This window comes from Erigeron canadensis, chromosome 1 (assembly GCF_010389155.1).
Source record: "Erigeron canadensis isolate Cc75 chromosome 1, C_canadensis_v1, whole genome shotgun sequence".
Lineage (NCBI taxonomy): Eukaryota > Viridiplantae > Streptophyta > Magnoliopsida > Asterales > Asteraceae > Erigeron > Erigeron canadensis.
In genome coordinates, this window is record NC_057761.1 from 59254111 (window position 1) to 59398289 (window position 144179).

Genomic DNA, 144179 nt, shown 5'->3' on the forward strand with positions numbered 1-144179 from the left:
GTTGAATGCCTTCTGGATTCTATTATACTAGTATGTTTGTTTACATGTTTTGATGTATGTAATAATTTGTAGTGAGTTCATACTATTAAGTGTGAAGTTTGTTTTATTAATATTTTCTAATAGTTAAGATTTTCTGACATTTTTGAAGTGTCAAAAACATGGTATAATGTATAGTGTTTAAAATTTGTGTTTTTCTAGAGTTTCTAAGTGTGTGTATTAATTTAAAAAAGGAAAAAGCGAAGGTGGTGGTGTTACAAGCCTAAGTTGGGTGATATCCCCCTTACATGCTAATTTTTTAATCCATAAATATATAATGAATAAATAATGGATCCCCACATTTTTTATGGATTAAATAATGGATCCCCATATTTTATACCCACACATTAAATCTACCGAGTATACCCTTAAAATATTTTATAATTTCTATCTAATCAAAATACTTTCTCATTTATTCATAAATATAAATGTATTCACCCAATACACCTATAATATCTTTAATTAAATTTTATACAAAATAAACTTGTCAATACTTAAAATAACTAAATTATTGTACCGCCCGTTAAATTTTAGATTTTTTTTTTGCACATATATATACATGTACATATACAATACCCAAATAAAAAAAATTTATATGTAATTATGGACTCACACGACCCGAACTTATATATTTAAAGACTACATAAAAGATTTCAAAAAAATTTGCACTGACCGTAAATATACGCCAAATTTGTACGGGCCGTAAATTTACGGTCCCGTAAATTTATGGTCTCGGACCGTAAATTTACGGTCCAACATTTATACTGAGCGTAAAATGCGTCTAGGATTTTTTTCTCTCTGATCTGACCTAAAGCATTGCAAAATTTCTTTGGTCGTAAATTTATGGTCTTAGCTGTAAATTTATGGTCCGACCTGAAAAACTCAATTTTAGTCGAAACTCACAAATAAACGATTTCCGACACTCAAAACTCATTTTCAAAACACCAAAACGTGCAGATGTTCACTATACATCATAAATAACATGACAAACTTATCAAACTCAAAATTTACTTAGCGATGACCCAAACGGGCCATGCGCGTTTATACCGCATTAAAAACAACGTTATTAACCATTATCAAACCAAACGACCTCGAATGTAAACCAAATTTTGCAGAAACTTCTAACATAACATAAGAGACATAATGAACTCATTATACTTAAAATTTTCACACAAAATAGACAAATGGACCAAATGCCTTTTTTTAACATATCCAACCCATTTGGTTACGAGTACACAACGACAATGAAGTTAACCTATCTAACTTCACCTTATTATCAATTTTTCCAAGACCATACATGAACTTGACAATAACTAAATTTGACGTATCATGACCATATGACTCGTTTTAAACAAAAAAGGCGTTACTAAGAGCACATGACTATCGGGATTACTAACATAAATATCCAAAATCAACCAACATAATCCACTACCTTCACCAAAATTCTTCGGGGTCTTAATCACCTATTCAAGCCTTGTCTTTTCCAAGATCACCAAATCCGCCTATAAAATGGGCAACAACTAAAACGTAAGCTTTCGCTTAGTGAGTACAATATACAATCGACACCTTAAACATCATATCATTCAAATAACATAAAGCACATATAAGGATCCTTATACGATGACAAGCCCATGAATCGTCATCCATGACTTGCCACCCACATTCCGAGCAAAAGAGTCCAAGACTCCGTGGCTCACATCAATTGCATATAGTACTCACCTTGGCTAAACCGCAAATTTCACAATACAAGATGTCTCCTACAATAATCTTTACTATGAATCACCTATAATTCATCAATTTATAATTTCATGAGACCAACTATCATTGTCTAGCAAAATTACTAGCTCAACCTATAACCACAACCCATTATTATGTTGGCTCTAAACACATTTCAATCATTTCTCATTTCACATCACATCATTACAATAATCACTCATACCATTAAAATGGTTATATCAGTTTACCAATTTAATAACAATAAATCATGAGCCAAACACAATAAGAGAGTTTACTATGAAATTAGCTACCACTAATTCCACCTCAAAAGTTAATCCAAGTCAAAAACCCCCAAATTATATTATAGGAAGAACCCTAATTTTAAAACAATAAAATTTAGGTTAACTTTTACCTTAATTGAAGAAATTAGTTAGAGATAGGTTAGAATCACAATCTTTTCTTCCTCATTTCCTTACTCTATTTGACACACACCCTCACATACAATTTCCCCCAATTTGATTGTTAGCTTTAATTGTTAATGTAAGTATTTCTTATATGGATGATTTTTGGTGTAGATGTAGAAACAAGGAATTTCATTTACAAAAGAAGGATTTAGAAGAATTTAGAATCTTGAATATGATGGTGGAAGAGTGAGTCACAAGAGAAAGTGGTTGGGATTTTCCTCCGCATGTCACATTTCTTTAAAAAAATTTAAGGGTATAATACCCGTTGGCCACTAAGGTCCCAACTAATTTAACCCCATGTCTAAAAATAAAATATTAGGAAGTTGCTTTAATGTCAAAACTACAAAAAAAAGTTAATTTTATTTACCTTTTTATAATTGGGATGTTACAATTATCTCATATTAAATCGATTACTTTTATACAAGGTTGTAGAACTCGTGAATCGGGATCGGATTAGCTAGGTGGGGAGAAAGGAGTTTCTGAAAAATCGGGGAGATATCGGATTGGGAAATTTATATATAAAAATTATAATTTATGAATTTATATGTAATACAATATTAAAAATAGAGTTAATTTCAAAAATCGTCCTTTTGGTTTTACCAAAAGATCATGTTTCATCCTTTTAACTTTAAGATGACACTGGTAATCCTTTATACGCGGATAATGGTCACGTTTCGTCCTTTATTCGACCGTATAAGGAACGAAATGTGACCATAATCTGTTATATTAAAGGACGAAACGTGACCATTATGTGTTAAATAAAAGGACGAAAAGTGACCATTATCCGCGTATAAAGGACTACCAGTGTCATTTTAAAGTTTAAGGGATGAAACGTAATTTTTTGGTAAAACCACAAGGACGATTTGTGGAATTAACTCTTAAAAATATCTAGGAAACTTGAAACTTAAACATAATTGTCGAAAAACAATACATAATTATTCAAATTTAAAAATAATTGTCTCAAAACATGAACATAATTCTTTAAATTTAAACATAGAGGGTTTGTTTAATTGAAAGAGAGTTTCTTTTAAAGACCTATGAAAAACAAAAAAAAAACATAATAAAATTGAAATTGACTTTTGTTGACCTCGACCGAGTTTGACCGATTCAGACCGATATTCCCGATATTTGACGGAGATTCCCGATAATTGGCCTGGTTGACTAGTGTTGACCGATATTTGAGCTGATCCCACCCATTTCGTCTCCTTGAGCATTTGATCCCGATACCAATACCAAGATATCGTCCGATACGGCTGATATCTACAACACTGCTTTTACATTAATAATTGCACAGTTATTGTTACTGGCTTACCGCCGCCATCCGTTATTGTTATCGCCATTGTCATTATTGGATGCGGGTACCCATACAAATTTGATGTTATACAATAAAATAGTAAATGACACCTTAAAAAAGGAAAACGAAAAACAAAAGAAAATAAATTAGAACATGTAAAAAACAAGTCAGACAATGATTTGTTGACTGGTGGTGGTATTGTATTGTAGATATAATAAAAATAAATTTATTCTTTTTTCTACATATAAATAAGAAGATTAATTAAATGATGAAATGTCGGTGTATGAAAGTAAGGCCTTTCCCGTAAGATCGCAGCAACCAAACCCACGCTTCTGATTTCATTTCCTTCATATCATCATATCATAAAAGCTAACAAATACTATACAAATAGCATATTCTTCGCATCACCGGAATCATCATCATCATCATCATCATCATTTAGGGTTTTATTTCGCGCCTCATTTTCTTTAATCAAATTATTATTATTGATCTGATTTCATTCCGCCGCCGATTGAATTCCGGTCGCCGGACCTCTCAGATCTATACATACCTGAGATCACATATATTTTAGGTCAGTTTTATTCATTTGATTTTAAATTTGAATTGAATTGATCTTGTAGGTTAGATTTTGATATTTATTATTAGTTATTATAAGATCTGAGCTCAAAATAGCATAATTGATGCACATATGTTATATTATATCTATATATACAAATAATTCAAGATCTGATTTAGTCCAAGTATGAACTATACTTAATTAAATTCTAAGCTAGTATACTACGTATGTGTATATATATACGAGTAATAAATATATATAAATGCTGTATGTATATGTGGTGATTAACATTGATTTGTTATTAGTGATGTCTGTATATGTAGTGATTAGCATTGATTTGTGATTAGTGATGTATGCATATTTTGGTGATGAATGTGTGATCCAGTTTTTTCAAGATTTAGAGGAAGGAGGGAAGGAAGTGAGGAGAGGCTGGGAATAGTTTACGGATAATGAAACAAGGGATGATAGAATGCAGTGTCTGTCATTCCAAGCTGGTCAACCCGTCCACAAAAACTGTCTCCAGAGCTTATGATCGACACCGGAGCAAGTATTCCAAAAAACAACGGGCGCTCAATGTTCTATTGGTTGTTGGCGATTGTATGTTAGTTGGCTTACAGGTACTTTTTCCTTTAGCAGTTATGATCTTTTATAAGATTGACCAAGACGTTTTTTTGGAAGGTGTTACTTGTTTGTTGACACACATTTGTTTTTGCTTTAAAAAAACTTTTGGTATTATTATTATTATTTTACTTCCGGAAAGATCAACGGTTATATACTCATACAAACTATATCATACTATAACATAGACTTGCTAGGCAATTCCATCAAATTAACAGAAAGTTTGATAGTTACAGAGTACATGCTTAAAATGGCCACATGAACTCGCATCTATTGTCATACCACTTTTTGCTTAAGGGGGCTCCCAAATTGCCCCACATTCTCCCCAAATTCTCCCTGCCACATCACTTCTTCCTTCCCGAATTTACCCAGAACACACCCCTACCAAAAACAACATTCTCTCTCTCTCTCTCTTCTCTAATAGTTAATTATTTAATAACAATCCAATCCATACACAAACACTACATCGCCTGTACACCATCTCTCTCTCGCTCTCTTCATTGTGTGGAGAACGTGGTGAGAACAAGGCCCGTGCAATGGCGTTCCGGAGAACGCACAAGAACAAGGTGAGTGGCTCCCGTTGGGAGCACCCTAATGACAAGTAGAAGGCAATCATGCATACAGATCAAACCACATACTAATAAAAACAACCCACCAGATCATTTTAAGTCTTAGACTTCTCTTAATATTTGCCGTTCAAAAATAAATAATAAAAACAACCCACCAGATCATTTTGTGTACTGTGTTCATGATGTATATGTTATCAGTTGCTAACTGTTTTCTTATTCATTTACAGCCAATTTTGGTATACATGTCCAAGGTTGATGGGAAGTTTAATTTTAGCCCCATCAGTGTTAACTTTCTGACGGAAGTTGCAAAAGTTATCTTTGCACTTGTAATGCTTCTAATCCAGGTAGGTTATTTCTATTTGCACTGGTAATGCTTCTAATCCGGGTAGGTTTTTATCTGGAAGAACTTTTCTGGGATCTAAAAGAGTTGACCAAAAAGGATTCAGTACTAAGTTTTGTTCTTTTTGCTATAGTTGTATGGTTCCAGTGTTTCACAAGATTCTTAATTCTGACTTAATTTTCAGGCTAGAAATCAGAAGGTTGGAGAGAAACCACTACTTTCTGTTTCCACTTTTGTACAGGTAATGTGCCAAGTTTCAGTTTTTGGTCAATATATAATGTGGTTAGATCACTGTTGTTTTATATTGAGTTCTGAAGATTATGCTGCATGCCTTGTCATGTTATGTCTGAAGGTCTCTTAAGTTCTACTAGCTATGGATGTGTTATTTCACTCTTGATAAATCAGCAACCTCTTGGTTTGATGTCCGCCATGTTTTTCTGTAGGCAGCACGCAACAATGTGCTTCTTGCTGTTCCAGCTTTCTTGTATGCTGTTAATAACTATTTAAAGTTCACCATGCAGGTAATGTAGAATTTCCTGGAATATAATATATATGTTTTTTAAGTCACATTGATAGCTGGAATATCTGGTAACTTAAAATTAGTGGTACAGTTTGCTTGTAGTGTCTAGAGATTATATCTGATGTATATGATATTGAACTTGTTTTGCAGCTCTACTTCAATCCTGCAACAGTGAAGATGCTTAGCAATCTGAAGGTTGGTATTTGCTGCATCTTTTTCTATGCTTATTCATCATATGGTTTATTTGGTGTATACTGTAGAGGTAGATGTTGATGGTCCATTTGTAACAATATTATAATGAAACGAAGAGATAAGCAACCACTTACTGTCACGAGTTACACTTATTGGGGCTTGGACTTCTTAAGCTGATCCTCAGATGCTAAATATCTTATTTTATGGACTGTAGATTCATGACTTGACTTTTAAAGTCACATAAAAAGTTTTCATTGTTGCATCATCACTTCTTGTTATGCAACTCTTTTTAGCTGTAAAATTGTGTGTTCTGTTATATATTGTTGAATGTAAGCAATACTTGTTTTCCGAGTCCATAATTCCATATGTGGCGTATGCTTACTCTCATGCTGAAAAAGGAGGACCTGCATTTGACACACTCGCATAAACCCTGATATTAAATGAAATTGCAGGTCTTGGTAATTGCAGTTTTGCTGAAGATAGTGATGAAGCGCCGATTTTCGATTATTCAGGTCTGACGGAGGTTCAAAAATATCTTTGTTAATTTTTCTAGGTTTCCTTGATCTTTAGTATTGTCTCTTCTGTGAGTTACTTAGATATCGCTTTTGGTTTCTATATATTTAGTGGGAGGCTCTGGCTTTGTTACTTATTGGGATTAGCATAAATCAAATGCGTTCCTTACCTGAGGGCTCTACTGCAATGGGTCTTCCAATTGCAATGGCTGCATATATCTATACATTTATCTTCGTAAGTTTTTTTTTTTACACACTGAAGTTGATAAATTTCTATAGGACATCCAAACATACTAAAATGCATAATGCTTTCTCATGATCTAGCTGGCCTCTCATTCTAGTTCTCAATAAAGTTTGTATGATTTAACTAACTTGAAGAGTTCAATATACAGGTAACTGTTCCATCTATGGCATCCGTCTTCAATGAGTATGCATTGAAGAGTCAATTCGAAACAAGCATATATATGCAGGTGATCTTGATATTACGTTGATCAGTTTTTTAAAGTAATAAGATATCTAATTAGTTATTTTAAATGCATTACTTAGTAATAAATAGAACTTTCAAAGAGATAAAAGCGTTCATGCCTTCATGGGTCATCCAAGCCATCTCCTTTAGACCTGTACTTTAAACAAATGTCTCAACCCGAACCAGTAATCCAACCCACCCAATTTGCTCTCTTTTTAAAAGAGTCTCTGAAAGTACATTGCTCTTGTTTTGTCTGGTGTTTTCTTTTTTGCTTTCTGCAATATAACAAGAGAAACATCTGATGATGACATCTTGTAATCAAGCATGTGTTAGTATGTTGTCTAATGCCGGATCTTGTTTTATACTGATATATGCATCATTTACCTGATTTAGTAATTACAAAAGTGCTAAATGTGTGTTCTTCCCGTGTAAATCTAGAATGTTTGTGAAAGTAATTACAAAAGAGTCTCTGAAAGTACATTGTTCTTGTTATGTCTGCTGTTTTCTTTTTTGCTTTATCCAATATAACAAGAGAAACATATGATGATAGCATCTTGTAATCAAGCATGTGTTAGTACGGTGCTGAATCCTGTTTTATACTGATATATGCATCATTTACCTGATTTAGTAATTACAAAAATGCTAAATGTGTGTGCTTCCCGTGTAAATCTAGAAAGTCTAGAATTTGCTACTCAAATCAATGTGTTGTGCCTTCTGATATTTTGTATCCTGCTGTTTAATTGCAGAATTTATTTTTGTACGGATACGGTGCTATATTCAACTTTCTTGGGATCCTTGGAACTGTCATTATCAAAGGTACTAACTGACCTGAATATCTATTTCCTAGCTTGCTAATCTATTGACTTGGACGCACTAGTTACAATTTGCATTAGTACTCAAGGGGTATTTGGCCTATTTTAACACCCTATTTTGTATATTTGACTTAATCTTATTTATTAAAAGTAGTTTATGATTTATTTAATAAGTTCATAAGCCATTGGATAGTGTTTGGTTTAGCTTATATTGCTTAAGGTAGTATTATGACCAAAAAGGATATGGTTGTATATTATTAGCTCTGTGGTTTTATGGTTATGAGGATTTTTGTGTAATTTTGAATGCACATGAAAATAAGGCTAGTGGGGAATGACTTATGAAAATGAGCTTTGCCAATAAACCTTATTAGCTTAACTAAACACTAATGATAGCTTAATCTATTGACAGTAAGCTAATTAGCCGATAAGCCTTCAGAATGAGCTAAAACAAACACCCCTTATTGTTTGAATGTCATTATTTTGGCAACTCGTTTTTGAATGCATATGGAACGTTAGAGAAAATCTGAATTTTTGACTGCTTAAAGATGCACATGATTATATTTGGCATAATTTTTCTCAAGTGTAGAGACCCTACCTATAAGTCTTACTTTTGGCTTGATTATCTCCAGGTCCTGAAAGCTTTGATATTTTGCAAGGACATTCAAAAGCTACAATGCTTTTAATTGTAAACAATGCAGCTCAAGGAATATTGTCTTCATTTTTCTTCAAATATGCTGGTAAGATTATAAGCGTGTTCTAGGTAGCCTGCACTTATAATAATATCATCAGCAGTTAGGAGATAATGCATGGTGAAACAGTTTTTCATATTTTCTTTACTCTATGTATGTCGTGTAAGTCAATATCTTTCCTTTCTCTAAAGATTGATTTGTGGCTTGCAGATACAATTTTGAAAAAGTACTCGTCAACAGTTGCCACGATTTTTACAGGCTTTGCATCTGCAGCTTTGTTTGGTCACACACTGACTATAAATTTCATGTTAGGAATATCTATTGTTTTCATTTCAATGCATCAGGTATGTTAGCACCTCTGTGATACCGTTTATTACATTAGTATTGCTGTGCAATTTACCCTTCCTTGCTTTTCCAGTTCTTTTCGCCTCTTGCAAAAGTTAAAGAGGAAGAAAATGGGGTATTGGAGTTAGAGCCAGTTCAGAGCGATCACAGGTACACTAACTGCTGTTAATGAAATTAAATCTCGTTTTTATTTTATTCATACATAAACGCTTATATCTTTTTTTCTTCCGTGAAAAGGGACCAATTCATTAATATTGCAGCAGGGGCGAATGAGGAGGTACATCTGCTCAATGATTTATATACTTTTTAACCGTAGAAAACTGTTCTTAGTGACATGTTATTTGTCTTGCTTTCTACTTTCCCAGGCTAGTCATCGTTTAGAAGCTGATGAAAGACGCCCTCTTCTACCTACTTGAATTGACCATATAGTAAGTTTCTTAAACTACAGTCTGGCCTATCTTAATAAATCTTGCAGTATCATATATTTGCAATTTGCTAGCTTGAAAGATCGCTGTGGCCATTATCACCATGGTTACTGAAAGCAAGTTAATCCCATTATCCCAATAGATGTTTATATATAAAGCTGAGCATAGATATTAGAGTTACTGATGACTTAAAAACAAAATCATGAAATGTGTGTATAGCGTGGGGGGAGGGAAAGTGTTCTCCAACTGCTTGACTTGTTACATATACTTGCAAAATTGGTTCAGAAGACCTATACAATTGATGTAAAATCTATTGGGAGGCAAAAAAGACATTAAGTGCTAATTAGGTAGGCACCAAACTTATAGTACATTATTACTTCTACAAAGCCAAAACTTACAACAAATGTGATTACAGTAGAGGTTAATGGGGTGGGTCTGGTAGCAGTTAAAAAGATGTAGATCCTAGAACTGGTTGACTCAGGTTGGTGTGGGTTGACATTAACCACTTTTTATCTAGAAGTTCTCTTATTTGAAAAAATGTTCATGAAAGATGGATTAGGAGGTTTTTCTCAAAAAAACTAGGTGGTTTGGTTGACTTGTGACCAATCTGAGCCACCTTATATAGTTATATCCATGTAAGTAAGGTATCAGAATTACCACCTTTATTTTGATATAACCTCATTAGGCTCTTTGTCGATGTCTGAATATGTGAATCTTGATGTAGGTTTCTTCTTGGAAGTATTTTTCTGGCTCCATTTGCGGAGGGTACATGAAGAAATAACCCTTCTACCGTATACGGGATATCATGATCATTGTGGATATTTATGGAAAAGTATACTCCGCTAACAACCAGGCAAAAGACAATTTTAAATATAGAGAAGTGATTTGGCAGTGTTTTCAGACTTCTTACTATCATCATGTACATGTTAAGAAGATACAAACATCAGCAATTTATTTGTATTGTTTACCTTAGACGGACCATTCATCTATAAGTTCAAATTCAGTCTGTTGTCGTTACTGATTCTTGATTAGCAGTTTTTGTTTGTGTAAATTTAGGACGAGCTGCAAGAATTTTTGCTGTGTTTTCACCCGTGTAATATGGGCCTCGAGCATGAATACGTGTAAACTGAACTTTGTTTTGTATTCATTTTTGTTTTACTATATATATATGAGATATGAGATGAGATTTATTCTTTACTGAATGTATCACTATATTGTACATATTCTCCCAACATTTTATTAGTTTAGACCTTTGACTTGATACGTGTTACATCAAAACTATCATATGACAAAAGTCTTACGTTGAAGCGTGGGAATGGAAAAATATTAAGTATTAGTGAGATGGAGTTATGCCACTTTGAACTTTTTAGTTATTTTCTTTCCAAAATGTTCAGCCGACCAGAAAATTTAGACACAAACGCAAAAAGGATAAGTTATTCTTGAAAGCTAACATTTTGTTATGAGATGTAGGGAACGCTTAGGGACAACATATTTCAAATAAATGTTAAGCAAAGATAGCATTGATTAATTCAGGGGCTATGTTTATCAATTTCCCAAAATAATCAAATACCGTATCTAGTAGATCGATTGTAGGCTTGTAGCTCACTAACATGTACGTGAGATGGATCATCAAGTTTCATATTGGAACATTGATATCATTAATATTGGATAACACAAGCACCAATGTATACATGATGTGTAATAAGCTAGATTAAATACGGAAGGAAAGTAATAATATAGTTTAATGTTTGAATCAAATGAGTATATTAGTACAAGTTTTTTCATTTTCTTTTTAAAACAGTGACATTAAACTGGACAGTATGCGAGACTCTAATGACGCATGCATGTGATGAAACCCAAGACTCTTGAAAACATCCTAATAATCTACTTTTACAAATATAGAAAGTAAGATTCGAATCCTGCTGGATTTTATATTATCAGGGTATGGGGACCCTTATTTTGAGAACCATTTTTTTTGGTAAGAACCATGACAACTCCTAGATTTCATATTGGATTACATGTTTTTTTTTTCATTCACATGTGAAACGTTATAAAAATAGATGTTGCAGAAGAATTTTTTTTTCAAAACCTTATATATAGTCGTTTGTAACATGTGAACAAAAAACGTGAACAAAGTCATTCACAAGTTCGCAAAGAGCTATATATAAGGTATTGAAAAAAAAGTTTCTTTTACAACATACATTTTTGTATCACTTTATATGTGAATGAACAAAAAAACATGTAAACACATATTTAATTGAAGAGTTCTCATGATTTTTTTATAAAAAAAAATAGTTCTCAATATAAAAAAACTCATCAAGGTATATTCAATGATTCTATCCTTCACCATAAAATAAGTATATATATTACTAATTTCACATCTTCAATTCTCATATAATTGAAAAAAGTTAATTTATAAATAGTTTATTATCCAATTGTGGTGAAATATTCATTTGAAAACTAAATTTTTTGTGAAAACTAAAAACTGATCAAAACACACTGTGATCTGAATTTAACACAATGTTTGTTTTTATAAAACACAATGTGTTTTTATTGTGTAACCTAAAATACGTTGTGTTAAGTTTTAAATCACGGTGTGTTTTTGATAGCGTTGTAAATCGAAAAATTGTTCAAACACACTGTGATATGAACTTAACACAATGTGTTTTCGAAAAACATATTAAAAACACATTGTGTTAAATTCAGATCACAGTGTGTTTGACAGTTTTCTAGTTTTCACGAAAATTTTAGTTTTCAAATGATCAAAATCCTCCAATTGTGGGATTGGGATTAGAATTCTTCCATTACCCTTTCCCCTTTTATTGTATTATAAATAAATAATAAATAATAGAAAATATGATTCACTCGATAATAAATTAAAAATTATCAAAATTAAGTGTAATTTTGTATACAAGTGAAGTAAGGACCAATCAATCTAGATCGATCTACTTCTATAATCTGAATAATCATGATCATATCGTATCCTACATGCATATAAATCTTATTAGATATATTTCTATTTGGATATAAACTATAACTGAATTCAGTATTAATCCAGAAAAAGAGTAATTTTATTATATTTCTAATAAAAATTATTTATATTCAGATACATGATCTCATTAATTTACACTTTTTTGTTTTCCATCAAAAATTTACACTTTTAAGCCCTGAATACTTAATTTATATTTATTTTTAGCCATGAGAGAATTTTTAAAAGGTTACAATCATTTAATTAGTTAATAAAGTTTCAACATACGAAATATTGTCTATAAAAATTTATTTCAAAACGTAATAACTTATTAACAAATATTAGATTAGATTTCTATAGATTATAAACTTTAATATTTAGTTATCACAAAACATGGGACGATCACATAACAAAACACGATTTATAACAGAGTGTTACTTGAATACTAAATCCAAATCAATATGAACTCCATTCAAGATTCATACGATCTCTAATCAAAAAGGTGCATAATTGTCTACTTGTTTATATATTAGTTCGTAATAATGTTTAAAGTTACAGTTGTCACACAAATAAAGAGTCTTAATTGTTATAAAAAAATATAAAAACAATTCTAATTGTTATCTAACAATCAAATGACAGGTGATTGAAAATAAAACTATGCGTGTTATGGGTTCGCATCATGATCAATTACATATACTTGAATGTCAAATACATGATTACAAGTATGTTTATATACTTTAATTCTTAATTAATTATCTTTCATAATAATATCACATTATGAGTACAACTTGGTTCAAAATATTCTCTAATAAAGAAATTATTATAACACGTGCCTTGTGGAATGACTACGCCAAACAGTTCCATCAATATGTCTCGGCTGATAATGACGATAACGAACCTATGATTATTGTGTTAAAACTTGCAAAATATAACACTTAGAACCGTATAACTTTAAAATTATAGGCTTCTATGATTTAAATATATGAGGATCTAATATTGTTAATATCGTAAACCCGTGTCCAGTATTAGATACGGGTCTAAAATCTAGTACATAATTATAATAAAAATAATAAGTTTTAATGTTTCAAAATCTCTATACTAAATAAAAGAAAATTGTTATGACATCACTAAGTTTTAATGTTCTTTTTAACTTTATTTATTTATGATGTCATAAAAACTTTCCTTTTAAAATTGATTACATTTTTATTTTTGTTATTTAATTAAGGATGTTTTTTTTTTTAAAAATATTTTTATTTTCTTTTAAAAACTCTAATAATATATACATGGTAATCATTTCAATAATTAATTTTGCCATAATAGAATTTTAAATTATTCGCAAATATTATGCGGGTTAATAAGTTAATTATAAGGTATATTATTTCGAGGTTATGAGTACCGTTGGACTGCTGCAACTTCAATGACGAAGATACGTTTTTATAAAACTTTTATCAATATGCCCGGGTTGAACTCGGGTTAATAAGCTAGTTAAATAAAAAATAATACGGAGTAATAACTTTTTAAAATAACTGATTTATATAGTCCAATAAATAAATAATATTGTATCAGACTACGAACAGTTTAGCAAATCCAACTCTCACAATTCGTTTACAACTAAATGTATATATAGATTGTATATATCGGATGAATACTACTGTAATAATATAACTAATTTCTTGTATATAATGTAAACAACGTTCTTTTATAGAAAAACAAAATAATCTAAACTTATAATATTGTATGAGACGATCGAATCCTAATACAAATGTAACATCTATATCTAGATAGCGTCCAATCCGGTTACGATTATCCACATTGTTTTAATTTCTCTATAAATACACTCTTTTTTTCCCCATAGTTTTCCTATTACAATTCAGTACGTACGTAGCTAGTTGAACAAATATTATTCGATAATGGCTGTTGGTGGTGCTATCGGCGGTAGCTCAAAGGCGTACCCTGGAGAGCTTACACGTAGCGTGGTCATAGCAAGTTTGGTGGCAGCTTGTGGCGGTTTGATCTTTGGTTACGACATTGGAATTTCAGGTGGTGTGACCTCCATGCCATCCTTTTTGGAACACTTCTTTCCAAGTGTTTACAAAAAGCAGCAGGACACCCAAGCTTCTAGCAATCAATATTGTAAGTTTAATAGTTGGACATTGACCATGTTCACCTCATCCTTATACTTGGCTGCTCTCTTCGCGGCATGGGCTGCATCATTCATAACCAAACGTTACGGACGGAAAATTTCCATGCTCATCGGTGGTGTTACTTTCTGTGCCGGGGCACTCTTGAACGCCTTTGCTCTGAATCTTCTCATGCTTATCTTTGGTCGCATTCTTCTTGGTATTGGTATCGGCTTTGCTAATCAGGTAACTAATTAATATATGTTCAGCTTATCATACATGTATCTGTTACTTTAAGTGTTACACTGTTTAGGATATATATGTTTATCTAATGTTTTTGTAAGGTTTTATTTAATTTCTTATGTATCTAAATCAAATTTTTGTTTCATAATATTGAATGCTTTCTTGTTTTTATATATATTTGTAGTCCGTGCCTCTATATCTGTCGGAGATAGCTCCATACAAGCATCGTGGTGCACTCAACATGCTATTTCAACTCTCAATCACCATTGGAATTTTGATTGCCAACTTGGTCAATTTTGGGTTTGCCAAAATCAACGGTGGATGGGGTTGGCGGTTGAGCTTGGGCGGCGCGATTGTTCCTGCGGTAGTGTTTATTGTTGGCTCCTTAACCCTATCCGATACACCAAACTCGCTTATCGAACGTGGAAACATCGTAGAAGCGAAAGCAAGATTACTAAAAATTCGTGGTGTTGACAATGTGGATGAAGAATTCAAAGATCTTGTTGCCGCTAGCGAAGAATCCAAAAAGATCGAACAACCATGGATAAATCTTTTTAAGGATAGAAAGTACAGGCCTCAAGTATGTTTTGCGTTTCTCATTCCGTTTTTCCAACAATTCACCGGGATGAACGTTTTCATGTTTTACGCTCCGGTTTTGTTTCAAACAATGGGTTTTGGAGCTAACGCGTCGTTATATTCCACTGTTATTACCGGAGGCGTTAACATGATAGCCACTTTGGTTTCAATTTATACCGTCGATAAAATGGGGAGAAGGTTTCTGTTTATTGAAGGTGGTATTCAAATGTTCATATGTCAGGTATATATCTTTTCTAAATTACATACTATACACACATATTTTGTTTCTCTATCTTTTATATATATATATATATACTTATGATGATAATGTAGATACTAATCGAATATTGGTTGATGACGTTAATATTTTGTAGATTGCGATTACAATTGCAATCGCATTGAAGTTTGGAGTAAGTGGAAACCCTGGGGAGCTTCAGATGTGGTATGCTATTCTCGTAGTTGTGTTCATCTGCATCTACATTATGGGGTTTGCGTGGTCTTGGGGTCCGTTAGGGTGGCTCGTGCCTAGTGAAATCTTCCCACTCGAGATTCGATCAACCGCACAAGCTATTAATGTTTCTGTCAACATGATATGCACGTTTTTCATTGCACAAATCTTCCTCCAAATGTTGTGCGCAATGAGGTATGTATAATATATACTCGCAATTTAACTAATCTGTAGTTTACATACTGTATTTTTTTTTTATATATTTTAGAATACAATTTTTGTAACCTTGTATCTATACATAGCTTACATTCTATATACATGTTTTTTTCTATAGGTTTGGACTCTTCATCTTCTTTATGTTTTTTGTGATCGTGATGACTATTTTCGTCTACTATTTTCTACCGGAGACGAAGGGAATTCCTATTGAAGAGATGGCTGGAATTTGGAGGGAACACTGGTATTGGAAAAGATTTGTTCCCGCTGATGATGGATCTAAGGATTTAAAGAAGAAGATTGAATTAGAAGAAATCGTAGTAAAGCAAAAGGAGGACGAAAACGAGAAAATCAACTAAAGTTATCAAATATTTATTTAGCTTCTTTTTATTTAGTTATTAGTTTCCTTAGGGCGATTTTTGGTTTTATGTTTTATTACAACGATCATGACATTATCTTTATTTCTGTTTGTGTTCTACGTACTTCTTACAACGCATGCCACATTCAAAAAATTTATTATATGCCTATGTTTTATCAGGTTAACAATATATATTGTTATCATTGGGGATTTGTGGTATGTTTTATCGTATGTGGCTTACTTTAATTAAACAATTTGTTTGATCATGATGATTCATATGGTTTGTTAGTTCTACAAACCTTTATTAGTGTACCAAGAATTGCAAAACAACACATGTCAATGACTTGGAGCAACCCAAGGTTATTATATATAGAATGCTAGAATAGTAGAGATTAAGTCTAAACTTTTGAAGTGTTCTTTATCAATCAACATTCTTCTAGTTCTATATTATCAAACAATCAGTTACATATGACTTATAGAGATCTACATTTCGAAACCTTGGGAAACTCTGCATGTATTTTGAGCACAACTTATTGTTCCATTTGTTACATTAGGAAACTGGGAATAATCAATAGCTGAAAATTGGGCAAATTGACTTTCACCTTGTAGAGTCATGTGAGTTATATAGGGGTGTTTGGATGTGTGTTTTTAGTAATAAACAGAGAATGTGGAAAAAAAACTGATTATGATCTGATAATGCACGGTCAAAACAATGAAATTTTGAGAAGATTTAAAAAAAAAACAATAATGAAATTTTGATTAGAATAAAGATTTTCATTAGTGACAATGTTATATCATTCTAGTTCTCAATCAAGTTTGTATGATTTGATCAACTAACTGGCCGGTCCATCTGGCATTCCTCTTCAATGAGTATGCATTGAAGAGTCAATTTGAAACAAGCATATATACGCAGGTTATCTTGATATTATAGATTTATATCGATCAGTTTCTGTAGCTATGACTAATAAATAGAACTGGCAAAATAGACAAAAGTGTTCATGGGTCATCCAAAGCCAGCCACTATATATCTTAGAACATATGTTTCAACACGAACCCAGTTTGAATTGTAACCCAACCCATCCCACCCAATAAGCTCTTTCTATTTGAAAAGAGTCTCTCAGAGGTCAAGGTACAATGCTCTGGGGCGCTGATCAGTACTCGCTAGTTTTTGATGACTTATAAAAAAAAGTGAATTGCGTGTGTAGCGTGGGGGAAGCTAAAGTTTTGTCCAAACTATTTGACTAGTTACATGCACTCGTAAGATGGGTTCAGAGTAGTTACAATGTTTTGATAATCTGACCGGTCCAACGAGAAACCGACTATATATGTGACCAATCCAGACAATAAAACTTGCAACGTCTGCATGAAGATTCATAAACAAAAATTTGCAGAAGTAGCACTACGAAACAAACACGTAGATCAAATGTCACATCTTCTTTATAGTTTAACTGCAAAGATGTGACATTTATTTCTCTTTTAAAAACAAAACTTGTTAACTTGTCACGCACACTTTACATATCTTGCAAATAAATTCAACGAGCCTTCTTAACTTTGAACTTATTAACCTCCAGAAATTCTGGGGCACCTCATGCATTTTCTGCAACATCACCAAAGAATACAATGCCATCAGTAGCGATAACTGTAAACCAACAATGCTATCAAAAAAGACGTTTTAAGAATCATATGTTAAAAATCATTACTTATAAGCTATGAGGAGCAGTAAAAAATACAACTTACAGAGCTGAAAATTACCTCAATGAAACTACGGATTGCACTTGTCTCTGATCCTTTTGGTTCCTTCAGGTAATTAAATGTATTATACCTACACCACGGTACAAATAATCCTGAATATCATCCAAAAAGAAAACAAAAAGGGAAAAAAAACACAATTTCAAGTTGTCACATATATACTTTGAAGTGGTATTTCCATCTAATAAGCAATATTTTGAACCATCGTCCATATGGGCATCATTAGATGCCGGATCAGCGGCTATAGCCAACGAACCTGGTGCTGGAGTAACAGGAGTAGGAGAACCCGCCCTCTTTGCTTACCCCCTTAGACCTTGTCCACTTGCCCCCAGATATAAATTAATTCCGCCAATATCCTACAAGGCAAAACATTGTCACACCCCGGCTAAAATACAAAACCATCACATGACTTGGTCAACAATACATTCTTGTGTTTCCAAGTTCAAAGTTTTTTTATAATTGCTACAAGAACACAAACAATACATATACCGAAGTGCATCTAAATAAATCAAATCTCGATTGTGCATAATGAAATCAGTTTTCATATTTAAAAGAAAAGGGTTGTTTCAGCAAAATTATGTTTTCACATCAAACAAGATGCTTTGTTCATCACACTTGTGATGCCAAACATATTGTGTAAATATGATACGCATTACAAACTTTATTATGGATGGTAAAAAAAAAAAAATGTTTTTATTATAACTATTATTATGAAACACTTCACAAATGATTTTTTTTTTCTTCTCACGAATCGGGTCCTTTTTTATTTGATCATTCTCTATCTACGGGCTACGGGTGTGAAGCTATGTGTACATGTAGATATTATATTATACGTGTATTACATATAATATCACTTTTTACACAATTCATATTATATGTGTATATGATTATATATTAAACAAAGTAAAATCATAATGTGTGTAAATAAGATCCAATTCTGCCATGAGCAATGTCGGGTAGAACCCCTACCAGAGGCTAAATTTTAAAAAATAGATACTGATACAGAGCATAAAATTAAATAAAAGATTATATGACTGCTTCGGGAGTAAACATATATACGGAGTAATAAATATAGATAGATAGATAGATAGATATAGAGCAAAAAAGTAATTAACAAATAAAAAAAAAGGAGGAGATCGAGAAACCTTGATCTCAATATTGGAGCGAGAATAAAGAAGGGGTCCAAACTCGGAATCTTTGTATATGTTTTTCCATTTACCGGTGTCATAACTTGCGACACCGGCAAGCAGGGCTGCTGCTTCTTTGGCTGTCCACTTTCACTTTGAATTTCCCATTACACCACGGACCACGCCGACGGTAGATATATTCCGTATTTATATATGGGTGTTTAGCTTTATATTTGATGGGTTATGGTTTTTGTAAAAGATACTCGTAGTTTTATTTATATTTTAAAGGAAAGATTATTTAGAAACCTTATTAACTTTTTTTAATTAAAATTAAAAAGATATTTTATAAATTTATTTACCGTTTCGTTAACCAAAAATTAATATTTCGAATCATTTTTTAAAATTATTTAATTTAAATAAATTTTGTTTCTCTCCAAACAAAATTGTTTTTTTTCGTCAGACACTTTTCATAATTATATACATGTAAATTTGTTCCATAACTACGTTTTCTTCTTCTATACATCATCCCATTACAAGTTTTTTACGCACAACCAAAGCATACTTAGCTATTCATTTAACAATTTAGGGAACTACTCCGTATATGATATCTACAATTATATAAAGGGTTTATTCCATAAAAAAGGGTATATCGTTAGTTTTTGACAGACGTAGCTCGTTAAGTGTCACGTCACCCATACCACGTCATCAGTTTTGATAGATGTACCTAAGGTTAATCAATGGTTTTGTAACCTTATGAGGATGGATTTATGCAAATTTAATGACAATGAACTCAATATAGGTCACTCGTGTTTGTGAAGCTTGTTAACTTGTGTTTGGTGTATCGTTGTGCTCGTCATCAAGTAAGATACACTACTTTGACACGCTGAGGGTTCAACATAAACATGGTTTTCATATAATAACTTCCCTCATAATAACTTGTTTGCTTATGAGTATTCGGGGTTATACGGGAGGTGATATGGGCTATGTACATGACTATTGAGGCCTGAAATGCAGTCCCTATGATATGAAATGTTATGCAATGATACGACATGTAATGATATGCTATGAAATGTTATGCAATGATATGAGATGTGATGATATGAAATGAAATGCTATGAAATGTGATTTATGATGATGATATGTGAAATGTGCATGATTACATGGCTTGTTCATCTAGTTCACTAGACTTATTAAGTTGCCATTGACACGTGCACGTGTAAGAGCCCAAACGTAAAAGATGTATATGTGATGATTGTTTAGGTTGTGTAAACACCTAAACTATATGTGATGTGAAATTGAGCTCGTAAATTTGATGTGAAAGTGTTAAGCTTAACTCGTACTTGCCCTAGCCCGGTTAAGTGCGTTGATGTGGTTGCTCGGGTGGCTCCTTGCAACGAGGTACAACATGAAGAGTAATACGGGAGGTCTTACCAGCCCCATTGTCCTTGAACATACGGATTACTCCTGGAATTGGCTTGCCATTCCTTAACGACATTGATGTATAGCCATAAGGTTGTTCATCTAGTCGGGTGTGACTTATGTCTCACTTATAATGATGTATATGTTATACGAGATGGGTGACTTATGTCACAACTATAAAGATGTTCAGATGTGATATGTGATGATGCAAAAGATGACTAGGCACATTTAGGATGACCCATCCTAATATGAAAGATGTTGATGCTATGATATGTATGTGAGACGATATGTTTGATGATATGTGCCTTAACGATTTAATATAACTTTTATATAATGTTTTAAATGGACAAACGTTTTATAAACTATGTGTTATCTTACTTAGCTAATTCGTTAGCTAACACTTGCTCTTTTAAATGTGTTGTGCCCTCAGGTCCAACAATAGTGAGCAGGTATATGTGAGAAGATGTGAGGCATGGGTAGATGATTTTGAAGCTGGCTATAGTTTACCCATAGTGGCTGCTCGCTTTAGACATTTGCTTTATGTTTAGATCATAATGACTTGTATTGATGATGTGCTCGGTTGTTTAATGTTGGGCAACCGATCGATTTCCATTTAGACTTATTTTGATGATATGGCTAGTAACACCATTTAATGAATAAACCAAACAGATTTTGCTGGTTTGGACTTTTAAAGTTTAATTCCGCTTTCTTTGACGCCGTTAGGCAAAAGTTTTTGGAAATCCTTATTTTTAAACGATGGGTGTTACAAAAAGCCTATAGCTCAAAACACAACGAAATTGATGATGGTTCATCTTTTGTCCCAGACATCCATAAGGATGATGAATAGAAAATCTTGCGCGTGTGGGGCACAAATATTACTGAGAATAGCCATTTGGCGAGGACTAGCGAGAACTCATAAACTAGGTTTTTGTCAATGACACCAAAGTAACACTTTGTCAAAGTTTTCATCATTTGGGGGGCAGGAGCGCTTGTGGTGACAGAGATCATGTCACCATTGCATCTAGAGTTGAAAACATCAAGAACATGCTGAAATGAAGAACCATGTGAGTTAATACCAGTCTTCATCAATAACTTAGCCTGTAGAGCACTTGTTTGCAAACGAGAAGCGAGGAAAGCAAACCAGATAATATCCCCCGCACAAAGGATGCCAAGACCACCAAATTTGATAGGGAGAGTGGCCAACCACCACTGCCAATCACCGAATCCCGGCCCTGAACAGGTAACCACCTTCTCCAAGGAGGCCCATAGCACCTCATCAAACCGAGCTTGGGACTCCAATAAATATAAAGGTGAGCATAGCCTGAAAGTGTAAGATAGTTTTGCAACCCCAGCACAGTTGCGTAAAAGAAGTAGCTTAGATTGGGGATTATTATTATTATTATTATTATTATTATTATTATTATTATTATTATTATTATTATTATTATTTTAAATAATAACTTTTATTGAAATTTCTAAAAAAAAATACAAGAATACTATTATTATTTATTATTATTATTATTATTATTATTATTATTATTTATTTTTGAATATTTAGAACTTTGGCAAGTAATTTAGACATGGTTTTTTTAAAAATGTTTTGATACGTTAGTCAATAGTAGTTAATATTTTTTGGTTGTAAAAGAAAAATGAATATAAACTGTTAAATACCTAAAGTTAAAGTTAGGATCACCTCTCACATTAATACAACACATTAATACAAGTTCCTTTATTTTATAGTACAGGTAACTTATTTTAGTTTTCACCTTACAGTGGATAAACACATGATTTTTTGTTCCTTTATTTCATCCATACATTATGTTTATTAATTTCTTATCATTGATAAGAAGAAAAAATGGAATCTCATTTATAATGTATCAGAAGATACATTGATGTGAGACAGGTTTTGACGTATGACGAAAGCACGTACAGAAAGTGAGTCATAAACAAAACTATAATTTCAAATTAGGATTTAAACTTGAAAAATGAGGTAAAACTAAGGGTGCATTCTTGAGTTTTAATTTTATGGGATAAGAAAGGGAATGGAGAGGAAAACTTAGGTTTTTGCATTCTTGAGTTTTTTGATTAAAAGAAAGAAAGTGATGGAAAGGAAAAGTGAGGGGTTTTAAAGCTTAAAACTTTCCTTCCAGATTTGGCATGATTTGGAATGATAAGTTATAAATTTATCAATATACCCTTCAAACCTTTATATGAACTATAATAACTATGGGGCTATAAATGTAATATTATATATTTTTATCCTTTCTTATCCTTCTCTTTTAACTCAAGAATGCCTTTAAATCTTTTTATTCACTTTCTTTTGTTTTAAAGGATAAAACTCAAGAATGCAATTTATAAATATAATTTTTTATCTTTTCTTCTCCTATCCAATTGAAACGACACAACTCGATTTAATAGAAAAATAAGGATTTTTTTTCTTGATATACCCACTATGCCGCAGTGGGTGGATGCAATCCCCACTGCGCCGCAGTGGAAGTAACATGCTCCCTGGATCCGAGAATCTCCACTGCGCCGCAATGGGTAAAATTACCCCCACTGCGCCGCAGTGGGCACCAGTTCAGCAACACAAAAAATCGTTAGATGCTTAATCAAACTTACAGACTACCAAAATCAAAACCAAACTTCATAATACAACATTTCTAAGTTCAAATAAGATTTCGACTCGGAAATAAGCAAGGTAAAAGTATCCGTTGACCAAACATTCATTTTACCACCAAATGGGTCAATTACCCGAGTTGACATCTTACAAATGACGATGTACAAAATTAGAAATTTCGGCATGACCCATTCGTAAAATCATCATCCAAACCTGTTACGGATTATGAGTTTCTCCAAAACACATTTAAACAAAATCAATACATTACAACTACAAAACGACCCATTTAAAATACCCAAAAACTCGAGTCCAACACTAGACATTGTAATAATTCTCCAAAAAGACATAACAAGAGTACAAAGAGCCGATAGTTCAAAGGGGTCACTATGGGTCCTATTACCAATTCCATTATCCGCATTTAACCAAAGCAACCCATATCCATTAAGCATCTTTAACTTCAATCTTTACAATACTTACTTTCTTTCGCATCCGGGACAACCTATAAAAAGGTAAACAACTAAAAAGTAAGCAAAGCTTAGTGAATAATCTTGCATACGTTTATACATACGAAGGAGGGCAAAGTGCAAGGACTTTCACATGTAACCTATGATACCGTCATGCCACATTTACATGCTCACCTTGCACACTATCAACACCTATATGGATCCATATAAGTCAAACAATCATATCTATCGGGATTCTTAGGCCCCGGAGGTTCTTAGGCCTCATATCACATCAACTATCGGGATTCATAGACCCCGGAGGTTCTTAGGTCTCATAAACAATGCCCCACATGGGTTTCACGCCAAATCAATTACCATGCTTGGAACATTCACATCTCATGGTAATTGACCCAACGTAAACATAAAGGTATGCAAGAGTACTCACCTTCTCCGCGACAACCAAAATCATAAATCAAGAAGACCGCATGAACACAAAACATGTATGCTTCAACCTAGCAGCAAATCACAACGCATATAGGATCATCAATCACATACTAGACCATCTAGCCATAATCACTAACATTTCAATACTCAACCCATCATTTACAATCTTATATTAATCTTGGGTTGTTTCACATAACATGTACCTCTTATATCATTTTCGATTGGCCAAGAGTTACTTTCGTATCAAAATTGTCATTAACATATTTGACCTAGCAGACTTCAAACAAGCATAACTCAAGTTCTATTTACTATTTTAACATGATTCCAGTGGCCAAATTTTCATGACACATACACCTACCTTTTATCTTTAGTGACCAATATGTGAATTGTCCTTCAAAGGTGACTTATGGTCGTTTTAAAAATCAAAACTGCTGCTGTTAAACAGCTTTGACCCTACTGCCTTCAAATGACCATAACTTGAGTTCGACACCATATATTGACCTCATTCCAGTGGCCACTTTTTCTTAACACAATTAGGTACATTTTATATTCAGTGACCAAGATATGAATTAACTTGCAAGAATGTGTTTTACCCGTTTTAACAACAGACATCAGAATCATTTTTGCTGAAAGATCAGCATTGCGCCACTGGATTCAAAAATTCATATCTAGAGTTCTACTTCGTCTTTTTAACTCATTCCAGTGGGAAAATTTACTTAACATAATAACCTACATTTTCTTTTTAGGACTCAACAAGTGAAAATGCTGTCATGAAGGTGTTAACAAAATCTATCATGCAACCCAACTAAAAACCCCTAAATTGGTTAAATTAAAGAACCCTAACTTGTATTATATAAATTAACTCATTTTTATGAAAAACCCCCAAATTTCCAATTCAATTTTATAGCAAGAACCCTAATTTTTTAAAGGAAATCAAGAATTAGGTTAAATTAAAATTCATTACCTTCAAGATTAGGAATTGGAATTTAGAATGAAATCACAATTGTCTTCTTCTTTCTTCTTCCTAATTTCAGCCCCATCACTACACTTAACCCTCACTTTTCAATTTCTTAGATGAAGGAAGATTATTATTATAATCAAGCTTTGAAGAATTTCTTGAATTACTTAGAGAATTAGAATTAAGGTAAAGATGGAATGAAGAAAAGACGAATAATGAAAAGGGTTGGTGGTGGAATTGTGATTCAACAAAAAAAAAAAAAGTGTCTGGCAACTTTTCTAAGTGCCACGACCCAAATGAGTTTTTGTGGGTATTTTACCCGCTATCCGCTAAAGTTCGAACTAAAACAATCTCATATTCAAAAATAAAATACTACGAAACTATTTTAATGTCAAAACTATAATAGAGGTTAATTTTCATTGGCTTAATAATTTAGGATGTTACACCAATCTTCTCTTTTCTTTTCCTTTAATAAAAACTCGAGAAAAAGGCAATACGTATAAATGTTAACGGTAAATGGTAGATCATCTTGTATTGCAAAGATACAAAATTGCTGACAAACCAAAATAACTGAGCATATGTTGTATAAAATTCATGGTAAATGAACTTATTTGTTCCGAGTCAGATTCATCATAAATATAAAGTTCACCCGAGTCATGAAAAACTATCTTCATTCAATTTACAGGATCACCATTCTTCCTAACTCCTAAGGGTGGAGGGAGTACCCCTCGGTTAGGACTTGGGTTCTGTGAAGTCGATTGGCTACACCATTTCCGGCCGTCGGGTATCATTCGGGTAAGAGAAATCGGGTTGAAATTGAGTTGGGAAGCCGAGGGTTGGTTGGAAAAGTGACTGTTGAAAAGTTGTATCCCTTCACCCCAACTATATTTTGTTCTTTTTTTTTTCCTCTGCCTGATATGGGATTCTTTTTGCAGTAGATCTAATGGAGAAGAGAACCGCTTTCATTTATACATGTCTGGTCCCTGCATTTTTGTATATATATATATTTTTTTGTTTTTCAATTATCCATGTTTAGTCCTTACATATATCAATTTTCTATTATATAACATAATTTTAAAGTTTTGAAAATTTAAAGATAAAATAAAGTATTATTAGTTTTGTTTTAGTATTGTTTAAATATCTTTCTTATATAAGTTAGTATTTATTTTTATATAGTTAAATTATTGATGTAATAAAAAAAGAAAAAAGAAAATGAATTTGAGTAAGTTTAATGAATTGGGTATGTATTTTCAGTGATTTGGATAAGAATTGAGTTGAATTGAGTAGTTGTGAATTGGAAGGTTTTGATTGGATGAAGAGTTGAGTATATTAACCAAATAGTTGACCACTCCTTCCATCCTAACTCCTAAGTGCAATAGCTTCCTTGTAAGTTTTGCAAGGTATCAATCTTTTACTCACCGTTCACCATCTTTTAATAATCAAAACTGAAACAATTACATATATGATATATGCTGCTTGAAAAAGTAGAATAATCAAAATTAGGATTTAGGAATAGAATAGCAAGAAAGATAAGTAACATAATAAAAGACAGCCAAGTAGCCAACATAACTTAAGAGCATATATTATATATTTTGATGGAAAACCAAAATGCAAAATCTTGAATTCACTACAATCACAAGTTCGGATCTACTGTAGTTAAGTTTTGACCAAAAAGCCTTGTAATTGCAACTTCATCTCCATGCATTGCTTGTGTGCTCCAAAAAGTCACTTGTTCTAAGCTCCACAGTTTCAAAAGTTTTCATTATCTTTGCCGTTGATACATGTAGAGCTAAAAACTTCAATCTTAATGATCCAGCAAAAGTAGCGTTTCCATGTAGGAACCCGCATAGCATGTACCACATCGTCCATAAATCCCAGTAGGGCTGATTCGTTCAGAGTCAGGGTCATACACATAAAGTTCATCCGCTCCAATAAACTCATCTTCTATTCCAATTATGGGATCGCCATTGTGCCTAAACGAAAGCACTGTAGATACAGCTTCTTCGGGCCTACTAATGGTGTACATCTTTGTAAAAGAGCTTGAAACACCATCTTCCATGATCCACACATGATAAACTCGTTTCTCAACACTATAATTATATCCAACCACAGCAAGAGAATTCCATATCTTAGATATAGACAAATCAATGTCAGCATCCTTTGTCACATTATTAGGAAGGTATACTTCCATAAACTCTTCCCTTACCATATTAAATAACACAATCAAATCACTTTTCATAGGAATACCGTTGACGTATTTCCTATCCTGAGCTAGCCAAAATATAATATAATCTATAACTACATGGTGATCATCGGTGAATGCAACTGATAAACGAGGCAAACATTCCGACAAGGTTCTCCATTCCCCTGTGCTTAAACTAAAAACCTCAACTTGCTTAGGTATGGAACTTATAGTTTTCAAACCCAACACATTAACAACGGTTTGAATCTTGACGAGCTTAGGGACTGACCCCAAAACCGATGACAGTTTTATACCGTTTATTATTTAACACATTAGGCACTTGAATAGTAACAGATTTTCTTATAGAAGGGTTCCACATAACAGCTATATTTTTATCACTTTTGGCATCATCACTAAAAAAACAGAACAACCCTTTAGAGCTACCGAATATTTTGGGATCGATAAGTTGATTGACAGAATTGGGAATGGTAAGGGGAAACTTGTGTTGGGCTAAAAAATCATTACCATCAGTATTTCTATTATCATCATCAGAAGCATCTACGATAGATACATATTTGGTATTTGTACGATGAATGGGATCATTGTACCTTACGAGCATATGATGACGTGGCCGGGGGTGGTCGATGTGGTAACCAGCGATAAACTCGGGGCTGTCAATGAAAGACTTCCATGGTTTTGAAACGGATCGAAATTGAAGCAATGATTTCACATCTGAAACCTTTTTTATGATTTCCGCTTGGATTTCAAAAGGTGGAATATTGTCTGACATTTTTTGGTTTTTTGGAAATGGTAAATTTTTTTAGGAGGGTTTATAAACTTTGATTTAATTTAGGGTTTTAAAAGGGGGAAAATGGTGATGTACAACTGACTTACTGAATACTGAAGCATGGATATGAATGCTGAGCTTTAATATATGATGTGGCCATGTGGTAGTCCAAATATAATTGGTCAGGTTTTTAAGTGTTCCATTAATGGGCCGGTTAGAATTGTGTCATTTGTGTGAAAGTGATCGAAAACAAACATATTAAGCTTTACTTTCTCAATAATTAAAATATAACTAGTTTTTGTGTTCGGACGTTGCTTCGGGACACATAACAATACATAAACTATGATGAAATTTTGTTAACAAAAGTTAGAAATCCAAAAGTTATAGCGAAAGTAGAAAAGAAAAAATATAAAAAGTAACGAAAACAAAACTTTCGTGCGAAAAGTTAAAAAATAAAAGTTTAAAAACTAAATAAAATAAAACTTTCATGCCAAGTAAAAAGGTTAAAAGTTTCGTGGCAGAAATGTGAAACAAAATTAAAAAATATGAAAGTTCAAAAACTAAATAAAATAAAACTTTCATGCCAAAAACAAAAGGGTTAAAAGTTTCGTGACAGTAATGTGAAACAATTCAAGTTTCCTTGTACCGCTAGTGCTAGTTAGAGTTTTTAACGAAAACAAAACTTTCGTGCTAAAAGTAAAAAAATTTGAAAGTTATGTGGTGAAAACTCAAAATTATGTACAATAATTAAATAAAATGAAGTTTTCGTGACAAAAGTTAAATAACTAAAAGTTATGTGGTAAAAATTGTTGACAAAAGTTAAAGAACAAAAGTTATGTGGTGAAAAGTAAGATAATATAACTTTTGTGGAAAAAGTTAAAAAAATAAAAGTATAAAAAGTAAATAAAACAAAACTTTCTTGCAAAAATAAAAGTAATGAAAGTAATGTGACAAAAAGTAAAATGACAAAAACGTTATTAGATTTATGTGATAAAAAGTAAAGAGAATGAAATTTTCATGGTAAAAGTTATAAAAAAAAAGAGAGATTAAAAACTAAATAAAATAAAACTTTCATGCCTAAAATAAAAAGGTTAAAAGTTTTGTGACAGAAATGTGAAACAATCAAAGTTGTGATATAAGTTAAAAGATAAGAAAGTTTAAATACTAAATATAAAATAAAAAACTTTAATGCCAAAAGTAAAAATATTAAAAGTTTTGTGGCAGTAATATAAAACAATCCAAGTTTCCTTGTACCATTAGTGCTCGTTAGAGTTTATAACCAAAACAAAACTTTCGAGCTAAAAGTTAAAAAATTAAAATCTATGTGATGAAAACTCAAAGTTATGTACAAAAATTAAATAAATAAAGTTTTTGTGACAAAAAAAAAAAAAAAAAAAAAAAAAACTAAAAGTTATGTGGTAAAAATTGTTGACAAAAGTTAAAAAACAAAAGTTATGTTGTAAAAAGTAAGATAATAAAACTTTCGTGAAAAAAAATTAAAAAAATAAAAGTATAAAAGGTAAATAAAACACAACTTTGTGAAAAATGTAAAAGAAACAAAAGTGATGTGACAAAAAGTAAAATGGTAAAAACTTTAGTAAATTTATTTGATAAAAAGTAAAGAGAATAAAATTTTCGTGATAAAAAGTAAAAAGAATGAAATTTTCGTGGTAAAATTTTCGTGATAAATTTAATAGATTCGTCAAAATTTAAAACACCTAAGTTATACATGACGTTTATAAGGTAATGTAGTTAATCAAGTTTAATTTAATCACATAGTATAAACCTTCTTTTGTATGTAACTGGGAATATATAAATGTAGTATTATATTATTTTCAATATAACTGAAATATTATTTAAGTTAAAAAGCAATCAAACTTAAAATAATGATGTAAAACAAAACCATGTGTTCAATAGTTTTATTAGATGGTACATATATAGTAAAATGAGATAAAGGAATAATTTTGGAAACACAAAAGATGAGTTTTGTTAGTTAAAGTCCTCTGTACTCATCAACAAATTATAATATTGGATTTAGATGAACTTTTATTACACCTAATCAATTAAGCTACAAATAAGCGACGGATTTCATAATCTTTAATGAAACCAATTGTAGTAATGAGATAACCTGGTGAATGAGTTGGGTCTTTCATGAGAAGACCAAAATTATCTTGTAAATTCTAAGTGCACCTTGAAAGATGAGCAAAGTTCAACTAATTAAATCGATAGATTACATTAAAGACAACCAATCCGACATGTGGGTGAGGATCTTGGAGAGATATTGTAACCCTAGGCTACAATAGTTTTATGTTATCATTCGATCATCCATCTGAAATTGAAATAACTGCAAGATTACCTAAAGTAGCATGGCGACCCTCCCAGTGTTGAGCATTCGGGTATTCCTTTATACATGAGAAGTAATACGGGTGCTCTCCGCAACGACTGAATGAAACACCTTCTTCCAAGTGAGTAATAGTTTAACCAGTCTAATCTCGTTTCAGTATAGAAATCAAAATCCTACTTACTATCAAACATCATATTCAGCAAAACAAAAAGAAATCTTTTACTAAATGTTGTCATAATCTTAATCTAATTAGGTGCATTTACTACTCGATTGATGATAAGGTTAACGGTTTAATGCCTTTTTACCTTTTTAAACAAGTCATCTTGTTCCAGTAAAGATTTAAACACTAACCATGGTTAGTGTTTAAATCCTATCTCGAACAGTAACCGAATGGCTTGAAGAGGCAAAAAGGCACTCGACCATTCATCTTATGAGCAACCTGGTAGAAAATGCACCTAATAAGATTAAGACTATGACAATGTTGGATAAAAGAGTTCTTTCCGTTTTACTCAAAATGATGTTGGATATCGAGGAAGGTTTTGATTCCTATACTTAAACGAGATTAGACTGTTTAGAAATTATTTACTTGGCAAAAGATGTTTACCTCGATTCATAACCATTGCGGAGAGCATCCCTATTACTAGTGAGCTCATCAAGGAATAATGGAATACTTAGCACTGGGTGAATCACCATGCTAATCTAGCAGATATTTCAATTTCAGATCGATGCTCGAATGATGGCATAAAAGTATTGTGGCTTTGGGTTATAATGTATCTCCAAGATCATTATCAAATGTATGATTGCTGCGGTCAATGTAATTTATCATTTAGTCGAACGTTGCTCATCTTTCAAGGTGCAATGAGGATTTACAAGATGTTGTTGATCCTCTCATGAAAGATCCAACTATAATATATAATAATAAATGAATCATGCTCTAATATTGATTTGATGAAAAGACTCTTGTTGTTGATAATATTAGTATTTTTGGTTTGGAAGTTGAGGTTGATAACAACCCAAAAATTGATTCGGTGGTAGTTAATGTTGAGATTGTCTTAACATCTTGTAAGTTAATCCAAAAACGGAAATATGAGAGGTGACGGTTGAGTTGTTTGAAGATTGTGATGATGAATCAGCTGAACAAAATGAGTTAAAAGATTGGTTGTTCATGTTTGAGAAGTTGAAAATTGTTAGGATAAATTTATGTAATGTATACATATAAATAAATAAAAAGTTTAGTTGTTAGAAAATAAATGTTGGTGAAGAATTAATCATTGGGTTGTTAAAAAATAAATATTGAGTGGTTGTAAATAAATGTTATGTTGGTAAAAAATGAATATTTTGAAGAATTAATTGTTAAGCTGTTGAAAAATAAATACAGAGTGGTTGAAAAATTAATGTTGGGTCGGTGAAATATAGATATAGAGTGGTTGGAAAATAAATTTTAGGTTGGTGTAAATGTGATCTTTATCAAAGTAGTGTACTTGTTTTACCTTAATAATTCTTTTACCTTAACCAGACATTCTCTCTCTATGTATATACACTCTATTTTTTTTTATACTTTTATTTACTTCAAAACTTTACAAATACAATACCATTTAAACCATTTTATTCGCATTCATCTAACCACTTTAAATGTCATTTGAACATTGTAAATAAATTGGTTAAAATGGTATAAAGTTGTTAGGTCCTTGTGAATAAAATGGTTAAAATTGTAAGAGTTTTGAGATAAATAAATTTTTATTTTTTAAATATATATATCTAAATCTATATCCGTAATACCTTATAATGTAAGCTAGACCATTCATTTTAAGCAATTAAGAACTTAATAAGACTATATCGTCCTCCTTTTTTTACATCTTCTATATATTACATATATACTTAACTAGACTAAAATATTCCTAAAATATTTATATTACACTTATTGAAATTTTTTACAAGGTACATCTCTCAATACTTAAAATAACTAACCTATTTCATTAAATCAATTAATTTCACATTAATAACGCATCTTTAACCTAACGATGCCACCGTCACCAGCGTCACCCATCGTCGTCACCTCCACCACTGACCACTACCGCCGCGTTGCACGGACACACTTCTAGTATACACTTTACACATTAGACCAAGGGTAAAAATTAAAACCCTGGTTTAAAACAATCACGACAAGTTTAAATGGAGAATGTTTGCAAAAGAAAAATAAAATTTATAAAAGGAGATTGAGGTACACTTGACACCATTACATAAAAACCAAAATGTAATATAGTTGCAGTTTGATCTTTATGTCATAGAATATGGCCATCATAGCGTTTATGTGTAGGAGCTAATTAAGAATCAAACCAATGAAGGATTCCATGAGCAACGCGCTTTTGTGAATGTAAAACCTTAGGCATAACAATACGAACTGATCGATCTTCTAATTGAAGGATTCCAAAGAATGACCACCATAGTCCAATCATCATCGTCGTTATTGTCATCGTCACCATCACCATCTTCGTCATCATCAGCATCACCACAGTCATTGTTAACATCACCATCGTCGTCATCATCATATTCTTGTCCATAATAAGTTAATAACACAACAAATCCGTGAGAAGAACCAAGAAAGGATCTAATAAGATATAGTCCGGAAAGAGCAGGTGGGGGAGTAAGGCAATACTGGTCTTGGGGAAAACTATCGTTATCCACAACTGAAACATATTTTTGTTCAGATTTATAATCCCCGTGATGTATGAGAAGATGACGTTGTCTTTGATCAGTGTCGTGATGATCAGCAATGAACTTTGGGCTGTCGATAAGAGACTTCCATGCTTTTGAGATTGATCTGAATCGAATCAATGATCTCAGTTCATTAACCCTTTTCAAGATTTCCGCCTGTACATCAAATGCTAAGTGAACCCCCGTCGACATTATGATTTTTGATGTTAGGGATTTTGTATTCGTTTGAGGGTATTTAATTTAGGGTTTTTTAACTTAACGGACAGATCTCAAGTTTATTCACATACATATCGATCCTTTTATTGGCTTAGCTCAATTAAATTTAAGTGGTGGACCGTGTGTCTACACGCGGCCCAGGTTTATCATGGGTTAATAGCCCAGCTATAAATTAGGTAGACCCAGGTCAAATATAAGGGAGCAAGATTATACCTAAAATTTATCGTATTAAGTTTTTCCCCTTGTTAGGTAGTTAGGTATTAAGTGAGAGGCTTATAACATGGACTTGATTAAAACAACATAATCTAAACTTTCCGTTAGAGTAACTTAGGTCATCAAAAAATGTCCATGTCAACAGATACACGTGTCAAAGTGACTATTTCCGGCAATAAATGAAAGTTCATTGCTAATCTTTGAACCTAAAATGACGGGCTCAGTGACAATACGGGTTTGACCGCAACAACCATCGCATCTCCTGAATATACAGTGCAAACCTAACAAGCTCTTAACGAGCCTAAGGCGGCGATGATTGTGCTAGAGTGGGATAGATATGTTTCCCATGTTCTCCAGGAGGATGAGTAAGTAAGTAAGCAAGCAAGCGTGGCTCACTTGTGTTATGTAAAGACACAGTGAGGTGAATCTAGTTTACTTTCAAGTTTCTGATGTGAGGCGTGTGATATTTGAATGTAAATCGTTCACTTGTTTTGCTGTGAAGTGAATATGTATGTGAAGAGTATACTTGTCATTTGACATGAAGGTACTTTATTAATTTCTTCTTGTGTGTTGTATGTATGAGAGAAAGAAAGCTCAAGTATAGTGAAGTAACATGTTACTGATGTGAGGTGAATAATTAAATATGAAAGTGAATGTAATTCACTTTTTATGTGTTATCGACGGAAGTGAATCCATACGTGTGTCCTCCCTTATGTTGTGTACTTGTAGTATGCAGTATGAAGTGCATACCTTTCACTTGATATATGTGCGGTATCTATTAAATAAGTGGGTATCTATTAAATAATAGCTGTAATATAACACATATCATGAGTCAAGAGGGGTGTTTTGTCATGCCCAAGCTTGTTAACACGTATGAAACCACATACTTGATTAGCTGAAAAGCAAAACTTTTAAAGGTCACTGTTATTTTTGTAAATTGGTCGAAAGGTGTTTTCTATTTTCCACAATTATTCATATAATTATACCATAAAATACTCCTTCGTAAGGCGTAAACTATTACCAGAAGGTTGTATGCATTGAAAAAAGTACTTTAGGCAACTTTTTTGGCCCGTTTAACCAACTTGTACCATTTTCCTTTTTAGTTGAATTTTGTAGTTTACTTATTCAAGATGTCGGGGATATAGCCCGAATAACCATTCATAACAAAATGTGCAGGATTTGCCCATCGGTAATACTTGGCTTCAGCAGGGAGGTACTATAATCTTGAAAAGTTATTCATCGTTTGTAACAGTTGCTAAGATCTTGACAACCTTTGCATCTGCAGCTTTGTTTATAATCCGTATGCTAGTTTTCTATTAACTGCAACAGCCATGTGAAGAAGTTTATCCTTGCAAATTACCCTTTCAAACTTAACCTGTACCTTTTGCCTCATACATGACTTAAAGAAGAATAAAATGGGGAAACAGAGTTAGAGTCAGTTCCTGGCAGTCATAACTCATAAGCATCAACAGTCAATAAATTTATTAAATAACTAAAGCTCTTTTTTTTCTTAAACTTAATCCCATTAGCTTGGTAGTTTCAACTAAATGGGACAAATTCCTACATATTGCCGCAGGGGGGAACGAGAAGGTGCAGATGTTCAATGATTTATATGGTTACAATCCTTAAAAGACTGTCCTAAGTAGTATACATGTTCTTATTCTGTCAACGTCACCATTGTTACTGTAATCACATCCCCAGCAGGAGTTGAAAAAAAGCAGGCATGTTATGGGTCAATTAGATATAAGAGTATATACATAATGGGTTGGTTACACCTTATTATATCAAATCTGATCTCAATAACTATCACACCTCAACGCCAATTCAATTTTCAAGCTTTTGGCTAATTAGAGGTAACCATTAAGTGAACGATAGGTAACTCTTTCAAAATTGCCAACTCAGTTCCTATAATTAAAGCGAGTCTTTTTAATTATGAAGGACCTTTCTATTGAATTATATGTTTTGATTATTTCTCAGGGTTCGGCCAAAATTTATAGTTTAATACAAGTAAAATCCACCTTGTAGGATCGAGGGTTTCCTTCTCCGTGGCCTGAACTTTTGGTGGAACTGATATAATTACCTCCCAATTAAGTGGTTTAAGTTATAATAAAGTTAAGCTTCACTTGTTAAAAATAGAAATACTAACTGCGATTGGATGTGACTGACACTCAAGACACATTCTTGATTTCCTAAGTTTCAAAAAAAGAAAAAATATACTAAAAACAAAACAAAAGCTTGAAATATTGAAGAAAATTTGAATGGCATTTATAGTGCTTTTAAATGGTTTACTTGCTTTTATGAGGTTGTACTTGAAACTGCAAATCATCTTGACTTGCAAATATTAGGTAATTTAGAATGTCAGGCAAAAGTAACTAGACGAATCTGACATTCTTTGCTTGACTTTCCACAAAAAGTTGCCACACAATATTCATACAATAAAATTGGTATTAATGATAACAAAAGTTGGATCATACCACTGTCAGCACTAGCATCAATCTTTATCTTCATACATCACTTATCTGCTCAAAAAGTCTTCATGTCCAATGCTTTAAAGTCTTCAATCAACCTACACTATCATTTCACTTAAATCTCCAATCCTTGCTTTCATGCTCCAAAACTCACTTGTTCTTAGCTCCACACATCTCAATGATCAACCAAAAGTAAAGTTTCCACATAACTCGCAAAGAATGAAACTCGTTTTCCAGAAATTCCAATATTATTAAGAATTTTTTAATCGGGTTCATAGACAAAAATTGCAATTTGTTGAGAACGCTCTTCAGAATCAAGTTCAAAACAACCTTCAGAATCAATATACCCTGCAACAATAGGCTCACCGCTGTTCCTAAACCCAAATACCCTATCTAATTCTATGGATGGCTCCGGCATGCTAATGGTGTATAGCTTTGTAAACGTTTTTGAAATACCATGCTCCATCTTCCAAACATCGCAAACTAGTTTCTCATCTACCACATTGGAGTCAAGCACAACAAGCGACTCCTTTAGCTTAGATATAAACACACCATAATAGTAATCTTTATCACCAGGGAGGTATATTTCTGTAAATTCTTCACTAGTCAGATCAAATGACATAATGAGCTCACGGTAATCACGTCCACTACCTGTATCATCGACAGGATTCCTATCATAAGCAAGCCAATATAATAACTCCATCTATTTCTACTTGTTCCGGATGGACCCGCTCCATCGGCTCAAATTCAATTGATGTACGAGGTAAATTGTTCATCCGTAACGGGTTTCTCCAATCCCCACCTGTAAAAACCTCAACTTGGTAAGGAATGTAACTCATATTCTCGAGATCAAAGTTACGATCACAGATATATGTAACCTTGACAAGCTTAAAGCGAAGAGTGTGGGGACAAACCCCAAAACCAATTACAGAGTCGTACGGTCCGCCTCATATATTGGGAACAGCAATCTCTAGTGATTTCCTTGTTGAAGGATTCCAAACAACAGCCGTGTTCAAGCCTACACTGTTTCGGCTTTAATTACAATCGATATCGTAAAAGCAGAACAAGCCATGAGAGCTACGGACTAGTCTAACGGATTCGGGAATAGTAAGGGGAAACTTGTATTGAGGGAAACAAATATTATTATCATCATCGTCAGCGATAGATACATATTTTAGATCATTAGAATATCCGTTATCAGCATACCTTACAAGCAGACGATGATTAGGATGACGAGTGTGGTAATCAGCGATAAACTCGGGACTGTCGATGATTGACTTCCATGGTTTCAAAACGGATCGAAATCGAAGCAATGATCTCACATCTGGAACCTTTTTTATGATTTCTGCTTGGATTTCGATCGGTGGTATGTTGTCTGACATTTTGATTTTGGGTTAGGGTTTTCAATTCAAACATGAAGGCTTTTATTTTTACCGGATAACATGTTGGTTAGATGATGTTGCTCTCAAAAACCATAAAAATCATAGGGGCTTTTTAACGTGTGTAAAAATTGATTTAAATGGGTCTGGGAGAGCAACATTATCCAACAAAAATGATTATCATAAATAATTTTCCCTTTATTTTATTATTATTTTTTCTTTCTTTCTTTTCAAGGCTAATGAATGGTAACGTTTAGATACTAATGGTGAAATTTTAATTCACCTCATTCTAATTTTTCTTTTCTTTAACTAAGAAAATATCATTTATCATGAAAGTAAACTACTAATCGATATAAAACATGGTAGTTAGTCCTTTTGAATGTTGTGATGGTATCATTTGTGCCACAATAATCGATATATTTATCATATATAGGCATTACTTTTTTGTACTTAAAGTTAATAAATGTGGTAAAGAAATCAAAAATACCAGTGATTGAGGTAACGGGTAGTGACAAGTTGTGTGTTTATCTATACAGTTATACTTCTATATTTATATTATCTATTAAAGAAAATACTCTAATGTTGAAAGTTAGAAAATGTCTAAAATATCCTCACTTTTTAATTACACTATCTTCAACAATTATAACAGTCGCCTATCACCACATCGTCGCCGCCACGACTATTTTTGTATTACACGGGTATCGTGCTAATTAATGTAAAAGTAATGTATATAAAACAGTTTAAGAAACTACATATGACGTGTTTTAAGGATAAAAGGGGGTCCTTATAACCCTTCACTATTATTAGCCTTAAATTACTAGTGTTCATTATATAAATATACATTATGTTATAAAGTGAAATTTCAGTTATGTACTTTAGCCAACTCGTGAAAGATAGACGAAATTTTTTTAATACATTATATGAAATATGTTTAGGTTTAAATATACTAAAATCTATCAAATTCAATCGTATTAATATTACTTCACAATATAAATACATTAAAATTGGAAAATAATTAATCAACCTAACTCATATATTTAAAAATTTGCTTAAAGCCTTAAGAATTTGACATGTGGATTCCACTAATTCTTTTTTTTTTTTTAATTTTGCCTCATGATATTTTCACATGTCATCATTTTATATTTAGGTTGATTATTAGGCATACAAATTAAGTTGATTTATTGGGGTTTGCTAAATACAGCTCTTAGGGCTGTGTTTAAGGTGCATCAATTGTTTGTACATTTATCATGAAAATCAGGGGCAAACTTTTAATATAGAAGGTACAAGTTTTTTTATGCACGTTAAATACAGCCCTTAGAACTGTAATTAGCATTTTCCTTATTATTATCCTTAAAATTTAGTAGTTATCCAAATGCAAAAGCCTTTCCTAATACAAATTTTATTTGACATAAATAGATCTTGTCAAATTAATACAACCTTAAAAAAAACGCAAAAATTCAAAATTAATTACTTTATTTTTATTTTATTTTATTTTCTTTCCTAAATTGGTAAAGTTAACTCAAAAACACCAAATCCGTAAAGCATAAACAAAAGTAAACCAAGAAAAAATAAAACTTTATTAATGACTTAAAATTCCGAAACCATCCGAAAAAGGGTTTGCGTTAGTTTATCAAAACATATCTCTTTATTAATTAAAACCAAATTAAAAAGGATTTAATCTTTTTTTAATAATCATAAATCATAAACATAAACCCTACCTCTCATTTTCCGAATCAATACCCAGGTATTCAATTTCTTTCATTAATTATATATTTATAAATATAAATATTAATACATTCACTTTTTGCTATTATACAGTAATAATTGATTAAATAATACTCCAGTGATTAGGGTTTTTTTGTAATTTTTTTTTTCCCAAAGAAAGATGAAGATTTAGGTTAATAAATTAAAGGGTATGTAGTGTTTTAAGTAAATGATAAGAATGGATACTCATGCTACTACAGCAATATTACATTATGTTCAAAGTGTATGGCCTTTTTCGAGAATTCGATATGATGATTTGAAAGTTTCTGATTCTTTAGTTAAGGGTTTGGATTTACCCGATGAGACCAAACGGTTTGTTTTTGCGATTAAGGAACCCGAATCACAGGCTGTTATTTATATACTATGTGCCCAGAATTTGTCTGAGAGATCGGCAGTTGATGCCGAACGTCTTATTAGATGTGTTAGGCCGGATGCCGTTGTGGGTCAGGTGAATGAGTTTGAGTTTAACTTTGGCGATGGTTTAGCGTTGGGTGATAATGGTGGTGTTGATTGTACGGTTCCCACTTCTTCGTTTGGTGTACTTAAGAGATGTTTTTTGCATAAGATTTGTAAAGATAAGTATGAGGATGTGGCTGGGAGTTTGGTTTTGAAAGAGATTTTTGGTGTTGGTTTTAATGGGCATTTTTTGTCTGCAAAAAAGGCAGCCGAAGAAGTTGGTTCTTCGTTTTTGTTGCTTGAATCGTCTAATGTGAATATAGAAAGTAAGGGTAGTCCCTCGAGTGAGGTTGAATTAGGTAACGGTTTTCAAGGTTTTAGTGTACAGCCTAATAATTTACTGCCACAAAACGTGAGCTCTAATGTTCCGTCAGGGGCAAGTAGATATCTTATTTCAGATGATTATATGCGTGCTCAGATGTTGAAATCTTTACGCTCTTATATGGTTCAAGTAAGTTCTAATGTGAATACGGGTCCAGTGAATGTTGAACCAAAAGAGGATTATGAGGTCCCACAGTATGCTCGTGCTATTTATCCTTTGCTTGAAGATCTGTATGTCATATTTCATGAAATACCATCCATGGGAAGGGCTTTAGCTAACGCACAAAAGATGTTTCATGATGTTAGCAAGGGAGACAACATTGATACTCATATACTCTCAGAAGTATATGCATTTCGAATAGCGGTTGAGGGGTTAAGGATTGTTCTTAATAGTGCTGGTCGGATGCCTATTAGCAAAACAGGAAACCGTCAATCATCTACTGTAGAATTCTCTGATCTGCCTAACGAAGAGAAATCACATGCTCTTCTTGCAAATGTACTTCGTAGTCAAACAAATAACTTTAAGTCAATAGTTGCAGTGTTAGATGCTAGTACTTTAGCCGGTATAAGGAAACACTGGAACACTGTAGTTCCTCCGAATATGAAGGATATAGTTGAAGAAATGGTTGCTGAGTCGACAAAAGATGGTATAACTACCAATCACCGTGACAAAAAACGAAGGTTGACAGATAAACCAGTGGTGGCAGTGGGGGCGGGAGCAACAGCAGTATTAGGAGTTTCCTCTCTTTCAAAAGCTGTTCCAGCATCAACTTTTATGAAAGTTGTTACCTTCAAAGTTCCTGTATCTTTGAAACTGATGATGACACAAACCCAAAAACTCGTTTCTATATCACTTACCAAGATTCTTGGTCCAGCAAAAGTCGTAGCACCGGGTATGTTCAATTCTGGAGTACATTCTGCATCTTCCTTGAAAGCAGCCGCATCTGCAGAGAAGATAAGAGCTATTGTTCATAGTGTCATTGCATCTGCTGAGAAAACAAGTCTTTCAGCAATGAGAGGAGCTTTCTATGAAATAATGTGGAAACGTCGCCGGGTTAGGCCAATTGGGGTTCTTCCATGGGCTACATTTGGATGCAGTGTGGCTACTTGCTCAAGCCTGCTTGTTTATGGTGATGGTATTGAATGCGTAGTTGAATCGATTCCTTCAGCACCTTCAATTGCGAGTCTGGGTCGAGGGATTAAAAGTTTACAGCAAACATCAGTAGTTGTTTCACAAATGGAAAGCTCGAGGATACAAAAGACTATCGACTCGCTTGTCAACAGGTTCAAGAAATGGAAAACTTCCCCATGATGTGTGAGTTTTCATCTTTCTCCTCTGTTAAAACAAGCTATGCATTCTCATACTGTGTAGATGAAAAGATCATAATAGTTGGTTTATCGCCTTTTGTACATTGCTTAAATTGGTTTTTGATAGGATGTGAAAACAAGAGATGGTTGGTTTAGAAGAATTATGTTTTAGAGAGCTGATTTCGGGTAACTTTGATTAAGTAGTTAATTTTTTCATTATTTGATTATGGCCGAACAACTTGCCTGGATAAAAGCAACACTCTTGATTAGTAGCAGTGGCATAATTAATGCATTGCATACTGTTCTCTATCTGCTCGTGTCAGTCTGTCAGCTAGAACAAATAATGCCATAATTAGAGTGTCTCAAATCATACATGTTCATATAATACTAGTAAAAGGAACCGATGCATCTGGTTGACTTTCATGAATGTGTGACTACCAGGGGTAGAATTTGGAGAATGGAGAGTTAATATTCACAGCAGGATATTTTTAAACTTTCATTTGTGTTGATTGTTATGTAAATGGAAAATAATATTAAAATTCTTACCATTCAAATCACGTTGTATATTGAAACGTTGTAACTCATGGAATGTGATTTTTTGGCTGATAGTATATCATGCTCATAATGATGCATAAAGTTGATCATCTCCAAGGTAGCTAGTGGTAGGAGACCTTAAAGTCTCAGAAGAGACAAGGGTTGAAACCTTCCTGAGCAAAACTTTGGAATGGCCTCCAGTCAAAAAATCGTTCATGGGAATACTAGTTAGGCCGCGCGCATCAGAGACAAAAGCTCGACACTCCCCGGGATGCAACAAATGAGATTTGCCACTTTGGATTCACATAGGCAATTAGGCAGGTTAGATAACTACAACCAGCCCCCTTTTCAGAGTTCCTAAAATGCGAGGTAGGTGTGGGAGCTGGTGAGCTGGTTATAATGTGAAGAAATAACACACAGCAGGAAATTGTGTTTATTGCTCTATGCACAACTATATTATCCAATGCTACTGGCACTAAGGCTCCCAAACTTTCTGCAGATGATTGACTAACAGAAGAGAACACAATCTTATCAGAGAGGCCCTGTCCACTTTTTGTTTATCACTTTTATTGGGATGTTTATATTGATGCATAACATCTTGTACTGAAGGTTTAAAAAGCCATAAACATAAAGAAGTCCTAACTCACTTGATGAACAAGATCATTGGTCTCAATTGTTACATGCTCAAATAATTCTGATGGGCTACACCAGCTGTATGAGCAAGATGCATTGGTCTCAATTGTTACATGCTCTTTACTTTCATGCCAATTACAAAGTGTTAGTTCTGTTTAACTTTTTTTTTTTTAAGAACGGTATCCTATTCCTATTCCTAAATTACATGCATGTATAGGATACAACTCATGTCTCTCGAAAAATCCCTATTAAGTATTAGTTCACCCCATAAATGTGGGAAAGAAGACTCCTAGGTGGATCATCCTAAGGTCTTCAATGGGCCACCAACCCCATTGTTTAGTTCTATTTAACTTGATGTTGAGTTAGCAAATCTTACAATATCTCAGGTAATTAATAATGGTTATATGGTCAAGAGTCCTCAATGCAAAAGATAAGCGTGAAAATGGTGGTCCCGTCTATTTATCTTATAATTCATAAACTGAAAGTATCGGAGTACTTTTTAGCTGTCATTAAGTTGATAGAAGATTAACTAGTCCTACACTCCTACTGTTATACCCTTAAGTCCTTAACTATTGCTCTATGCAAAAAGAGTTGAAAAAACCCAACATTTGGAGATCCGGCCATTAAAAAATAACCTTGATGAACAAGTACCACCCGGTTGCCTGCTTCTCATTAATGGATTATGAAATCAAATACAACTACTCCACTATATTTCACAAACCTGGTAAAACAAATATACAATAATGGATGCTGACAAACAAATGATCTTGTGGTGTGTGAAATATAACCGTATATACGAAGACAGAGATTCATGTCATTCTAGTAAATTATAGATATCACCCAACGTGCATAAACCCATCTACCATTTTTTCAAACCTTTGTCATTACAGCATGATCATTGTGCACTAAATGCAGAGGAACTTGTACTAAGAAACCGAAGATATCCCTCAAATCATTCAATAGGTACAATTCACAAGAAGTAAAGATCATAATGTCTTGGGACATCGAGAACAAAGTAACCATCTAAACACATTGTTAATGAGCCAAACTATTGTTTTATCATAGTTTAGTTAAGAAATCAGGAACTAAATAAAATGCAACACATTTTTAACAAGATAAAAAATCAGCTACTATTTCATCCATCAATAATGTCAAGATATCGGTTTCAATCACAACGCCTTCTTCTAAAGCTTCAACTTTAAAATCCAACCATTTCCCATTCCCGCTACTCATATCCTTTTCCACAACCTCATCTACATCCAAATCTTCCATGTTTGTCCAACTACGTATCTCCATCTCTATTTCAGCTGCCAATAAATTCTTTTTTTTGAACATCATCGACCATTTTGCCCATTCTTCGTAGCTTCCACTGAAGGCACGTTCATATCTAGCTTCCAAACACAGGCTCACGCAATCAAATAAAGCCTTCCTTTGTAGTTTCATGAATGGGCCCATGTATTTATTTTGACTCTCAAGTTGATCAAATAAATTAACATTTATGACCTTTTGGGTTTGGCTAAAAGCAAAATCATCTACGGCATAGTTAAGCACTTCTCTGATGTACTCCAACTGCCATTGTGATGACCATCTTGCCATGGATGTGAAATTAAATATGGTGCTGGGAAAAGAGGTGGCAGAATCTTGCAGTTCTATCTCTTCTGCAAAAAGTTCCATGTTTCTTGCGGACATATATTGTTTGTTCCCTAAAACAAAAGCATCCACAATATTAAGATATTGTTAATTACCCAACTTCAACAAAATACACAAGACAGGTGACAAGATAGGTGGGACACATAGCTTGGGTAATGGGTCATGTCGGCAAACACCTTAGGTCATTTCTAGCTTTCTCTATAAATAACTAACATGGAAACTTTTATGCAATTTGCAACCTATTCAATCTGTTTTCGATTATGGTAGCTATATAAATTTTGCCATTTTGACCTGCTAGAGGCAAAAGATAACCAAATTTAACCCTTTACTCATAAGCAGGTCAAAATTGTCACCTCTAAATGGATACTGTTAACAATAGCAATATGACATTATTGCCAATAAAAAATAGTAACTATATAAATTTTGCCATCTTGACCTTCTAGAGGCAAAAGATAACCAGATTCCCTTTACTCATAAGCATGTCAAAATCGTCACCTCTAAATGGATACTGTTAACAATAGCAATATGACATTATTGCCAATAAAAATTAGTGTCTTTGTGCTGCATTAATACAACGAATTTATATATATAGATATATTTTGCTGGTTGGCTATCTACTCGCATGAGACAGTCATTATTATCTTATTATGTTTTTATATACATTAAAAGCAAAATGTCACACAGGGCAAGTAAGTATGGTTACCGTCACTGGTTAGGGTTATTAGGCTGTTCGATGTGACACAACTATCATCTGATAAAGAGGGTTCTAGACTTGGGCTTGTACAAGGATTCTGGTACTGATGTTTCATTCCACTTTCATAGTTTTCACTGCTGGTTTCACATTCTGTCACTTGAACACCCTGAAAAACAGAATGAGATTTGAATAAAAATTTCATTGTTCACATAAAATGTATTCAGCTAATACTATGCAACATGTTGTACCATACGTCATATTGGGATGAAGAGAGATGAATAAATTCTAGAACATTACAAAGTGGGCTGCATGGAAGAACACATGAAAGCGAAATTCAATTCTATTTTTAATCCACTCAAAATGAAATACGGAAGATATATTAAATTTCTTAATAAAAAACATATACAGTCAAACCTCTATAAATTAATACTCTATAAATTAATACTTAGATAAAATTAATAATTTGTCCAGACCCAACTTAAGATATTAGTGGAAATTAACACTCGATAAATTAATAACTCGCTAAATTAATAAAATATCTCAATCCCAACACTATTAATTTATAGAAGTTTCACTGTACATGTGAGCTCACGAGCCTGGAAAAAATAAGTCATGAAACCTTAATTTTAAGCTTGTATCCTAAGGTATGCAATGTTGATAACTTGGTATCCTATGAATATTATTGCTTTTAGCATAGAATCAAGTTTTTTTTGTGAACGGCAAAAATATATTAAAAGTCTACTAGCATTGAATTAAGTGATTGACTTCCAAAAGTCTGTTGCTGTGATCTATGCTCAGTTGAATTTATATATTAAGCACCTCCCAAATTATTTAAGTTCTCTCATATCGCTTCTCTAATACTCTGTGAAAGGTGTATTTGGACTCCTCGTTAAAGCAGCACTAACAAGGTTTGCCCTTTTTGCCATTGTAAAGGCTCAATCTCAGCTTTCAACCACTCAACCAGATCTATAATGTTTTACTCGTTGAAAATATTAACAACGACCTAGAATGTAAGTTACTCCTAGCATGCACTATCTCTAACCTTATGAAATGGATGGCACTCATGATTTTCATACGTAACAACATAACACGACCAATCTAAGCGAAAGTCTTGAGATTGTTCCTGTTGAGCCAATCTATAAATCTATAGAATAGTAACAGCTAGTCTGGTTATGCAGATACTGAGGTTTACTCAAGCCAAATCTCAGAGCTACAAATAATTGGTTAGAGTGATGAAATAGGGATAGTAAGGAAGTCTACGGCACGTGCTTGCCCATATAAGTTTGAGGAAAACTCATAGTACTGAGGCAAACAATGACTCTTATAGAGAACTGAAAATCTGTCGCACTACTTGATAACCCTAAATTTTAACTTTCTTCTATCTTATTGATTACCTATACATGTCAATATCTCAGTAAACAACCAAAATTACGAAACCACTGCAATGAATAAAGTAAAACGTATTTTGCACACAAGAAAATGATTTCACAAAACAGGACAACCTTTAACATTGTTGCAATCTGAATATTGTAGACTAAACTGTGAGCAAGAGATTATCGTGTATACATCATGGGGATGTGAACAATACCTGCCACTCCATATTGACTTTAAGCGGTGTATGTTCAATCAAAGAGGAGACATCCGAATCATGTTGTATGACACTCTTGTCCTTCTGCATAAGGGAACCTGGCATTTCAGAAGCAGAACTTAGAGTAGAACTTCCTTTGACAATGTCACACTCTGTCGTCTGAACTAAAGAAGATAGTTCCCTTAGTTTCTGTTCCAAAAGAACACTCAAAGCATCACTGTCAATAACAGGTGTCCCAAACGAAGGGAACTGTGAATCCCCTGTATCAACATCATCCTGAAACTTAAGACAAACACCTCGACTCTTAGCTCCTGACTGACCAGAAGAAGACTCAGATTCAGACACTGGTTTCTTGATAGGGGACGTGAAGGTAAAAGAGACAACATCCATGCCATTTTTCCTGTCTACAGGCTCCCAATTGGAAGATCCATCTATTGTTATATTACACTTCACAGATCTTTCTTTTTCCTGGATTAGTACATTATTAGTAGTAGCCCGATCGAAGATATTATCTCCTTCTGTTGGCCTTTTCTTTCCAGAAAATTTCTTTGTTGTAGAAAATGATTCTTTTCCCGTTCCAGATGTCGTCGCTAACTGAGCCTTTCTGGCCCCAACCACCGATTTTTCAACAGTCTTCTTGGATGTCTTGACATCCCTACAGGAATCATTTGTGGAAGTTGTTTTCCTGTCATGTTGGTATGGAACTCTAGGTTTCAAATTTGTGCGGTCCTTATACGATGCACAGTTTTGTTTCTGATTGTTGTGGGTGAGCACCTGAGAGGAGATCCTTCCTGTTGTTGATCTATTCGGCACCTTTTTGGGAGTATTTCTTTGTCTATTATCCAGTTGGACAGACTTGACTCCATCATCTTTCTGATTCATGGCATTCCTACTGTTTCTTGAAGTGGTTCCCTCTGCTTTTTGAACATTCATTTTCACTGGAGTAGCAGGTGAAATAGATTTATTCTTGTTCTTCAAACTTCCTGCAACGCCATGCTTTAGAATCACAATCTCAGAGCGACATTGACGCTTGTCACGAGGCTGCTGAGATTTGACAGGGCTATACGTTTTGGGTCTTTGTTGTTGTGCTTCAGATGATGATGATCTCTGTGCAGCTTCCATCTTATCTTTTAGATCCCGGATTCTAAGGGGGATTGAAGAACTCCTACTTCCATTAAGATTTGACTGGGGACTCTGCCCGATTATCCTTGAAGCTTCTTCCATTATATATGCTGCATTTCGGGACAGTATAAACCCTGGACTCTTAATAGGAGATAACATTCTGTGGTGGGTAATAGGTACAGATTTAGCCGATCTAGGAGGTAATACTTCAGACTGGAATCTCTCAATTGGTCGATTTTGCAGCTTCCGCAATCTATCTTGTACTGGGTTCCTCGAAAAACCATCGAGCTTATTTCGCATACCATAGTCCATAGAATCATGTTCGTCTTCAAAATCGTTTGTAATATGCGAATGCCTAAAAGAATGAGAGTCAGTAAACGAAGTAAACCCGGGATTAGAAGTGGCATCTAAAGTTGGCAAAGAATCTAATCCCATAAGTCTAGCAACGACCCCAGGTGCTTTGGTTCCACTTGCATCATCGTTACTCATAGACGAAGATGCCCAATCACTTCCCGTCAGACTTGGACCATCATCGATACTCTCGTGTAACTTCTTCATCTACACACATTCACAATCATCATAATATATAAAAAAAAGAAAAGAAAACCAAACCCATTAAATAACTAAATACAACATTCACTTCTCACTAACAAGAACGTAGACGTACCTGTTGCATCCTAGATAAAGCCATATTATGTAAATTCTCTTTTCCTTGAATCGAACTTTCTATAAAAACCATTACCAATAACAAGAATCATTAAAAAATAGAAAACACCTACGAGAAAATAAGCAACAAACCATTCCACTAACTTTAACTTACCTGGTTTATTCGAAAAGAGTTTCTTTCGAGATTTGACATTCCAATCAAACAACTGAAGAAATCCTCCTTTTGAACTTGCCTTCTCAACCTCCATTTTCTCATATATATGTTATCGATATAAAAAATCCTCAAAAAAACATATATCCACCTGAAATATTATAAAACCCTAATAAATTAATCAATCTTACAACCAAATAAATAAACCCTAACTTAAAATAAGTAACTACAGATTCAACATTTCATATCAAATTTCAAATGTATATAGCAATATACTATATAATCTTATCACTATAACAAAATGAAGATATATAGAAATACAATATAACATATATATATATATATATAATTATGAAAATCAAAATTAGTGAATGCAACTTACTTGAGAGAAATTAGGGGTGAGATCACAGTGTGTGTGTGTGTGTGGATGTGTGTGTTTGGTGCTTTTAATGCATTGGCAAAAAGGCCCAAGATCTTGGTTATGGGGTTTTGAAAGATTTAAAGCTCACGAGTAAGAGAGAGAGTGTGTGTGTGTTTTGTTTCTCTCTGTGTGTTTGAAAATGAATGAAAGGAAATAAAAGATAAAATAATGAATGTTTAGGGACTTGGAAATGGAGAAGAGAAAACATGCCCCCCTCCTCCTCCTACGCTCTCTCTCTCTCTCTCCGTTTAACACAAATAATATACGGTTATATCACTCTGTATTAAGTTGAATTGCGATTAAAGAAATACGATGACACCTTTTTTTTTCTCCATGTTTTTACTACTTGACTACCTAATCATATTTAAAGTACTCATGCCTTGTTCATCATTCATCCATAACTAATTCTTATGAGCATTTTATAAAAATCTTATCAACTATTAAACAATTATTACTAATTTTTCAAAACATCTTCATTGGCACACTATTAGTCTATCCATATTTTATTTAGTTTTACACTTTTAAACATCTAGTTAACCATTTATTCGTACCTCATCCCACTTACAAGTCCTTCAATGACAAGTCAATAACGAGTCACACTTAATATTATTGTCCAATGAATAACAAGCCATATATGAGAAGATAACGGAGCCTTGTGAGGTCTTTTAGGTCATCTCCGATGACAACATTCCTGCTTGTTAAAGAGACTATTATCTATTGTGATAAAGACTAAAATTCAATTCTTACACATGAGGTAATTTAGTTCTATTTCACTATTTTGGGCAATTTAGTAGTAATTAGGTTTACTGGTACAAAAGTACATGTCCGAGCATACCAGTCATTTTAGTAACACGTGAACATAATGAACCAACATACTTAACTCAATTTGCTTCCAACCAAAAATAATAATTTTCGATCCGTCATATCACATCATCATCCATATGTAACTAAAAAATATTATATTTTACTTGTACATAAACACTAACATATGCGTAAAAGGACCACCCAAACATAGGGATGACAAAAAATAAATAATTGTACCCTAAAAAAAACCAAAAATTCGCCCCAAACTCGTATATATTTATATACTAGTATTTAAATCTTTATATTTAAAAACGTTTTATGTTTGTTTATTCTTGGATCATATTAGGATTTAAATAATAAAAATACAAAACTTTTATCACATAGATTTTGTTTTAATACAGTTGTAAATGCCTAAATGGGGCTATAAGACTAGAACTGCTATCAAGTTGGTCCAGTTTGAGTTTAAGTTCAAAGACGACACAATTTTAATCCCGCATGTTTACATCATTACATGTGTCTTATGGAAGCTTAAGCATATGGAGTTTCATAAGCTCAAACTCACAAGTCTCGTTTATCAACAGAAAGGTCTTTTTAATACTCGTAGCTTATGTTTTCATAAGTTATACGGAGTACACAGTAATAGTTGTAAATCTGCTTAGAATTTAGCTTTTAAAATTTCATAGTTAATTAGTTTATAATCGCTTATGTATTCACAAGTTATACACACTATAATGCTATATGCGAGTCGTGTTAATATATATGTTTTCTTTTACTATCCATAAGTTATTTCAAGAATGTGGATAAAACAAACATATCTTAAAATTACGATTCATGGGCTAAAATATTTCAGGTGATCAAGACTGGTCCCTTGCAAGTTACAATCCCTACTCAGATGATACACATTACTTCATAACAATCATTCTGATTTTCCGCAATGTGCTAGTTGACTTAACCCAGCAATCAAATTCGGAAGCTTTAACCTGGTAAACTAGAAGCAGGCAATCTTATTTGGGTAAAATTTTGGAGGTAGCTACAATGGAAATGAGTCGGACAGGTCAAGTCAAAACCATCGTGAAAATCCATAGAAAACTCTGCAACTCCTTTTAAATCACGATACATTAAAAAATAATAATCTTTAATCAAACCCGAGACATTAACTATTCCTAAAACTCTAATAAAATGCATGCACTTACCCAGTTAGTTCCAGTAGCAAAAACTTACTCGCTTAGACTTGTCAACCGGCCCATTTAGCACACTATCAAATGCTATAGTTCAGTAATTAATGTACATGTGGTAAGATTACTACACATCAAAAAAGTATACACTGTTGAAAAGAAAATAAAGACAAGACGGGCTTAAAGCACTTTATACTAAGGTTTGCAACCTTCCTCAACAATTTCAAGAACCCTTGAAAAGAAAAGGAAAAAGAACCACCCAACAATAAGATGATATAGATCTACTGAGATAGTAAACTCTGGATTAGACTTTGTACATTGTTAGAACACTGCAAAAACGGTAAATACCTACCCCTGTAGATGATTTATACTACCTGAACTGGCAAGATGCAGTCAGTTATCAATTTCAAGTTTAGGCACAACCTTTTTCTTGTTTGCACTCAGATTATTCTTCCTCCTGTCCTGAATTTCTCGAACATATTCCGTCACAATGACATGGAACTTTGGAGCAAACCTGTTTGTAGAAGTAACATTTAGACCAGCTTTCCTCAATGCACGAAAGACATGTTGCTGGGCTTTCATAAAGTGCATGCTACAGAGACAAGGCACCATTGAGCGTAGTACTGGCTTTAAACATGGTGAAAGTACTCCATGCGAGCTAAGGTACAGAAAAATAAGGCTAAATATTGTTAGAACTTAGGCAAGTAGTTGTTCGATAATCAATTACCGCATCTAAATATAAATGTCAGTGCAAGTATAAACTGGAAGTGGCAATTTCCGGCCAATTACTTATGAATGGGTCATTTCAGTATATGTATGGTATCTAACAAGCCATATGGATAACATTCCAAAAAAGAAACTCAAGGTGTTTTGTGTTATGCATAAATCTCCTAAATCAATTTATTTAAAATCTTCCAGATTCCATGTGCTCGATAAAACAAGATCAAGGTGGCTATTCTCTCACCTAGTGCGTAAATATACTACCAACATATTTGCATAAAGAGCCTTGTGAAAGGAAACCTTTTCCAATTGCGAAAGTACTAATCCCATATTAAATATTGTTGTTAGGTGAGCACAAAAGCATCATTTACAGCAGGTAGCTTCGCTATAACATGAAACCTCCAATTTCCCTTTATTAAAGTTAAAAATCGGGGAACGACAAAAACTAAAGGTTGATAAAATTGTAAAAAGAATCATATTAATCATGTGCTTCAAGCACCTTAATCTGGACATTACTTCTCATTTTTATTAGAAGATAACTAATTACACACTCTTCTTGATAGCCTGGCCCAAGGCTGTTTGGTTATGGGCACAGCTGGTATCGGGTATTAGCACAAGTACTACTGAGATTCTCATAAAATAAGACTCAAGGTCGTGTACTTCTATATAGAACATATAAGCTCCAAGCAATTATCATATATCATAGTCATAACTTAGACATCGCCAAAGGGGTTCTCTTGCGGTAAGAAGCTGATACATAGTATCTAAAACAAACAAAAATCTAATTAACATAAAACCCCACCTAAGGACACACAAGATCATCGACAACAGAGAAATGCTTCATGCATAAAGAAGATCGAGCATAGACTCAGTCTTCTAGGTACATACAGAAACAACAAATAGCTCTGCACATACAACGCTAGTAACGAAATTTATTAATACAACACTTATAAACCAAATTTTCTGGTAATCTAATGTCGAATTCAAACAATTGCAGTCAATTACTAATCCAAATTCCACAAATTATCACAGCATTACACTAAACTTTATATATAACATAAAATTCAACAAATATATAGCAAACCTCTTGTCGAAAAACTGGCAAGGCTTATACAACTGTTGCTTGGGGTCGGATAAGATATGAACGTGACAAAACTTAGTCAATGTCATCGCTTTCGACTTACACCCATTAAAAGCACATTTCACACTCACATCATCACTCACTATTCCTTTATTATTATTATTATCAACAATAATAACATTATTATTATTATTATTATTAATTTTTTCTTCTTCATTTTTTTTCTCAATTTCTTTAGGAATTTCCTGTAAAAATGGACTGATTCCAAATTTCCACAAATACTCTCTATATTTAACCCTAACTTCCTCCATTAACCCCCAATAATGATCACGGTAACATTTTGACAATTGTTTCATGTTGTGTGACCGGCGTCGGAGAACCTGCTTCCGTTGTAACTGACCGGAATTCGACAAGTACATGTCTTCCGGCGACGGTTTGATTCCGGAGGCGAAATTGGTACCGTCAGGGGGATTGTTAGGGTTTTCATGAGAGGAATTCATTGTAGGTGATGAGAGAGAGTGTGGAGGCGGCGTGGTGGTTTTATTGCATTGGTGGTGGCCGGCGGCGGAGATGGCGGCGTTAGGGTTTTGTTGGCGGGGTGGGAGACATTGTAGAGAGAGAAAGTGTCTGAGTGAGAGAGAGATAGTGAGGTGGTGGGTTTGTAAATTTTTCGGATAAGTTTGTGTTTTGAAAGTTGCATGTTAGCCCCTTCGGTTATTGTTTGGTTTGACAATACAAAGGCCATGAGTTACCATGACGATATCAATTTTAAACTAAACATTTGGGTAAAAAAATGATATATAACATATTTAAATTTATCAGATGTTAAAAACTTTTTCTGGTTTAAAATACAAAGAGGATAAAGGTCTATTTAAATAGTAAGGAAAAAGGACACTTGCTTATACGTTGTTAAACTCTTATGAGTAGAGTCGACTTATTAGGTGACTCGTTTTTGTTCAGATTCTTACGAGTCACAAGTCGCAAACTTATAACTATTGTAGTTTGATATACTATGGTTATATATTTATATTTATTGTTGCGTTTTTTTGTGTGTCGTCTATGTAGTTTTGATCCTTTTATTACGAATTTGGAAATAATTTATAAGTTTATGACTCAAAACCATTGAATTTGTAATATTTTAGCAAATCTATTAAGATAATAATGTATAAAATAATAATATTTTATGTAGTATTTAAAAATGTTCCAACTCTTACGAGTCGAGTCACGTTCCGAGTCACGAGTCAAAAATCATGCTTTCAAGTCGAATCAAAAGTTACAAGTCGAAAACTATGCATTTACTTATTTACCCAATTATACCATCTTAATTATAAATATCCCTAACTAAAAATTTAAATTACAAATACCCAATGATTTCTTTTAAAAACTTATATCTACCCATTCATATCTATTCCATTAATTAAATTTTAATTTAAGACCATTATACTCTTCTCTAATCCCCACCTAAACACTTTTTCCACTTTCCAATAAAATTAAAACTCACAATTGACTTAATTCCATTTAGTGTCATCGTCATCATAATCAAAAGCAACAACAAAACAATCTGATTGTAGTTTCCATTTAATCTCATAATGACAATGGCATTGTGTGAGCGGTAGCCGAGTGAGTGGTGCGGCCCCGTGGTGGAATGATGCCGCCGACATGGGAGCACAGGTGAGGGGTGGGATTCGAGTGATGTGGTCACGTAGTGGAAGAATTGAGTGGAGCGACTGGAAAGGAGATGCAACGGCTAGTAACGACTACTTTGCTTTGTTTTTTTTTAATGATTTGTTTTCAAAATTTGTATATAAACACACTACACACATAATTCAAACACAAACACACTTTCCTTTCTAAAAATTCACAAATCTTATCCATACTTCAAATCATGACAAACAACATGCCAAATATGACCCTTTTTGATGAAAAAATGGCAATGCAAAATCACATGCTTGACGAAGTCAAACATAGATTCTGAGGTCAAGACTGTGATTCAAAGTGTAACAAACAAGGCGGCTTACATAGCCGAAATAGAACGAATTCAAGCTGTGGGACGGATTACTAGCGCCATCGAAGATGAGTATGTTATTATCTTCGCCAGAAAGTTGATTGTCTGGATCAAATCATTGTCCAACTTACTGATGTCTCGTTCACATTAACAGTCACGCTAAACCACGCGTTATTTTGGCAAGACAGTGTCGGTGGTGGCCGCCCTGTAGATTACCACATTGACCCGAGGAATGAGTACGTAACTCAACCCGGCGACGCTGCCCGGTCTCATGAACCCTATCGTCACATTCATCGCAATGACGGCAGCAGTAGTGTGGACTCAGATTATTCTGAATGTTAGGATTATGTAATGTTTTTATTATGTTCTTTTAGTATTATGTAATTTTATTATGTTTTTTTGGTATTATGTAATGTGTTTTTTTATGGTTTTAGTAATATTATGTAATGTTTTTTATGTTTAATGGAATTTAGTTTTAAAAATAAAAGTAAGTTGTAATGAGCGGTGAGTGAGTGGTGGGTTGCCAACAAAATTTGGGTGAGTGATGAGTGAGTGGTGGATTTGAGGTGGCATAAAGGGATTGGTTGGAAGTGAGTAGTGGGTGGAAGGGATACCATCACCCTAATCATCATAATCAACATCAACAATAACAATCTAGTTTAATCCCCTCAATTTCATCATTTGCAGATTCGAGTTATATAGAAACTTTCTTTGTTATAAAACTCATTACTTTTTGCGTTTGACCTTCAACAACAATCATATCCTCCTCCGCATGCAGTTGTTTAATACCCGACACCACCTCCTGCTACTACGTTGCCGCTCTGGACGGAGAAAAAGAGATGATAGCCACATCTTGTCGGTGAAAAAAGCGAGGTATAACTATAATTTAGGTAGATATATATATGAATGTATATATAATTTATATATAGGTGATGATATACGCATTTTTCTCACAAACTTCTTGATATATGAAAGTATATACTTAGATGATAAAGATAGATGGTGATGATTGTTGGTGATGAATGATGATATAGATATTGCAGATAATAGATCGACATTTACAGTATGTTCAACAAGAAGAACATAAAAGATATCTGTTATAGCTAGTACTATGTATGTATGTATGTATATGTTTGTTTGTATGTTACGAGTATATGTTTGTGACAATTGAAAGGGTATAATTATCTAATTCATCGGAAAAAATAACATCGGATATATTTATAATTAAGATTTTTGGTTGGAGATATTTATAGTTTAAATCATTAAATGGTGTAATTGAGTACATATATAATTTTCCCGTTTAAATAAACATTATCAATCCCTACGCATGGTTGACTTTGGTGTAAAAATGTTGACATGAGATTTGATATGTAATAAGCGAGGAGCTTCTTCTTTTTCTTTTTCTTTTTTTCACAAAAGTCTAAAAATCTGATATTTTACGCTTATATTATCTCTTAATCTTAACAACTCATAAGTGGTATACTCTAAATTACCACTAAATTATCTCCCTCGCCACAACTAGGGGTGCTATGGACTTATGGAGTACATGACAATATGAAAAAAATGTTGATTTAAATCATCTAAAAATCCTATCCTAACTTATTCCTCTAATCTTAGTTTTCCAGCTAGTCCTATCATATGTTATTTCTTTCGACAAGTCATCGTAGCACATATCTATACTGTATTATAAAAAAAACAGTCACATGTTAAAAGTTACATAAAATACCCGTAACGATTATATTACATTATCAGTTCTTTTTCTTTTAAAAATATTTTTATCAACCATTTACATCAATTACTTTTACATTAATTATCTACATCACTCGATGTCGCTTATCATCAGTACTCATCCCCCACCACCACATTGTCACAACCACAAACACCGCAGCATTGCGCGAGAACGGTTTTAGTTAGATTTAGATAGAATAGAATATAGAGCCACACATAATCACAAATATATTACTACGAGGATGTTTGGGATTACAGTATAAAATGATTATTTGATTATTACGTTTGTAAAACGCAAATAATCTAAAAAAGTGTTTGCGTGAAAAAGTAATTATTTGCTATGAAAACGGAGTTTTGAAGAAGCATGTACATACATGTTTTTTCAAAACGCAATTTTAGAAACGCAAAATTTATTTTGTAAACGCAACCCCAAACACCCCTTACGTATCGCTTAGTTAATTACTACGTACATAATCACAAACTTGGAGCCTTTCTCGGTCCATGGACCAACCACATATCAGATGAGGCCCGCCCAAATGTTCAATTTTCTTTTCCGCATCTATCATCCATCCATTCTAACCCTAATTAAATTAATATACTGTATATATATCCTCAAACTAAATCCCTAAAATCAATGGCAAAAATCATAATGGCGTCGTCGGTTAATTTATTAGCTTTTAATATACAGGAGGAAATCTTGAAAAGGATTGATAATGTGAGATCATTGATTCGGTTTAGAGCAATTTCAAAAGCATGGAAGTCTCTTATCGATAGCCCAAAGTTTATTGCTGATCATCAGAGCACCGGTGACACTGATCAGAGACAAAGTTTTCTCCTCGTATGTTACAAGGATGATGATCAACGTGGAGCAATTCATCATGAATCAATGGTTCGTATTGTTATGCTTAAGGTTTCACAGAGCGTCACTCATGTTGGTTTTGGGGTTTGTCCAGGTACTAGCGATCCTAAGCTTGTCAAGATCGTAACATCACGTCATGTGATGTGTCATATTTTATACCATTTCCCACGTGACTTTAGAACCAATTATTCGTCATTTTGATAGTTTTATATCCAACTTTCGATGCTTTGAAGGTATGTTAAGTGTTTTCAGGTTGGAAATTGATTAGACGAATGAATTGGTCGATTTTGATGAGTTAAGGAAGAAACGGGAGAAAGATTCGGGTGAAATCGAGCGAAAGACGAAGAAAACGAAATCTGGAAGTTGTAACTGCCGTTAACCCAGTAACGGCCGTTACATAGGTGGTTTGTGGTTTCTCCTGTAACTGGCAGTTAGAGAACTAACGGCCATTAGAAATCAACTGAAGAGTAACGGCTGTTATCCCAGTAACTCCCGTTAGGCCTTAAGTATAAAAGTAACGGCCGTTATCCTAGTAACGGCCGTTACACGCGTGTTTTGTACATAGGATTAGTCAGGGTTCTGCACTTTTGGACGAATGGATAACACAATTTTGATAGTTTCTCATACTTAGGAATATTTTGGGAGCAAACAAGTGATTAGGGTTTCGCCTATTTTCAGCTTTGGATTGTAATCATCATTGCTACCGGATTATCATCATTCATTTGGTATAATATGATTTCCTCTCTATTTGTTTGTTCTTGCGTTTCTAATATGAATAGCTAAATCTTTAGCACCCGCTTGGGTAGTAAGCATGTCATAGGGTCGAATTGATGTTGCTTGCAAATGTTGAACAAGGTTTATATGTTTAATCGAAGATCCACATTTATTTGGATTTAAATATTGTTTTCAACTTTTATATTAATTAATTGATAATTGTAATTAGAAGTTCGGGAGAAATCTACGTCATTGTCAATTGATTTATGAAATGGTTAATCGGTCTATAATTAACCTGAAATCGTTGGAGTTCGGGAGAAATCAACGATAAAGATTAAAAACAATTAAATTCATTTTGAATGTGTAAACGTCTATGATCGAGGGATCTGATTAGGCGAATAAGCAGTTCGGGAGAAAGCTTTCAAAAGATTAAATCATAAAATCAACTCAGGAATTTAATGCTTAACTGTTTAGAGGAGAAATTAAGTGCGGGAGCAATAATTATGTTTTGAGTAGTTGAAGTTTCAAGTATAACGGGAGATCATCTTGTCTACTTTTTGAGTCGTTCAACAAATGCAAGTAATATTTAGACCCGATGATTGGCATGTGAGCTGATCCAAGTAGGTGTTCATTTCTTAATCTGTTTTAAGATTCAATAAATCAAATACTCTTTGCGATTAATCCTACGGGATTACTGACTTTCTTCGCTAACTTTGCAACGTGACAATTCGGTCACAAAACCCCCCTTTTAATCTGAATCACTTTACTGTGACAATTGCTTATTAAGTCCTTGTGTTCGACCTCGGTTTACCAAGTCAACTATATTGCATACAAACGGGTTCACTGCCCGCAAGTGTGTAGTAGTCAGTAGCTAGGTATTTCGTGTTCATAAATTTAAGACTAGAAAATACACATCATCATGATTCCTCTGATGGTGATGTCATGCCTTGGCAAGTTGAGGTTTATGCATTAAGCTCAGGTGTTTGGAGAACTTCATCATGTACGTACCACGCTGCCTCATAAATCAATTGAATTGTCATGGGATGACCCCGTAATAGTAATAAACGTTGGAGTACTACCTGGTATGGAAAAAAGAGAACTATACTTCTATTTGATTTGACAACTGAAGAGTTTGAAGAAGAAATATACTTCACACACATACTCCTGCTTTTAAAGTAAAAAACGCCTCTCTGGACCTAGCTAACCTAATAGGCTCGATCTCTTGCTGTGATTTATTCTTATACTTTATTATCCCGTGATGATGTTTGTGATGTATGGGTGATGAATCATGGCGGCGGTGTTCCAAAATCGTTTACAAAACTATATTCCGTCGAGTGGGAACCAGTTGATAGTTATTGGGCTAGAGTACGAGGACTAAGGAAGAATGGCGATCTTATTTTGGAATCTACACATGAGCCTTATGGAGATCATCTATCGAGACTTGAACAATATAAACGATGCTTGGAAAGCTTTAAGGATCTTGGGATTCGTGGAAGGTATGGAATGTCCGTGACCTCGTATACAGAAACAGTACTCCTTCTACTTGATCACTTGGATTCTATCATTATTCAGGAAGGTATAACGATCGACTCCAGTGCAGTTATCACCTTAAAATCGTCATGCATTTTCCTAATTTATTTTTCTAACGATGAGTCCATTTAATGTATTCAACATCAATAATGTTGAATTTTTTATTTTTATGAAAACATTAAACATATCTTATTAATAGTGTTTTGTGGGAGGGTTGGGATGTACATGGAATTTACCGGCTAATGAATGAGTCGGTCATAAATTCATGTTTTAGACAATTTTACCAAGTTAATTCCATACAATAACCAAAACTTATAGTTGGTTCTTACATTAGACATTCGACAATACTTAGTTACAATTTGAGACACTTATCCCTTATTATAATAATAAAGATGAACTACAAATTAAAGAAAGAGTTAATTTCAAAAATCGTCCTTGTGGTTTTACCAAAAAATCACGTTTCATCCTTTAAACTTCAAAATGACACTGGTAGTCCTTTATACGCGGATAATGATCACGTTTCGTTCTTTAGTTGACCATATAAAGGACGAAACGTGACCATCATCCGTTAGATGACGAAACGTGATCATCATCCGTTAGATTAGAGGACGAAACATGACCATTATCCACGTATAAAGAACTACTAGTGTCATTTTGAAGTTTAAAGGATGAAACCTGATTTTTTGGTAAGACCACAAGGACGATTTTTGAAATTAACCCTTAAAGAAAATAGTAAAAATCATGGAGATTTATATGTGGCATTTGAATGTTTTGTCGACAAGAACAAGCATGAAAATATGGAACCCTTTAATGTTGTAGGACAAATAAGAACCATAGAAAACGGTGTCGAGTTTATACTTGATTATGATAAATACATGAGCCAATAACAATCATGATGAGTGTAAGATGGTTTCATTCGATCATGTTGGTTTTGATGGGGCAAGACAAAACTCGAGGACGAGTGTTTTTTAATGAACGGAAAATGATGCGGAAACGTTTAGAATAAAGTGGAACAATCAAGATATTATTATCTTTTTTTAACTTTTTAGTTTCTTTCCTATTTAATTTAGTTATTAATGGTTTAAGTTTTTTTTTTTCCATAAACCCATCTATAAATTGGGGTTAAAGTTATGATAGAAATTAGTTTTTGATAATGATATGAAATTTTCGTATTTTTTCTCCCTATCACAAGTGTGTGTTAGTGTGTGAAATTCTTAATTTTTGGTATTCTCTTTGAATCAACGAATTTTAGAAGAAATTTTTCTGTGTATTCTTAAAATCAACAGGCTCAATTTTTCCTGTGACATATTAAATCTCATGTCAACATTTTTACACCAAAGTCAACCAGGCGTAGGGATTGATAATGTTTATTTAAATGGGAAAATTATATATGTACTCAATTACACCATTTTAAATTATAAATATCTCCAACCAAAAATCTTAATTATAAATATATCTGATGTTATTTTTTCCGATGAATTAGATAATTATACCCTTTCAATTGTCACAAACATATACTCATAACATACAAACAAACATATACATACATACATACATAGTACTAGCTATAACAGATCTCTTTTATGTTCTTCTTGTTGAACATACTGTAAATGTCGATCTATTATCTGCAATATCTATATCATCATTCATCACCAACAATCATCACCATCTATCTTTATCATCTAAGTATATACTTTCATATATCAAGAAGTTTGTGAGAAAAATGCGTATATCATCACCAATATATAAATTATATATACATTCATATATATATATATATATCTACCTAAATTACAGTTATACCTTGCTTTTTTCACCGACAAGATGTGGCTATCATCTCTTTTTCTCCGTCCAGAGCAGCAACGTAGTAGCAGGAGGTGGTGTCGGGTATTAAACAACTGCATGCGGAGGAGGATATGATTGTTGTTGAAGGTCAAACGCAAAAAAGTAATGAGTTTTATAACAAAGAAAGTTTCTATATAACTCGAATTTGAAAATGATAAAATTGAGGGGATTAAACTGGATTGTTATTCTAATACATAAATGTTTGAAAAGTTACTTTCTACGAAGTGTGTCATACAAGCTTTGTATAAATCTATGTTATTTCCACTTGTCACATTTAATTATATATTTTTCACAACGATATATCCTCTCCGATTGTCACGATTAATTTTTAATTGTTTTATTATTTTTGCAAATCTCATCCACATCGATCGCTCATCTCTCACATTTCGTCGTTGTTGCCATCATGTCGTTGGATTACACGAATAACATGTTAATCAAAAAATAACAAATTTTGGTTCTATTTCAATGTACATCCAAATTGTGACTAGTTGACTTTAGAAACAATAATCATCACATAATTAAATGATTTGTAAGCTACTCGTACGTATTATTTAAGGGAATTAATCATTCTATTAATTTAAAAAAAGAAAGTGAATATTTTATGTAACCATCAAGATTCTACACATACGCAATTACGAACACACGAATTGACTTTTAACAGAATTATTATAAAAAAATAATTTCCATTTCCATATGTATATAAAAAGCACCCACGGATCGATAATCGATGGCGTCTAAAATAGCTATAAATTTGACATCTTTCTTACTTGTTGGTCTCGCCTTTTTCTTGTTTTACAGACCCCCTTCTTCATCTTCCTCTTTTTCTTATTTTATCACTTCAAAAATGGCTCAAGAAACACCAAAATCTGTATATGATTTCACCGTTAAGGTAATTTTTAATTCGTTTTTTATGATTTTGTAACTGGGTTGTTCTAAATTTGTGATTTTGATTCTGGGTTTTTGATGGTTTTCATTTTGGTTCAGTGGATCAAGTAATTTGAAGTTGTAGCCATGAACCTTGATGCTCAAATTGGATAGTTTTTGAAATGATAATTGATGATTGATTATTTGAAATTTTTAGGGAGATTATGATGTTGATTTGGAATATATATAATTTATATGGAAGTTTCTTTGGATTTAAATTGTATGGATTTTGTATATTTGATTTTTTTTGTGAGATGAATTTTACAGGATATTCGTGGAAATGATGTGTCACTGAGCTCTTACAAGGGGAAGGTTCTTTTGATTGTCAATGTTGCATCAAAATGGTAAATAACTTCATTTCCGCTTCAAATTGCTTTAATTCTATGCTATTCTTTTATTAATAAACTTGAATACTACAAATATTATATAATCTGTTGTGCTCAAGTAAACTGGGACTTGTTGGTAGACATATGTTGTGTTTCGTATGCGGTATAATCATATTATAAAGATTTTGGCTTAAGAGTCGCTAACGATGTTTATCGAATTGGGGCTAATAAGAAAGAACATAGACTAGTTTCTGATTTAGAATCAATTCCTATTCACTATTTAGCAAATGATTGAAGCCGATTCATATATAATTTTATTAATGATTTGTGGTTCTAGGTTTGTTTAGCAATAATCGATTTACTTCATTTTTGGTTTCCTTTGGCATTATTTCTTATAATTGTAGAAAGGAAATCATGAAAAGTATTGAAAATATTTTGTAGTAGTTCTTCACTAAGACTTTTAAGACTGTTTAATCATGTTCTCATCATTTATTATTGCCATGTTCTTCATGATGTATAATAGAAATTGACAGCTGGTTGTTGAAGATATCCTTCTTACTTTAATTATTATGTACGTCAGCCGCAAAATCATTATGATCACAACCTCTGTTTCAAAAGAGTCCACATTGACATTCAAATGGCAATTAAACCTTTTGTTTGTTTTGAAATTGATGATAATATAGTTTCTTTTATTAAGAAAGTGATTAGCAACTTCACGCCTTATTTAAGATCTTGAATCTGTCGACTGTCTCTGAGTCCAGTTATGACCTTCTATGGTCAAAAGGGTTTGACTTTCATTATATTTTCATTATGAAAGGCAAAATGTATTAGCTAGTAACTTTTAAATTAACTAAAGCATAGTAAAAGATCAGGTAAGCTCATTAACCTGTAAAAGTAGTTGGTAAACGTCGAATCTCGTATGGATACGTTATCACTTAAACCCACAAGAACAATGACAACACAAAAATAAAACACAGTGAAATAACAAAGAGCGCACTGGACTTATGTTGTTCAGCTGATCATTGTATCACTTAATCCATAACGGCACAACCGCACTAGCGAGATTTTCTAATAATTTTGAGGTTGGGATTTAGAATTATGTAGGAGATAACCATCTGTCTGCAAACTCAACTTAAAATGGTTACAAAACCAGAAATATGATTTAATCAAGGGACAGAGAGAATTACGTTTTATTGGCGAAGTTATAGCTAGTCGATTATATCTATATGACTATATGGCTCATTTGCTGGTTTGAGTAACCATTTGTTTGTTACAAAATAGAAAGATTTTTGTTTTGTCATCACTGTCTAATCCTTATGTTTTTTCAACAGTGGTTTGACTGAGTCGAACTACAAAGAATTGAATGTGTTGTACCAAAAGTACAAAGATCAAGGTACATTTATCACATTGTGCTTGAGAATAGATTCATATTTACTTATAGTTTCAATATTTTCACTGTTAAGATTTATGTTACTTTCATTTTGTGGGCAGACTTTGAAATCTTGGCATTTCCTTGCAATCAGTTTCTTGGGCAAGAGCCAGGAACAAATGAAGAAATTCAGGAAACGGTATGCACAAGGTTCAAAGCCGAGTTTCCGATATTTGACAAGGTAAAGACTGATGGCACAGTTGTTTTGCAAACTTTTAATCACAAGGTGTAGAGTGAATTCAGAATCTAGTCATGTATCAAACTGGGACTGCAGGAATAGGTCTCAACTTTAGCAGTGCATAGATTTGCAATTAAACCCAACTTATTTAATTATTTTGAGACTTTAGGTAATTAAATAGAAGTGATTTTATGTATGAGGGCTAGAGGGAGAAATATGTACATATATTTCTAAGACTCAAGGACTTAAGGTCCCATTAGTACGGCTGTAGGGAAATTCCAAAATGGAAATCGTTGCAGGCTCTAGGGATAGAGGGAGAAATAGGTACATATATTCTAAAGAAACACTCTTGGATTGTGGCAGGTTGATGTAAACGGAAATAATGCAGCACCCCTCTACAAGTTTTTAAAATCGGAGAAAGGTGGTTTCTTGGTTAATGGCATCAAGTGGAACTTCACCAAATTCTTGGTGAACAAAGAAGGAAAAGTTATGGAAAGATATGGTCCTCGAACCCCACCTCTTGAATTCGAGGTAAGTTTAGAAAAAGCAGAATATTTTCATTTCGATCTTAAAAGAAATTCTGATACTGATTTGTTGAGTTGCTTTTCTTTTTATCCCAACAGAAAGATATTCAAAATCTGTTGAGTTCATCATCTTCTTGAGGGATGAGGTGTGTCGTCTTTATTGCCGACGAATAAAGATCAAGATCCCAAAAGCAATTATTATGTTATGACAGTCTTTTGTTGCTGATTTTATGTGTATGCTTTTGAACTTTATGTATTTCTTTCTTAAGGGGAGGGGGGGAGGGGGGGGGGGGGGGTGAATAGAAGGGAATACATGTACTCTATATGTTTCACTTAGATGTGGGTTTTATTTAATCTTAAGGTTATATGCTTACAGTTGAAATCATCCTGTTGGTATTTTAAAACTTTGAAATTACAAGTGGTCATGTCTGAGCACCACCTTACCACTTCGTTTAAACCCATATTCTGTACATGTTTTACTCTTCAAATCAAATTGAGTTTTTTTTTAAATGTGAAAAACATGGATTTGGCAAGACATAATTTCTTGAGCTAAAATATCAATATCTTTGTATCAATGTTATTTATGTTATATCTACCATCTTTCATCATATGTTATTCGGGTATGTTTGGCGGAAGCTTTTAAGGAGTTTTTAGGGAGCTTTAGCTTTTGATTTTAAACAAAAAGCTCCTATGATTTTAAAGGTTTTGTTTGGATAGATTAGCGGTAGCTTTTATTTCGACTCGAAAAGCTCTTAAACAAAACGTTGGTTCAACCAACGTTCCATTCAAGCTGCAGCTTTTAGTGTTAAAGTTACACAATCACCCTTGTATCTCTTAATCATATTTTTGTTTTTATGTTTTTAAAAAAGATATTTGAGTATGTATATTTTGTATCTATAACTCTTGTATCCCCAAAAAAAGAAGAAAAAAAATGAACCATAATAAAACAAACCCAGTAATATATGCTTATTTCTTCATTAACCGACAACATGAATTGCACTTGATCGAGAATTGAACTATTTTGAGAGGGTTAATTATCCTCCATTCATCTCGTCTATAAAAACAAAGACTACTTAAGTTAAATTCTTTGAATGCATGTGCGTGGAAAAGATGCCATGAAAAGATATATGTATATATATCTAAATTTAGTTGGTGAAGAAGATACTAGTTTTGTGTGGGTAGGAATCAAGTGGGTGATCTTATGTTTATGTTAGTGTGTTCTCTTGTTCCTACGTGTGGTTATGTATTTATATAAACCGTAAAGTGTGCTTGTAATTGGTGTGATATTTCTATTAGTACAATATATTTTGTATCTATACTCTATTAATAAACAAACTATTTTTAATCTTTTTCAACTCTCTACCTTTGAAATACCCTTAAATTTTAACACTTTCTTAACTCACACACTAAATCTACCCAATATATCCTTAAATACTTTACACTCATATTTATCAAGACTATCTATCTACTTTATTCATTAATTTAAATATTTTACCTAATATCTCTATAATATTCTTAATAAAGTTATTTATAAAAGATACATCCCTTAACCATAAAATAACTATATTACCTTTTGCATCAATTACTTTTAGACTAATAACCACATCGTTACCATCATCGCCACTAGCACCACCCGTTACCTTCACCACCACCGCATTGCACGGATACATATCTAATATATTTTAATTCATCTTGAGAATCAAAGAATACTTTAACTAGTAGTTTTATGTTATAAAGCTTATGTAAGAAGCCTAGTATTTTTATGTTATAAACTTGTGAATAAAATATTTTTTCATATTTAATTTTGTTATTTATTGTCATTTTATATGTTTAAGTAACAGCTATAGTTATCGTGACAAACATTTTTAAAAACAAAAGCTTCTCGTAACAGCTTCGATAAAAAGTTACAGCTTACAGCTCCAACAAAAAGCTACAACTATTAGCTACAACTACAAGCTACAACTACTTTTGCCAAACATACCCGAGTTGTGTGTCATAAAGGTTGGCTTACCATGTTCTTTCATGTACCTTATTTGTAAATATGGTAGGTGAGTTGTGGATGTCATGGATGCCACAAAATAAATGATTGTCACAAAAGTTTCATAGAAACTGTATTGAATCTTCTGATGTTGGACAAAATTAAGAAGAAGATTGTCAATTTATTTCTACTAAACATTGTTTCATTACAAATTTTGATGTAGGACAAAATTAAAAAAACATAGAGCGTTTTACACACGTTTCGTAGAAAACTATATTACTCGTAAATGATAAGTACTTGACGTCTCTACTGCCAAACTTGAAGTTTCATACCTTGTCTATTCTAAAAACCAGCATCTTTAAACTCCACTCATTGTCCGTACCTTTGAGCCCAATAAATGTATGTCATAAACAACATATAAGATATCAGTGGTCAAGCAACAATAGTGTTTCCGTATATGAACCTGCAAGTCGTGAATACTTGTTTTTGGAAATTCCAATATGTTTGAAGCATTTGGAGCGAGGTTCATAAAAATGAAGTGACCATTCGGTTATAAAAGGTGATTTTATATTAACTATAGGTTGGTCATTTTTCCTAAAACCAATTATGTTTGAGAATAGGAGCATCTTTGGGAAGACTTTTGTAGAATATGAAGGTATGCACTACATAGCTTTGTGAATGAGTTTTGAACACCCGGCTCGGTAATCATCATCCATACACTGATTTCGTGATCTTTTTTCATATCAGTTTCAAGCACAACAAGAGACTCCCTAAGCTTAGATAAACCCAATAAAGTGGGAAATTTTGCTAAAGTAGATGGAGGCATGATTCTGTTAATTGTTGACTAGTGATATCAAATGACAAAATTAGATACTTTGAAAGAAGGAAAAGTTATTGAAAGATATGGTCCTCGAACGGTCGAACCCCATCTCTTGAATTCGTGGTAAGTTTAGAAAACCAGAATATTTTTATTTCGATTTGTAAAGAAATTCTAATATTGATATGTTTAGTTGCTTTTCTTTTTATCCTAACAGAAAGATATTCAAAATCTGTTGAGTTCATCATCTTTTTTAGAGACGAGGTGTGTCATTACTTATTGCTGACGAATACAGATTCTAAAAGAAATTATGGTTTTATGTTATGAAAGTCTTTGTGCCAATTGTATGTGTATTATTTTGAACTTTATGTGATTCATACAAAATATAGGAGTGATGGGGAATATGATCCAGGATTATATGCTCCACTGAAGTTACACTAGATAAATGTTTTTATCTTTAGGATTTGGTAATATGTTACCAGTATTTAGGATGTCTCAACTCCGAACCTTAATGGTTTGTTAAGACTTTGGTGAGCCCGATTTCACTTTGGACGACATAGATAGCTTTTTTTTTTAAAAGTTTTCCATTAATGGCTCGCAACAGAGATTCTAGCTTACGTTGTCTTAAACGGATCCGTTCTAAAGAGCTCATCATTCTCAATATCTTATAGGAAGAAAAATCCTCAATTAAACTGTCTAAATGCACTACATTTAATTGAGATAAATTGATAAAATTATGCTCCCTCAACAAGAACATGAGTTTTGCATCACTAAAAGACTTGTAAGAGAAACCTTGTACCATTGAGCTATTTGCTCGCTTGGATTAACATTCTATTAGGAAGTTGTAACAAAATAAAGTAAAAAATTAGGCCTTAAAGCATCATGTATGGTTAAGCCATGCGGAACCATATAAAACGTCACCTCGATTCCACGTCAGCTTTTATTATTTTATCATCTTTTGTTCGTTATAAGTGCAAAACCAAACAAAATCCAAAATCAATGTTTATATTTTTTTTATTAAGCTTTATGAATTACATACATTTTTATTAAACTACTTTTTACTTAATAATAAAAATTACTGTATGCATGGTTTATGTCATTTATCTTTTACCCTACCTAACTTTTTTTTTTTCTGTCTTAATCAAAACTTCTAGTTAGGTTCTTCAGACCACTCATACTTTTTATTTTTAAAAGATTAACTATTTGACTTTACATATACATGTGAAAAATTATATTTAAAGGAGGCATAACTCTGCTTTGTGGGAGTGAGGACCCCTGTTTTGCTAGATTCATGCTATGTGAAGTTCCCTTGGATATGGGGTTTTCTCCATGGAATAACGGGTTCTCAAAACTATATATACATATATATATACACACTAATGGTCAAGTCCGTCCAATGGATGGGTAGTCTCAAAATATATTAACCAAAGCTAAAAAATTGGATTTTAAAATATATTAAATAGATATACCGAAATCAACTTGAAAATTTGCTAGCTGAAAAGCCACTCCATCGGTCAAAATACTCCAAAAATTATCCGCCCAACGAAGAAACATACGAAAATTAACTCCATATGAATATTGATTTCAGTTTACCTTTTTTTTTCAACTTTAGTTAAATAAAAAATTTACAGTTTCTTATATTTTAAAAGTGTAAACTATATATATAAAAGTATAATTAAATATAAATTAGGTTAAAGTGTAAATTGGTGATGGAAAATCAAAAAGTGTAAGTTAATTATTTTAAATTGGGTTAAAGTGTAAATTGGTGATGGGAAACTAAAAAGTGTAGATTAATTGTTTTAGATTGGGGTTAAAGTGTAAATTGGTGATGAAAAACCAAAAAGTGTAAATTAATTTAGATTTATATTAAAAAAATTAGAGGATTAATAAGGAGGAAGGATTAGACTCAAAGAGGTGGATTAGGGGTGTCATGTGTACCCCCAACCCCCTCCTTTAGTTATATTACAGATATATATATATATATATATATTAAAAGAGTAGTTAAACAAACCTTTTAAAGCATATTTCAAACTTAAAGCTATTCTAAAAAATTGCCATGTGGGATTCATCCTATGTGGCATCTCCATAACTTTTTAAACAATATCTATCTTACTTTATGCAAAAATATATAAAATTTATTAAAAATAATAAGCATTTTATAAGAGATTAAAATGAAAATATGATTCCATAATCTTCTTAATATTATTCCTAAAAGTAGGAAATCTTGACAACATCAATTTTTCAAAACTTGAACTTTTAAATCTCCATTATTCTAAAAAGATTTGCTCTTATTTATTCACAAAATATTTATCTATATATCTATTTAAAATTGTTTTTTATATGTATAAATACCAAACAGGTTCATTACTTTTTATTCTTTGAATTTTGATATTTTGCTTTTTATGTGTTCTTTATTAAATTGATGTCCTCTTTTATTTTAGAATAATTTTGATTACGACCATTAATACAAAATTGTGATTATATATTTTTCATATTTTATGTTTTTTTTTTCATTATGAATACAAGTTTTTTTATGTTACTCTATGTTGAGGATTTTAAGCCCATGCATTAAGATTTATAGTGTTTAACTGTTCATTAATTAATATGAAATAATACTTTTTTTTTTTTTTTTTATCTATCAAGTTTTTGATTTAATCATCCATAAAAAAAAAAAATCTGACATCCTTTCTTTAACCAAATTGTTTTTTTTCCTATTATGTAAGTGTTAATTTTATTTTCTCATATAAATTTTACTAGATCGATCAATACATCAGATATTTTATCTTTATTTAATTTTTTTTTCTATGTATTTAGAAAAACAGCTAACTGCTAACAATTAACTTATATATATATATATATATATATATATATATAACGAATTGCAATTTAAAATGTTTGTATCAAACTTTTACTAAATGATTTGTCAACAACTGCGCATCGTGCGGGTAATAAACCTTGTATATATATATACTATATAAAAGGGTTAAAGAAAAACTGGAAAGGGGTTGTTGAGGGTGGTCCAAGTAGCCATTGGAGTGGAATTCAAGAAAAAAAAGAAGGCGTTAGAAAAGAAACGGAGGGAAACAAGTTTAGCCACATAACTGTTTATTTTATAAATAAAAAAACAATTGTATTAATTTATACGTATATACATTATTTAATCATTCAGTCATTTAATGGGTAAAAAAACAAACTAGTCCTTAATCTATACAAAATATAAGGAAGGAGTTTTATTTTAAAATGTTGATTTTTTGATTTTTTTAATGTATGTGAAAAAAAATCAAAAATATGTTTAAAAGAATTGACCCTTTTGACTTTCAAATGTATGTGAATAATGTATTTAGAGGAGTCACAACCGATGGTTGTCTCGTGGTACATTCATGTTACGAGGGATTTACGGCATAAGTCGTAGTTGTGATCACAAGTAGATATGTGTACCATCGATATCTCAATCTAGGAAAGATTCCTTTTTTATTTATATTACGAGTATTATATTATAAGAGTTTACTTTTTTTATTTACATCTAGATTAAATTCTAATTATCACAACCGACCAATAAACAAAAACCCAAACGAATAAAACATCTCTGCCGGATCGGAAAACATTCACCAGAGAGAGATATGAGTTCCGATGAAGAAGTTGAAAGAACACCAATAGCCCAGAGACCTGAATGGGCTGACGTCACTCCGCTACCCCAAGATGACGGCCCAAATCCAGTTGTTCCGATTGCATACACTGAAGAATTCGCAGAGATAATGGGCTACTTTCGAGCTGTTTATTTAGCCGATGAACGATCTCATCGCTCTTTGGAGCTTACGAAAGAAGCTATTCTCTTCAATCCTGGCAATTACACTGTAAGATTTTATATCTTAATAGTATATCTATACTTTTTATATGTATGTATAAGTAGTTTTTGTATTGATTAAGTTGTGATGTTGGTCATAGAGATGAAATTAGTTAAAAAGTTTTGAACTTTGATGTGATAAAGTAATAAAGTTTGGATCTTTTATAATGGGTGATCAGGGTAATGATATGTGGTTAGTATGTGTTAGGAAAAATTATAACTTTATGGGTCAAGTTCAGTGTGAAATTAGTGTGTTTGAGAAATTAGTATTAGTATGTTAAAAAGATTTGAACTTTAGTGTGAATGGTGATAAAGTTTTGATCTTTGGTAATGGTGGATGAGGATAATTACTAATTACACATGGTTTAGGATATTTGGTGAAATAGTAAGTTTTGTTAGATTAGTAATCGAGAATTAGTTATATTGATAAGAGTTGGACTTCAGACTAAGAAAAAGTAAGAAAGTTTGGGTCTTTGTGAATGGGTGATTACCGTAGTTGCATGGGGTTTTTGATAGTTCGTAACTATTGTTACTTTATGGGCTAATTTGGTGAAATTAGATTTTTGGGATTATTATGTAAAAAAAAAATCGAACTTTAGTCTAGGAGTGATATAGTTTGGATTTTGAGGATGGGAGACAATGGTAATCACATTTTGTTTGTGATATTTAGGAAAAAAATGTATACTTTTTGGTTAAAATTTGTGAAATTAGCGTGTTTGAGAATTAGCTATGTCAAAAAGAATCAATCTTTAGACTAAGAAAAAATATTAAGTTTGGATCTTTGAGAATGGGTGATGAATGTAACCACACATGGTTTGTAATATTTAGTAAAATTTGGTTATTTAATGGGCCAATCATGTGAAATTATAGTTAACTTTAAAGTTCAGACTAAGAAAAAGTTATAAAGTTTGAATCTTTGTGAATGGATGATGAGAGAAATCACATACGCTTGGGGGAAATAGTAATATCATGGTTTGTTTGGTTTTTATTTGCGCTGGTAAACAATTTATATATGTAAACACTATATTTCTAACCCATACACTCATTGGAAGTTAGCTGGCGGCGTACAGTGATGCATGTTTGATTGTCGGAATAATCTGGAGTGATATATACTTCTTTTAAGTTAAGTATTAGGATTATAGTAAATTGGGAGGAACATGAAAGTATTTAGATTTTAGAGATTGGCTTAATTGAATCCCTATCAACCCCAAGGGCCTAGCTTACATTCTAACATAGGCCTACGTACGTTCTAATATTGGATATTCCCTCTCAAGCTGGAGCAGCATAGATATTTAAGTATTTATAATCTCAGCTTGTTACATATGCAATTAACTCCACTCACAGAGTCACAGGTAATGCATCCATGTAAATTTTCCGTGAAGCTATTATTTGGGATTCAATTTAGTTACATATGTAACAAGCTGGGCATGATCAGAGGGGAGTGATAGAAAATATGTAGGTCTATGTTAGAATGTAAGTGGGCTGCATGGCTGCTAAGATTTTTAAGTTTTCCCTTCTTTGCTCTTATAGCATTTTGGGACTTTTTGGTAGACCTACACTGGCCTCATAAGACTTTTTCCACGAGCTCCATAGTTGGATGTGTTCATGTGTTTGTGTCTGCGTGTGTGCGCGCATGTGTGTGTGAATAGCAAGACGATATGTATATGTATGTACTTATCTGTAAGGAGAAGTACGTGGGTAAGAAAAACTGAAAGGAAGTACCGAGTCAAGTGAACGGAAGTGGGAGAGGCAAGACTCAAGAGTTGCTCTCAAAAAGTTTTTTTGGCTATATACTAAATGTATAAGCTCTTAGGTTAATTGTATCAAGTTTCGACAATATGGCTGTCCTCTAACTTCATCATTTAAAGAACTTAGATTAACTTTGTTGTCTTTATTACATGGCATGGGTTTTTCAAAGTCGTTGGCCAGTTACAATGCAACTTTAAATAGTTGGGATGCTATATGAACATCAGAAACTCTAAGAACAAAATCTTTAATCTAGTCTTATTTAAATATTTAATTTAATCTGTAAGTTTAAGATTGGTTGACTACCATGCTAGCTGATATATTCGCTCCATAAAAAAAAGATTATTCCATCAACCTATACGTTTGGGTTCTAGTCTCATGGTGGACACTTTGTAAATATGTTTGGATTTATTAAGTTTCCTATTAAAAAGCTTGTTTGTTTCAGAAAGTATCCTTTGCTCAAAAATGATTTTGCTTGTCTTTCACAGGTGTGGCAATTCAGACGATTAATAATTGAGGCTCTTAATACTGATTTGCATGAGGAATTAGAATTGGTTGACCATCTTGCTAGCGTAAACTCAAAAAATTATCAACTATGGTGAGACAGCTTTCATTGACATAATTCACGTTTCTTCTATATGTAGTCGATAATAAAATGGGTGTTACTCTGATAACTATCAGCTATCTATTCCTTCTACACTTGTATCCTAAAATATATTCTACTGAATTCCTAATCTATAAGTACCCTCTTGTAGTGGAACTAGAATTCGTAAATGATGAAATATTTTTCTTAGTACAGGCACCATAGGAGGTGGGTTGCTGAAAAAATGGGTACAGAAGCTGCTGGTAATGAACTAGAGTTCACCAAGAATGTATTTCTAAAGGATGCCAAACATTATCATGCGTGGTCGCATAGACAGGTATGCTTCACTATCTCAACAAGCACTTGCCTACTTCCGCATACCCTTTCTATACTGTCACCTCAACAACCACAAGTAGTTCAATATCTTTCCGATTGATAACTTGTACAGCTCTACTATTTGATTTGTAGTAGAGGTGGCAATTTCGACCCAGACCCTTTTATGTACACACATGTGTTATTTCGGGTATGCTGTCTCTAACAGGTCAAATTAATAGTATGCTTATAAAGGTACTGGTCAAATGGAGTGAGTGGGTCAAAGGCGACCAGAGGGCATTGATAATATATAAAACCTCCTTAATCATTTCATTAGGAGATAAAAGGATATTATTGAGGTATATATCTTTTCAATAATTCATAATAAGTGGAAAATTTTCGGACAAACTGTATTCAGAGTCCTAAAAGTTTACCTGTTTTGATGTTTACTCAACCCACTTGGTTTGCCATCCTAAACTGTAGCTTTTGGTTTTATAGCAATCATATTAGCTTCTTATTAGTTACTATCACAAATGTATTTTCTACATGGATTTTTCGATTCAGTATTGTTTTATTTCTTTCTCAGTGGATTCTTCAAAATTTTGGAGGCTGGGAAGCTGAACTTGCTTACTGTAATGAACTCCTGGAAGATGATATTTTCAACAATTCGGCTTGGAATCAGGTATAGATCAATTTTCTTAACGTAAAATCTGTATTCTATATGCATGCAATCTGCTCATATGGATATTTTTCGTTAGTCTCTGTTAGTATGACTTTTTGTAAGTAAATCAACTCAGAGTTAGGCTGGTTTGGATTTGCATATTCTTTGAGCTAACTTAATTTAATAGAGATAAGAATATCTACATTTTTTTAAATTCTTCTATTGATTATATGATAAAAACAAACAGAATAACAGCAATTCTAGATCAATCACACAAGTAATTCATGACAAATACCAATTAAAGTTGGCTGTTACGATTAATTGATAAGCTGGATTAAAGCTCCAGTAGCTCCCTAAGGTCCTTAGAACAATAATAATAAACTCAATACCTAAAAACGATGGCTAAGGCCTTATTTAACCAAACCAGGTTTCACCCTAACTTGGTGTACAAGTAATTCCTAGTATCAGTTAATTGTTTAATTGAACATTCAACCCCCCTTCACTTCTGCGTCTTTTTCCTTCGGCTGTAGACTTGACAGACCAGATTCCTTGACTTTGGCCCATTCGGCCCATTCTGCTCATTAAGCCCATTCTGTCCATTCAGCCCATGCTTCGTATCATTATATCTTATCTTTGACGGGTCAAACGTGTGAACCCAAAGTTTAGCTTTAAAGGAATGGTGTCAAAAGTCATCCGAAGTGCATATTTAACGCATAAAACCTCTGATATAATTATACTAAAAAACATACAGTCTTATAATTAGAGCATGTATTGTTTTTGCAATCATATCTGGACTAATTATTCATTAAGAGCGTAAGTGTTTGAGCTCACCCAACCCGATCCAACCTAACCCATTTCAACATGCATCAAAGATTACCTAGTTTTGACTACTTGCTCTACCCGCCTACCAGCCCATATATTCTCAAGTATCATTGCCTAATGTTCTAAAAGACTAAAACAGCTGTAGCGGTTCAACATTTATTTTGTATGTTTCATCTTTTTTTTCTTCTATAATGCCAGTTGCCAAGCCTTATTGCCTATTTGTGTGATCCTGTTTATCATTCAATTTAGTTTTTCTTTTTTCATGTGTAAATCCCATGGTGTTTCAAAAGTGGTTGTCCTTAAGTCACGTATCAAAATGTTGGTAAAAAGTTTATTACAATTGGCTCACTATAAAAACCTTCTTGAAGTTTCTTTTACGCAATGGCAAAGCTGGACATGATAGCCCACACATAGATTGAAATTTACATAAATAGATGTATAGATCTATGCATATGCAGTAGATGTGTAGTAAGATCTTTTTATCACATATTGGGCAATAGTTGATTAAAATCCACTTGCAACAGCGGCGCATGTGCTGTACATATATTTGTTTGCTTCAAAAATACACACAACCATGTGCTGTTTGCATTATTTTGTTTTGGTGGATCACCAACAATCCAATTTGACATGTGGTAAACTTGTGGTGGTTTCGTTCTTTCTAAGCTAAAAACACAGGATGTTCGGATTCACGTTTAGGAAATGATTATTTCATATTTTTTTTTTGGACAACCAAGTTTTTATGGATAAAAACAATTGTCGTTACTCATTGTGTGCAGAGATATTTTGTCATAACCAGACACCCGGGATTAGGAGGCATAGAGGCTAACAGAGATTCAGAAGTTAATTACACCATGAAAGCCATTTTAACCAGACCAGATAACGAAAGCCCATGGAGATACCTTCGGGGCCTTTACAAAAATGATATGCAGTCGTTAGTAACGAATCCCCAAATCTCGACACTTTGCCTGAACGTCTTGATATCCAAAGTCAACCCCGTGTTTGCTCTTAGCTTGCTGTTGGATCTTATCTCCCATGGTTTTGAACCAAACCAAGATCTTAAACATGCCATAGAAGCTCTGGTTCCTGGGTCAAACGTTCAAGAGTCAGATATTTTACTAACAGTTTGTTCGGTTTTAGAGATTATCGACCCAATGAGGGCAAATTATTGGAGGTGGAGAAAAAGTAGTCTTCATTCTCAAGTTGCAGAGGGTGTTAGAAGCCTTCATATCCATTGAAGCACATATTGTGTTTTGTCTTTTCGGTTTTTTTCTTTTTCTTTTCGCGTCAAGTTAACAAGTTGTGTCTTATACTTGATGTAAACCATTTGATACACAAAGGTAAATTGTGTTTGTCTGTCTTTATTGTAATGTAAACCCTATTTATTATTTATAATGATCTAAATGAATAATATATGTATTCTTCTTGAAACTAGTTTGTGTTGAATAGAAAAGCAAGGTTTAGTTGGCTAAATAGATAAGATTATTCTCTTGTATTATAGAAGAGTAAATGCTATGTTGAATATTTTTCAAAATTCATACTTTCTGATAAACCCGAACCATCTTATATATGAGAATCTGTATTCGAAACAACTGAAAATCCAATTTGCAACTGGAAAATGATGTCAAAATAAAATATGTAAATGTTCTACTCACGTTTTCTTTTATGATATTAAAAAAAAAATTAGAGAAGTATAAAAGACGTAATTGAATGTTACATCTTGACATTGATATGTTCTAACAACGTAATTGTTTGCATACAAATATATGATATTTAACAGAAAAGAATAAAATATAGGAAAAAGAATATGTGTGTGTATGTAATTTGTCTTTCGCTACTATTGTAAAAAAGAAACTTTGTTTTGGTTCATTGTATGTAAGTTTGTCTCAAAACTGAACGAATTGTGTAAGAAATCGACCGGATACTAACGTGGCATCATCAAACATCTGATACGTGGCTCAATAAGAGACCATCACATCATCATTTAACAGATTATTTACACGATTCGTTTCATTTAAAAAGTTACTTACATATAATGAACCAAAACAAATTTTTTTTCCTACAATAGTTGCTAGTTACATACATTCTGTATTCTTTTAAAAAAAAAAAAAATTTACAGCTTCAATCCTATAAACTCTTTTACGTCTATAACGGAGTCCGAATAGAGCCCACTTCCTTTTTCTCGCCATCCATGTCCATGGACTTCGTGCTGTTAACTTTTATATATTTCTTGCTACTTGTCCAACTTGATTTTTATATTTGTCTCGTTTTTATCTTGCAAGTATAACACGTAAGTTTTTGCTAAACATTTTCATAATTACAATTTTTAATTTGGTAGTTTCTCAAAGAAATTTTGTTTCTTCTTGCTACTTGTACTCGAATACTAGTCCAACTTGATTATTAAATTTGTCTCATTTGATCTTGCAAAGTATAACACGCAAGTGTTGCTGTACATTTTCATTTTTACAATTTTTAATTTGGAAGTTTCTTAGAAGAAAACCTTGAAACAAGATTTATGATATACTGTAGTACCAAGACATTAAAAGATCAAGAAGATATATGAATTTTATTTATTTATTAAACTACATACAAATGAAATCACCATGATGATACAAACTATCAATTTTGCTTTGTCAAAACTCATTAGAGAATCAGAACCAGAATCAGATCAAATGTTGTTCACCCTCATTCTGTCTTTAAAAATTCGCAACCCCTCATCGATGAAAATCGAGTCGATTATCCATCTCCAGATCAAGAATTCAAAACTATCATTAAGCCAAAATTCACAATCACCTTTCCTCCCTTGATTTCCACCAACATATCTCCTCCAACATTGGCGAAATTACGCCTCAAATATAGGTGCATTATATATGAACACATTTGTTAATTGCATAATCTAACTGTACAAGCTACTGCTTGTGCCCAATACTTTAGCCTTGCTTTCACTTCCTCAGGATGATCACCTACACAGATTAATTTCAATTAAAATTTAGACCCACATTACATTTTCCATCATATACATATATCATATGCAACAATACTTCAATTTTGGTTGAAACATAGTTGTATAAATTGGTTACCTATCAACTTAGATGCATTAAATTTTTTTTAATGAAATATGGTAGCAATAACAAGTCATTAACCCACTTAAATAAAAGCACCATTTAACCAAATAATATACCACTTCACAAAATATAGGGGTGTTTGGCCATGTGTTTTAGATCTCAATAATTCCATAAATCTCAAATCCAAACACCATTTCATAATTACATCAAAATTCAGGAAAAATAAATAACCAAAAAACACTCACCAGGACTAGAGATCTTCCAATTAGCAATAGGAGCTGAGGGCGGCGACGCCGTCTCACTAACCACCTCCGGCGCCGGCGAAGAAGTTTCCGGCGACTTATGTTGGTCATCAAGAAACTTTTGGCTCATGGAATAACACAATTCAAGGGCAGGCAAAGTATTACAAAGCTCAGGGATTTCATCATAACTAAACCCAAATCCTAAATCAAAACAGCCTTTTAATTCATCAAGATCTTCGTCTGTTAAGCTTTTAGACCTCAAAAGATCATCTTCAACATACCCTTCAAGAAAGACTTGATTTTTCTTCTTTTTTAATGAATTTTTTGACCAAGAATCTTGGTTCTTGAAATACCCAGATCGGTTTTCTTGTTCATTTGATGTTTGGTTTGAGAATTCAAGATCTGGGTATTGTTCTTCTTGAAAGATTCTTGAGGAAATTGATGACATTGATTCGTATGAAAGACTTCCCATTTTGTTTTTGTTGTTTTCTGTATGTTTGGTTTTTGGGTTTTGTGAAAAGTGATTATGTGAGAGGAGAGAGCGCGTTTTTAAAGACTGGAGGAGCCTGTTCCAATCAAAAACAATTTTTTTTATATATATATTTTTAAAAAATTATTCGTAATACTTTAGAAATCAAATTTCAATCAATTAGAGTATAAAAATAAAATAAGAAAATGACAAATCTTCTTAACAAAATAGTCTAATTATTTTTTTAATTATTTGATCATGACATGTGTATTAATCCATGGAAAAAATTAAGAAAGAAGATAAATGGATAACACATATCATTTAAGACTATTTAAAAAATATTACTAATCTATTTTCTAAAAAGTTTTATGATTTTCAAATAAAAGAATGATAAAACTTAATTTAAATATATAAAAAGTATATTCAGGTCAAATTAAAACTAATATAATTACTTTTATCAACATAAAAGAGTTCAGACATAAAAATAAATTGTGTAAACAATTATATTTGTTTTTTCTTTCCTAAAAAAAAAGAATTTTTTTTAAAACAAAAAATAATAATAATAATAATTTAAATTTAATTGTATTTTGTTAAAAGGAAAAAGAAACAAGATTACTAATTTTCTGTATTATTAGTAGTTAAATTTAAGATGTCACCGTGACACGGTTCACTAATTGAACTTGATATTTCTTTTGTACTAGTATATATTATATATACGAGTAAAGTAATTTTTCATTAAAATTTTCAAACAATCAAAGAAGATAGTACCAATTCTCTGTATTATACATAGTTTTAGTGTATAACTATGAAATAATCCTATGTCTTTTTTATATTACTAGCATGGTACTCGTGCATTGCAGCGGAAATATCATTAACCGGATGCAAATTAAAGAAAAAGAGAGATATTAAGATAGAATTACGTGTGTATGAATGAATACGAATGAAAATGAGAGACTTTTAAAAATTCGTCGAAAATACATATATCGAATGACCTATCTAATGAAAGAGCATGAAATTTTAAGAATAGTCATATAATTTTTATAATTTATTGATGTACGGTTTTTGAGATAAAAGATTCTGAATGAATAAAATGATTTATGGAGGAGAGAAAAAAAAATTAGTGATTTAGATTTAAAGAGAAATATGAAAATGAGTTGTTGAAAAGTTAAAAGTTAAAAAGATTTAGCGGGAATAAATATTTTATAATGTAATATAGATAAAGATAAAGATATAGATATGTAATTTTTATTTGTTCTTACTTCTTAGACTAATTATAATTATTCTTTTAATTATTAGTATAAATATTAATATTTATATTAATTATAAATTTTAATACGTTCAAGAATTTTAATATATACAAATAAAAGTTCATTTATACAGTTACGAGAGAAAGTATCCACGCATTGTGGCGGTGAAATAGTGGGGTGACAGTTTATAGAGTGTGATAAGTCATAAAAGATGATAGTCATAGGTCATAGAGTGTAATAGCCAAATATCTTAGCCATACGGGCCCCGCCCTCGGATTTAAAAATTTATCAAAAATATATCAAATGACCTCTTTAATGAAAAATCATGAAATTAATATTTATAATTTATTGGTAAACTGTTTTTGAGATAAAAGATTTTGAATGGATTAGAATAATAAAATAAGGGATAATGACTTGTGGATGTAGTAAACTATGACAAAATATCTATGTTATGTATTGATCTAATCGAGGGTTTATGTTATGTAACGAATTTACCAAAACTGTCTAAGAGATGCATGTTACAAGCTAAAGGTGGTCATCAATTTTTTTCCCTTTATTTTTTAATCTTAATAATTAATTTATTTATTTAACATATATAAATAAATTAAGTTATGGAAACATATATGTATATAAGTTCTGTAATTATATAAAAACTGTAAACACCTTCATATCTTCTGACCGCCACCTACCCCCATTTTTTCGATCAACCTTAACACAATCATATACCAAAAAATCAAAGATCTCAAAAATTAAAATCGTATTTGAAGATTACGATCCCTTATAAGGTCAAGAACCTGAAACCAATCATTATATATATTCTCAAACATATACACATTGACACACACAAATCTAAGGGTACATATATACAACTCAAACAAACAAACAATGAGAAACTAGGGACGTATTCTTACATGGCTTCTTGAAACATAACTTAGAATTGAAATGAGAAAGAATAATTAATTGCTAGATTTTAGTTAAAGCAACAAAACAACAAACTTAGAAGAACGCATTACAAGCCTAAAGCTGAAAAGATCAAATCCCCTTGACCTCAGAATTCATCATTTCTATTTTCGGGATATTAATAAATAACTAAATGGAAACAAGAAAATACCAGTTCTCAAATATTCGGGAGGAGTTGGAAACAATAAATAACATGCTTCACTTAGACAGTTTTGGTAAGTTCATTACATAACATAGACCCCAGATTAGATCAATACATAACATAGACATTTTGTCATAGTTCATTACATTCACAGACCATTATCCCAAGTTTAAAAACTGGATGGTAACCGACTACCTGTAGATTACCCGGTAACATGCATCACTTAGACAATTTTGGTAAGTTCGTTACATAACATAGACCCCGGTTAGATCAATACATAACATAAACATTTTGTCATAATTCACTACATCCACAGGTTATGGGGAGAGAAAAAAAAATTAGTGGTTAAAATTTGAAGCAAGAGATGAAAATGAGTGATTGAAAAATTAAAAGTTGAAAAAATTTGACGGAAACAAATGTTTTCTAATGTAGTAGAAATAAGGCTATGTTTTACTAAAATTTTCTCTTTATTTTAGTTCATCAAAATCATTTTATGTATTGAACCCCCTTTACGGTATGTGTTCCAAAAATGTAGTAGTATATCATTTTATTTATCTTAAAAGAAAAGATGGCTAGCTCTTGTGTATTCGTTTCCCTAAAACTGCTGTTATCAAAATTACATCCATATCCCAAACATCGAATGTGACAGTCGAATCATATGTCCCCAAGCGATATATCCCAAATATCAAACAATACACTTATAACGTATTTTGATGCTACCATTTTATTTTGCTCTTGAACGTTTGGAGTGGATTTGTCCCCAAGCGAATCATTGGAGTACATATATATCAGTATAGATTAACATCAATATTCAATACCAATCAAAGCGATTCTAAACTTACAATTAAGTACAACCACTCGAAAACATAATTATTTTTACAAACATGACAGGCCTTCAAACTAATTAATAGTTTCGGTCATCATGGCACTACTAAAAACATCATAGATTAAATCATTCATAATCATTACAATCTACTATATATTCATGTTTTATAAAGACCATACTATCAAGCTAAACAATAATCTATTAGTTTTTATCGACTACGTGAACGTAATTTCAATTTTCAGACTGTTCTCGATTCTTTCATTTATTTAATATATTCTTGAGTTCTTGACCATGTCATTTGATGTGAACAAAGTTAATAAATTAATAGAACATGAATACATGATTAAAAGGAGGTAGTTGCTTAAGTAAATTGTCAATGACCCAGGTAATTTAGTCAAAGTTCATTATCTACTTAATAAGAAATTTATATTGTATACGTAAAATCTATTATGTATTAAATTAAATGACGTATGATAACCCGGCCACGTTATGTACTTCTACTTTATAAACAAGTCAAGTAATCTTCTCATAGTTTTGTTATATGTGTTGCCGAATACATTTTAGAGAATAAAAATAAAGTTGCGTAAAGAATGTTAATTTCTTAGAATGCATATATGATAAAATGTGTCACATATGTAATAAAAAGTTTATAGTTAAAATAGTATATGTATTGGTTTATCAACTAAAAAGTCGTGTACGTGTTTAGGCCTGTTATAAAGACATGCAATTTATTGGTATCGAATATTAAGAAAGTGGTGTAAGAGGGTGCCCAATGGGGCTCGTCCCTTACTAGTCCGGCATGGAGTTACTAGTCTACATCATTGGGTGGGACTAGTCTTCCACTCGTCCTTAGTGCTCGTCCAGGTCACTAATCTCTGCAGGGATGAGTCCTTTTATGTTTTTTTTTTAATGCTATATACAAAGAAGAAGACAAAAAAATTAATGGGTTCAAGACTAGTCCTTAAGGGATGAGTCCATTGGGTGCATTTTGAGAGGATTAGTCTTTGAAGTGTTTTTTACTGATGTAACGGTGACAAAGACTAGTCTTTGAAAGATGAGTCCTCACCATTAGGTACCCTCTAAACAAATGCAATATAATGGTATCGAATACGAATTAAGTAAATGGTGTTCGATGTTTTAATAATGTAATTTTCTTATTATTAAAAGAAATTCTAGAATTAGTATTGGCATTTCGAATATACCCCAAAACCTACCATATAAAATGTTTGGCTCACCTACTAACCAGAAATAAAAATGATTGGATTTGTATTATATTTTTATATTTTATTTACACATTATTGATCGTGGAATCTTTTGATCCAATATCCAAGGTAAGCATAATGCATTTAAAACCTCTAGGAATTTAATATCATAAAAACTTATGATAAGTAACAGCTCAATATTATAGTTATTAGTTATCAAATCTATTTTAATCTTACGTCCTATTTTTTAATTGCACAATAACATAACAATGGAAATTTAAGATCTAAGGCCAACTGCCATGCCAGCATACTTGTGCTGTCACGTTATTTTTCATTCACTTGAAACTTTTATTTATATATCTGCAATAATACATTAATTTTGTTGATTCCTCTATATATAATCTCCTAATTAATATATTATCATTTATATGTGTTTAGTTTAATATTTGATGATTTTACAACTTTTTATAATACTCGCATGAAATTCTTAGCAGATAATTATTTCATTATTTGGTTTTAATGAAATGTGCATCTTAAATTATGTTTTCTTAAGCAATATCTAATCTAAATATCTATTAAGGCATAAGATCATGAAGTGTGTACGAAAATGTTGTTACTGTAAGCTAGCTAACATAAAAACCTCGTGAAATACATGCTTAGTATCTGTAGGCAGGGGCGGAAGATAATAAGGGCCAAAGGGGGTAATGGTCCCTCCAAACTTTTGAGTCTTATCTAGCAATTATATATTATTTAAGGGTAAAATTTTTGTGTGTGTGTGGTTTTACCCCCTCTGAAAGTCAGAGATAAAAGATAGATGCAGAAAACTGTACGTGAATGCATAATTTTACCCCCAGTAATGTGGTTCAAGTTTCGCCGCTGTCTGTAAGGCAATAAGTTTTACGTGTTCACTTTAGAAACCTACAATACCAAATGCAACAATCTGTCGCACATTGAAGTTAATTAATTATGTGTTTACAATACCGTGCTGCATAGAAAATAGAAGAGTGTCGATATCCCATCCAATCTTGACGTTCGGCTTCATCTTGACATAATGATACATTTGTATTCTATGTTTCCAACAAGAAGATGACAAAATTGAGTACTTTTATTATTGAAGATAACTATATAATACATTTAAATTCATAGATGTAATGGGAAGGAAAAATGTTTTGGGGCATTTATATAATAGAACTAATTGCATTTTTGGTCACTGTGGTATGACAATTTTTCCAAGAATGGTCCAAACTTATGAAAAGTCGCAATTTTGGTGCCAACTGTACGAATTCTTCGCAATTTTGGTCCAAACGCAAACATCCGTTTATTAAATGCCGTCACTGTGGACACGTGAGTGGCACGCGTGGGGTAGTTGTGTCATTTAACTCCCCCTACCCCTTTATATACCCCATTTCTCCCAAATTTCACTACTTTTTTTTCCCAATCGCATTTCAGATCCCTGTATTATTGAAACTAAAAGCTTTTCCAAAACCCTTGTTCGATCATCCATCAACCAATCCAAGCTCTGTATGTTGTAATCTAAGTATAATCATAAACTTACAATGGTTCAAACTTCGTGGTTTATCAGAAAGCATGCAGATAAGGAAGACTAGTAGACTACATTGATGCATTATATGGTGAGTTTTTTTTTCTTTTTTTTTTTACTTCTGGTTATTTTTTCTTAATTCTTACTTGGTTATAATGTTACCATTGTAAACAAGTTTGTGTTTTTTTCATCTATTAATTTGTTTTTTTAATTATTTTTTAGAAAAAAACCTAGTTATTTTTCTTTGGAAATCCATCACGGGGGGGTCTTCATCAAGACTCCAGAAAGGCGATACGTAGATGGTAAGGTTAGTTATGTTGATTGCGTAGATGGGGATGAGTTTTCTGTTATTGAAGTGAATGTAATGCTTCAAGAGTTAGGGTACAAAAAACAAATTCCGATTTGGTATCATTTTAAACAACCTGATAGTGAACTTCGTTATGGATTGCATGCTTTGGGTAATGATGATGATATTTGGTTTTTATTGAAGTTTGTAGGGAAATATAAGTTGTTAGAAGTGTATGTAGAAGAAATCGTATCAAAGGTCAATACTTTTTCTAAGATAAGTTCTCCAACTAGTGTTGTTATTGAAGAAATTGAGGAGGATCCAGTAATACCTAAACCACCTCCAAAAAAGAAGCTAAAAACACCAAAACCACAATGCATAAAGACCTTGTTTCCAGAAGTAGAAACAGAGATTGGATAGGGTGATATTTCTGCAAGTGTAGAGGCTGAGAAAGAAGGTAGGCATGCTGAAACAGAAGTTGGTCAAGGTAGTTAGCAGGTACTAATGTATATGTCCCAATTCCTGTTGAAACAGAAGTTGGGTTGGGTAGTGGTCTTCAAACAGAAAGTGTGCCAGCACATGTGTTTAATGATGAATTTTTTAATGATGTGTTTTTCAGTGATTTGCAAACAGAAGGTGGGCAGGTTAGTGATGTTATTGAGAAACAACAAGTTGTAACAGAAGGTGGGCAGGGTCATTTTGACACAGAGGTTGGGCAAGGTAGTGGTGTTATTGAGGAAGAACATGTTGTGCAACTAGAAGGTGGGCAGGGTCATTTTGACACAGAGGTTGGGCAGGGTAGTGGTGTTATTGAGGAAGAACATGTTGTGCAACCAGAAGGTGTGCAGGGTGAAGATAGTGATGGGGAAGATAGTGATTTTGTTGTGGATGATGAGCACATGATGAATGAGGTGGAGATTGATATGACAGATTTCAGGAACAACATAGATGAGGATGTAGAATGGTTACCACAAAGGGAGGAGGAAGTCAATGCTGGAATAAATGTTGAACCAGATGTTGGGCCAGTTAATTTTGATAATATTGAGAGTGGGGAGGAGTCTGCAGATGAATGTAGGGAGAAAGCACTAAAGAAAATGAGGAAGGAACAATCTGCAAATCCAGTGGGCAGGGTGAATTTCTATCCTGGGCAAGTTTTTGGGACAAAAAAAAGAGGTTAAGGAACTGGTAACCCAACTGTCTATTGAAACAAGAAGACAATTAAAAATTGTGAAAAATGATAACAAAAGATTCAAGGTCATATGTGAAGGTACAATTCCTTTTTTTACAAATGTGGTGGGCTCTAGTCAAGTTGGGCCTAGTGAACAAGTTGGGCCTATTCCTGTCCAAACCACACAGGGAATAAAGTTTATCAAGAAAAAAACAAAGGGAAGTAAGATAAAAGAAAAGCCAAAGGAAGACAAGTCAAAAGAATCTACCCAAATTAGTTGCAATTTCCAATTACATGTCTCAAAAGTCACAGATAAAGAGACATGGATGGTAAGAACTTATAAAGAACAACACCAGTGTCTTCAATCTAGAGAAATTAGGAGGTGTACTTCAGAGTATTTGGCTAAACAGATTCAAGAAGACTTGCATCCAGATACAAAAATCCAAGCCACACACCTTAGAGATCAATTGCGACAGAAGTTATCAATCGAGATTTCAAAGCACAAGCTTTATAGAGCCAAAGAAAAGGCAAAGGAAAGACTCATGGGTGATGTGAAACACCAGTATGCCATCTTAAGGGATTACCTTATGGAATGCCCAAAAAGAAGAGAAGGATGAGTCAAATTGACTTACAGCTGATTAGGGAAGGGAAGCTTACAAGGGCAGGTGTTTTGACTAAATGTGGGAACTGCAAACAAGATGGACATAACAAAAGAACATGTCCAAAACCAGCTGGTGGTTCAAGGGGTGCAGGATCAAGTCAAAAGGGTGCTGGTGGTTCAAGGGGTGCAAAATCAAGTCAAAAGGGTGCTGCTTCAAGTCAAAAGTGTGCTGCTTCAAGTTCTAAGGGTGTTGCTTCAAGTCAAAAAGGTGTTGGTTCTAAGGCTGGGAAAACGAAAGCTGCGAGAAAGTGATTACCTTGTTTAGTATTTTATAGTTTACTACTAAAACTATGCGACTTATTTTCTAGCTTAATGTTTTTCTGCTAAGACTTGATTGTATCGACAATGCTTATGTTTAAGACTCCAACTTAATTTGTTATGTATTAGTGCTATGGAATATAGCACAAATTTTGGTATATTTTGTGTCAATTAGTGCTATGGAATATGGCACAAATTTTGCTATTTTTTGTCAATTGAGTTGGTTGTATCATTGAATGTTTTAGGTACACTGAATAAGCATATGACTATAAATACCATATGGCACACTGAATAAGCAAATACCACTTCATTTCTTGAAAATAAACATTAACCATACAACCTTCATTGTATCGAAATGCTTAATTTACAACAAAAAAACTAGCCAACATTTAGTTAATTTACAAACTTAAACCATACAACAAAAACGATCCAACTTATCACTAGCAGATTCTTGTATTTTCTTGCTTTCATTTCATGAGATCTAGCAGCTTCTTCATACTTATTCATTGATGTCAACAATCCTGGAATGATTTTCATTGCTCTTCTACACATTGGTGGATCCATCCAACTAATAAATCCACATGATGACCCCTATAACGATATCTAAATAAAATTATTAAAAAGGTATCCAATATATTTATAATTTGAAAGATTAAATATGTTACCTTTCTAGCACAACAATAAAATCTTCTTCCTGGGTTATTGATTGTCCACGATGTTCGTACCAAAGAAGGAGACCCTCAACTACAAAGCACCATTGATGGTGTTTTGTATTTTCTTGATATTAATAAAGAAAATAAAAGAATATAAGAATTTAGGGTTTCAATGAAAGTAAAAAGAAAGTAGTGAAATTTGGGGGAAATGGGGTATATAAAGGGGTAGGGGGAGTTAAATGACACAACTACCCCACGCGTGCCACTCACGTGTCCACAGTGACGGCATTTAATAAACAGACGTTTGCGTTTGGACCAAAATTGCGAAGAATTCGTACATTTGGCACCAAAATTGTGACTTTTCATAAGTTTGGACCATTCTTGCGAAAAGTGTCATACCACAGGGACCAAAAATGCAATTAGTTCTATATAATATAAATACAAAAGTATCAAAATTTTTAAAGTAATTGACGCATTTAATTTTAACAGTTAAACTACTTAAAGTCGTCTGTTATTTTCCCGAATGAATTAGTTGTCGTAATTTGTCGATGCTAAGTTAATAACTACATTATTGATTGGTGAGTATTACTGAATGTTTATATGCTATATTATAAAACAAATGATTTACCCTTCATTCTTTTTAACTCTATACCATTAAAAAACCTAAAATACTGTTAACTTTCAATACATTTCACACACTATATCTACTCAATATATACCTAAAATATTTTCAAACATATTTATCTTAACTATCTATCTCCTTTATTCATTAATTTAAATATTTCAATAAAAAATATTCTATGACACTCTTAATAAAACTTTATAAAGTATACATCTTTTAACAATAAAATAATTACATTTTTACCACCACTGTCACTATCACTACCTGTTGTCGTCTTCACCATCACATTGAGCATGTACCGATCTCGTCTATTACTAGTAAAAATTTAATTATATGGATCGAACAGTGCTTGGGTTATATTAAGCCGCAAAGTGAACAATAGTACAATACAAACATGGCATAGTGCCTAGTCCCCCATAAATTAAAAGAAAAGCGCATCCAACACACAAATATCGGGCTTTTTTACACCTGAAAGTTTTAACTTTATTTGGTAAAATAATAAAATATTTAAATATGTGATCCAACAGGTTACCTGTCAGACTTGGTAAATACGTGTCCGTTTTTCAGCTTTATAATAAGGTCGGGTCATTTTTTGAAGTACTGTAGGTAGGTCCCATTATGACAGCTCATTAGAGAATGGATGGATGTTGACACCACCATGTATCATTTACATACATCTCATGTTTTTGATTCTAAAATCATTTCACACCATAGAGCCATAGAGGTGGTGTTTTACTATTAAAATCTGGGATTATAAGGTGAAAATACCTTATGGTTACATTAGTTTACTTACGACGACTATAAACTACATATAAAACGGGTCTTGCATTTATATTAGTCGGTTCATAAAACACGTGAGATATCAAGATTTGCTATTTGTAAAAAAATAAATAAACTGTGATTCATTCCGCGACAAGATTTGGTAGCGGTGACAGTGTGATGGTGACGACGACAACTAATATCATAGGCGATGGTAATAATAACAGTGACGTTATGGTTATTAATGTAAAAATAATTGATATAAAATATGTGTGATGTATTTATTTTATAAGGTAAGGATTTATGTTATTTGATGAGTTAAGGTATACTTTATTAGATATTGATGAAAAAATAAAGATGGTCATTGAGAGGTAAAGGAGTTAATTCTAAAGACTTTTTGTGAAAAAGGAGAGAAGGTTGTTTTTTTTTTTATTAAAGAGTATATATATATATATATATATATTTATGGATATTGCTATAAGTGAGTTTTAAAGTTTAAGATTTATATATTATGTTTGTATATTTATAAAAGTTTACACCAAAAAATGTGAACTTTAATTCTACATACTTTTTAGTGTGAATAAATTTTTACTCACATTTACTTCTATATATTTTTACACATATAAAAGGGTGACACAATTTTTAATTTGTTCACACTAACTAAAAGTGTGATAAATGCAACATTATTTGTAGTGTAAGTTTATCTTGAAGATCTTAAGCCAACGTATGTTAACCATCATCTACGACTCTGTGTTGTGCATGTATAGACTTTTTCAGAGTGAAACAACCCGAATAAAATCAAAATGTTTGAGATGGTCTTTGTTGATGAATTGATATGTATTTTTCAAGTTATATACTTTACAATTTTTGTTTCTCTTCTTATTTAACTAAAGTTGAAAAAAAAAATAGAAAACAATAATCAATATCTATATGGAGTTAATTTCATATGTTTATTCTTTAGCTTTCGTATTTATTAAGTTGTGATATTGATTATACACTTTTTTGTTACACAATAATTACAAAATTTATTGTATATCTTGAGACTACCCGTTAAATGGACGAGCCTGTACCAATACAATTATATACATCAAACTTTAAATTTTCGTTATACACAATGAATGGATTGTGAATTTTGATTGTCCATCTTTTCAAGTGAGCTCTTCACATATTCACAATTATACACTATGATGCATCGATCATTAGACTATGGTGATGAATGATATAAAGTTGAGCCATATGTTTTATGCCCAACGGCCAACTCTTTACTCTTCCACCGAAATTATCTTTTTATTAAAAAAATGTGCCAGATAATCTACCATAATTTGATGATCTACCACATACTTTATTGGTTCATTATATTTCATAATCTACCACATACTTTAGTGGTTTAGTATATACATTAAAAAAAAGAAGTATACTATCCAAATTTTAAACGGAAAAGAATATGTGTGTAACTTGTCTCCAGCTGCTATTGTAAAAAATAAACTTTGTTTTGATTCATTGTATGTAAATAACCTGATAAAACTGAACTAATCGTGTAAATTATTTGCTAAATGCTGATGTGACGGTCTCTCGTTAGGCCACGTATCAGATGTTTGATGGTGTCACGTTAGTATCCGACTGATTTTTTACACCATTCGTTCAGTTTTGAGACAAACTTACATACAATGAACTAAAACAAATAATCTTTCCTACAATAGTAGCTGAAGATAAGTTACATACATATACAGATTCTTTTCTCAATATTATATAACACAAACTATTTTAATATGAAATGTGAAAAAAATTATCGAGGTTAAAGGATGTATCGGATGCTAATGAGAGAATATGAAATGTGAAAAGGTAGCAGAAGAAATGATCCAACACTATAAATTTGAAACTTTTATTGTACTTTTGTTTATATCAAACAAGGTTGGATCAAGTGATTAACACCTTTGCATCTGGAGACAAAGGTTATGGGTTCTATCCTCATTCCTTACAAGGCCGGAGGTCCTTTTCTATCTTTAGATAGAACTTGGAAGCAACCTTTCTATACCATTGTGGTAGGGGTAAGGCTGTCTACATCTTAACATCCCTCATACACCGTCGAGGTATTGGGATCCAAAACCCGTAAAAGACGGCATTGGGCGTTACTTACTTACTTACTTATTTATATCAAACAATTAATTAATTACTAGCTCTTTTTAAAATGTCATCTATAAATATTATTGTATCAGTTTTTAACACACATTTTGATAATCGCTTTGACAACTACTCTTGGTGATAATTTTCATATCTGTGAAGCATGCTAGAGCAAGATAAGTCATTGCATATATCAATTAATTTTCAATGGGAAATAATAAAACATAATAAAATTCGGTGTTTTGTTTGATATGGAAAAGGAAATGGGTGGGGACTATGAAGAAGAAAAAAGACAATGGATGAATGATCCATCCAACATACCCACATGGATAGTCACCATCAAACCGTTCATCGATCACCATTCGCCATTCGGCCCAGTGAACCACATATGATTTTTCCAATATATGCTCCCACTTTCCACCATATCATATATATTCATTCGTTGCACCTATCATCCTCATCCATACAAACAAAACCCATTTATTTACAGCCCTTTATTATAATATATTGTCGAAATTATATTTATTCTCATCAGTCAAGGGTTGTGTGATGATTAAACACAAACACTACATGAACGATGTTTTGTATATTTGTATGGCCCCAACTCTTGTTAATTTAAGATGAAAAACACATCATGCGACTGATCAAAAGAGGACTTGTAATGTTTTGACGCTATTTTTAGACTTTAGTATAAGATTTTCGTTCATAGATGATAAAGTTGTTAGACTCGCACAATGATCGAGAATTAAAATGCGTAAGCCGAGTTAAGAAGAAAAGTACCTCTAACTCTAAAGAAACTGGAATATATAAAGTTTTATATATATTTTTTTAAATGATAACTAACGCTATAAAAATGGATTAAAGAAAGGGTAAAGGAGGGCACCCTGGGAACCACATTGGATTTCATTATCTCACCCCATAAAAATTATGATGCTGGTAAAATACCTTTACTAATTAATACCCACATGATTTGAGTATCCTAAGGATTAAACCCGCGTCTTTTAACTTTACATGTGGGCTCAAAGTCTCAAACTATATTGGTACGCCTACCAATCAATCTATTCATGGATCGGTTATAAAATGGATTATTATATACATAATAAAAACATACTATTATTTAGTTAAATGAAATAAAAAAGTAAGTCTCAATGACGTCTTCCACGGGTATTGGATCCCAATACCGTCTTTGACGGTGTATGTGGGAGGTTGATATGTAGACAGCCTTACCCCTACCAAAGGTAGAGAGGCTGCTTTCAGGTTCTACTATAGGTAGAAAAGGACCTCCAGCCTTGCTGGGCATGAAGATCGAACCCATGATCTCTGTTTCCAGAGGCATGAGCTCCAACCACTGATCCAACTCAGTTGGTTTTTTATTTAGTTAAATGAAATCAAATACATATTTATTTATACATGTATAAGAGATTATTGTATAACTAGCGGTTATCCCTTTAAAAATAATTTTAACTAGTTATTGTCAATGCACGTTATCGTAAAATACCTTATTGATTAGTATAAAACTTTGCGTACATCCTTTACACTATGTTCTCAAGTTTTTTATGAGAAAGAAAAGAAAGGTAAGCTAAAAGATATTATTACTTTTTGAGTTCTTGAGTTTTTTTTTAAAGAAGGAAGTGAAAGGAAATGAAATGAAGTGGATGGAAAATTTCAACAAATCTAGTTCAAAAACAATCATCCCATTTTTGAGATGATTTGAAAGGAAAGAAGTTGAGCCTTTTTATTTTAATCATTTATCTTTCATTCTTTTCATTTCTTTCAAAAACAAACCAAGAACACAGTGTCAGGGGGATTAAAATGAAAATTAATAAAAGAACTTATTACGAGTACATTTAAAAAAAAAAACACTTGTAGTCAATGTTAAGAAAGGAATTTTAATTTCATCATCGTCGTTGAATATGAAAAACAACACACAAACCCTATAAATCAACATGACAACTGGCGAGACGACCTGCGATGCAAGAATCTATAAGTGATACTTCGCATTGTAGAAAATCCTACAATTCAAGGTAAATGTATTTAGTCAAGATCATCTGGGAGTGCTTATCCGATCCCTGATGATGAAGTAAACAATGACATCATCATCACTAGCAGTAGCAGTGCCAAAAGTGAAATTAGGATCACAAGGTTTAGTTGTTTCGGCACAAGGTTTGGGTTGTGCGTGTATGTCCAATACCTACGGGCTTCCCAAACCCGAACTCGATATGATCAAACTCATCCACCACGCCGTTGATTCCGGTGTCACGTTTCTTGACACTTCTGACGTCTATGGCCCTCACACCAACGAAATCCTCATTGGCAAGGTAATCCTTTTTTCTTTCTGTTTACTAGGATCAGATTATATATATGACGAGTGTGAGGAGGCTAACCTGATTGGTGGGTCAAATGGGTTGACTGGGGAAATGGGTTGGTTAGTTTTTGGGTTGTTTCAACGGTCGAAAATACATAACCCTAACCTAAATTTTTTCAAGTCCGTTGAGTCGAGTATTGACATTTGACTGTCCTAAAGTTGATGGCTTGGGATATTGCATGACAATTCACTCTATTTAAAGCAAATGTAAAATACTGCGAAAAGAACTGTGTTTAGATGTACTCAGCCTATTGGGTGTATGTATCCATGTGAATATGTGATCTTCTATGACCATTTCTCTAGCCACCTCGAAGATGTTTACCTAGGAAAGTTTTGAACTTGGAACCTCTTCTCAACAACTTGGACTAATACCTTAAACACCCGCATATTTATTATGTTTCTGAAATTAAGGAACACTGCATAATATGTTACGTAAATTACCCATTTGAGTACCATATATATATTAAAGTTTATCATAATTGAAGAGATCATAGTAAGTGGTATGTTGCCCGAAATGCTTTATCTATATATATGTCGATGTCGATATGGATTCGAGCAAATATAAAAATTTGTGAAGGCTTTAAAAGAAGGTGGACTGAGAGATAAAGTTCAAATTGCTACCAAATTTGGAATCCGCGTGATCGATGGACAGCGGGATGTTTGTGGTGATCCGGCGTATGTTCGATCTGCTTTTGAAGCTAGTTTGAAGAGACTGGATGTTGACTTTATCGATCTCTACTACATTCATCGCATTGATACCCGTGTTCCAATCGAAGTCACGGTTCGTTCCTCTTGTTTCTGTTTTTTGTAGTTTGAAAACTTGTATGGCTTATTCTAACATTTATGACATATAAAAGATGGGAGAAATGAAGAAACTTGTAGAGGAAGGGAAAGTGAAGTATATAGGATTGTCAGAAGCTTCTGCTTCGACAATTAGAAGAGCCCATGCTGTTCACCCGATAACAGCAGTACAACAGGAGTGGTGTCTATGGTCAAGAGATTTAGAAGATGAAATTGTTCCCACTTGCAGGTTATTTTGACCTTCTTTTAGAGTTGTAGGGATCATGCTGGCTTCCTTTATATGATGACGAGATTGTTATGACTGTTTTGCAGAGAACTTGGCATTGGGATTGTTCCTTATAGTCCAATTGGCAGAGGATTTCTGGCTGCCGGTCCTTCATTGGTCGAGAACTTGATCGAGGGTGACTTCAGGAAGGTATGCATTTATATTTTTTTTTGAAAGGTGAATTTCACTTGAGAACTTTGTGTCGCGATTCGACAGCGGGAGGTCTAACATACGTTGTCTTAATCGGGTCCGCGTTAGAGAACTCCCTCGAAGTAGAAATGCCTATTTCAAATACCCGATGGGGGGGGGGGGGAAACCCCTACTAATACGCCCAAAGGAACGACGATCAATAGGGATAAACCCTGCCTCCTCAGACTTGAACCTGGGTATACCCAAGCCAAGTCTTCATAGAAAAACTTCCTATGAAGACTTCCTATGTACTTCCCAAGTCTTGAACCCAAGACCTCTTGCTTGTAAGGTAGGTGCTCAACCACTCGAGCTAATTAGGAAATACAGGTATGCATTTATATAATGTGTGTGTAAATATTACAAAATGTTTCATTGATCTAAGAGCATTTGTAATGGCATTGCTACCACACCAAGGTGGTAGTGACACATCATTACCACACCACTACCACATAACAACCACACCATTTCCATAACAATAACTTCTAAAATTATATCTTACAATACTCCAATAACCAATAAAAAAAATTAGAAAACAACTAAAAAAACCCCTATATCAAACCACACCATATATATCCCAAGGTTGTCCACCCCACCACCACACCATCCACCTAATGGTTAACACTACCACATGGCCTTCCACCTTGTCCACACAACCACCATTACAAACACTGTACATTGTCTTTGTGAAATCCGTAAATATACGAAGGAACGCCAAAAGCGAAGGCAGCTCTCTGGGTCCCTACCTTCGAAACCAAGAGCGACTGAAACTTTACAGAAACTGATGATTAGATTATATAACCCACAGGAACAGAAACTATATCTTAATTGCATATAACGAGGACCAATACTAAAATCATTTTATTTTCATCAAAAGTATGTCCTACATAATGCTAAATATGAAAGTCTAGTTGCCAAATGGTCGGTAAGGGGTCATGTAGAAACCCAAATCAGGAGTCACGGCTTCTAATTTCTTGTACCCGTGCATTGTGAGTGAGTTGGTAGATATGCCATTGGTATTGGTTCCATATGTTTGGGGTTTACAATGTTTTTTCGTTTAAAAGGTGCTATTTATCAGTAGGTAAAGAATTATAGATGTGGTCACTGGTTCTGGGTCATTCTTACCTGAGATGAAATTAAATAAAGATGGTAATGATTAACTAGAAGGTTGGGTTTTAATCTTGTAATGTTTTGATCAGCACTAATCAACTGAACTGTATGTTTCCTTACATGTCAAATGGGTGCATTGAAAGGTATAATTTAAAAAGGAAACATGTAAAAATGGTTGAAATGGATCAAATGGGTTAAGAGTTGCCTAAAATGTATTTATAATACATAGGGAGAATTTCATATTAATCATATATCCCCCATTTTAACACCTTGATTACATATCTACCCAGTTTTAATGTAATTTTAGCATATTTGCCCATTCTATTATACATAACTAAATTTACATCACCAATTATCTATTTGGAAGCAAGTTTGGTCATCGATCCTCTTCGACTCATCATTTGGGCATATATATCTTTGGTCAATTGTCATGCTCTGTATTAGTTCTAGTTACTGGGTTCTAGCAAAATTCTCTTCGCAAGTATCATAACAGTAGTTTTTTAGCTATTTGGAATTTTGGATCACTAGCTTTGTATGGTGCACATGACATGCTGTCATGAATTTGTTTTTTATCTCATTTTTCTATTGGTTTCAAAATAATGTAAAATGGGGTTGATTTTTGTTTTAGTGAAAAATGTTCGGCTAGCTTCAATTCACTGTACCAAAAATTTGTATTATTAATTTTTTGCTTCAATGTTTTATGATTGTTCTAAGAATATATAATCCTATTAAGTTGATTGTTGGTTAGGAACCTGTCAGTTATTTACTATTAAAGGCAAATATAGAATTTGAAGATGTAAATTTGTTTAAAACAAAAAATAGTTTATAATAGAATGGAATAAAATTGGGTATATATGTAATTATTATTATAATTGGGTAGATGTGTAATTAGGATGTTAAAATAGGGTATAATCTCAATCAGTTTTTTTTTTTTTTTAATAAGGTTAGGTTACTATTGTTCATATATCCTTTTTGTAATCATATTTTAAGGCATTGGATACTTGTAAGAAATACTCTTATTAAATTGGACATAAAACTATAAAAATGTTTGTGGTGAAGCCAACCCATCAACGTTATATGACTATGAATTATGGTAAAAGGATAAACACATAACAGAGCATTTTTAGGTTTAAAAAAAACCCCTCTATGTGGGTCTTTCGTTTTATAATTTGAAGTGATTATTGTGACTTGAAGACTTCGACTAAAATAATCGATTCAAGTTATGAACAGTTGGGTGATGTAATATTGTTGTCAATTTCATTGTTTTTTCTCAGCTTATCCGTAAGACACAATCCAAAGTCCCCTATATAACTCACACGAACCTACAAGCCGAAAGTCATTTTGTCCATGTTTGGATTATTTCCTGTTGTAACAACTAACAAATGTAACATTAAGTTATGTTTCAAAATAATTTCCAGAGTTTGCCAAGGTTTCAAAACGTGGATCACAACAAGACCATATTTGAACGAGTGAATGAAATGGCTACAAGGAAAGGGTGTACCGCAGCTCAAGTAGCACTAGCCTGGGTGCATCACCGAGGAACTGATGTGGTTCCAATACCAGGTACCACAAAGTTTGACAACTTCAACCAAAACATTGGAGCTTTCTCTGTAACGCTAACATCAGAAGAGATGGCGGAACTTGAATCCTTTGCTTCAACTGACGGAGTCAAGGGGGAAAGGCATGCATACATGCAACTGACATGGATAAATTCAGAGACTCCTCCATTGTCATCATGGAAAGGTTTATAAGTTGTTTGATTAAACAGAACTAGGAAAATGCTGTTTGATTAAGAGCTTCAATCTGTGTTCTATTATAACTTTGGGTTGCTGTCAAGTAAATGACATGTGTGGTTTCTTGCAATTCTTGGTATTGTATTGGGATTATATGAATTACATTACATTCAACTCGTTTAATTTCTACAGGTTGAAATGTATGTAAAGTAAAACAGTATTCCCTTTTTGGATATTTCAAACTTTCAATTCCATATATCAGTACTTAGAAAGATATATCTTGTGGAAAAAAGAGCGAAGATATGATAACTGATAAGGATATAAAAAAAACTCTCAAATAGAGGTCTAGTAAACTGAACACAGAAGAAGTTATCATGCTCTGATACTGCAATCTTTAGGCAACACAATGGGAGCCAGCAACATCACCCGCTTACAAGATTAGGCGAAGCATACAAGCGTAAGGAAGATCTGAAAGAAATTTGACATTCTAAACTGAACACCCCAGAAAACTATCCAACAAACTATCAATACTTGAACCATAATAACAAAATATGACATAAGCCTCCAACAAAGTAACAATCTTAATAACACGCTTCAGAAGATTTAAACACTAAAATACTCCAAACTATCAATACTTAAACCATTAATACAAAGAAAAACCATTTACAAATATCTATATCATAATATATATTGTACATTCAATCCATCTAAAGAGACAAGGTCCCAACTCTTGTTAATTTAGATGAAAATAACACATATCATGCGACTGACAAAACAGAACTTGGTATGTTTTGAGTTTTGACGCTATTATATATCAGACTTCAATATAAGATTTTCGTTTACAATATGCCTTATCATAAATGGAAAAATTGTATCACTTACACTGACAGACCTAAGATAATTGAATACTTAGAACTTCACAAATTATTTAGACATGATACGTTTTCCTTTTGGATCTAATAATTCAGATACATACATTTATTTATTTATTTTTACGCAATTTATATTTTTGTGATTCACATGCACCCTAACTCCCTAAGTTGTAGTGACTGAAATCTATAACTTACTACACCCAAAAAAATGAGGTTATGTTTTCATCATCATCGCTCTATGTTAATAACTGTCTAATACTGATAAAAATGTGAAAAAAAATGTAGCACTAAGCCACATGTATGCCCTTGTAATTTTTTTAGTTTGCTTCTATGCAGAGGCGGTATCAGGAAAAAAATTTCAAAGGGGGCAAACTTAGAAAACTTATGAAAAATAAATCTAAAAGGGAGCAAAATGTTAAAAACTTATTAATTTTTTAAAATTTTATGAAAAAATTAAAAATACATGACAAAATTTAAATTTGGAGGGACCCTTCCCCCCCCCCCCCCCCCTCCCCCCTAGTACCGCTTCTATGTCCTGCAACCACACGTATGCTGTATATGCCCTTATAACTTTTTTATTTGGATATGGCCATTGTAATCGACCACCAAAAACAAGAAATAAAATGTGCGTTATCATGTGATTGTTCAAAACCAATTTTGAATGCATGATATTGCTCAAATTATAGGTGTTTTGTGTTTGGTTTTGTTGGCTATTATCGTTTACTTATTTGCTTAATTTTGATGTCGAATTTGTGTGATTATTGTTATTTAACACACAAGTAATTTTGTAGGCTGATTTTGTTTCTTAGATGCTGATGGAGCTATTTAAGAGTTAAAATAGATAAAAAGGTGGCTTAAAATGATGATAATATTGTGGTATGGTCGAGGCAAAATCAGAGAAAGACAAACAAAATACAGAAGCTAAAAATATAGAGAAGAAGTTGGGCTGTGCATTTTACACGGACCGAGATGCAAGCCCAGGTAGCACTCATGGGCCCTTGACTACTGTTTCTGATGGACCAAAATACAATTGTACAAACATATATTTTGGGCTACTTCTTTGTTATTCACTTTTTTGCGAGAACATAGCCGACTCCCATTTTTCTATTATTTTCTTTTAGCTGCTTGTTTATAAAATAACAAGATTATTTTTCGAGATGACGAGTCTTTTTAACTTACGTGAACGGGATATCCCCGTGAGCTTTTATGACGATTTCCATGATCACGGCCAAGATTTTACAACAAAATTTTTAACCTCTTATGAGAGAAATCAAGACACCTACTATGAAACACAATTTTTTTTTTCTTGAACTACATCCTATTCTACTTTTACTTCCAAATAACATATATGTCTGAAAACTATGACTCTCGAAATCTACTAGGGATGTTAACGACCATGAGTTCATGGGACATTCAAAGTTCATATTTGTATGTTGATCTACTAATGTGATCCTCGCTAAGTTGCCCAAGTTTGACGCCAGGTCATTACGAATTGAATTCTATGCAATTTATCTAGGCGATTAATTAGATGAAAATTAATTTGCTGCACATATACGTAGAATTTTGACTTTTAACTTCCAACTTTAGTACTTCAAGACGTCAAATCCTACATGCGTAAACATTAAATCATACTCTATACATTTTTTTCACCAATTATATGGACACACTAGCAGACAACAGAATAAAAGGAATCTAATCCAAGATTTCATACGCCAATTAATAAAATATTGTACATGCATGCTATCCATGAGTTTTAAATACAAGTTCTAAATAGGAGAAGAGAGCTTAAGAAAAAAAAAACAAAATAAAAAACAACAAAGAAATATTCATAGTAGACATAATTAGGATTCCCTAAAATTATCTTTATTGGTAAAGTTGAATCAACTTTAGATAATGAATTAAATTCAATAATTAAGAATAAAGTATGATATTTAAATCTTGACTATTTGATTTAATCCAATGGTTAAAGTTGATTCAACTTTAGGATCTCAATCCTAATTTCTATGATTCCTTGAAAAGTTCCTTTAATTTCCATGATTTGTCATATAAACTAGACACGTACAATAAGCAAATTTAAAAAAGACAAGTTTGTTTGATTGGCTTAAGTTTAGTTTAATTTGTGTTCAATTAGGCTTTGTTTAATTGGCATGCTGACGAATAATAGGATGCTCTATCTCTTGGAGGCTAGGGTTCGATCCTTATGCTGGCAGAGTTTTACCGTTAATTCGCCGTTGTGATTATAAGCGTGTGATTATTGGGTTTTCCTTAATCTGGAGTAGCTTGGCACACCTAAGGGCTCCGTGTGGCTGAATTGGTTAGTTTTTTTTGCCATTGGATATCAATCATATGTGTGTATAAAAATGCAAACAAATTGGCAATTTATATCATACAATTCAAACATTAACTTTTGATACGATATGGTATCATTCAATATCCGAGTTCTTGATTGGGACTCAAAGTTGAAAGCTTTCTTAATATGGCAGGGTTCATCAACACCACACATGTGAAATTTCAACTTCTTATTATATTCAAACTAACCAAGATACGCTCTTATTGATTGCATGTATTCATGGACCCTAGAAAGAAAGCAAGACTTTCAACTCAAGCTTTCCTCTCTAAGCATCTTTATTTATGCCTTTATAAAAGCCAGCCATATTTTCAACAAATAACCAAAACATCAAAATAGTCCTTTGAACCCATGGGCCTGCAACTAGTAGTCCTCTTAACTTTCACACTCTTAACGATCACCCCACTAATCTCATCTTTGCCCGATGATACAACGATTCTTGATCCAAGAACTCAACTTCTTGCTCTTAATCCGTTCTACCAATGTGATGTATACCCAAGGATGTGTCGAGCAAGGGGTAGTGCAGGCCCTGATTGCTGCAAAAAGAAATGTGTGAATGTAGACACCGACTGCTTCAACTGTGGGTCGTGTGGTAAGAAGTGCAAGACCGGGGACATTTGTTGCAAAGGGAGATGTGTCGACGTGCTAACCAGTCGGTCGAATTGTGGGTATTGTGGGATGAAGTGTAAGTATAATGAGAGTTGTTGCAAGGGGAGGTGCAAGAACACATCCATTGACAAGAGGAATTGTGGGGCGTGTCAAAACAAATGCAAATATTGGGAATCATGTGCCTATGGAATGTGCAGTTATGCATGATAATACTATATATATGGCATTCTTCAATTATAAAAATTATGCCAGCAATTATGCAATTTGAATAAAATGAATTCCTATTTCATGCTAATAATCTTGTACTATTATCTAACAAACACTACAAACCATAATTAAAGAAATAAACACAGAGATATTATGGAAAAGGTGTATCATATAAACGATGTGGTTGCTAATCTTCATCTTCTCTTGTGCATGCGGTGTAACATAAGCCATATCTAGTCGATCGCTCAACGGGTCGGTTTTAGTGTCAAGGTTGAGTGAACAAATAAAATTGAATGTGCTTCGTGAGAAATTATTATTATTATTATTATTATTACCACCACTACATACTACTACTAGATTTTAGAATCGTGTCCAATACTGGACACGAGGTTTACGATATTATCAATATTTGATTTTCATAATTTAATTCATAAAAGCTTATAATTTTGTACGTATACAGTTCTAAGTGTTATATACTTTAAGTTGTAGTACAATAATCACAAGTTCGTCACTGTCATTATTAGCTGAGACATATTGATGGAATTGTTTGTCGTAGTCATTCCACAAGGCACATGCTACAATAATTTCTCTATTATAGAATTTTTGAAACCAGTTGTACCCATAATTTGATATTATTTATTAAAGATAATTAGGAATTAAAATATAAACATACATGTGATCCTGTACTTGACATTCAAGCATATGTATGTGATCATGATGTGGACTTATAACACGAATAGGTTTACTTTCAATCATATGTCCTATGATAATTAGATAATAATTAAGATTGTTTTCACATTCTTTGATAGCAAATAGGATTCTTCATTTGAGTGACAATTGAAAATTTAAAAAATTAAATATAAAACTTTTTGTAACTTTATTAAAAAATCTCCTCAAGTTGATGCTAAATATATATATAAATTAAGTATTGAGGCTAAAAAGTGTAATTTATTGATGGAAAACAAAAAAGTGTAAATTAATGAGATTTTTTCTACAAGTTAATGTAAATAATAATATAATAATATATATGGATAATAATTATTAGAGTTTTAAATTTATAGTTAATTTAAATGATGACATAAGCGAGAGTCAATTTGATGAAATTAAGCGATTTGATTGGCTGATAAGTCATTAGATCAATTTTCTTAGGTGAAAGAGCTTCTTGCTCAGGGTGTCTCTTTGATTTGTTATCATGACAAGACCCCAGCTGATAAAGTATGTGACTTGAATTGAAATGTATTTATGACTGGGCTGATCTAAGGTCTCTTTTTGCACAGGCCAAATGAAAACTTAACTATAGTGTCGAACACCTAAACTATATTTTTACGAATACATATATCCTTCTATAGCCATTAGCAAGGTTGACTTCCAGAAGTGCTTTGATGTTATCAGCTCACTGGATGTCTTAAGGAACCCTAAAACAGTCCTAGAAATGCCGAGAAACAAGATCAAGGAAGAAGCTTTAAGGACCTACCTTTACACCTATTCAGCTAAAATTGGAACCCCTTTAAAAGATGTTTGACCTTTCCGAAAGTCAAACCCATTGTATTGTTAGCAAGATGATGATAAATGAGGAGCTTCATGCAAGCTGGGATCAACCTACACAACGGATTGTTTTCCATGAAGTTGAACATGGCAGATTGCAAGGTCTAGCTTCTTGTAGATAGCAACAAGTGGGCCACAGATGCGAGACTAGGTGTCTAGGTGATGATGGGTTAGATCTCTACCTTCCAGGCTTCAGGAAAGTCGGGACTATGCCACTGTTGCTGGCGATACAAGATGGCAAGGCAACCGGTCTTACTCACAAGGAAGGCAACAGTATGGCTATGCAGCACTTGACCATATGGTCCTGATCAGAGCTTTCAAAGGGGCTGTACTGGTCAGTCTACCATAGCACATGGTATCAACATAATGCAAGGTCGGGCTCAGGGTGTTCTAACCGCATAGTCTAAACAGGGATTTTTATTTTTTTGAACTGGTCAGTTTTGAGACGCATACTTTTGCATCGTGAATAAGAGCCATTAAATTTGCGTCTAATCCTTGGTTCTTATCAGTACCATAGGTTCACATAGTTCATTAGTACCTGCAATTGCCTCAATGAATGTAAAATTCAGCTGCTGCTATTACAACCTCTAAATAATTTGGCTTTGAAACAATGTGGTATCAGGTATGTACGAAATTCCATTTGAATTAAAAGGGCTTCATTTTACTGAAGTAAATCATAACAGGCTAACAGTAGGTTCTCTTTGTGTAGTTTTTTTTGTTCCTTCATACCTATCACTATTTGTCTTGTTACAGAGTTTATTTTCTATGTACAAACCTCAAAAATTCATGCTAAATTGAATAACGTATCTTATATTTGACCATAAAACACACCTATACATTTTTGCAAGCAAAATGGCCATTAAAATCGGCTAACACACTATGCCCACAGGCAAACCCGAAATACGTGGGTACGCCAGTCCGGTCACACTTACGCTTCCTCTCCCTTTTCTAGAAGTGATTCCGAACCATGACTACTTCCCCAAGCTTTCTCCTTCCATATCGCCTCTACTTCCTCAAAAGTCAACCCTTTGGTCTCGGGTACAAACATAAACACGAACCCAAAAGCCAGAACAGCAATAAAAGCCAAAATCAAGAAAGTCCAATCAGTTCCAACAGCATCAGCAACTGAAAGAAAACTTTGAGCTACTATTAAGTTTGATATCCAGTTTACAGTGGCGGACATTCCGCTACAAATTCCTCTATAAGACTCGGGATATATTTCCGAGTTCACAGTCCAAGGAACCGGGCCCATACCCGGAGCAAAACATGCAATATAAAGGGCTAGACCAAGAACTGCCATCCAACCCACATTGGCAACACCTGATGATTCGAGGAAGAATGCCGCTGAGAGGAGTATTAAAGAGAGAATTACGCCGAATAAGCTGCTCAGGGCCAACTTTCGGCGGCCGAAATGGTCAATTAGATTGATTCCAACGATTGTGCCTGCTGCATTCATTAATGCAACTATGAGGGATAGCAGAAGGGCTAATTGGTTTGAACTGAAACCAGCCATCTGAACTATGGTTGGACTGTAATACATGACAGTGTTAATCCCCGTAAACTGTTGAAATGCCTGCAAATTGACAAGTACATTAACAGCTATATATAGTACAACCAATATTTAGCACAATCATAGACGGCAATGTCAACCCATTAACTTATTAATAGGTGTTTTTATCTCCAACAAGTTAAACATACAAAAAGTTATATAGCTAAAAGGAAAAGGCTCAAAGGGCTTGCAAAGGGGTTGAAAGTCATAAAAAAGAAAATAATCTTGAATCACTCAAAAATATTAGATTATTGTTAAGAAAAAAAAACTTTACTGATCCAAATGGCAAGCTATCATTTAAGAAACTACTCCCTCTCTTTGGAAAATTTATTTTTGGTCAACCAAACCAGTACCAAATGGTTACCTGTTTTGAACCAGCCTATTTTGACTCTTGACCCAACCTTTGTGCCACAACAGTAAAGTACAATAGATTTTACACCTCTCTAAGCATACCTGGAGGCCAGCTCCAGCAATAAATGCAAGTCTTATTTCTTTTATTCTGAACACATCCAGGTAACTGATGGCAATCTTGCGTTGGTTTTCTTCTTCTAACGCATTAGCAAGCTGGTCAAGTTCCTCATCTAACCGATATGGATCATAAATTTTTGACAACACGACAATGGCATCGGATTTGCTCTTCTATATAACATGAGAAACACCATTAGATATGAAATATAAAAAAGAGGAGAGAAAATATGAAAACAAGGTAACCAGAGAAGGTGTTCAAGTTCAGAAGCTACAACCGAGTCAAGCTTTTATCGACTAATTCGAGCTTTTCTAGTAACGCTCTAGCCATCTTATATCATTATCGAGCTCTGCTCAAGCCTACATCATAAAGGCTTGTTGAGCTATTGGCCCGAGTTAGAGCTTAGCCATTTGAGTCGAGTGGTTTGAGCTCGGATTGACTCGTTTGCAGCCCTAGTTTAGATCCCATGACCGTTTACTAATCTAAAGATGAAACTTGAATGTAAACTTTTGTAACTTTACCTTCATGTACAGCCAGCGTGGAGACTCAGGCAACAATAGCATCAAGAAAAACTGAATAATAGCTGGCACTGCAGCTACTCCAAGCATCCACCGCCATGTCCCGGGAACCTGTTTCAGCAAAAGTCTACAATGAGATCAGAATGTTTTATCTAAAATAATTCATGTCAATTTTTTGGGAAGATATTTAGGCAAAAAGACATGTGTGGGCTACCCTCTTTTAGGCCACTTATTGATTAAGATTCAAGCAAGCTGCGCTTATAGGAGAAAGAAAGACGGCAGGAAACTCGAGTCATTAATTCGTATGATAAGAAAACAATATCCCAAAAGTTTTTCCTTAAGGTTAATAGGCAGAAAAAATATTCCCTTCCCCCTATAATATAAATGAAGTGTTCTCTTTTCATCTTTTAGCAAAGTCTATCTATTGAACCACCTTTTTGCATATTTGGCAATGGCTTATATATACTGATAGCATATAGCATATATAATATATTTTAGTTCAAAAAATTCTCCTTGTGAACACTCCCATTTACTTATGTTCTATTATTCTGGGATGGAAGGAGTAATGGTAAATAAAATTAATGACGCAAGAAAGGGTTCAATAGCAATAACTATCAGGGGGGGAATTAGAGAGTGATTTTGCCTCCTTGAGAAAACTTTATTATGCAAGCAGGGCCCAGCTCAACCTTTAAGCCGCTTCCTTGAAAGTTGAAGCTGCACAACCAAACCTTGCCTGTTTATCAAAACAAAGTTGAAGTGCATATTTTCACACAAAATTTCGGATGTTCTGATCGAAAATATCACATTAAGCGGCTGGTCGATTAAAACTTTGGATCAAAAGTTACAGAAACTCTGTTTCAATATTTGCAACGTTAGCCTTTCAAGATTGGGACAGACATATTTTGGTAGTTAATATGTTCTGCTTATCTGAAAAGGAAAGTGCAATAGAACAAATTGTTCAAAAGTAGTTGTCATATTATACCAAAGTAGTTTCATGTTCTATTAAACTTTGCCAGAGGACTCAATAGGCAGTCTTAGAAGAAAAATATATATGAAAAGACAGAATTAGGCTGTGATCATAACAAAGAAAAAGTCAACAAGCTCGGATTGACAAGATATAACTTTCCATAACTGAAAAAAAATAAAAAATAATTGATTAAAAAAATACATACTCTGTTCTAGCTGTGAGGTCTCATATTAGTCATCCTATGCCAGTTTCAGCATATAAGCATGCTTCATTCTTACAGATTGCATAGGATATGAAGGGGAAAGTGGGAACAACTCAAGGCTAGGAGAACCGTAGAGCTTTAAAATTGCCGACGATAATGTGAAAAGGGGGCAAGTAGACATGCCGGCGGGTTGGGTAACAGATATAAACAGTTTATTTAATTTTAGTGGTCGTGTTGAGTATGAATAATATATTCAGTAATTCCAATCGCAATTGATTAAATTACATGATTTAAGAAGGTTTATGCAATTTGAATAAATTTGAGCAATTGGTAACCAGTTTTTAGCTATATTTATTTAACCACTTTACTAGATAAAGGATTACTACCCAGCAATAAGGGGGTCAAAGTTGCCACCTGGTATATTGTCAAGTATTTAACTATGATAAAGGAAAGAGAATCCTGACCTCTGTGAAAGCAAGATTAACAAGGTAAGAAAGAAACTGTCCACCAGTGATCATAAGCACGTTGGTGCTTACAAGACCACCCCGTATTTCAGATGGAGCTGCTTCTGCAATATACATTGGAGCAGTAACCGATGCAACTCCAACACCCAACCCAACTAAGAGCCTCCCAAGTATAAGTACATATGGGTCTGGTGCAGCAGCCATCACCAAAGAACCAACAGCAAAAACAACATCTGCAAGAAGAGTGGCTCGTTTACGCCCATATGCATCATTTATCCACCCACCAGCAGCAGCACCTATCATTGCACCGACTAAAGCCATGCTAACAATCGTCTCCTGTATATACACCGTAAGAAATCGCTATAAAGGAAGGTGTTTAATAGACCTAGAAGTGGTAAGATGGGTGTGGCAGGTTAGGCGACAGTTAAACGCGGGTAAAATTCAATATGGGCTGAGCAAGGCAACAGGCATACACTTGATTGGAAATGAATTTATCAATTTATAGTGGACCTTGTAAATAATGAAGCTTTGCAGCTATGAAGTGGTACTTAATGAACTCATACCTGTAAGAGACTACTTTTTTCGACCGCCTCAAAATCATCACGGATGTACAGAAGGGCCCCAGATATAACTCCTAAATCATATATGTCAGCATAAAAAAAAAAAATCAATCAATATCCTCGGAAAGAACAATATGTTAATATGATGGACGTATATTATTGGTGGTATATAAGTCTGTGGACTAGGGGAGTCCAACACGACAAGTAGAAACGCAAAATAACACATTGATTAACTAACACCACAATAGAATCCATCAGTAAACAATCCCGTACCATATAATGACATCATAGTTCATACCAACAACCAAGATAATTATCCCAAGTAACACTCCAGCCCCTGAAGGCACATCAAATTTTTGCACATTAGTTGCAAAGTTTCGTTTTGCAACAAAAATTATTTTCTTTTCAATTTTATACTGAAATTTTTAAGCTTTTCATTAGGGGCAAAGATTACTATTTTAATGAAAACTTAAACTAAAATTTCTAAATATCTCATCTCTATAATTTACAAAATAGAATGAACCGAACACGCCTACTAGCCAGCACACACCAATAGTAACCGACTTAAAATGAAAGTAAAAGAAGCTGTAAGAATAAGACAAAAAGATCAATATCAACTAAAGTCATCCGTGTGAAAAAAGAAAAAAAAATAACAATCATCTGGATCTTTTGGCAATCCACCACTAACACCGACATACCTTAACGGCTTAACCGAAAGATATAACTTGTAAAGTAACTCAAAAACAAGATAATCACATCCTAAATGATGTGGACATAATGCTCTATTGTCTGGACAAACCAAAATTAGAAAAATATTTAGTACTAACATAAACCACAAAATCCATTCATTGGAATAACAAAGAAAGAACACAATAAGAAATGAATTAAAAAACAACTTCTTTTTTATGTACCAAACCACATCCTAAACCAGTATAGATATATGTATATGACTATATGTACATAACCACAGCCCTAAGTCAAAGACCTGCCCTCCCGGGTAATCTGAACAAAAAAATCCCTGATCGGATTACCCATTAATATGTATATGTATAGATGTATTTATAGATATATCATATATGAGATGATTGAAGAAAGAGGGAGTATTTAATAAATTACCAGTATCGTAACCAAAAAGAAGACCACCAATACCAGCAACAACAGTCAAACCCAAAACATATGAATTACTAAAATAAGTAATTTTCTTATCAACACCGGCATCTATATACCCTGAACTCCCTGGAAACGATTCTATCGTCATCTTTCGTTCTCACCTTCCCTTTCTATTTCTATTCAACAATATATATATAGGCCCCCTCACCCACTACTGTTTATATATATAAAAAAAAACAATCTCACTCACGCAATTGATCAAACACTTGGAGTGCAGAAATAAACAACCAGCAAAAGATTCAATCTTTTTTTGTGGGTGTCACGTATTTTTCAATAAAGTATTGTTCTTTTTTACGAGTAGTTTTTATAGAAACCCAGTTGTGGTATCAAGCAATAAACAGCAAATTGGGTGGGTTTATCAATAATGAAATTTGATTATCATCTAAGATTATAAATCTTGAAATGATGAAAATCTATATAAGGAAAATGTGAGAATTTGACTAGTAGTGGTAGAATAAGTTTTCCAAAAAATTTTGTGAGAATTGGAATGAATGCCAAGAATCGATTTTTAAAGATATCCGTGAATGGGAAGTTATCTAAAGTCACAAGCGGGTGACTCACCTTTATATTTTTTGCTTTTAGCTTTTATCATTTTTCTTTTTAAACTAGTGTTATACCTGGCCAATTTTAACTGTTTTGCTACTTGAAAAAAAGGTCAATCTACTAGCTGATAAACAAAAGAAAAATAAAACAAACGAAAACAAACAAATGACATCGGCTTTTTAAAGCGTTTGCTTTTATGAGCGGCAGAGCGGGTTAAGAAAATCACAAATTTATGGGCGATAAAAAATATTGAAAACCAGATGTTTAACAAAAGTGTATATACTAAAACCATAATATTAAAAAGAGAACAAATGAAAAAAAAAATACGCAAACCAAATGAAAATTTGTAAAAACAAATGGTACATGTGAAAAAGATATAAAAACAAAAATGTTTAAAAAATACAAACGAATATATAATGTAACAAAAAAAACAAAAAAAAATTGGATAAAAAACAAAATGTATATCATTTGAATAAAGTATATAGCATTATAAAAAGTTACAAAAGAACAAAATGTAAAGTGTTGAAAAAGATATACAAAACAAATGTTAAAAAAGATTTAAATAGAACCCCACAAATTATATAAGGTTACAAATAATAAAAACAATTAGGAAGGGTAAAAAATAAAAAGAAGAAAAACTGAGGGGGCAAAAAAGAATAAGTAAAAAAAGGGAGCAAAGTATAAAACAACATAAACTAAAGAAAAAAAAAAGAGAATGAGAGGAGGGGGGGGGGGGGGGGGTTTCAAACCCATGACCCTCCGCCCCAAAGATCACCACTCAAAGCACTGGACCAAACATAAACATTGTTTTATCTATACTATTATATAAAACTTATAACCCCTATATTGAAAGTTTACAAAAATGGACATGCAAATTAACTAATTACCCTTAATGAATTATATCTATACTACTATATAAAAATTATAACCCATATGTTGAAAGTTTACAAAAAAGGACATACGAATTGACCAATTTACCCTTAATAAATTAAATCACTACCAACTTTTGCTATTAAATTATACTATTAGTCTCTTATATTATAAAAGATCTCTATTATCCTCATTTAAATAAAATACTTTTACATCAATTACATATACTATTTGACGCCTCTACCATCAACATCCGTCGCACGGCCATTATCGCCGTCGCATTGCACGGATACCATACTCGTATTTGACAAATCATATATTTATGTGTACACTGCAGAAGGTGATAAAAACCACACGCAAATTCTCTTTAAATAGGGCATAATTTCTATTTTTCTATGTAGTTAATTACACTCAATCTGGTACCTAACATCATCCATCACCCATGCCCATAGGCCATAACTAAAGATTAGGTATCTAATTTGAAACTTTCCTACATGGCGGGGCCAGTTATGGGATGTCAATCAGGTCAAGTTTGGATGGGCAAATTTGGATTTATACATGGTAAATTGAGAATTTTCAATGTTAATTGATCAAGAGTATTTTATTTTATTTAAATTTTCAGTATTGTTTTAAAGTCACATTATTTATTTTTCCTACACTTTACTATGAACAGGCAACACACTCGTTATCAACAATATTACAATTTTCACTTCATTCTCAATATTTTTAAAAAAAAATAAACAAATCATCTTTGATGCACCTTCTCCCACCCTTTCCCCCATTCTTCAGGTTCTTTTAAAATTACATGCTCTAATATTCATTCATTTAACGTCATTGTGATATCCATAAATATTGAATTGGGTCGAGTGTATGTTTATCAGGTATACAGTATACTTACCATTGGCATGCATAGTTTCGTCGAATCATAAAAATAAAAGCCTGTATGATGTAATCTAAAGTTTGGTGTTAGTATTATCATTGTATAACAAGTACGTATGTGTGAATAATATTATTAATCATTATGGGATTATTTTTCTAACTAGTAGATTTTCCGTATCTACATAATAAAACAACAGGGCATATATATGCAACCCATACACTTATGTTAAATGTTTCTTATATCATAATCAATTTTACGGAATAGCTAGGGGTTCAAATACAAATTTATATAAAGATTACCTTAAATTAAGAAATTCTGTTTAAACTTTAACGGGTTTAACTACATCTATATAACTCTGCGCGCCTATATTGATAGCTAACATTTTGAACCTTTATAAATTAGATAGATACATCGATCATAATTCATTTGTTGCCAAACATACTAATATGTTCCTTTCAAGGGTCATTATCAAGTAACTTGTCATGGTCTATCAATTTATATCATTTAGTAACCTTTAGGTAGGTGCCACGATTACAAAAATATTAATTCTTACATAGAAAAAAGAAACGTTGGATTTAACACTTAAACACATTACTTTATTCAAAGCAATAAAAGTAACGAAATGTTCACATAATAGACTCGTTATACCAAACCAGCTAATTAAAATCAATAATAGACTCGTTATATTAGATTATGAATTTAATCTTATGTAACATTTATGAATAAAAGAATGCAACCATCTTAATTTTTTTTTGCCGCAAACATACTAATGATATTAAATAATCTAGCAACCTTGTTGCGGCCAATAAATTTTCATTTTTTCATAAAATAATACAGCAAGCTTTAGTTTGGTGCCACAAGACTCCAAGAGTACAAGACCCAAGTTTTTAACTTTAAAGTTTTAGATTAGCAAACTGACCACACACGTGTAATGCAGATAACGCTACAAGTTATGGGGCATTGAAAGGTACTCGCCTATTTGGTTTGGGGCCATCACTTTTTTGTTAGGTAGTGTGTAGTGTGATTCGTCCACAACCGTCCATCTATTGTACCACGCTCTTTTGCCGTTAGATTGTCTCCATCACTGATGACGTGGCGGATAGAATGCATGGCTCACATTCATTTTCGCATATTGATTTCGATTTCGATTTCGAGTATTGTACGTACAAGCTAATTTGCATACACGTGGATGAATATCCAATGTGTTTGCGTTGTTTGTTATAGTTTCCAACGTTTTATTTTAAGCAACATAATGACTTGTGTCGACAAGAAATTACCAAACGAGCTTTAAATGAATCCTCCAATCATTTTCTTTTTCGTTTTGTACATATGTTTGTCTTTTGAATTTTGCCTGTCTTGGAAAAATGTCATTTTTTCACAAAAATAAAAGAAAAAGTTCCTATAGGTGTTTTTAAAAGTCAATAGACCAATAAAACACAAAACTTCAAGTAACAACGCTACATGACATGATTCCTTCGTTATTTTCCACCTTTTATCACACTTTATTTGATGTTTCCTTACTTCCTTTTCACATATTATATTATTAAATAAAGTTATATTATATAAGAGCATCCATAATGAAAAAAACCTTTTGAAAGCTTTTTTCTTGCCACCTATATACTTTATTAACTTCAAGCTCTTAAAAAAGTGTTCACTCCAATGGGAAAGCTTTTTCTACCTCAATGGTATCAACCCATTACAAAGACTTTTTTCCACAAAATAAGTCTTTCATCAAATATCATTGAAAATGCCGTAAGTTCTAAATTATTTTAACTAAAATGAATATGGGCCAAGATTAAGTGATATAAAAACAACTAATTCATTTTGACTAATCTCTAGTCCTAAATTAGCATTGCACTATTAAATGGTACAAGTTAAAGATATTGTTTAGCTTGCTTTCCATAAGTCCATCCACATTCTATGTTCTGTTTCCGTGATCCATTTACTCTGACATTTTTTTTATGTCTATTGATCTTTGAACATTTTTACACTAATTGCATTCAACATAACTCTCGAGTATTGTCGAGACGCCATCTTCCAGTCCATCCCTGTTGTCATCATCGCTGCAAACTCCGGGTAACTGATCCGGCCATCCTATCATAACATACCCAACAATCAAGTCTTAACACATTTTTTTGTACATATTATCGATCTCTCTTGTTATGTTGATCGGTTGTTTACCTTATCTAGGTCGGCGTCATGTATGATATCATGAAGTAGCTTTTCGTTGAGTGAATCTTGATCTTCGAACAAGGATTCCCTCAATTCATCGAACTCAATGTACCCATTTTTGTCCTTGTCAAAATGATGGAACGCTTGGCGAAGATGATCATCATTGCTTATCCGTTTCAAGTGAATTGCAACCATCATAAACTCCTCGCAATTCAGCACCCCGTTTTCATCAAGATCAGCCTTCAAAATGCATACAAATATCGTAACAAACTCATTTTCTACTAGTTTTTTTTTGTTTTTTTTTAAAATCTTGCACAATATATTCTTGGTACATTGTATGAATCATTGAATCAATGTGATAAGTATAGAATTTGGTACTACTTACAGCTTCCATTAGCATCCGAACATCAGGATCATCAAGGGGTTGATCTCCAATCGTACACAAACCGTCTTTGAACTCTTCAAAGGTAAGTGAACCGTTCTTGTCCTTGTCCATTTCATCAAACATCTGCTTTAGTCCATGTATTTGCTCGTCTGGCAAGTTTTCCGCAACCACCTGAATCCATAACCACAATAAACGTCGATCAACAGTTTGACTTGTAATATATAAACTAAGAAAAAAAAGAAGAAGAATGTAATAAACTTACGTACCCTAATGACCTTCTTTTTAAATTTATTCATCAAAGAGAACTGTTGAATTCTTGATCGTACATTCTCTCCCAAAGGAATGTTGGGGACCTTGTGGGCATTTTGAATCCAATGGTTCTCTACAGCAAATGCCAAACTTATATTAGTGACTTTACTATTGAACTTAAGACACACAAAAAAAAAAATGTTAGTACATGAAAATGTATTAACTTTGATTAATTTGTTTCCTAAATATGAGTCATTAAAGAAAGTAATTTGGCTAAAGGAAAATTAGTCTTAACACTTGAAATCGATATGTATACAACATTTTAAAAATGATTTATAAAGAATATCGACTTAAAAATATTCATCAACTCTGAAAAACAGAGTGTTTAAACATCATGACGAACAACCAGCTACAAGGTTGTATCATTTATGACTCGTTAACTAGCTAATGCCCGACCTGCTTAATTTGTCACCTCTAAACATACATGCTTAATTAGTACTTACGGAGGACTTCTTCAACAGTTAACCGGTCATACGGGTTCTGGTCAAGCATGCCCTTTACAAGGTTTTTCGCATCTTCTGAAACCCTCGGCCAGGGGTCCCTCATAAAGTTTATGTCACCCTTAATTATTGCTTGTGCAATTCCCTCTTCCGTTTCTGTATTGCATATCGTTCCATCCAACCAAAATGTGAGTTATTCATACATACAAAATGTTGCATTTTGCAACCCATCTAAAATATATAATACCTGCCCAAAAAGGAGGAACTCCACAAAGCAAGATGTAAAGAATAACACCGGCGCTCCATACATCAATTGCTTCTCCATAACTCCGTTTTAGTACTTCCGGTGCCATGTAATACGGGCTTCCAACAATCTCCCTAAATCTTTGGCCTAAAATCAATTCAATGTATTTGTCAAACTAAGGTTTTGCTAAAAATTATTAACACGAAACAAGAAAGCTTTGAAGTTTCTATGTGGCCTTATGTTATACCTGGTTTAAAGAATATAGAAAGACCAAAGTCGATTGCTTTAAGAGATGCATTTTCGCCTTTGTGAGCATACAAGAAGTTTTCGGGCTTTAAATCACGATGCATTACACCATGTTTGTGACACACCTATATATATATGTTTATCATGTCCATTAAACTATCACACAAGTACATATAAAAGGATTTTCTATATGTTGTTATCTACTTATATATAAGCCCGGGCCGCTTAGAATTGGTGACGCCGAATAGGGAAGAAATTATATTTGATTATTAGTGAAAGCTACCCATTCCAGGATCATACGTACCCATGTAACTTAAATTTGATCATCCATATCCATATATTTATCAATCGCGAATTCCATTAAACATAGTTTGTAAAAAATACATTGAAACTAGACCATAACCAATACAAAATAGGTTCTCATAAGTTAAATTTTACTTTAGATGAATATGTAATAATACAAAACTTTTAAATTACGGCAAGTTTTAACAAGATTAATCATCATGATACAAATAAAAGAAATAATGTAAATGTAGTTATACATCTATGTCATTTCCTATGTTAGATGGATAATTGATAGATGACGATGACAATTTTATCATTCACATTCATATCGGCAATCATTGAAAATTATTCAGCCCGTATATGAACGGATTTATTTATTTCTAACAAATCATAAGCATAAATAAAACGTGTGTAGTGAGGGCCAATATAGATAAACGCCATGTACGTGTTGGTGCATATATTGATTGACTGTTGGTCAAACAACTAATTTGACATTTCAGCCAAATATTTTCGTTGAAAAGTTAGACAACTCAGCCTTACTTTAAATTTGAAGTGTTATTTAGTAAACTATCCCAATTTAAATGTCATGGTTTAACATTTTTGGTCTTTCGTTTTCGTGTTCATCTTTGACCGTCTATACTTTTATTTGTATTATGTAATACTTGATATAAAATATATGAATCGATTGATTTTTAAATGTATTTTACATTGATATAACTTTCATCAAGTATCATAAAACACAAGCAATAATATTAATGGTCAAAGTTACGAAAGAAAAACTTTGACAGTCAAATTTAGACAATTAAACTTGGACCAAGGGAGTATGATTCAACTATGGTAATAACTTCATCGAACAGTTAATAATCCTGCCTTTTGTTTCATGTATATCACAAAAATACGCACCTAGTTTCGAACAAAAGCCCTTCCCTTTCATCCCCTTTCGATCATATTTTTGTGACTAACATATGTATTCAACTCAATGTTCCATTATTAATTAACAACTATATATATCGAATTATTTTAAGTTGTTGAATCATTACATGGGTTCGACTACGTACGTTTGCCTTACAATGCAAGGAGGGATCATAGTTAAAGAGAACAAAAAAGAAAGAACCTGGACAACTTCAAGAATGGTCTTGATAACAAGGGCAGCCGCTCTTTCGGTATAATGACCTTTAGCTACAATTCGATCAAATAGTTCCCCACCTTCACACAGCTCCATTACTAAATAAATCGCCTCTCTATCTTCATAAACATCTTTGTAGCTAACAATGTTAGGGTGCGTGGGCATATGTCTCATGATCGCCACCTCTCTTCTAACATCTTCAACGTCGATATCAGCCCTAAGTTTGCTCTTCGATATTTTTTTGCAAGCCACTTTTTCGTCCGTTGCTAAATCATGACATTCATATGTTATCCCAAACTCACCCCTACCAAGCTCTCTACCGAACTTGTAACGTTTAAAAATCTCCTTCCCAGCCGAGTCTTTGAGGACTCGAGCTGGGCGTGTGAACTTTTGGGTTCGTGATTTATTCATCATTTTGGGTCGTTGGCCGGGTTGTAAGTCATCTAGTGAAAGGGGTTGGACAAGGCTGTTTCTGGTCCTTCTCAAATGGCTTGTGTTGGGAACAGACATGCAACCCCCCATTGATGATGATGGTGACGATTTATTTGATGATGGTTTTTGAAATAATGCAATTAAATTTTGAATGATGGATGGGGGTTGCAAGCAAGAACAAAAGAGGTTAGGGGATTATTTTTTTTGTTGGTGATATTACAAATCACATTTTGAGAGATTGGAAAAACCCTAACTTTATGGTGCAATTCTGGATTTAATGGTGATTAATTAGAGATTGAGTTTCCTTTGTGGTGATTTATCATCAACATGTACATGGTTCCGTTAATTTTGGCACATCTTGCAACAATAATAATATGCGATTTGTTAACCACGGACATTGGTTAATATAATAATATATGTATTTAATAAACTAAGATAGTGTTTATGTAGCGACTTAATTAGAAAGTCGTGCCTTAATAAAAAATATTTAATCGATTATAGTCACTAAAAGTGTTTTCTTTTTTACTTAATAAACAAAAAAATATTTGTAAATGGTAATTTTAACCAAACAGGTCCTAAATGGTAATTTTTTGAATGAATATTGAGTAAAAAAATGGTAATTTTTCTTTGGGCTTGGGCCTTCAACTGCTGCCACAAGTAAAGCCCACTACAGAAAAAGGGAGAAAAGATAAACTATTCCTGTACTCCTTAATAATTTGAATAAAAGCCCACTACGATTTGTGAGTGCCCGACAAATACGAGATAAAAAGTTTTCAAAAGACCCATAAATAAAAGCAATGCAAAGGTGGTACTGTTCTGCCATATCTCAATTCAAACTACCGAATGAATGAATAAAATCCTCACTCACCTTTGTTTTTCATATTTCCGTAGCGGGAAACTGCTCATACTACTATATACTCAGTATATGATGATATCCATTTCATATTTCTATAGTGGGAAGTTACTCATACTACTATTGTGAATCTGTGATATATAATATCCGTCGACATATATGGCCTGAGCAAGCAAGCTTGCTAGCATAATCGATCAGGTATCAGCCGTATCACTTATCATTCAATGTGACTCCCCTAGTCGTAGCAGTTACTTTCATTTTTTTTGTTTTTATCTCTACTTAATTTCATAAAAACCAACCTGGTTGTTGGTTTTGAGATCGGTTGGTAGAATTAAATTAAATTTGTATAGGAGATCAAAAATAAATAAAATTAAATTGGATAAATGACCCAGCATACATTCATACGTATAGTAGATACATAGCTAATGTAGTTTTATCTTCCAAATTTAATGTCTAATGTCTGTTCAGGAATGACGTAATTTTGGTATGATTATTAGAGAAATTGCTAGCAAATACAGCCAAGTTTTGTGATAGCTGTTCAAATTACTTTTTTTGTTCTGTTTCTTCAAAACTTAACAACTTCTGTTTTTTTTTTCTCTCTTCTTTTGATTAAAAGTGTCATTAGGATAGTGTTAAAGCAAATATTATGGGATGATAAAACTTGCATATACTTGAATTCTAAAAAAACAAAGTGCTTCTAAAGTGAAGTTTGATGCTAGCAGTTTTTTCAAGCAAATGAATTTTGATAAAAGTATAAGATAGGGTTTGTATAAATCAAGATGGATTTCTAAAAAAGTGTCGACATAAGCACGTATTCTTCTTACCCAATTGTTTAAAGCTCCTAATTTGACTTCTTCAATTTAAAATCAGTTCAGGAATAAATCTTGGTTGAAGGGGAATTTGTATAATTATTCTAAACTTTGTGACCATAGTGATTGAATTTAACAAATAGTTACTATATAACCTTTTCAAACATCATAGGTTCTATGACTAGCTAGTATGTGTTCAAATGAGTTCGATCCATATGCTTTGGTCCACAAGTTCGTCTTTTTTTACATACACAAGAATGTTGGACTGTTGTTTGTAATTTAATTTTGACGGTCTTTTGATTACTTTGGACGGTTTTCCCTGATAATTATTTAAATCACAGTGTCAATCCTCATGGCACGCACAAATAAGTGCATTACTTCTCGAGAAGGAAGAAAGAACCAATATTTTCATACAGAAGAAATCCTCAAATCAGGAGGATCAAATGAAAGGTGTAGACAACCATTTAAATTGCATAATCATGAAACGGGTCAAGTTTGTGGATTCCAATTCAAGACTTTTGAGGAAGAAGGTGAGGCTGAAGATAATGAATTTGATGATACTTTATGGAAGGAAGAATTGATCGATCATGATAACTGCATGTGGTTATCTTCAGGTGGTGCAGCATCTCCGTCTTCTTGTTATCAGTATGACGGTTTGTTTGGTTGCATGGACCTTAAGATGGATGTCTGGCTAAATTCTCCATTATCAGCAGCATCACCAAAACCCGGTGCAGTTTCAAGTACACAAGCTACATTCTTTGATGGATCTAAAGTGAATCCTATGGAAGAAGCGTCTTTAGTTCTAGATCAAAGGAAAGTTTTGAATGAAGATGTATGTGTTCAAGAGAAATTAGAAGAAGTGGTTTCCTGGCTAGAAACCGCGACTGAGAATGAGTCACCAAGTAGCTTTTCTGCTACGCGTTTCGAAGTTGAAACAGAATCCTCCTCTTGCCATTGTTCCATATGGACTTCAAAGAAAAGATCAGAGTTAGAGTTGGATGTTGCTACTTCGGTTGACTCTAGTCTTTTTGGAATAACTAATAGCAGTGATAACCACTCGTTATGTTCTTCATCTTTCAATTCTGACTACTCTTCAGAATTTATGGATTTGGAAGAATTTGGCACCGACAAGCCACTTGTTTGGCCTTCTAATTGGGCATCAGAATGGGGTTCAGGGACTAAATGGGATTTCCTTATTATGTCTCCTCGTAAGGACCTTCACAAAGTCGGGAATTCACCCAAGGACACTTATAATGTCCTTAGTCCAAGAGTCCCCAATGGAAAATTGGATTTTAAAAACAGCTGCACTAAAAGGCTACTTTCTGACACAAACACAAACTTACTAGACTGTTTGGATCTAAAGAAAATTAATGGCATTAATGACGGTAAGAAGATGAAAAGTTGTCCATCAAGGAGAAGAAAATACACCAAAATTAGTACAAAAACAGTACCTTTATCCAGTGTGGACGACTTTGAAACGTTAACACAAGCCAAAGTTGCCTATGAAAGCGAGTCCACGGGCAGTTTTGAGGGCTTCTCCGATACCTATTGGGTTTCAGACAAAAGTTCAGAACTGGCTACATCTAGTTGTGCTACATCAGTTTGCAAAAGTCTTCAACTTTCTACATCTAGTATTAATTCCATCACCGATGAACACATGCTACTTTCATCGTCTTCTAGTTCTGATCATGCTTCAGAAGTTGAAGCATTTGAAGACACCAAGACTAAATCACCGGTTTTTTGGCCATCCAGTTGTGCATCGGGATGGGGTTCAGATACTAAATGGGATTCCTTTGTGATGTCACCACGAAAAGATATTTGCATGATCGATAAACCGCCCCATACCTCTCCAGATCTTTTGAGACTCCAAGTTGTAAATGAAAACATGGATGTAGAAAAAGGTTGCAGCAGAAAGCTTGAGTTCAACAGCGACTCAAAATCCTTAACCAACATGACAAACTGCACATTAACAGTAGCCACAGAGCAAGCTGAAGTCGAGGCTTTGACCAAGAATTATAAAATAGTTCTGGAAGATCTTTTGTTGGTAGAAAAGTTAATTGCAGAGGGTGCCATTGAACAAGTATTAGGACTTGGTGAGTTTGATGGACATGAGGGTATCGAATCTGAATTCAACACAGATGGGTTCTGTTTCATTTGATGCGTTTTTGTCAAATGTAATTACTCTTTTTGTAAAAAAATTTCTTTGTTGCTTCACTAGTCATGTATATTATCTGTGAGTAACATGTATTTTCTTTGATAACTATAAATTATCGCTATAGCATGTCCCTTTTTAGTTAAAAAATAGCTATCAATTGTATTCTAGCAGGCTAATAAAAGCCGTAATATAGAATGAGTTAATTTGATTTATATTCACTTCCTTCCAACATGTAAAATCAGATGACTTAAACATTGTCCAAAACGTTATTACAAGTATAATGCTTTCTACCTCTTCTAACATTTTATTTAAACAACTTAAATGTTAGATAAGTCAGTGGTATTTTATTAACAACTGTTGAATAAAACATGTACCCACCCACAGGACCAACCATCATAGGAGGGAAGCTACACCAGACCAGGGTAGTTGGTTCAACTGGGCTCCGCTACATCTACCGTTGAGTAAACATCCAAGAAAAAACCACAAAAAAGGCCTAATCTAAAGGTTAACGAGGATCACACCCCCACCCGGTGTATATAATCTGGCAACTCGACGAGCTAAACTGGTATAATTGTCAGTTACTTTAGTGGTATGACATTTGAAATAATGAAATAGTTTCCATAGCAAAAAAACTCAACGTTATGGTAATTCAAAATGACACGCCATGTTAATCTTTGGAACCAATGAACCATTTATGTTAAAAGGTGTAGACTTGGGTTCATTTAAGCAAGCTCTCTAGCTGGCTTATACCGGCCAACGAGATAACAAAAGAGACAAGGCTAAGGCCCTTATTGTAAGTGTGAGGGGAGTCACGGGCCCCGGGGGGGGGGGGGGTTCAACGTATGGGCCTTAGTTTTCTTATTGATTTTTAATTTAGAAAAAAAAAAAATTTAAAATGTATCAAGTAATAATAATGTAATAAATGGTTCCGAAGAATGGTGTGTTGGATGTGTGACCAACTAACCATTGCTATAACCAACTAATGTTTTCTTGAAAATCTGTGAAAAATATACATAACTAAATGTCTAAATGTTGTTGGAAAATGAAATTTATGCATCTTATATTAGGACAATATATAGTGAAAGGATACTCTAGAGACTATAACAGGTAAATGTTAACAAATATGTATATTACAATATACTGGCTGCAACAGGCATGTATTTAACCTTTTTAACAAGCACTACGGGTGAACCGTGTCAAACGAATTGTTATATAACAACCACGACAAACTAACGACATATAATAACTTCCGTTATGATTTAACAGATGGTATTAAAATAACCAAATGAAAATAACTTTTAAAATGAGGATAGTCATAAAAGTGTCATCAACGAACTATGTCAAAAGACAATATTCGCATATGGTGTGAAACTCTAGTGGTACCGTCATCATATGACCATATGAGCTCATAGATGAAAGTTAAAGGTCACAAGTTCAAAACTTGCAAAAGACAAGTGGAGAAACTATATATTGTAATCCATATGTGAGGATGATGACTTAGCGGATATGAGTTCTATGCGATATAGACTTTGGATATTAAGACGTACATGAGGTAATTTACTATAAATCTCTATTTCGATAATAACAAATAAATTTTATTGTTGTTTAATATTCAGTAAAAATATTAGGTAATTTATTGACAAAACCGCACCCGGGTAATTTTCATAGTTCACTAGTTCCATTTCATTCTCCTCTGACTTTCATCTGCCATCCTAAAACCCTAATTTCTATTCTCCGTTGGTCCAGCCTCCATTCTCTCGACCTTCAATCCTCTGTTCGTTCTCTACCGGTGACAACAGGTAATGGTTCCTCTGCCCTCCTAATTTCATTGCATTTCATTCCCGGAATCTTGGCCTTCTTTCTCTGTTTATACTCTGTTTATATGATTTTAACCTTTTGTATGTATGTATGTATGTATGATTGAATTTATAAATAATCTTGTCCATCTATATCATCATGGCTGTTAGTCAGTACTATATGTTGAGTATATGTAATTTTTCTATATTGTAGATGGATTCTGAGTGTTTTGAAATTGACCCACAAAGTAATAGCTCAAACAATGTGGACATAGAAGCTCTAAATCATGGAACTTGAATGAATAGATGAAAAATTAGATTTGTAAAAAAAACTTCTTATTCTTTTCAGTATAAGAAATTTCTCATTTGAACCCACATTTGCATTTGCAGTGTAGGAGCCGGTTGCGGCATGCACATTAATGTTACACTCATTACCTCCTCCGTCAGGAAACAACTACTACTAATTTCAAATGCTGAATTCGTCCAACTTCGATACTTTTCTGTCACCGCCCCATCTGGGATCGACCCCCCACCAATTCATCGTCACATTTTTAAATCTCACAACAAGTTGGGTTCTTTTACAGTCGGTGATTCCACATTCTACTCTCTCATTCAAAACCTTGCTGAAACGGGTGACCTGTCATCTTTGGAGGCAGTTTTTAATCAAATGAAGCGTGAAAGAAGAGTGTTTATAGAGCAGAATTTTATCTTGTGTTTCAAAGCTTATGGGAAAGCAAAGAAAGCGTATAAAGCTTTAGACTTGTTTGATAGAATGTGGGTTGACTACCAATGCAGACCTAGTGTTCGGTCTTTTAACTCAGTGATTAATGTAGTTATACACGAGGGTTTATTTGACAAGGCTCTGGAGTTTTATTCGGCTGTAATTATACAGGACAAACAGATCTCGCCAAATGTGTTAACGTATAATTTGATTATTAAAGTGTTGTGTAGATTAGGACTGATTGATAGGGCTATAGAGATGTTTAGGGAGATGCCATTTAGGAAATGCACGCCGGATGTGTTTACTTACTGTACTTTAATGGATGGATTGTGCAAGGAAGACAGGATTGATGAGGCGGTTTGTCTCTTGGATGAGATGCAAGTTGAGGGATGCTTCCCAAGTGCAGTAACCTTTAATGTTTTGATCAATGGGTTGTGCAAGAAGGGTGACTTGGCACGCGCGGCAAAAGTTTTGGACAATATGTTTCTAAAAGGTTGTGTCCCAAATGAAGTAACCTACAACACTCTTATACATGGTCTCTGCCTAAAGGGGAAATTAGACAAGGCGGTTAGTCTTTTAGATAGGATGGTGCGTAATAAATGTGTTCCTAATGATGTTACATATAGTACACTCATCAACGGGTTGGTAAAGAAAGGAAGAGCTGTTGATGGTGCATCAGTATTAACCTCAATGGAGGAAAGAGGACGACATCCAAATCAATACATCTATTCTACACTAATAAGTGGGTTATTCAGAGAGGGAAAACCTGAAGTAGCATTGAATATGTGGAAGGAGATGTTAAGGAAAGGGTTTAAACCAAACATTGTACTTTATAGTACCCTGATAGATGGTTTATGTAGAGAAATGAAACCAGATGAAGCCAGGGATGTTCTAATTGAGATGGAAAAGATGGGTTGTAAGCCGAATGCTTTCGTATATAGCTCGCTAATGAAAGGCTATTTTAATACAGGAAACACTGACAAAGCTCTTGATGTATGGAAAGAGGCAAAAACTAATGATTGTATGCAAAATGAAATTTGCTATAGTGTAGTCATTCATGGGCTATGTAGTAATGGGAAGTTAAAGGAAGCTATAACTGTTTGGGAGAATATATTGTCAGAAGGGTACAAACCTGATGTTATCGCATACAGTTCACTGATCCATGGCCTTTGCAATAATGGGTCCGTGGAAGAAGGTTTGAAACTTTTTAATCAGATGCTATATGCAGGATCTGGCTCTGAGCCTGATATAGTAACTTACAACATACTTTTTAGTGGTTTGTGCAAGAATGGTTCTATTTCACATGCAATTGATCTTCTAAACTGCATGCTTAATCATGGTTGTGATCCAGATTTGGTTACCTGTAACATCTTTTTAAAAGCAATAAAAGAACAAGTGAACTCTCTGCAAGATGGGAGTGAATTCCTTGAAGAACTTGTGATTCGGCTTCACAAGCAAAAGAGAGTTGTAGGAGCTTGTAAGATCATTGAAGTGATGCTTCAGAAATATCTTATACCAAAAGCATCTACTCTGGAAGTTGTTATTCAAGAAGTCTGTAACCCAAAGAAGATTCGAGCTGCTGTTGACAGATGCTGGAATAATGTATATGTTCAGTGACAGAGGTGACAAAGTAGTCTAATGTTTACTTGATACTGTAATTACCATTCATTGTTGTAAAAATATAGGTCCAAAATTGTAATTACAAACCATTTACATGATCTGGTACCTATCTAACGCTAGTTGAACCCCTCTCATATATATACAAGCCATATTATTTTGCATTTTCCTGATATTTCTGTTCTAGTTATTGCGTAGAGTAAAATCGGTTTTCGTTGAAAAAGGTTGTTTTTAGTATGGGTCGAAAAGGGCCGGCTGTGTGGAGTTGGATTTTTCTGCTAAAACACTTAATAAAAGCTTAATGCAAGTAGTTTTATGTGTTCATTATGGTTACAAAACATAATTATTACAAAATCTGTCATCATACTGTCACGTTGCCTATGCAATTCCAGAAGAATGAAGTGGACCTAGCACCCCTGATTTAGAGTTTTATTTCAAGCTTTAGAAGTACTTATTTTGATTTGTCAAGTTGACTTTAGTTTGATTTTGAATAAGATTAACGCTCTTTTGGCCTTTTAAGTTCTTTTAATATCATTTTGTATTGTTTAGAAAGTTAGGGGCGTTACAGAATGGTATGTTGTTGTCAATCAGTCACCGGCTTTCAGGTACGTACACGATACATCTGTGTGTGTGTGTGTGTGTGTGTGTGTGTGTGTGTGTATGCAATTCCATATGGATATCCATTTACGCAAACAGTTGGTCTGCTGTAATACTTTGTACATCAACAGTTGGAATGTTTGTTTTAGAATTTAGCTATAAAATATTTTTCGAGGAAGGCATTTTTAGTCCAGATGTATATGACGAATCGAGAAGATACATATGTTAAACTAGTCAGAATAAGATATAGATTTTGTACTTATGTCGGAAGTTGTATGCTTCTTAGATAGTTAGATATCCACCTGGGGCGTCTTGTATCTTTTTCAATATTAGCTAGTTTCTAAAGTCGAACCGCCACTCCGCCAGAGATGAAGGATAACTGAAATGGACTCCTCCATAAGTCAGTACCCTAGTATATTTCAATGTTTTAATACCATATTTATTCATATATATTAATTTTGCAGGTATGAGTTCCAGATTCTATAACCTTACATAAAACAAATTAGACTAAACGACCAAGTGCAGAGTAAAGTAAGTCCACTTCCTCCCGATTTAAAGCAACAAACTCTCCTCAATGTCCATAATACTCGGTCCACATTTGAGCAAACCAAACTAAACTTGGAGCACAGTCTCACGTCCAATTAAGTCACTTAATTGACCCGTAACTCATGACCTGTGTGACCCGTGAACCAACCCGATAAATTCAACTTGGTGATCAAGTTGTGTACAAGATAAATGAGAGAAACCAGTCATGAACGTGTATCTCGATCAGCCACCAAACTTTTCAGGTATAGCTATCTAGCTGATGTAAAGAAATAAAACCCGCCTGGAAACAAAGAGATTCTTAGAACAGCCTATTCATAATGAACGGATTTTTGGAACTTTCAAAAAAAAAAAAAAAAAAGAAAAAAGAATACATACAACCTGGCAGTTGACTGAAGGATATATAGATAGAAACAACATACAAAAAGATAACATCATAGCAAAGCGCGAAATCAAATTTAAAGAAAAGGGAATGAAATTTGAGAATCAAGTCATTAATGCAACACCCAACACCTTCTCTGAATCAGTGGTTTTAATTTTTACTTTTTGTTGTCTGAAGTGAAAATTAATAATAATCAAAACGAAAATCAAAATTTTAAAATTAAAATAGAAAGGAGTTGGTGACCAGTTTAACCAGGCAATCTTCACCGAAGATTTTCACCAGGCTACCTTAACCGTTCGCCGGCTCAACTTCATTTCACCAACCCCATATCACCTACCTTTACAAATGGTCTAACATCAAATCACATAGCCAAACATATCAATAACAGGAACTCATCAGCCACCAAAAAAGAATGCGAGCAGAAGTGGTTGCCAACTACAGGAAAGGAAACTACATGAACCCCATGGAACTACATAGAGACAGTCAAAGAACTAGGGGAATTTTAAAGTGACCCGAGGAATAAACTAGTAAAAAAAAAACTGATCATAAGATGTCATAGAAAAACTTGCTTTATTAAACAACAGAAATAAAAGCAATCAAGTAATGTTCTCTCTAAAACTTATAAACATTACACTTTCAATAAAAGATGAATGTGCATTAGGTTAGATAACTTTAGTCTTCCTCGTGGAAACAATTTTGAAGCAGTCTTCCTTGTGTAACAGTTTATGATCTGGCTAGTGTACACTTTTAATCATGATCAGGCTGGTTATATCTGAAAGACACTTGGCTCCAATTCAAGATTCTAAAACATTTATATTTTACATTTAGCTAATTAATTTTTCTATAATTCCTATAACTAATACTATGATTACATTAGTTAAAAGAAATGATAAATAAAATAGTCATTTTGCAATAATGTGTTTTTGTCGAGTGAATATTTAAATTGGAACAAAAATGTGTTTTTGCAAAGATGTAATATTTCTTCTTTTTTTTTTAATTAAATCATGTGAGTAAAATGCTCTCAAAATTAAAGACAATGATTTTATGAGAATAATTTTTTTTTGTCCAAATATATGACTCATATAAATTGATGAATATCTTATTAAAGTACCGAAGTTAAGATTTCATTACCCTTTTCAAAATAGATTTCCCTTATAGATGCAAACACAGTACAATTTAGCCTAAATTTACCGTAAAAATATAAGGTTTTGCTAAACAAAGCGTTAAGGGCTTTTGTTAAGGTGTATTAATTAGTTGTACACTTACCATAAAATTCAGGGGCCGATATTTAATATGAAAATATACAACCTTTTTATACACGTTAAGTGAAGCTTTAAGAACTTTTGTAAAAGTGCATTAATTAATTATAGACCAATATTTAATATAAAAATATAAAACTTTTTATGTACGTTAAGTTCTTTCGCCATTTTTCAAAAATATATAGGGGAAATGATTTTTCTAACTTTAAAGAAAAAGACACAACAGTTCTTTTAGTGGGAAACGTAGATAAAAGCGCAACGAATTCCCAGTTCAACACGTTGGCTCACCATTTCCTACCAAATACTTATTTCCATTTTTACCCTCATCTTTCCAACAACAATTTATTAAAACCGCCGTGGTCACAATGACTTCAAGGATAAAACCGTCATTGACAAATAGAATACAAACAACCAAGAAACTTCTATCTGTTATTTGATTTTGGTGTTGTCAATATTTCATCCTCTTGACTTTGAAAAAACACCCCAAATTCAAAACCCTAAATCATTTTCTCACCTATTTATATATTTGTTTACATCTGTATCTATATACTCATACATAATTCTTTGATTTTGATCATTATTTCTTCAATTCTTCATTGTTTTGCATCGGCGCACCGTAATTCAGTTCGAAATTCGTTCATCTGGTATGCCAATTTCAATATTCATTTTTTTTAAAAAATTTATAATTAACTGATAGCATTTTGTATCTGATTGAATTAATTATAAATTTGAATTTTATATTTTGTGTGTGTGCTTTTGAAATCGATATGTATATATGTGAGTGTAATATAACATTATAATGTTTAACATAGAAATTTACTACTAGTAATTAATTAGTTCTATTAAGACATTTCGGTTATTCCGTACAATTATTATTAAATAAAATAGAGAACTTAAATAGCAAGGTAGTTTCTGGTGCTGATACCTGTCATGTTTACATGGGTAAGAGGTTTGATACCGGGGAGTGCGAACGTTTCACTCAGACCGGGGTATCCTCGTGATTGTTTCCGAACCCTTTCCGTGGCACCTTTACCTAGGGAGGTTTATTCTAAGAACGTCAGGACGCGTAACCATTAGGCCGCCTTGGTGGTGCTTCATGTTCTGTTTATACGGTGCACCAAAAAAACTGGTGTATCAATTTGTAAATTAGTGGCACCATTCAAAATGGTGCATCGGGATACATGTCAGCACAATAATCCTCCTTTGAATTGTCACTGCAGTTTTTGCTGTTAAGCCCATGTCTTACATAACTTTTTGTTATAATATGTACTCTACCTGTTCTTGGTCGGCTGCATAACTATGTCTATTGAGTAACTTCAATTTGGGTGTATTGTTGATTTTAATTGTTTTGAATATTCTGATAACAGGTTTTGGCGATTGCGGAGATTTTTCTGAAAAATATTTAACGTCTAGTATTTGATATAATGCGTGCACCATCATTGTTTGCACAATGCTTGCCTGGCTTAGGACCTGACCGGGTTGGGCAAAGCATTTCTACTGCATCTGATAGGGAGATGCACATGCCTTCTCCAGCGGTTGAAATTGTACCTTCTAAGGTATTTCTTATTATCAGAACCTGTAAGAAGTGAACTTGGCCTTTAAGAATTAAGATAAAGATTTTCTTTTTCATTGTAATAAGGGTTCACATTTAAACGACATGCCATCCTTATATGTGCAGATGGGGTACCCTTATAAATATTCCGGGGAGAGCATTGATTTGCAAGGAGTAAATATATTTAAGGTTCGTTATCTCCCTTTTGATCGTCTTTTACTGATTGATCTTCACCAATGTGCTTATTTTTGTACCCTCTAACATACCAAACTAATGTATATATCGGGTCTCCTAATTTCTATCACAGGGAAGAGTTAGTGTCTCCGATATGATAGGTTTGGACTTGATGCCATCAAAATCCGATGGTAAGTTCACTAGGTTCAAACTAGCATTATTCTTCAATTTTGAGGTGTATTTGATCTGCTGGATTATGGTTGATTTAACATAGTATGCATATGGCATCATAAATCTTGTTAGGGCTTAATTTAGATTTGGTGCAGGATCTTCCAAATCATGGGATAGCTCATTTGATCTCACGAACGTCCTTAAACAGGAGATTCGCGATGCTCAACTAAGTTTTAGAGGCAAACGAGTGCTCGAGGTAATCTCAGTTTATTTATTTAATGTATATGTTTTGGTACTATATACTTGTATTTCATATTTGAGTTGCGGTAGTGTTGTATGTTGAAAATGATTAGTAATACATGTAGTTTTGTCAAGTCAGATAAAAGATACCATGTCCTCTATAATTTGCATTCTTATAACCTAGAAAAATGATTCATGAGCCTATAAGTATGCCTGTCAAGATTAAGACACTTGTCAAAACGGAAATTGGAGATATAGAGGGAAAAGAATATCTGCAACTTTGAATGAATTAGGCTTGTTTATAGGCCTATCTATCGTTACTCTCTAAAGATGTCCATTTACATGCTTTTCCTGAATGCCACCCTGCATATCAAAGTTTATTATCTCTAATCTTTCTATTTATCCCAGCTTGGTTGTGGCTATGGGCTTCCGGGGATCTTTGCTTGTCTAAAGGTATGCTAATCATGGTATACGGTTTTAAATTTGTAGTTTCCTTTTCTTTCCTTTCTCTATCAAGATATAGAGGGTAAGATTTAAAGATATTATTGCATGGATTTATGTGGATCAAGGTAAAGAAAGTAGTAGAATTTCATTAGAATATCACAGACTAGTTCTTTTGCATTAAAAAATCTTGAATGAGAAATTAAATGTTAAAGCTTTAATTATTGCATATCTCAGGGAGCTTCAGTAGTACACTTTCAAGATCTAAATGCCGAAGCTATAAGATGCACAACTATCCCAAACGTCCTGGCAAATCTTCAACAGGCCCGGGACAGACAGAGTCGACAGCCTGAGAGTTCCCTTACTCCATCAAGACAAATTATTTCTCCTACTGTTCACTTTTATGCTGGAGAGTGGGATGAACTTTCTACTGTTTTGTCTGTTGTCGAGTGTGATGTACCGGAGTTACCAAAGTTTAGTTTCTCGGAGGAGGATTTCGTGGATGGGTGTAGTAGTCAGGATGGCAGCATTATTGGACATGAAAATTCCTCAAGGAGATCAAGGAAGCTTTCAGGAAGCAGGGTGTGGGAGAGGGCTAGTGAAATGGACCAAGGTGGAGGATATGATGTTATTTTAATGACTGATATTCCATATTCAGCAACCTCTTTAAAAAAGCTGTATGCTCTAATCAAAAAGGTACAATGCTCTTTCCTTGTGAAATTGGAAATTGCACTTCAAGTGTCAATGGATAGATTTGGGTTATGTGTTGTTTCTGGCGGGTCAAACAGATAATATAGAAGAATAATCATATTGTAGGATACCCTTAAAGCAGGTTAAAGTTGCTTGAAGTGAATTTTAATTGATCGATCTTAAAGCCATTCTATTTAAAAAGTTGGATTATTATTGAAATGATTACTTTTTATGTAACTTCTGTAACCATTTTTGACCCCGTAAATAAACAAAAGATTTAGAAGTTGGACATAAAGTGTTTGGATCGACCTGACTCACTTCAATGTTAACAAAAGATTCTGTTACCTAGACAAGTCTAGTCCCATGTCATCGGATTAAGCTTTAGATTTTTGACATTGAATTTGAGCTCGTGTAAGAGGAAGTTGGTATGAAATAAGCAAAATTAGTCTTCGAGGTACATCAAATTTAAAGTTGAAGTGTATTAGTTAAAAATTTGTGGTCAGATTATAGCAGTTCTTTTTCCAGGTTTTGGTGGTCATACCATTTATGACTCTAAATCTTTTAAGTTTTAAGTTTTGCTAGTGGAGGATGGATTTTGTGGGAAAATGGACGGGTCAGGTTGGAGTGACCTCTTGCCCTTGATGTGTATGGAAAGTTGCTTCACATTTTTGTTCATTGTAAATAGTTTTGTTTGTTTAGCTAAGCGGTTTAATAAGTTAGATACTTATAACGTATAATACATAATCTGAATCGACCCATTTATAAGTAAGTTTGCTGGAATCGCCACCTCTGATTTGAGCTCATAGTTCGGATACACCATACACTGGCTCTTATGACTATTTATCTGTTATCTTTTTCGTCAGTGCTTGAAGCCACCTTATGGAGTGCTATTTGTCGCCACAAAAAAACATTATGTGGGGTTCAATAGTGCTGCAAGACAACTGAGGAGCCTGGTCGACGAGGAGGGCATATTAGGCACCCATTTAATCAAAGAAATGACAGATAGAGAAGTTTGGAAGTTTTTTCTCAAATGAACATACAATCCAAAACATCCACAGATATTACAAAGTAAGAATATCGCATCACTAATCTGTTAACTGTTTTCCTTCTATAAATTCAAATATACATTGATTAAACTGGAAAATAAATCATATTACTATGCTACTAACCCTGTTTCACTTATTGATCAATACGCCCCTAGTGATTTTATGGTGCCTTGTTTTAGTTCTTGTAATCGTTGTTTCTTGTGTTATTTTATTTGAAATCATATATCCTATGTATCCATGACAGTTATATAAATATCATAATGGGCTGTTTAATAATGTTGTAAAGGTGTATAAGTGTGTTAATTATCATTTTCTGCACAGTTTTATGATAATGTTATTAGGTGCATAACCTGGGCATAACAAACTATCATTCAATGAATCAGTGATGCCCTGAATGTCACCAACTCACCATGAATGCAATAATATATTTATAACAGCTTGTTTATCTATATAAGTTTAGAAGTCAAAAGAATTGACTAGACATGAGTATAGTTACACTATTTGGTTTTTATTTGTCAACCATGAAATACCCACTCATTAAACCTACCTTGTCTATATTTTGTTTTCTCACATTGATCAAAACAAAAAGAGAAAGACGAGAGCAGAGTGAAGGGATGGGCGGGGATCTTTTGTCGGGTGAAGGGCCAAAGCAAGGCGGTGTCATTGAGGCGCTGCTTAAGCCATTTCATCTATGTTGCAACATGGGCTTTGTATGACCCACCTTATACATACCCATGCTCTGAAAGTGCATGCCTTTTATTCTAAAATTATTTTTGTATATTGTTAGCACAAGATTTTAGCTTTTATATCAAACAAATGTCCATATACCTACTTTACCATGCATGTTTGATTAAATGATTGTAATATAACCAAATGCTAAATGCTAAAATTGTATCATATAAGCTAAATGCTAAAATTGTAATATAGCTCGACATTGAACAAAACCACACACACACACATTTTAATTGATTCGATTAAATCATGTTCCAATATACCAATAACATCAAACATGGATGCTATTGATAATTTGAGTCTGTGGCAGTACAAGAACATAGGTGGCGAAAATTATGAAAAGATTGGTGATATTAGTACCACAAATATTAATAAATTTACCACGGAGTACAAATTATATAGCATATCGTTTAAGTGTTTAATGCGCAATTGTGAGAAATCTATCAATTTATATGGTAAGATTTCTTAATCATCCGAGTACGCCCCTGTGCTCTCACTGCCACTCCTAGTATTTATCCTTATTCTCTGTGTGAACTTTGGTATTTGTGTTACGATCAATCTGCTAAGGGAAGTGATATTCGTACCATTTGTTTTGATTGATGTACCACACTTGTGCAATGCTGGCTTATACAGTCAGCTGTAAAACTTGTACATTGTGGTACATCAATCAGAAACAGTGGTACGAATATCACTTCCCATCTGCTAAGGATGTCATAAGTAGGCATATATTCAAAATTGTAGAAAAACATTTAGGATCAGGCCAAGTTTTTGAGGGAAGTTTTAAAATTACAGAATGCCAAGTCATGATGACTGAGATGTAACTAAGTTAATATTGTGTAGATATGCTGCACTTCTAATCCTTGTCCGGAATTGCCGGTTGAATATCTGGTCTAATTTGCAAAACATTGATTACAACTCTTTTAAAAAGTTAAGAAAAATGTTTTAATACAATGCTAATAGAACAATATCATTATCATTTAATACAATCAAATTTAGATCTATGTTAATGTTGAAGGGCCTAAAATATGATTATATGATATACGCACGTACTTTATACAATTTATTCTATTTTTATCATTAAAAAAAGACCTAAACAAAATACAAAAAAAAAAAAAGTTGAAAAATCAACTTGAAGACAGTAATGTGTTGTGAAAACCTACATTCTATTTAAGAAAATAAAAGGTTTCTTCTAGGTTTAAAAAAATTAAATCGCCTTTTAAGCGCAGTATCCCAGTGAAAGTTTATTGATCGACTTCCACATAAAAATTCCTCTATAATATACATACGAGTTTATGGGTTCATGAATCTTCAGAGCAGATTCAGTACTGCCATCAGAACTTCTCAAGATATGAAAAAACACATTGTTTCTTTTAAAGATGACTGCTATACATTTTCTTGACAAATGTTTTACACAATACCCCAATGTCTTACTTTTATCATCATATACTCCAATAACCAACACTACCCACGAATCCAGAACAAGAAATCAAACAAAAACTCATTTCAATCACAATCTTATTTTAGGTAAGGGACTACTAGACCTAGACTACATAAAAGAGTCAAGGTACCCGTACTTATGTCGTTTGTTATATTGTAACAAGCTGGCATAAGTTCGGTCCCATACTCCAATATAAAGGGTTTCATCATCCGGGCTAAGTGATACCCCCGAGATTTCTCCAAAGAAATCGATCTCTTGCCTCTTCTCATAGTTCAAGTTTGTGTCATAAACGTGCACAAAGTCCGCAGGTTCAGCTGCAACCAAAAACTGCCCGTTTGAAGAGAAACGAACTGATCGGACAGCTCCCATGTTTCCCTTAAGAATTGCAACTGGGTCAGAAAGGTTTCTTAGATCCCACACCCTGCAAGTCTTGTCCTGGTTCCCAGTAGCAAATACTCTTCCGTCTGGATGCCATGCAGAAGCAAATGAATAGTCCTGGTGACCTTCCACTGATGCCATTGTCTGCAAACAAGATGAAAAGTTTCTATATCAAGATAAAGAAAATTTTTTTGCCATCAAAGTATAACAAAATTCTATATGGAATGATGTTGTTTAGACTAGTAACAGGAAACGAATTGATCATGCAATGGGGCGAAATGAAGTACTTTTAACAAAAGTACATTCATTTAACAAAAGTGTGATAAGACTTTTGAGTTAGAACAAAAGTCATCCACTCTAATTTATATAAATAAGTCAATTTAAGATATTGAAAACAGTTACTAAATCCATTTAACCCATTTCACTTCCAAATAAGGTTCCAAGTTTGACCCATTCCAGAACATATCTAACTTAAACCAAGCCATTTTCAAGTGAACAAACTCTTCCAAGAAAAGGAAAGAAAAATATAAAACCATAATCTTACCTTTCCATTTGATGAGTCCACAACAAGTCCATTGCGATGATCTCCAACAACAGCTATAAGTTTGCGATCTGGGCTTAATGAGGAATGCTGCACATCCATAGAGAGTCAAATTTGGCATTTGATATTTTAAACCAAACAAGAGTGCATTTATAATCCACTAGGATAACTTGAGCTACAGTATAAGGGCGAAATACTCGAACGGTTGTGATTAAAGAATAAAGATTAGTTGCATTTTGTATCTACAATACAGAATATATCAATGGCAACACACTCAAGAATTCACATCAAACCAAATAAAACATAAGAAATTTCTAGACCACCCGCAGAGAAGAAAAGCAATTAGCAATACAATGTTAAATTAGCAGTATTAATTATCAGCAGAACAATCAAGCTACGGCACATTATCACGAACCAAAAGTAAATCTGGACAAACCATAAGAAGGAATGTCTGGATGCGTAATTGAAAGTGCTTACACTATTGATGTTGTAACAATCAAATTAACAAGTGCTTTGAGCGTTAAGAAAGTTCTAATTGTTTAGGGACATTCTAGATAATATAATCATAAAGACACTTCCGTGAAATGAGAGTAAAACTCAGACTTTAAGTTGTAAAAATTTGTACTTTACCATTAAATAATAACATCTACGTATCAGAAGAAAACTCTACGTATCCAAACAACGAAAAACTAATCATTGAGAGTCTTCATGTCACAAGTTCAATAATCAGTTCAAATCCAAATCCAGACATTCCTTAACAAAAAAGAGCGCTATACTCACATTCACAGGCCAAGGATAGCGGAAGTGATTCATTAGCTGAAATTTCTCCATATCATATTCTCTCACACCACCATCATTGTTCGATGCCATAAAATGCTTTCCACCACTAAAAAGCAGCTCAGTAATCAACAAGTGAACACCACCAAGAGTCTCTTAATTAAGATAAACTGATATGTCCGAAGTTGCAATTACCTCAAGCTGTCATATATCTCAACAGCATTTGTGATGGCATTGTCGTCATAAGTAGTTCTTGTACAGAAACTTACACCCTTTTTATCCAACCTCTGCATCAATTAATTACATAAGTGAACATATTATGGACCACAATAAACCAACAAAATAATTAGAGATGAAAATAAGCCTGGTATGAATTTTGTAACAAAGCAAAACAGTCCAACACAAGAGCATCCTACATAACAAGTTCACTTTATCAAGAGACATTTATTTGACATTCTAGATTAAATTTACAGGTGTTATTATTTATGGAAATACAGTAATATAATTCTTTAGATACCCTTAACTATCAATTAATGTTCTTGCATTAGGAACTAAGAGATTCCAAATTTTTACACTATCCAGTTTGAACACCTAGCATACACAACAGGGCCTTTTTCATGACATATTCCAAGTGCTTATTTGCCTGCAAGTAGTTCAAAATACAGTCTAATGAACTTGAAATAAACTTATTAAAATGAGAGACATGCGCAGATATATATATATATATATATATATTATATATAAATCATCAATATGCAATATAAATCATCAATATTAACAAAAGTGACTAAATCATTGATAAATCCTCCAGTCACATAAAATCCAAGGAAAAATAAAATATATTTTGGATTCTAATTATGGAGTACCTTACAGGCCAGCTCTCCTTGAAAGCCTCCTGCTACCAGGAAATCATCCTTAACTGCTAGCGTACTTATCTGAGTTTGTGTAAAACCTTCGAGCAAACTCCCAGCATGTTTCTAGATGATCAAAAAGCATATAATCTTAGAATAACAAGACGCCAAAATGAGCTAAAAAAAGCAGCAGCAACTACAACAGCACCACAGTTGACATGTTTTATGGCAATAAAGAATGTCATAACTTCTTCGGCAACAAATAAAATGAAGTTAATATAATTACCTCTGTAGGTGCTACATGCCCGGAAAAATTAAGGATCTCAGTCAAGTTGTATGATAACGATGACCAATGCATGAGTGAGTAGTTAGACATCAGATATACATCATGTTTTGAGGTAGCCCAAACCAGATTCCTTAGCTGTAAAATGATATGCATAATCAATTAGCAACCCATATTAATTATTTCAGATCATTAATAATTCAAAAAGAGATTAGCAGAAAAGAAGAAGACATAGATATCCTAGAGCCGACACATCAAGAGAGCTTATTGGGCAGCTAGTCAGAATGGTTCAAATTGAAATGAGTTGCTTTTCATGCAAATTAATAATATAATTTCTAAAAATAGACGATTTACAGGAAACTGTAAGCTATTACTTTGGAATATGTCAGTGTGACTTATGGTTTATCCTTTAAAGGGCAAAGTAGAAAAAAAAGAAAAGGGTAGCCAAAAGGGAAATGGTTCAAGCAGATAGAAAGGGAAATGTTTACACTCTCCTAATAAGGGATAAACCATAGGTCACAGTGACAGATTCCAAACTAAAAGTATAAAAATTGCCAACTCAGGAAAATCCCAAACAAAATAAAAGGTACTGGTCAATACCTGAAAGTGGAGGATTGTAGGCTTCACCAATCTTGTATTGTGGAAAAACTCATAGTAGTTGCCACCCTTCTGCTTCTGTTTACATTCCTAGACATACCAACAACTTTTCCATAATTAACGAAAGGACCAGAGGAGTTGTATGCGGGAAAAACTGAAATTGTTAGTGTTGTACCCTATCAACTTTATCGCCGGATAACGGGATGTTTTCATAGTTTCTGTACTGTTCCAGCCGTGTTTGCCTGTAACTATCTCTTGTTATATTTAGTCGTTCCCATGGAATACCTTGAATGTCTTTGCCTCTCCTTGCTTGAGCTGAAGATGTATCTGTCACCTGCAAAACATACTGGAAATTTAAGCCCAAAGTACACGTGTAACCAAACATCAGAATAACGTCAAAATGAGCAGATATAGTAATTTACTAATTTCCATATTAGTTAAACATGTGATGCTTGATTACAGATTCAACATTAGCAACCGCAACTTCACAAAGACCATGTTAGACACATTTCATAACAGGTCAAGACAGCTAATTTTCTACTATACATCAAGAGGACGGGAAAAACTTATTTATCAAACTTTTTGGAACTTTGTATGTAACGAACATAGAATATAATTACAAGGAGCTATCAATTTATATTAAAAAATCATACTTTTTAGAAAGGGATTTAGGATGTGGCATTTGACACTTAAACAACATTTAACTCATTTCATGGTAAGCTAACTTCACATTTGACTCATTGTACGCTAAGCAGTAGCGCATAAAAAAATTCAATGCACACGGCAAAATAAAAAGCAACGATATTAAGACGAACCATATCGTAATCCTCGACAACTTGATCTACACCACCACCTGCCTCCACATCATCCATCACGAAATCCAAAACATCCACCTCGTCTGCCATGTAGTCGATTTCGTCAACTTCATTATTAGGCATCCTGTAATCCCTGCATTTATCAAACACCATATTAAATTCCAAAACTTTTCACCATATAAAATACTAATACAAATCAAATGTGTGTGTATATATAAATGTATATATATATACCACACACGCATACACATACATATGCAAAACAAAAACCTATATAACTACCAATTAACAAATCATAAAAAGTACAAAAAAATCAAGATAATAAATAAATCAAATATCTTAATCAACAATATTGAACCTTTTTTATATGGGCATATGAAATTAGTTAGGGTTTGTTAAAAAGATTAAAACTTGATCAAGAAAATAAAATAAAATTAGGGTTTGTGAAAGCTGAGAGAAAAGGGGGATTGGGAAACGTACATGGTGAAATCGTATTTACTAGAGATATGATGGAAACCCTAATTATTCAAAATCGTTTTCAATAGTAAAATTGAGATTTCAATAAGATTGTTTATGATGATGATGATGATGATGATGATGATGATGATATTTACTTATGATTTCTATATCTATAGATTTACAAGCGGTTATTTATTTATTTTATTTTTATCTCTAGGAAAAATAAATGAAAGAGAGGAATGGATGAATGATGATGAATCTGGGTGATGGTGGTGGTGATTGTGGTGTGAGGAATTATTATTATTATTAATTTAATAATAATATAATTATTTTTATTATTTTTATTTTATAGTAATAAGAAGATATAAATATTGATCATCCAAAGACGGCCTATTAGTATTTAATATTTACAACACGTTATCTTATTATTACGAGTATCATTATTTTTTGTACGTACAGTATCATTTTTAGTGAGATTTTTGTTTACTTTCGCTAGGGATTAGCCGTGTAATACGTCAGTTTTTGGATATGTTGTGAAAAATATCCAATCCAATTTATCAATATGTCATGGAAGATATTCATATCTCACAGATATTCCTTAACCCATAATGTTATGTTAATAAAACAATTATTTATAGATACAAATGATGTTCTATAAAAAAAAACCTGCATTTTAAAAAATATGTAACATATTAATTGTCTTTTCATATTAAATAAATTATTTTTTTTAAAATATATAACCGCATGGGAATTCGATTTGGATTATTTTGATTTAGATGACTTAAAACAAACATGTAATGGATATTTTCATATCTAGAATTCTAACTTTCAATAGGAGTGAGAAATCTTTATAATGGAATATGCATAAGTACATATAGGTTACTCTAGCCACCACCACTTCGGTGGGGTGTTAAAGGCCTTGCCTCATAGTGTAAAAGACCAAGGCTCAATTTTTGGCAATGAGTTAGTTTAGAATTATTTGTGATATATATATAATTGTAATGTAATCTTTGTTTTAAAAAAAAACATATAGGTTACTCCAAAAGTCATACAATCATTAATTGTGAGCATTATAGGTGATTATCATTCTTGGTATAAGGTATACTTATTTTTGTTAAGAAAAATGGCATATTCTTCTAAATATTAGTCTAAAATAAAAATTATTTTAAAATGACAAAATATGTGAATCTCATTAAACCTCTTTTCTATTTTTGTGTTTTGATTTTTCATGTCTATCATTTTGTGTTTATTGATTAGAAAATTTTTAAACTTCTTTTTCTTGAATAATTTGTTTAAATAAGATCTCCTTAATCGCAAGTTCTCAACTAATGTTTATTTTATTGAGTAACTTAAGTATAAAGTAAAAAAAAAATGGGTTTAGTTATTCTCATCCTCAAATCCTCAAACCTAATGTAGAAATCAAAGGTATTCTTGTAAAGAAATTTGAAAGAAGTGACTAAAGATTATGGAGTGATTTTTACTTGAAAAGTCGAATGTGATAAGATTGAGCATAACAAAAGACCAGACATGTATGGTTCATTGGTTTGGAGGTTGGCCCATATAAGCCCCAGTTTCGGCAGCTAATTCTTGGGTATCTGGGCCCAACTTTCCATCACATGACATGGATTTCCAAGGCTCCAATTACTGCCAGTTCATTTCCATTTTTTTCTACCAATATAATCTTCATCAACAAAATTCCGTTTTAAAAAGTAAGACAACAATAATAACAGCTCTAAGGGTTGTTACATACCTAAAAAGTAATCTTTTTATACATAAAAATCCAATTTTCACGTGACAAAATACAAATTTTAATGCACCCAAATAATTTATACAAATAAAACTCTAAAAGGTACACTTATTCAATAACTTTTGATGCTTTCATACTCTCGAATTACCAACGTCAGTCAAAAATTTCAACTATTGGCTCGGTGCTTACCACGATCACGTTTTATTTGCCAAGATTTAGAAAGTTATTTAGTTACTGGTACATATGCACAAACAAAGACTCCAGATATTTTCAATAAGACAATGAAATCAAATGTGACCAGCCACTTATAAAAGCTAGACCAAAATTAAATCCAAATCGCACAAAATAAGACACAGTCCACATACCACACTTGCCCTTTTGCAATATTGCACTATTTTTTTTTAAAGGTAGTCCTTTTCTTAAGGCACAAAAAAAAGAGAGAAAAAAGGTTGTATGATTGTATCTACCAAGCAACTTTTTACTAGCCAGTACTATATGACGTTATACAAACAACCTGAGAGCTCACGAAAAAAAAAAATACATAAACAAAAACCAGTGTGAAAGCCCAACAAAAGTTGATGTCAACTATGCAAGCAAAAAGACCGTGCACTCCTTTAGGGCTTCTACAGAAACCCAGAAGCAGAATGAAACTTATTTACAAAATTATCTTTTTGCTATGGCGCCTGATGTGTTCTTGACATACTACCAGACAATGGATTTAATCCCTGTGTTAAGTTTGCCTAATTCTTTAATGTGTCTGTATATTGCGTATTTAACGCTATCTACCTTCAGATTTCAGAATTTAAGATACCATTAAGTGCAGTAGACTGATCATCAAAAATGAAATCAAATATGTCCAATGAATATGGCTGCCATCAGATGGTATAGAATGAGGACCTACTAAATGCACCGAACCAGTAATTTCATCCCTTAGTTTGATGCTTGAAGAACCTGAAATTAATTATATATAAAGACAATAATTAGGGTTAGTATCCTAATCATTGAAAACTATATCACTCGAGAGCAAGTCAACTTAATGTGTTACAATAAATCGGAAAAAAATGTGTATAATAGTAAAAATAGCTTATCAGAAAGCAGAACAAAAAAATAAGACCAGCTTTATAAATTTCCGAAACTGTATTCAAAACTCACAATTATACTCGGTCCATCCTATTGTTTGGTTTTCAAGATCATATAAGACCAGCTTATTGGATAGTACCAAATCTGCACAAAAAAAGGCAGAAGAAAGAAGCACTATGAAATGGCTGAAGTGTTAAAAACTTGAGATCCCAATATATTAATTGAAATTTCCAGATTCACATAATTAACATTGCAATATTTACTCAACCATTAAACGAAGTTATAGGTAATTTGACGTGACTATAAGATATTTACTGCTCAGTGATTATGGATTTATGGTATTAAAGTACAAAATTACAATATTAGATAGTTTGAAGATGTTGCTGAGGAACCTACACTTATACTGAAAGCCAATATACTTATGTGAATGAAATTTATTTATTTATACTCCATCCATTCTAAAACATTTGCAGTTGATCTTTTTAAGATATATTACTTGACTTTCAGCTCCAAGATTAGTAAACTTAATTTATTATCTGCTATAAGGCTATAAGCTATTCTAAAATATAGAGCTGACCTCCCAACAATATTGTGTCCATCGAACTTATTGAATCCAAGCCATTGTTTTGCCAGCCAAAACACAAGTAATCTTCCTGCAACATTCGAATGCAACACTGGCGTTATTAATTCAGAATAAAGGTGTGTTAGCATCTAATATATACCTCTATATAGTTATCCTAAATGCTTAGTGTTATCACTATTATCTGTTAGTACAGGTGGCAATTTCTATTGAGTTACTTATGAAATGGGTTAACCGTTAACGTGGGTTGTGTTTTAACGTGGGTTGTATTTTATCCCTAACAGGTCAAATGGGTAAAAGGAAAATAAATTGCTACATAAGAAACGGGCAACCACATTTAGTTGCAACCATCGTCCAGAAGCTTTCCTGCGCAATGGGCACCAAGGCGCGCCTAATCATGGACTTGACAACAATACTCGTTTTCTTTATGCACATAGTTAATGAGACTTTTTTTTTGTGTGACATATAAAGCATAACAAAAGCTGCATATATAGAACAGTTCACAAAGCTATCTCAATCTTCATTTACTCGTACATGAATTTCAAACATTTGGGGTAATGAAGTTTAAACCTTAATAGCATAGATAATCAAATGCTAAACAGATTGTATGAATGGAATCACTTACGAAGGCAAATAAGTAATCATGAGGATAAACTTTCAAGGACAGTGAATTTTCAAAATAAAATGTAACCGCAGGAAATACATCGTCAACACTGCAAATATAGAATCAAAAGTTAGCTAGCCATTCCACTTTTAAATTTTGTAAGGAGAAAAAGGCCAACATATTGCAGTCAAGACCCAAGAGAATAGGTGGCAAATGGGCTGGTTAGATAACCGGTTAGGTTTACCCAAAAACTTGTTTTATCCAAAAGTTTAATTGCATAAGAGATAATTATGATTACAAATATGATTATAAAGTTATATTATTTCGACAATAATGTACTTTTTTGTAAGATGAATTAGAATGTTTAAGCATTGATTTACACTTTAGTAATCAAGCATAAAGAAGTAATTAAGCATAAAAACATAATGACTCCATATCCACTATACCTTCCAGAGAATTGAAAGCATGTATACTGGTCATGAAGAGTACGTAGTCTTAAATCAGGCTGCCCTGCAACAACCTAAAAAAAACCAAAAATAAATAAGAATATATGTTATACAACTGCTTAAGAAGCAACTTTTCCAGTTACACCAACAGTATAGTGCATTTAATATTTTCACCTCATTCACCAAAGAGTTGTAGATTGCATCTGGAAGATAGGCCAATGTTGTACCACTATCTATTATAGTTCTTCGCTTGTCTCCTAAACCA

At 33.1% G+C, this 144179-nt stretch overlaps 16 protein-coding genes and 1 pseudogene across 20 annotated transcripts in view; 8 read left to right on the forward strand and 9 right to left on the reverse strand.

The window, feature by feature from the left end:
• The first annotated feature begins 3776 nt into the window (after positions 1-3776).
• LOC122583369 (CMP-sialic acid transporter 3-like) lies at positions 3777-10751 on the forward strand. The gene is made up of 16 exons (XM_043755783.1): positions 3777-4081; positions 4452-4683; positions 5481-5597; positions 5778-5834; positions 6037-6114; positions 6264-6308; positions 6758-6817; positions 6930-7052; positions 7210-7287; positions 8030-8099; positions 8725-8832; positions 8995-9128; positions 9203-9279; positions 9367-9406; positions 9495-9557; positions 10279-10751. Exons 2-15 carry the CDS (start codon positions 4516-4518, stop codon positions 9543-9545), a joined length of 1206 nt encoding a protein of 401 aa, XP_043611718.1. The 5' UTR covers positions 3777-4081; positions 4452-4515; the 3' UTR covers positions 9546-9557; positions 10279-10751.
• Positions 10752-14432: 3681 nt separating this feature from the next.
• LOC122596323 (sugar transport protein 12-like) lies at positions 14433-16481 on the forward strand. Its single transcript, XM_043768879.1, has 4 exons — positions 14433-14888; positions 15070-15702; positions 15836-16104; positions 16244-16481. The coding sequence occupies exons 1-4, from the start codon at positions 14433-14435 to the stop codon at positions 16479-16481; spliced, it is 1596 nt and encodes a 531-aa protein (XP_043624814.1).
• Positions 16482-26794: 10313 nt separating this feature from the next.
• On the reverse strand, positions 26795-28309 carry LOC122585569 (annotated as a pseudogene).
• Positions 28310-35937: 7628 nt separating this feature from the next.
• Positions 35938-37583, reverse strand: LOC122584863. Of its 3 annotated transcripts, none has more exons than XM_043756938.1 (2): positions 37369-37583; positions 35938-36964 (listed from the first exon to the last, which is right to left on the reverse strand). In XM_043756938.1, the coding sequence occupies exon 2, from the start codon at positions 36863-36865 to the stop codon at positions 36425-36427; it is 441 nt and encodes a 146-aa protein (XP_043612873.1). In that variant the 5' UTR covers positions 36866-36964; positions 37369-37583; the 3' UTR covers positions 35938-36424. The 3 variants fall into 3 exon arrangements, with proteins under 3 accessions (XP_043612873.1, XP_043612871.1, XP_043612872.1); XM_043756936.1 differs by having other exon boundaries at positions 35938-37180; XM_043756937.1 differs by having other exon boundaries at positions 37041-37583.
• Positions 37584-39267: 1684 nt separating this feature from the next.
• Positions 39268-42781, forward strand: LOC122602678. Of its 2 annotated transcripts, none has more exons than XM_043775968.1 (2): positions 39268-41397; positions 42000-42781. In XM_043775968.1, exon 1 carries the CDS (start codon positions 39475-39477, stop codon positions 41392-41394), a length of 1920 nt encoding a protein of 639 aa, XP_043631903.1. In that variant the 5' UTR covers positions 39268-39474; the 3' UTR covers positions 41395-41397; positions 42000-42781. The 2 variants fall into 2 exon arrangements, 1 of the variants encoding a protein (XP_043631903.1); XR_006324430.1 differs by having other exon boundaries at positions 39269-41576.
• Positions 42782-43573: 792 nt separating this feature from the next.
• On the reverse strand, positions 43574-49096 carry LOC122584834. The gene is made up of 6 exons (XM_043756898.1): positions 48811-49096; positions 48432-48579; positions 48279-48337; positions 46490-48169; positions 44911-45067; positions 43574-44260 (listed from the first exon to the last, which is right to left on the reverse strand). The coding sequence occupies exons 2-6, from the start codon at positions 48523-48525 to the stop codon at positions 43665-43667; spliced, it is 2586 nt and encodes an 861-aa protein (XP_043612833.1). The 5' UTR covers positions 48526-48579; positions 48811-49096; the 3' UTR covers positions 43574-43664.
• A 1836-nt stretch (positions 49097-50932) lies between these two features.
• Positions 50933-53296, reverse strand: LOC122582261 (INO80 complex subunit D-like). Its single transcript, XM_043754634.1, has 2 exons — positions 52633-53296; positions 50933-51486 (listed from the first exon to the last, which is right to left on the reverse strand). Exons 1-2 carry the CDS (start codon positions 53127-53129, stop codon positions 51222-51224), a joined length of 762 nt encoding a protein of 253 aa, XP_043610569.1. The 5' UTR covers positions 53130-53296; the 3' UTR covers positions 50933-51221.
• An 8714-nt stretch (positions 53297-62010) lies between these two features.
• LOC122585024 (probable glutathione peroxidase 2) lies at positions 62011-64947 on the forward strand. The gene is made up of 6 exons (XM_043757123.1): positions 62011-62199; positions 62502-62578; positions 63892-63953; positions 64052-64170; positions 64531-64698; positions 64791-64947. The coding sequence occupies exons 1-6, from the start codon at positions 62038-62040 to the stop codon at positions 64827-64829; spliced, it is 627 nt and encodes a 208-aa protein (XP_043613058.1). The 5' UTR covers positions 62011-62037; the 3' UTR covers positions 64830-64947.
• A 5990-nt stretch (positions 64948-70937) lies between these two features.
• Positions 70938-76882, forward strand: LOC122609598 (protein farnesyltransferase/geranylgeranyltransferase type-1 subunit alpha). Its single transcript, XM_043782613.1, has 5 exons — positions 70938-71340; positions 73565-73674; positions 73876-73996; positions 74558-74653; positions 76231-76882. The coding sequence occupies exons 1-5, from the start codon at positions 71107-71109 to the stop codon at positions 76687-76689; spliced, it is 1020 nt and encodes a 339-aa protein (XP_043638548.1). The 5' UTR covers positions 70938-71106; the 3' UTR covers positions 76690-76882.
• A 1114-nt stretch (positions 76883-77996) lies between these two features.
• Positions 77997-79289, reverse strand: LOC122607145. The gene is made up of 2 exons (XM_043780070.1): positions 78762-79289; positions 77997-78414 (listed from the first exon to the last, which is right to left on the reverse strand). The coding sequence occupies exons 1-2, from the start codon at positions 79228-79230 to the stop codon at positions 78335-78337; spliced, it is 549 nt and encodes a 182-aa protein (XP_043636005.1). The 5' UTR covers positions 79231-79289; the 3' UTR covers positions 77997-78334.
• Positions 79290-93524: 14235 nt separating this feature from the next.
• On the forward strand, positions 93525-98262 carry LOC122585088 (probable aldo-keto reductase 2). Its single transcript, XM_043757183.1, has 5 exons — positions 93525-93990; positions 94615-94818; positions 94895-95067; positions 95151-95253; positions 97818-98262. The coding sequence occupies exons 1-5, from the start codon at positions 93760-93762 to the stop codon at positions 98148-98150; spliced, it is 1044 nt and encodes a 347-aa protein (XP_043613118.1). The 5' UTR covers positions 93525-93759; the 3' UTR covers positions 98151-98262.
• Positions 98263-104337: 6075 nt separating this feature from the next.
• On the reverse strand, positions 104338-110059 carry LOC122599182 (inositol transporter 1-like). Of its 2 annotated transcripts, none has more exons than XM_043771647.1 (6): positions 109555-110059; positions 108442-108512; positions 107879-108214; positions 106249-106356; positions 105715-105900; positions 104338-105285 (listed from the first exon to the last, which is right to left on the reverse strand). In XM_043771647.1, exons 1-6 carry the CDS (start codon positions 109694-109696, stop codon positions 104641-104643), a joined length of 1488 nt encoding a protein of 495 aa, XP_043627582.1. In that variant the 5' UTR covers positions 109697-110059; the 3' UTR covers positions 104338-104640. The 2 variants fall into 2 exon arrangements, with proteins under 2 accessions (XP_043627582.1, XP_043627588.1); XM_043771653.1 differs by lacking the exon at positions 109555-110059 and adding an exon at positions 108712-108739.
• A 3783-nt stretch (positions 110060-113842) lies between these two features.
• Positions 113843-117724, reverse strand: LOC122608879 (calcium-dependent protein kinase 24-like). The gene is made up of 8 exons (XM_043781956.1): positions 117097-117724; positions 115699-115822; positions 115455-115598; positions 115211-115363; positions 114725-114840; positions 114459-114629; positions 114083-114313; positions 113843-113995 (listed from the first exon to the last, which is right to left on the reverse strand). Exons 1-8 carry the CDS (start codon positions 117628-117630, stop codon positions 113867-113869), a joined length of 1602 nt encoding a protein of 533 aa, XP_043637891.1. The 5' UTR covers positions 117631-117724; the 3' UTR covers positions 113843-113866.
• A 5319-nt stretch (positions 117725-123043) lies between these two features.
• Positions 123044-125664, forward strand: LOC122585023 (pentatricopeptide repeat-containing protein At4g20090). Its single transcript, XM_043757122.1, has 2 exons — positions 123044-123156; positions 123544-125664. The coding sequence occupies exon 2, from the start codon at positions 123563-123565 to the stop codon at positions 125489-125491; it is 1929 nt and encodes a 642-aa protein (XP_043613057.1). The 5' UTR covers positions 123044-123156; positions 123544-123562; the 3' UTR covers positions 125492-125664.
• Positions 125665-128748: 3084 nt separating this feature from the next.
• On the forward strand, positions 128749-132865 carry LOC122610798 (histidine protein methyltransferase 1 homolog). The gene is made up of 8 exons (XM_043783754.1): positions 128749-128916; positions 129640-129828; positions 129951-130013; positions 130132-130189; positions 130325-130425; positions 130818-130862; positions 131088-131546; positions 132404-132865. The coding sequence occupies exons 2-8, from the start codon at positions 129697-129699 to the stop codon at positions 132572-132574; spliced, it is 1029 nt and encodes a 342-aa protein (XP_043639689.1). The 5' UTR covers positions 128749-128916; positions 129640-129696; the 3' UTR covers positions 132575-132865.
• Positions 132866-134667: 1802 nt separating this feature from the next.
• On the reverse strand, positions 134668-139716 carry LOC122582673 (uncharacterized WD repeat-containing protein C2A9.03-like). The gene is made up of 10 exons (XM_043755104.1): positions 139479-139716; positions 138999-139131; positions 138359-138517; positions 138187-138273; positions 137590-137724; positions 137319-137429; positions 136648-136739; positions 136456-136561; positions 135679-135765; positions 134668-135278 (listed from the first exon to the last, which is right to left on the reverse strand). Coding segments are annotated over exons 1-10 (1326 nt in total). The 5' UTR covers positions 139481-139716; the 3' UTR covers positions 134668-134864.
• Positions 139717-141486: 1770 nt separating this feature from the next.
• The window catches only part of LOC122609488 (aspartic proteinase 36), a 6733-nt gene continuing 4040 nt past the window's right edge, over positions 141487-144179 (reverse strand). The window contains exons 5-10 of the mRNA XM_043782535.1: positions 144089-144179; positions 143915-143988; positions 143490-143577; positions 142862-142937; positions 142357-142428; positions 141487-142155 (exon numbers count right to left, since the gene is read on the reverse strand). The exon at positions 144089-144179 is cut by the window's right edge and continues 72 nt beyond it. Coding sequence (XP_043638470.1) covers positions 142007-142155; positions 142357-142428; positions 142862-142937; positions 143490-143577; positions 143915-143988; positions 144089-144179 — 550 coding nt within the window. The 3' untranslated portion in view covers positions 141487-142006. The remainder of the gene's footprint in view (positions 142156-142356; positions 142429-142861; positions 142938-143489; positions 143578-143914; positions 143989-144088) is intronic.

Excerpts from the sequence above, each read along its gene's own strand:
- LOC122607145 (XM_043780070.1), bottom strand. The coding sequence starts at position 79,230 with ATGGGAAGTCTTTCATACGAATCAATGTCATCAATTTCCTCAAGAATC. Across the intron at positions 78,415-78,761 it reads TTGGAAGATCTCTAGTCCTG|GTGATCATCCTGAGGAAGTG; the intron begins GTGAGTGTTTTT and ends TAATCTGTGTAG.
- LOC122599182 (XM_043771647.1), bottom strand. The coding sequence starts at position 109,696 with ATGACGATAGAATCGTTTCCAGGGAGTTCAGGGTATATAGATGCCGGT. Across the intron at positions 108,513-109,554 it reads TCTTTTTGGTTACGATACTG|GAGTTATATCTGGGGCCCTT; the intron begins GTAATTTATTAA and ends TATATGATTTAG. Across the intron at positions 108,215-108,441 it reads AAAAAAGTAGTCTCTTACAG|GAGACGATTGTTAGCATGGC; the intron begins GTATGAGTTCAT and ends GTGTATATACAG.
- LOC122582673 (XM_043755104.1), bottom strand. Across the intron at positions 137,725-138,186 it reads CTACAATCCTCCACTTTCAG|CTAAGGAATCTGGTTTGGGC; the intron begins GTATTGACCAGT and ends ATCATTTTACAG. Across the intron at positions 135,766-136,455 it reads GCTATCCTTGGCCTGTGAAT|CATTCCTCATTAAGCCCAGA; the intron begins GTGAGTATAGCG and ends ATGGATGTGCAG.
- LOC122585024 (XM_043757123.1), top strand. The coding sequence starts at position 62,038 with ATGGCGTCTAAAATAGCTATAAATTTGACATCTTTCTTACTTGTTGGT. Across the intron at positions 63,954-64,051 it reads CCAAAAGTACAAAGATCAAG|ACTTTGAAATCTTGGCATTT; the intron begins GTACATTTATCA and ends TTTTGTGGGCAG. Across the intron at positions 64,699-64,790 it reads CCCCACCTCTTGAATTCGAG|AAAGATATTCAAAATCTGTT; the intron begins GTAAGTTTAGAA and ends TTATCCCAACAG.
- LOC122596323 (XM_043768879.1), top strand. The coding sequence starts at position 14,433 with ATGGCTGTTGGTGGTGCTATCGGCGGTAGCTCAAAGGCGTACCCTGGA. Across the intron at positions 14,889-15,069 it reads GTATCGGCTTTGCTAATCAG|TCCGTGCCTCTATATCTGTC; the intron begins GTAACTAATTAA and ends ATATATTTGTAG. Across the intron at positions 15,703-15,835 it reads TTCAAATGTTCATATGTCAG|ATTGCGATTACAATTGCAAT; the intron begins GTATATATCTTT and ends AATATTTTGTAG.
- LOC122584863 (XM_043756938.1), bottom strand. The coding sequence starts at position 36,865 with ATGGAGTTATTATATTGGCTTGCTTATGATAGGAATCCTGTCGATGAT.
- LOC122585088 (XM_043757183.1), top strand. The coding sequence starts at position 93,760 with ATGACATCATCATCACTAGCAGTAGCAGTGCCAAAAGTGAAATTAGGA. Across the intron at positions 95,068-95,150 it reads GAAATTGTTCCCACTTGCAG|AGAACTTGGCATTGGGATTG; the intron begins GTTATTTTGACC and ends ACTGTTTTGCAG. Across the intron at positions 95,254-97,817 it reads TCGAGGGTGACTTCAGGAAG|AGTTTGCCAAGGTTTCAAAA; the intron begins GTATGCATTTAT and ends AATAATTTCCAG.
- LOC122582261 (XM_043754634.1), bottom strand. The coding sequence starts at position 53,129 with ATGAATTCCTCTCATGAAAACCCTAACAATCCCCCTGACGGTACCAAT. Across the intron at positions 51,487-52,632 it reads TGCCAGTTTTTCGACAAGAG|CTCGCATGGAGTACTTTCAC; the intron begins GTTTGCTATATA and ends TCTGTACCTTAG.
- LOC122608879 (XM_043781956.1), bottom strand. The coding sequence starts at position 117,630 with ATGGGGGGTTGCATGTCTGTTCCCAACACAAGCCATTTGAGAAGGACC. Across the intron at positions 115,599-115,698 it reads TTCTATATTCTTTAAACCAG|GCCAAAGATTTAGGGAGATT; the intron begins GTATAACATAAG and ends AATTGATTTTAG. Across the intron at positions 114,314-114,458 it reads TTCGGATGCTAATGGAAGCT|GCTGATCTTGATGAAAACGG; the intron begins GTAAGTAGTACC and ends TGCATTTTGAAG.
- LOC122585023 (XM_043757122.1), top strand. The coding sequence starts at position 123,563 with ATGCACATTAATGTTACACTCATTACCTCCTCCGTCAGGAAACAACTA.
- LOC122609598 (XM_043782613.1), top strand. The coding sequence starts at position 71,107 with ATGAGTTCCGATGAAGAAGTTGAAAGAACACCAATAGCCCAGAGACCT. Across the intron at positions 71,341-73,564 it reads TCAATCCTGGCAATTACACT|GTGTGGCAATTCAGACGATT; the intron begins GTAAGATTTTAT and ends TGTCTTTCACAG. Across the intron at positions 73,997-74,557 it reads ATGCGTGGTCGCATAGACAG|TGGATTCTTCAAAATTTTGG; the intron begins GTATGCTTCACT and ends TTTCTTTCTCAG.
- LOC122583369 (XM_043755783.1), top strand. The coding sequence starts at position 4,516 with ATGAAACAAGGGATGATAGAATGCAGTGTCTGTCATTCCAAGCTGGTC. Across the intron at positions 4,684-5,480 it reads GTATGTTAGTTGGCTTACAG|CCAATTTTGGTATACATGTC; the intron begins GTACTTTTTCCT and ends ATTCATTTACAG. Across the intron at positions 9,407-9,494 it reads CAGCAGGGGCGAATGAGGAG|GCTAGTCATCGTTTAGAAGC; the intron begins GTACATCTGCTC and ends CTACTTTCCCAG.
- LOC122584834 (XM_043756898.1), bottom strand. The coding sequence starts at position 48,525 with ATGGAGGTTGAGAAGGCAAGTTCAAAAGGAGGATTTCTTCAGTTGTTT. Across the intron at positions 45,068-46,489 it reads AAGTCAATATGGAGTGGCAG|GGTGTTCAAGTGACAGAATG; the intron begins GTATTGTTCACA and ends TCTGTTTTTCAG. Across the intron at positions 44,261-44,910 it reads AATAACCCTAACCAGTGACG|GGAACAAACAATATATGTCC; the intron begins GTAACCATACTT and ends CTTTTGTTTTAG.
- LOC122602678 (XM_043775968.1), top strand. The coding sequence starts at position 39,475 with ATGATAAGAATGGATACTCATGCTACTACAGCAATATTACATTATGTT.
- LOC122610798 (XM_043783754.1), top strand. The coding sequence starts at position 129,697 with ATGCGTGCACCATCATTGTTTGCACAATGCTTGCCTGGCTTAGGACCT. Across the intron at positions 130,426-130,817 it reads GAGGCAAACGAGTGCTCGAG|CTTGGTTGTGGCTATGGGCT; the intron begins GTAATCTCAGTT and ends TATTTATCCCAG. Across the intron at positions 130,863-131,087 it reads GGATCTTTGCTTGTCTAAAG|GGAGCTTCAGTAGTACACTT; the intron begins GTATGCTAATCA and ends TGCATATCTCAG.